This window comes from Micromesistius poutassou (genome assembly GCF_964030765.1).
Source record: "Micromesistius poutassou genome assembly, chromosome: 17".
Lineage (NCBI taxonomy): Eukaryota > Metazoa > Chordata > Actinopteri > Gadiformes > Gadidae > Micromesistius > Micromesistius poutassou.
This window is the reverse complement of record NC_140287.1, coordinates 1,980,338-2,124,516: the sequence shown is the minus strand read 5'-3', so window position 1 is coordinate 2,124,516 and position 144,179 is coordinate 1,980,338. Positions and strand designations below refer to the sequence as shown.

The 144,179-nt window shown below is 44.9% G+C and overlaps 6 protein-coding genes across 8 annotated transcripts in view; 2 read left to right on the top strand and 4 right to left on the bottom strand.

Annotated features, from left to right (window-relative positions):
• The window catches only part of ccdc88c (coiled-coil and HOOK domain protein 88C), a 59,643-nt gene extending 13,399 nt beyond the window's left edge, over positions 1-46,244 (bottom strand). Inside the window, exons 1-24 of the mRNA XM_084482382.1 lie at positions 45,853-46,244; positions 42,581-42,693; positions 41,250-41,358; positions 32,044-32,113; positions 30,586-30,644; positions 25,096-25,179; positions 24,321-24,464; positions 24,008-24,240; positions 23,490-23,571; positions 18,490-18,648; positions 17,213-17,359; positions 15,864-16,008; positions 15,155-15,336; positions 13,259-13,396; positions 12,276-12,560; positions 9,676-10,458; positions 9,141-9,268; positions 8,502-8,643; positions 7,664-7,816; positions 6,461-6,622; positions 3,058-3,335; positions 2,222-2,365; positions 1,032-1,218; positions 615-760 (exon numbers count right to left, since the gene is read on the bottom strand). Of these exons, the coding sequence (XP_084338508.1) occupies positions 615-760; positions 1,032-1,218; positions 2,222-2,365; positions 3,058-3,335; positions 6,461-6,622; positions 7,664-7,816; positions 8,502-8,643; positions 9,141-9,268; positions 9,676-10,458; positions 12,276-12,560; positions 13,259-13,396; positions 15,155-15,336; positions 15,864-16,008; positions 17,213-17,359; positions 18,490-18,648; positions 23,490-23,571; positions 24,008-24,240; positions 24,321-24,464; positions 25,096-25,179; positions 30,586-30,644; positions 32,044-32,113; positions 41,250-41,358; positions 42,581-42,693; positions 45,853-45,912 (4,133 nt within the window). The 5' untranslated portion in view covers positions 45,913-46,244. The remainder of the gene's footprint in view (positions 1-614; positions 761-1,031; positions 1,219-2,221; positions 2,366-3,057; positions 3,336-6,460; positions 6,623-7,663; positions 7,817-8,501; positions 8,644-9,140; positions 9,269-9,675; positions 10,459-12,275; positions 12,561-13,258; positions 13,397-15,154; positions 15,337-15,863; positions 16,009-17,212; positions 17,360-18,489; positions 18,649-23,489; positions 23,572-24,007; positions 24,241-24,320; positions 24,465-25,095; positions 25,180-30,585; positions 30,645-32,043; positions 32,114-41,249; positions 41,359-42,580; positions 42,694-45,852) is intronic.
• Positions 46,245-55,777: 9,533 nt separating this feature from the next.
• Positions 55,778-81,220, bottom strand: pals1a (protein associated with LIN7 1, MAGUK p55 family member a). The gene is made up of 17 exons (XM_084482383.1): positions 81,078-81,220; positions 70,845-71,168; positions 70,268-70,445; positions 69,003-69,103; positions 68,473-68,580; positions 66,268-66,345; positions 65,966-66,106; positions 65,439-65,600; positions 63,827-63,904; positions 63,561-63,744; positions 62,775-62,846; positions 62,295-62,366; positions 61,224-61,391; positions 61,050-61,139; positions 59,588-59,700; positions 59,377-59,487; positions 55,778-57,472 (listed from the first exon to the last, which is right to left on the bottom strand). Exons 2-17 carry the CDS (start codon positions 71,025-71,027, stop codon positions 57,296-57,298), a joined length of 2,016 nt encoding a protein of 671 aa, XP_084338509.1. The 5' UTR covers positions 71,028-71,168; positions 81,078-81,220; the 3' UTR covers positions 55,778-57,295.
• A 397-nt stretch (positions 81,221-81,617) lies between these two features.
• Positions 81,618-111,869, bottom strand: LOC311362514 (gephyrin). Of its 3 annotated transcripts, none has more exons than XM_084482374.1 (25): positions 111,685-111,869; positions 109,105-109,183; positions 106,313-106,370; positions 104,629-104,721; positions 104,364-104,458; positions 103,143-103,209; positions 101,403-101,843; positions 99,664-99,765; positions 97,788-97,925; positions 97,272-97,314; positions 96,902-97,039; positions 96,426-96,518; positions 95,890-95,945; positions 93,454-93,573; positions 91,130-91,188; positions 90,421-90,574; positions 89,166-89,287; positions 88,354-88,441; positions 88,055-88,128; positions 87,719-87,786; positions 86,771-86,863; positions 85,025-85,128; positions 84,379-84,475; positions 83,804-83,938; positions 81,618-83,339 (listed from the first exon to the last, which is right to left on the bottom strand). In XM_084482374.1, the coding sequence occupies exons 1-24, from the start codon at positions 111,746-111,748 to the stop codon at positions 83,805-83,807; spliced, it is 2,580 nt and encodes an 859-aa protein (XP_084338500.1). In that variant the 5' UTR covers positions 111,749-111,869; the 3' UTR covers positions 81,618-83,339; position 83,804. The 3 variants fall into 3 exon arrangements, with proteins under 3 accessions (XP_084338500.1, XP_084338501.1, XP_084338502.1); XM_084482375.1 differs by having other exon boundaries at positions 87,722-87,786; XM_084482376.1 differs by lacking the exon at positions 86,771-86,863 and having other exon boundaries at positions 87,722-87,786.
• Positions 111,870-114,332: 2,463 nt separating this feature from the next.
• dnal1 (dynein, axonemal, light chain 1) lies at positions 114,333-121,832 on the top strand. The gene is made up of 8 exons (XM_084481891.1): positions 114,333-114,430; positions 115,798-115,836; positions 116,181-116,290; positions 119,861-119,916; positions 120,103-120,158; positions 120,304-120,430; positions 121,073-121,213; positions 121,519-121,832. Exons 1-8 carry the CDS (start codon positions 114,428-114,430, stop codon positions 121,578-121,580), a joined length of 594 nt encoding a protein of 197 aa, XP_084338017.1. The 5' UTR covers positions 114,333-114,427; the 3' UTR covers positions 121,581-121,832.
• A 5,065-nt stretch (positions 121,833-126,897) lies between these two features.
• Positions 126,898-131,766, top strand: tedc1 (tubulin epsilon and delta complex 1). Its single transcript, XM_084482378.1, has 8 exons — positions 126,898-127,258; positions 127,340-127,424; positions 127,652-127,878; positions 128,892-129,029; positions 129,534-129,605; positions 130,093-130,179; positions 130,790-130,954; positions 131,248-131,766. Exons 1-8 carry the CDS (start codon positions 127,121-127,123, stop codon positions 131,593-131,595), a joined length of 1,260 nt encoding a protein of 419 aa, XP_084338504.1. The 5' UTR covers positions 126,898-127,120; the 3' UTR covers positions 131,596-131,766.
• Positions 131,767-140,054: 8,288 nt separating this feature from the next.
• The window catches only part of LOC311362513 (uncharacterized protein), a 10,239-nt gene continuing 6,114 nt past the window's right edge, over positions 140,055-144,179 (bottom strand). Inside the window, 4 exon segments of the mRNA XM_084482373.1 lie at positions 140,055-140,795; positions 142,065-142,179; positions 143,652-143,818; positions 143,988-144,119. Of these exon segments, the coding sequence (XP_084338499.1) occupies positions 140,506-140,795; positions 142,065-142,179; positions 143,652-143,818; positions 143,988-144,119 (704 nt within the window). The 3' untranslated portion in view covers positions 140,055-140,505.

The window sequence follows — 144,179 nt, the reverse complement described above, 5'->3', positions numbered from 1 at the left end:
GCAGAGGATAGGGGCCTACAGCAGAGCATAGGGGCCTCCAGCAGAGGATAGGGGCCTCCAGCAGAGGATAGGGGCCTAAAGCAGAGGATAGGGGCCTACAGCAGAGCATAGGGGCCTCCAGCAGAGCATAGGGGCCTACAGCAGAGCATAGGGGCCTCCAGCAGAGCATAGGGGCCTCCAGCAGAGGATAGGGGCCTACAGCAGAGGATAGGGGCCTCCAGCAGAGCATAGGGGCCTCCAGCAGAGCATAGGGGCCTCCAGCAGAGCATAGGGGCCTCCAGCAGAGGATAGGGGCCTACAGCAGAGCATAGGGGCCTACAGCAGAGCATAGGGGCCACCAGCAGAGGATAGGGGCCTCCAGCAGAGCCTAGGGGCCTCCAGCAGAGGATAGGGGCCTCCAGCAGAGGATAGGGGCCTCCAGCAGAGCATAGGGGCCTACAGCAGAGCATAGGGGCCACCAGCAGAGCATAGGGGCCTCCAGCAGAGCCTAGGGGCCTCCAGCAGAGCATAGGGGCCTCCAGCAGAGGATAGGGGCCTACAGCAGAGGATAGGGGCCTCCAGCAGAGGATAGGGGCCTACAGCAGAGGCCAGCCACAGAGCACAGTTGTAGTTACATGTAGAGCTTCTGCTCGGCGTGGTACAGCTCCTTGCTCTCCATGCTCCTCTCCAGCAGGGTGTGGTTCTGCTGACTCAGCAGGCTGATCTGGCTCAGCAGGTGGTGGTTCTCCTCCTCCAGGTTCCCCTTCAGTCGACTCAGCAGCTACACACACACACACACACAGATCACACCATTAAAAATACACTTCTTGATGTATAAAGAGTCTTCCACAGGTTGTACTTCACCGGACAAGGACCTGTGCATTAGGTTTGATCTCCTCGAAAAAACACTATACTAGATACAGAAACACTAACACTAGAACAAAGAAATCTATTAGCAGCTATCACACAACTGAGCCACACAAACCCTCAACCCTACAATACTCAAGGAAAACGAGGAACCCCCCAGCGACGCCCCAAGCACACGTCATTACCTCACAGTGGTTATCCAGCTTGACCGTCGATAGGTCCAGCACTCTGTGCTGCTCCATCAGCGAGTCATACTGCTTCATCCACTGGCTTGTTTCTGTTTGAGCAGAGCTTAGCAAGCTCTTCTGCTCATTGGTTCGTTGCTGCAGCCCCTCAAACTGCTCAATAAGCTGGGCTTGGCTTTGTGTCATTCTGGGGAGATGGATTTAAAGTCAAAGGTAATGAATGATGGTAAGAGGACTGTCAGTCCATACAAATATACAAAACTTGATTCTCTCTCTCTCTCTCTCTAGGTCGTCCTCAAACGAGCCCTCCATCGTTGCTTCCAGTCATCCCGATTTTCCATACATCTGGACTTGATGTATGGACTTGATTCAAATCAACGTATAGACAGACAAAGAGCGGTAAATCCCAGAGTAAAGAGTCTCTGAATATACAAAAGGATAGTAGCAGCTAGATAGAAGTAGTGTTGCTGTTCCTTAAAGGCTGAATTATAATTCTGTGTCCAACAGCTGCAGGGCGCGTGGCTCTGCCTCCAGTCGTGAAGTTAAACTGTGTAGGGTGCTGTAGGTAGTAGTAGTATAGGTATAGTAGTATAGGTATAGTATACTACAGGTATACTATAGGTAGGGTACTGAAGGTATAGTATATGTATAGTATACGATAGGTAGGGTACTGGTACTGTGGTGGCCCCTGGTGGCTACACTGGTCTACGTAGAGATACCAATACGCTGGGAGAGTGTCTGGTCCGACTGCGCCTGCGTCTGTATGAGTTTGACTGCTCTGTGCTCTCTGAGGACCTCTCTGAGGGCTCCTCTTTCCTTACGTTCGGGAAATCATTATTTTCTGTCAATCACAGGTGATTCAATGCAACACTTAAATGTAGGAGGGGGGCTGCCGAGAGGTAGGGTGGAGGGAGGAGCAGAGAGGGAGAGAGGGAGGAGCAGAGAGGGAGGGAGGGAGGTGGGTGCAGAGAGGAGGGAGCAGAGAGGGAGGGTGAGGGAGGAGCAGAGAGGGAGGGAGTGAGGAGCAGAGAGGGAAGAGGGGAGAGGGAGGAGCAGAGAGGGAAGAGGGGAGAGGGAAGAGGGAGGGAGCAGAGATGGAGGGAGCAGAGAGGGAGGGTGAGGGAGGAGCAGAGAGAGATGGACTGGGGGGATTTCTATCTATTAAATACTTAGGAGCATGCCCAACATACCGGTCTACTTCTGCCTTAAGTTGCAGACTCTCCTGCTGCAGGAGCCGATTCTTTTCCACCTCCTGGTTTAGCGCCTCCTTGTCCTTCTGGCCACGCCCCTCTTGTGCGTCCCACTTCTCTTGGTGCTGCAGTAAGGAACAGTACCTTTGGTTGGAGAGATGAGGGTGAGAGGAGAACAAAAGAGAGACATCTTGAATACAAGCAAAGCAATTTTAAAATTAATTTAATAAATTAACCCTAACCCTTAATTAAACTAAAGCCAATAAATCAAGTTAATAGAGCGGTCGCTAGATCATAGGATTAATGCCTCTAGAATCTTTTATCACATAATTACACTAACAGAATATAGTACAGTACAATTACTTGCCAACAGGGTCTCAAACCAATGTAGAAACCAACTACTAGCCACGTGAGACCATCCTGATCTCACATTCTGTGTCTCTCTGCAGAGCAGTCTGGCTTTGAGCCCTTTCAAAGCCTTTTCCAAAAATGTAAAAACTAAAGGGGCCACCGAGTTTTGGTTCATGATGAACAAGGACCACTGCATTGCCCACAAAGAAAATAAAGAAAAGGGAAGTTCAGATCTATGGAACAATCAAAACCGTTTTTATCAGAAATAAACTCAATAAGGATGATAAAAGACATCCTCATAGAAGGCTGTTTTGGGATTATAATCAGTTTTTGCTTCACTTCCAACCAATTTCGGCAAGAGCGAACAAGATGCTGAATCGCACAAGCGATTCAGCATCGAGCGAAATTCGTGGGGAAGTTGAAATGATTAAACTCGAGCGAATAATGAATTAGCATCGTTCAAGTAGAATCCCCCGTGGACCCACTTGTTGTGCACCGTCCTGTGCTCGCCCTCCAGTGACCTCTGCTTGACCTTCAGGGCGGCGTGCTGGCTGATGAGCTGCTCGTACTCGTGCGCCTGCCTCTCGTGGACGTTGAGCAGACGCTCGTGGTCACTCAGCACGTTCTCGCGGCCCTGCCACGCTTCGTCGCGCTGACGGTGCCACGACTCCACCTCCGTCTCCAGGGCCGCCACCTGCCCCTGAAGCACTGCATTCTGGGCCATGAGGGAGGCGCTCTGGGAGGAGAGCGTGGAGTTCTCCACCTGAGAACACATGGAGTATTAACGTTTAGAACAACAATATTAACGACCTATACTAATTAACAATGGCGTCATTGCCATTAGGGGCATTGGGGCAGCCCTGCGGGGGCGCTGTTGTACTGTTATATGGCTGTGTGACTGTGGGAGTGTGTGTGGATGATGGCTGGTTTAAGCAGCCTCGCTTGGAGTCAGACTGATTGGACTCTGGGGCTGGGTGAGGTAGCACACCTGTTAAACCAGCCATCACCCCACCAACCCCCAGAGTTCTCCTATTCATTATTTACAGGCCACCCACATACTCTGCAAATTTCTTCGATGACTTTACAGAATTATTGTCTAGCATCTCCACAGACTTTGACTGTCTAGTTATAACTGGTGACTTCAATTTTCATACCGATAATTATAATGATTTGCGCAAAAAAACTTTTTACCATTTTGGACACATTTGAAATGTCTCAACATGTGAAAGAGGCTACTCATTGTAAGGGGCACACTCTAGACCTGGTTATCACAAAGGGTCTCAATGTTTCCGAGAGATCTGAAACATACAACACAGAAGTGTCGGACCACTTCTGTGTTTTCTTTAATATATATTTTATTCCCGACATACAGACAAAATCAAATGGTATATCAATGAACATTCTAATACTTTTTAAAAAGGCATTTCTGGAAAGCAAAAGGCACCATGGAGAAAAACTGCTTTTGTAACAGCCCAGAAAAAAGAATGCAGGAAGGTTGAATGCATATGGCGTAAAACAAAACTTCATATTCACCATGACATCTATAAAGAGAGCCTATGTGCCTACAATTTAGACTTAAAAAGTGCTAGAGAAACATTTTTCTCCAATATCATCCATTATCCATTATCAAAACCCTATTTGCAACTGTTGACAGACTGACCAAGTCCCCAACACTAATTCCATCTGACCTTCATTCCACGCAGAAATGCAATGAGTTTGCAGCATTTTATATTGATAAAATTGAAGGCATCAGACACGCCATCAATGTCTCCACTTTAAACAAAAATGTTGGATTACCACCCTGTTCAGGCAAAAGTAACATGGCAATGACATGCTTTAATGTCATAGACTCTAAAACTCTTGTGGACACTGTGACACAACTAAAGCCATCCACCTGTTGCCTTGATACTTTATCTATCAACCTCTTTAAGAATGCTTTTGACTGCCTAGCAATAGACATATTGCAAAAAGTTAACAACTCTCTCCAATGAGGCAATTTCCCAAAAGCCTTAAAAACTGCAAAACCGCTTTTAAAAAAGCGGAGCCTAGATGCCTCTATTATTAACAACTACAGACCAATATCAAATCTACCCTTCAGAAATAAAGCAACTTAGTGACCTTCTGGCATCAACTAGTTGCTATGACACCTTCCAATCAGGATTTCAACCCCTTCACAGCACCGAGACCGCCCTTATTAAAGTTGTAAACAACATCCGTCTTAACACAGACTGTGGCAAAATCTCAATACTAATGCTACTAGACCTCAGTGCTGCATTCGACACTGTAGACCATACAATACTTTTGGACAGATTAGAAAACTGGGTGGGGCTTATAGGCACAGTCTTAAATTGGTTTAGGTCCTACCTACAAAATAGGAACTACTTTGTTTCCATTGGCGACTTTGTTTCAGAATCAACAAATGTGACATGTGGAGTCCCACAAGGTTCGATCTTAGGACCCTCTCTATTCAACATCTACATGCTCCCACTAGGGCAAATCATGCAAAATAACAATATTGACCATCATTGCTATGCTGATGACACGCAAATCTATGTATTGCTATCACCAAATGACTATCAGCCCATAGATCTGTTGTGCCAGTGCATTGAGCAAGTCAAAGACTGGATGTGCCGAAATTTCCTTCAACTAAATGAGGACAAAACCGAGATAATTGTATTTGGTGCTAAAACCGAAACACCTTCACTCTCTGTCCCTGAAAACCTCAATCAAAGCCATAAATCTTGGGGTTATCATGGATTCAGATTTAGATTTCGACAGTGACATCAAATCAGTTACAAAATCAGCATATTATCAACTTAAAAACGTAGCAAGGCTTAGAGGGCTCATGTCCACCGAAGACCTACAAAAACTTGTACATGCCTTTATCACTAGCAAGCTTGATTACTGCAATGGTCTCCCAAAAAAACTTAAGGCAACTACAGCTTGTTCAGAATTCTGCTGCTAGAGTTCTAACAAAGACCAATTTTTTTTTACATATTACACCAATTCTTAAATCGTTACATTGGCTCCCTGTATGTCAATGAATTAATTTTAAAATCATGTTGATAACCTATAAATCCCTACATGGTTTAGGGCCAAAAGATCTTCTGAGACTTTTATGTTTGCTTTAGCTTTCTGCTAAATCTTAAATCTACAATGCTTTTTTAACTTTGCCTTTATTTTCTATTTTTACCAGAGAGATACATGATCTGATACCAGAGAGACTGGGTTAGAGTCCTAGAATCTGGGTTGGAGTCCCAGAGAAAGGACCAAGTTCCTTTAGGTCGGGTTGGAGTCCCGACGTGGGTAAGGACCAAGTTCCTTTAGGTCGGGTTGGAGTCCCGACGTGGGTATCAGACTGTTGATCTTAAATACATTGCACTTTCTAAATTGCTTTTTTTTTTTACTTTGCCTTTATTTTCTCTTTTACTTATTTATTATTTTCTTTTATTGTATGACAATGTTTATATGTGACGCACTTTGAGTCTGCCTTGTGTATGAAAAGCACTATATAAATAAAGTTGCCTTGCCTTGCCTACTACAGGGCTACCAACTGATAATTATCTGCTGATCATTATTTCAGGTGGATATGTAATCTTCCAATTATGCCGTGTTCTAGCTTAATCCACTCTAACCAAGTAGTTTCCAAATTGATTATTTCACTTGCACAACAATCTTTCTTTTGGCACCAAGAGGACATATTATTGTTCTTGCAGTTGTTGAGATATTCTCTATTTACTTTGGGTATGTTATTTTCTGAGAAACGTTTCACTGTGGTATCGAAAATGGCATTGAATATCAATATTTTTCAAGGTATTGGATCAAAGTTATAAAATCTAGTATTGTGACAGAAATACTCCTATATACAATAAACACCAGAACCACTACCTGTAGTCTGGCCGTCTGTGTGTGCAGGCTGGTGTTCTGCTCCTGCAGTGAGCCGGTGTGTCTCTGCTGGGCCGCCATCTGACTGTTGAGGGAGCTGTTCTGGTTGTCCAGCTGCTTCAGCTGCTCCTTCAGGAGGCTGCTCTCCGTCTGCAAGGAGGAGTTCTGGAGGGAGAAGACAAGTTGTAGTTAAAGCTGTATCAAAGTTATTAAAATGTGACCCAGGCAGTGTTGTGCAAGTTCACACTTCACATGAACTAGTTCAAAGTTCAGTTCATACAAAATAAAATGAATGAATTCACGTTCATAGTTCACCCATTCAGTTTTGAACTAGTTCATGTTCAGTTCATTAACAGTTCTTTTAGAAACCGAAGAAAAACTGTGGGAGTGAGTATTCTGTGCTTATCTTTTTAAATGAATCCTCTCCATTACCAGCTGCCCAGCACTACAATCTCACATTGTTGTGGATATTATTTGTACACCTGTTTCATTCATCACAACTAAGGCAGTAACTCTATAAAATGTCATCTGTACCTAAGCATCAATTCAGAATGTCACAAAATTTGAACTAGTTCAAGTTCTGTTGTTAAAAATATGTTACGTTCAATTAAAAGTTCATAGAAAAATTTACTTGTTCAATGAACTAGTTCTTTTGAACTAGTTCATGCACAACACTGGACACAGGAAGGAAAACGGGCCCGTTAAAACTATTCCCAACTGATGATACTGGTTCCAGAGGGTACTTTAAATAAAATATTTAGCTTTGTTAAAGGGCCCCTATAAAACCACCAGGTGTAAGTGTGATCTGCCATTACAACTGTTGGAAAATCTGCCTTTTCCTGTGCCTTAGTGACATCACAAGTGATAGATGTATGATGGATGGATAAGCAGATGGATAAGAAGTCCACTTGGTAGGCAGGAAGACTAACCTATCCAGCATACATCTAGGTGGACACTCCCACCAGGTAGAGGGAAGGGCAGATTTTCAAACAGCTTGAAATGGCTAATCACACTCAACACCTGGTGGTACAATAGGGGCCTTTTAAGACTTATATATACTGTATACTATATACAGTACATATATACACACACACACACATATATATATATATGAGGATTTTTGCTGATCACTGCTAGTTGTTTCAACACTGCTTTAAAGCAGATTGAACTGTGGTAAAAGCAGAGGATACATTTGTCTCGACTTACGTTCTTCTCCAGATTAATAAGGTGGTCTTTCACTCGGAGCAGTTCGGCTGTGGCCGACACCTGAATCTGAGATTGGCCTAAGGTCTGCGGCAGTAAGTTCTGGTTGTGGTTTTCTTCTTTCTCTTGCTGAAGAGACGACACCGTCTGGCGAGTCTAAAGCACAGAAACACATTATGTTACACACTAAATAAACTAAGCGGAAGAGGCCAACTACGGGATGTATAAGAGAGAGGGACAGGTACTACCCAGTGTAGGTAGGGCAGCCAATCTGAACCTGGACAGGGACACAGCCAGTCAGGTAATCACACAGTCCATATTCAAAACCAAAGCTTAAAATGTGTAATATACAGTAAGTGATAGTTTTATCCTTTTACGTCAATTATTTTATTTGTTAACTAACTTTATTTATATTCACTATTTCTTTATTATTATTTATTTAGCCGACCAATTGTAACAGTAACTAGTCTCGTCAGGATTAAAGTCCCAATGATTGAGCCCCCAGTGAGTGAACTAAATAACAGTGTTCTGTGCCACTCTGCTTTAACTGGCTTTGCCACTGTGTGGCGCAAACGAGTGTAGCTGGGCTGACTGGTTGGTGTGATTGGGGAAGGGGAGTCCTGATAGTACGATTCCTGTCAAAAAAGAGAGAGCTGAGGGAAGCCAGCATGTACTACAGATATGTCCAGCTCATTTGAAACTACAAGCTAGTAGTTCAAATGATACACGTTGCAACCTAAGCACCCTCAATCTGAGCTTCAGATTTGGGTTATCTAGGTCGAGTCTGAACTCAATCAAACATATTAAAAGACTAGCAGCCTGTGTGTGTTTGTGTCCTCACAGTGGTAAGCTCAGAGCGCAGGGTGGTGTTGAGTGTGTTGCTCTCCTGCAGTTTCTGCTTCAAACTGGAGATCTTCTGCTCTTTGAGCTTCATGGTCTGCTGCACCGTCTCCTCCAGACGTGACTCCAGCAGTCTGTACTTGCTGGAATACATGATATATATATATATATATCACACATTAAATACACATTAATAAGTAACATGCAATGGCTTTCAGTTCATTCACATTGTGTGTTTTAAAGGTCCCATGACATGCCATTTTGAAAATCACAGGTGGGCGTGTCCACCTAGATGTGTGACGGAAAGATGAGCAACGTTTGCTACAGTCCACTGGGTAGGCTGGTAGACTGATCTGTCCAGCACACATCTAGGTGGACACGCCCACCTGTGATGTCATAACAGACAGATTTTCAAAACGGCTTGTAACGGCTATTCACACCACACCTGGTGACATGTCATGGGACCTTTAAACAATGCACATACGCCTGCAAACGATCCCAAAACGCGCAACACAACCAAACACCTGTGGACTCATAGGATTCTCCTCTGTGTGTGTGTGTGTGTGTGTGTGTGTGTGTGTGTGTGTGTGTGTGTGTGTGTGTGTGTGTGCGTGTGCGTGTGTGTGTGTGTGTGTGTTACCTGTCCTCCAGGCTGTGTTCCTGCTGCAGGAGTCTCTCCCGGTTCAGTCCAACCTTCTCCAGCTCGTGGTTGAGGCTCTCCAGCTCCAGGTTCTGCTGCTGACCATTCAGCTTCTCTGAAACCAGCTCCTGGTGTCACCATCAGGACGGGGAGAGAGGGAGAGAGGGAGAGCGATCAAATCAAGCCCCTACGATTCCCTCCTTCGGTCCGCGGCCTCAGCCTGTATCTCCACACCCCCAGGAATAGGCTGGGGGTCAGCGGCCCAGCACTTTGACATTTCTTGAATGAAAAACATGATAAAATATATGTTACAATTACAATTAGTCGTCTCCTCTTGGCTACGGAAAACATTTCTGAGTGGCCTCCACGTCCTCCACTAACCGCCTTCTCACCGATTGGGAACGCGCGCACTACCGTGTGTCGCTCGGTGACCCATGATGCACTTTGTTCTTTTTTTTTTACCAAACAAGAAATAATATAAAGTTGAAATATAGCTACCCCCTTCTAACCAGCAGAGCCATCCAGCTGCCCCTACCTCTCGGAGCGTGGCGAGGGTCCTCCGGTCGATGGTGGCCTGCTTCTGCAGCTCCTTGCTGTCCCGCTCCAGCTCCTTGGCCCTGGCCGAGGCCTCCTTCAGCCGCTCCAGCTCCTTCCCCTGCGCCCCGCTCTCCTTCCGGGCCTTGGTCAGACACGCTTCCTTCTCCTCCAGCTCCGCCTCCTTTGCCTCCAGCTGAGTGCGGAGCCTCCACGTCTCCTTCTCCATCCCCTTGCGCTCCTTCTCCGACTGCTCTAGGTCTGTCAGGGTCCTCTTCCGCTCCTCCTCCGCTTCTTCCCTGCGCCTCCGCTCCTCCCGCAGCTCGCCGGCCTCCCGCCGCCTCGCCTCCCTCTCCTCCCGCCACGTCCTCTCCGTCTCCTCCTTCTCGTCCTGGGTGCGCTCCAGCGCCTCCTCCAGCCGGCGCTTCTCCTGCGACAGCGCGGCCACGCTCTGCTCGGCCTGTCGGCGCGTGACCCGCGCCTCCTCGCGCGCCTCCTCCAGCCGCCCCGACAGCTCCTCGTGCTCCTGCTGGACGCGGCCCTGCTCGTCCTGCAGCGCGGCCAGCCGCGCCGCCGCCGAGCACAGGCCCTCCGAGGAGCGCCGCAGCTCCCGGTTCTCCTGCGCCAGGAGGCGGCTCTCCTCCTCGTGCCGCGCGGCGCGCTGAGCCTCCAGCCTCGCCGCCTCCTCCGCCTCCCGCTTCAGCCGCCGGGACTCCTGCTCCAGGGAGGCCACCTCCTTCTCCAGGGCCTCGGCGCGCTCTTTGGAGGAGCGCAGGGAGGCCAGCTTCAGAAGGGGAGGCGTGGGTGAAGAGCATTAGTGAGTTGGTAAAGGTTTCAGTGTCCAGTCTGGATTGAGCTGGTTGGGGGCTCATACAAAATACATTTCTCAGTAGGACTCTTCGTAGTTAGGTATTAACACAGTATCTTGGAAACCTATTTGTTATTCTAGGGTTTGGGTATTATTATTATTGCGGATTGGTAATGCCTATATCTCAGAGGTTGACTTCTTAAAGGATTGGTGCCGATTGTTAGCCTGGAAATCCAGCCCCACATCTACAAAGCTGTAGGGTCTGGCAACAAATTAAAATGTTAAAATGGCCCGACTCGAGGGGCGGCACCAAGCATGCATTTGAAAAATATTACTGCACGCAATTGGATAACACCACGACCAATCAGAAGAATACAAGGGGTGACGTTTCCAGACCAGCGGAGCTAACCAATAGATAAGACTCTTGCCGTAGCCGGTTGGTAAAACAGCAACGCTTTTGGCCCGCCTATATCAGATACACTGATGTGATTCGTTAATGTTCTGGGCCAGGGGAATCGGGGAGTGAGTATATTGCTCGTTCCCAGAGTGACTCGCTGAGCAAATTCAAATTGTGCTCTCGTGAGAACTCTGGATTTCCAGGGTAGCCAATTGTCCCATATGGGGGCGCTATGACAAAGATGAACGATCGGCATGTCCTTTGCGTATTTCACATGCTGAACAGTTTTGCCTCTTGGACCATATGTCACATGCCACATGTTCGTCAGGCTAGATTTTGCTATAGGCTAGAGTGAACATTTGGTAAATTTTCTTCTTTAGAGCCATAGCTTTAAATGACAAAGCTGTGTGTGTGTGTGTGTGTGTGTGTGTGTGTGTGTGTGTGTGTGTGTGTGTGTGTGTGTGTGTGTGTGTGTGTCAATATGTGTGTGTGTGTTAATCTGACTGTTACAATTAAAAGATACATAATTTTTACCTAACTCATAATCAAGCCTACATTACATACTTAGTTGGAATTTTCAAATACAAAATCATTAGTCTAACTTACTACTAAGAAACCATTTTCACATTTGTACAAGACATGATAGCAAACACTGGGGGCGACGGCAATTACCCCTCAGATTGTCGTGGCCTGAGACAGTGCATAAAGTGCAAGGACTCGCTAAAAAAAGTGTTGCCGGACAAGCATAGATCGCTTTGAGTTGCGTCCCCAGCCTTGACAGATTGACAATTAAGGACTTCAATCCCGCTGCGGATGCAAAGAATGACACCAAATTAACTGAAAAGACCCCATTCACTCCTCTTATGCAGCTGGGGCATCCCCAAGGGAAGATTGGCTTACCAAAAACATTCAAGGTTTAAATTTGAGACCTAGACCTAGAGGCCAACCAGCTCCTTTTAAATTCTGATTTCCAATGTCTACCAGAGGCTACAACCAGACAGTTCCCTTAACCCCCCCGTCACTGAAGGAATTCACGTTGAAACACAATCCCTGTTTCAATTGTTACAACAAACCTGACCACACAGGCGCTAAAGCTACAAGCACAAGAAGGGGTCGGAATTTATTACCGTAACGTCAAAGGTCTAGCGGTCACAGCGCCACAGTTGACCGATACAGAATGTATCATTTTCCACATCCCTCACATCAATCTGACCTCGGCAGTTATATATAGGTGGTGATTAAAATGGTTTAATCAAGTGTATCAAAATAAGATACATAAAACGGAATGACGTTTACTGTGCAAGGTCACTGTTCAAGGATGCGAAGGCGACGGTTACTATGGAGCTCTGGGCTGTAATAACATATTACATACAAGAAGGTTTGAGCCCTCCCCTACCTCTCTGTTCAGGCCGTCCCGGCACCGCTCCAGTCGCCCCGCCTCCCGCTCCGCCTCCTCGCATCGCCGGGCCTTCTCCTGCAGACAGCCCGCCTCCTCGTTGGCCACCTTCAGCTGGCTCTCCAGGCCGGCCAACCGGCTGCCCATGTCCGTCAGGCCCTGGTGCAGCTGCCGGTTCTCCGCCTCCACCTCGCGGACGCAGGCCTCGCTGTTGGCCTGCGCCCGCTCCCGCAGCGAGGCCACCGCCTCCGACAGGTGCTGCCGCTCGCGCTCCAGCTCCGAAATCTGATTGGACGGGTGGGGATGAGTGGGGGAGGGTTCACTTGAACTGACCTTATGGTGTTTTTATGGAGTTTATAGATTTTCTTCCCCATCATTATTACTACTACTAAAATGAATACTTCTTTTATTAGAAGAAACTATCTATAAACTTCTTTTATAGATATTTTTGCTGCAGGTATTTACCTATTCACCTACTGACCTGAGTCTTTAAGACTTGCTTTCAGCCACCATGGCTTTTGTGATCTGCTATTGAGCGTAGCTTGATAGTGCTCTTTCTTGTAAGAGGGTATATGTGTATGTAAACACTCGTGCAAGTATTTTGAAGAATATTTGAGGAGGAGCAGGGGCTTTCTTGTGAACGCCAGCGTTTCTTTGTGCCCATTCATTCTCAACCGTGGCCGAGATAACCACCATTGTGAGTCTTTACTTGTTGCGGAAGAACCAGAGACGTTGGAGAACCCAACGCCGTCGTTTATGGGTTCATAATAATATCTGGAGGCGCACACAGCCGCTTTGGCCGTGATATATGATATTATATATACACAGGTGCATCTCAATGAATTATAATTAATTAATTTAAATAATTAAATGTAAAAAGTGAAACTCATATACAGATTCATTCCTACAGCTCATGACAACCCCAAATTCAGTATCTCAGAAAATGTTTATATTACATAAGAGCAGTAAAAGTTGCTAATCACCTGTCTGTCTTTTTCCGCCCTCAGGACCTGGAGCTCTCTCTCCAGAGTCTGTTTCTCCTTCAGAAGCTCTTCCCCCAAAGACTCCATGTCCTGATTGGTCAGCCTCTCCTGGTCCACCATGCCCTGAAGACTCTCCAGCTAACACACACACACACACACACACACACACACACACACACACACACACACACACACACACACACACACACACACACACACACACACACACACACACACACACACACACACACGTCGTCATTTATGGTGAGTTGGGCTGAGCGTTCCCCAACTAAAGCTCAATTCCCTTTTTTATAGCTTGGATAGGGCTATCAGACGCAACACTGGCAGTACAGCATCTTCCAATGAATATGTGTACCACTTATTGCTCGCCCTCGCCCACGGTTCATGCGATTGGTCGCACATCGCGCACCTCTACAAATGTTAAGGTCTGTTGGCTCACTTAACCAACGGCACATCAACTATAAAGTCCCTTAAGACTGCTGATTAATTCAGTCAAGGAAGCAGTTCTCTAGCCTGGAAATCCAGACCCACATCTAGAAAGCTGTAGGGTCTGGCAACGAGTGATGAAAACGGCCCAACTCGAGGGGCGGAAACAAGCATGCATTTGAAAATATCACTGCACGCAATTGGATAACACTACGACCAATCAGAAGAATACAAGGGGGGACGTATCCAGACCAGCGGAGCTAACCAATAGATACGACTTGCCGTATACGATCAGTAAAACAGCAACGCTTTTGGCCGGCCTATATCAGATACACCGATGTGATTGGTTAATGTTCTGGGTTTGGGCAATCGGGGAGTGAGTATATTGTTCCCAGAGTGCCTCGCTGGGCAAATTCAAATTGTGCTCTCGCGAGAACTCTGGATTTCCAGGGTAGCGGTTCTCCCCTTTCTCAGAGTTCATGAATACATTTACATCAAGTTGACCATGATATTGCCTTGCTTGATTGATCAATGGCAGAATGAGCATTGAAACAGGTAAAACTGTGAACCAATCAAAGGCAGAGGCAGGTTTAGGCAGGTAGCAACGGGACCTGACAGCAACGCATGTTTTGGATTTTATCTAAACGATTGGTTTACAAAAAATTGGTTGGTGGATATGCATTTGTTTGACCAAATTCTCATTAGTTGGTGTTACATTCATAAGGAAAAATAGTTTCTAAATGCATACATTTTTGGGGGGGCGAGAGGGACATATGCAGAGTGATGTCTTTATTATTAAGCGGCTATATTCAGTTTGAAATAACATTAATCCTGAATAAAAATAATATTAAAGTCTCCGTAGTTTCTGTTTTAATAATCATATGGCGACTTATAAGACCGGAGGTCAAAAGTTTTCAAAACTTTGAACTCGCCCAACCTAAGGAAGACTGCTATTCGTTACTTAACGGACATCTACTCAGCTCAGTCGTCAGTCTGACAAAAAAGTATATCAAGTAAGTAAAAGTATGTAGGCATTTCATAAAAAAATTGTCTGCAATTATGATTTTTTTCATGATGTCTGCAATTCTGTCAGCTTTCGTGTTTAATGCTTGACGCGCTTTGAGCGTGAACACATCAGAATTGGCACCTTAGCATGAATCACAGGGCCATCCAATTGGACCCACTGTATTAAACAAAGAACAAAACCTCAAATCAAACCTTCGGACAGTTGTCTACTACGCAACGCAGTGCTCTGTGCCTTGTCTGGTGTGCGCCCCGCTTTAAAACCCAACTGTGTTTATTCCCATGTAACCAACTGATTATATTTCCGCTGTTGAGCACATCTGTTTCAATAGAGGTGTGTGTGCATGGGTGCATGTGTGCGTATGTGTTTGTGTGTGCATGCGGGAGTGTGTATGTGTGTTGACGTGTGAATGTGTGCATGCGTACCTTTTTGCCCAGGCCCTGATTCTCTCTCTCCAGCTCCTGGGCTGAGAGCTGCTGGCCCTGCAGCTGGCTCTTCTCCTCGCGGAGCTTCTCGACGGAGGCCTGCAGCTCCCGGTTCTCCTTCTCCAGCTTCAGCAGCCGACTGGACACGCCCTCGTTCAGCTCGTGGATCAGAGACTTACGGGCTAGGGAGGGAGGGAGGGAGAACAGAGAGCGTGTGTGACTGCTTTGATGATAACGGAGTCGGTTCCATTCAGTCAATCATTTACAATGAAGACAGCTTGATGTCTTTTTAATATCATTTTTTTTATTTTGCATGATTCACTCAGTGGCCATCTTGAATTTTAAGTTGACTTTCTCGCCGTTTATTTGATAATCTAACTTTGAATTGAAATCCAGGCTCTGTCCAGATTATCCAAACCCACTCTGCAAAATTATTTGAGATTTGACTCCTACCAGAAGAATCCTACCAGAAGTGAGTGTGTGTTGTTACGAAATTGGTAGCGAAGGTGTGCCAACAACACAGTGGGCTCCTTGGTATCTTTAACTGCTAAAAATAAACTATCAACAAAGCTACCCGGCCCTTGATTTCCAGATGGCCACCGAGTGACTCAGCAGAAAGAGAAGCGGTCGCGGCCGTACTCTCAGTGACTCAACAGAAAGAGAAGCAGTCCTACTCTCAGCGACTCAACAGAAAGAGAAGCAGTCATACTCTCAGTGTTGTCGTGGTTCTTGGCCAGTTGCTCCAGCTCCCAGCCCAGATGGGCAGACTCATTCATGCTCTGTTTCTGCCCGATCTCCAGCAGCATGTTCTCCTCCACCAGCTCCTCCAGCCGGCGCCGCTCACCGTCCCGCTCCTCAACACACAAACACAAAGCGATAAGGAAGCGGTATAGTATATATTAGTGCTGTCAGTTAAACGCTTTATTAACGGCGTTAACGCATCACAGCGGCCCAGGGACTTGAAACTCAGCGTTCTCGCTCATTAGCCTCGCTGGCATTAGCACGGCAGCAGGCTCACGGAACATTGCTCACACGACTAGTGGTGGCTCGTTCGCGAACGAATCACGAACGACTCTTTAAAACGAACAAACCGACCTGATTCGCCGCTCTCGTTCGTCGTTGTTCGTCTCGTTCGTTCGCCGAGACTCGACTCCCAGCTCCACCCACTAGTCGCGCTGACTCGCAAGTCGCCGTTCGTTCACTGACTGTGTTTAGCGGTGAAGACTCGAGGACTGAGAAGTCACGAGAGTCAGCCGGGCAACAACATCCTGATTCCGAACATGAAGCGCTCCTCAGCTAAAAGGAACTTAGTTAATGTTGTGTTGATTGATGACTGTTTGCACCATTGCACGATCGTGATTCGTTTGAGAATGAGAACGAGGGAGCAGCGGAGTCTGACCGACTCGGCTGAGAACATGCATTCGCGATTCGTTTGAACGAGAACGAGGGAGGAGCCGAGTCTGACCGACTCAGTGACTGAGAATCATGATTCACCGCTACCGGAAATGCGAACGAACAAACAAACAAATGAACGACCCTTCTTGGCGAACTGACCGACGCGAACTGATTCATTCAAACTAATCATGAAATCCACCACTACACACGACGAGTTGGCGCAACCACATGCATTTTATTCAGAAATTACACACGCGGCGACACGTCTAGTTATATATGCAATTCCTTATTTTATTTGGATTGTTGTGCTTATTGCACCCCTTGCACACTGTACACGTCCGTCGACGGATCTCATTGCCTTTGCATGGGGACGCTCCCAGAATGCATTGTGGGTCCGTCCGTATCATCGGCTCCGTCTCTTGCGTCCAAAAGTTGAGAAAAGTTTAACTTTTCAGGCAGCGGATCCGTCAGCCAATCAGATCGCGTTATGCAAATATACGCAAGTGCACTGTCCAATAAAAATCGCCTTTGTAATACAACCCGGGAAAACACATGGATGCGTCAAAAAGCCGCCATCCGTCGACGGACGGAGGTAGTGTGCAAGAGGCGATCATATAGTCATCATATTATTGGTTGGTGCACTGAATGTAAAGTGAGGTTCACCATCTCCACGTCGTGGATCTTGGCCCGCAACAGCAGGTTGTCCTTCTCTACTGCATGGAGTTTCTCGCAGCGCCCCCTGGAGGCCAACAGCTGGTCCTCCAGCAACGCCTTGGTCTCCATCAGAGTCAGGTTGTCCCCACGAAGCTCCTAATGCACACACACACACACACACACACACACGTAAGCAAACACACAAACACACACACTTAATTCACTGAGTTGCCAGTGGCAGCTTAGATCCACTTGTTTAATACACCTTAACTCTGTGTTTCCATGAAGCCCCTTGCTGCTCGTTACTATAAAGGATTTACAATGGTCTCATCTATTTTGGTATACAAACATAAAACAAACAAAAGTCCATGAAAAAAACAATACGTTTTCAAGGGCAAACCGCCATGCTTGCCATTATTCTAATATTGGAGTACTGCTTCAGACACGTGTTGCAGAAAAAGAAGCCTTGCCTGCAACATGAACTCATAAAAAGAGTTGCTTTTACAGACAGTGTTCATGAGCGTGGCAGTTCCTCCAACTAATTCCTCAGGTACTGAACTAACAGATGATCACAAACGCTACGCTCTTCAAGGTCATGAGTACATTGAACAAGTGGCTTTTGTGTGGGAGTAGAAACTCAGTCTTTGGTCAGAATTTGTATTTATATGGAACATCTCAGACCTGGTATCTGACTGGGACTGCTTGCAGCCACACAAATAAATGAGCTATGATTTTGTGGTTTTCTCCACTCATTTTAAGGGTTTGACTGAGGCTGGCTTTTAAAAGGCTGCCGTGGGCCTTAGCCAGAGGGAAGCCATCTTGGTTCCATTCTGTTTCTAAATGCTAGCTGGTTAGGGGAAGTGAATGTTGATTTCTGCAGGCGGCAAGGTGAATAAAGCCCATTAATGTGTACTTCTTCAGGGGATTCACTTTTGTCGTTCTTGAACCAACTGATTTCGTGAGCTGCTTCCTTCCTGGAGCAGGTCCCCTGTTGTGTGACGGAAGTGTGACCAACCACACCTCCGACCTGGAGGTGTGACGGACGTACCTCCACCCTGCTCTGGTAGAAGTGACAGACGTACCTCCACCCTGCTCTGGTAGAAGTGACAGACGTACCTCCACCCTGCTCTTGTAGAAGTGACAGACGTACCTCCACCCTGCTCTGGTAGAAGTGACAGACGTACCTCCACCCTGCTCTTGTAGAAGTGACAGACGTACCTCCACCCTGCTCTTGTAGAAGTGACAGACGTACCTCCACCCTGCTCTGGTAGAAGTGACAGACGTACCTCCACCCTGCTCTTGTAGAAGTGCACGTCGTTGAGTTTCTCCTTGCAGCGGGTCAGCTCTGCCTCCAGCCGGTCCACGCGGGCCGCCCTCTCCTTCAGAGAGTCCATCTCGTCCTGGTACGCCCGCACGAAGCGCGCCTCCGTGGACAGAGACTGGTTCTGTATGGACCCACACACAGCCGTTGTAGAGACAAGCAACTTATTGCTAAGTTTAAACAGACTGCCCCTTCGCCCCTGGAAGGGAATGTGTTGGAGTGGAGGAAAACACACCAGACTGAGTGTCCCCTCCTGGCAAACCTTGCCAAAACCGACCTGTGTATTCCTGGCCTGTGTACCTTGAGAACGTGTTTTCAGCACTGCAGAAGACATTGTCCATTCTGAACGCAGTGTTTTGTCTCCTGAGCATGTTGACCAGTTTATTTTTTTTTAAGAAAAACCCAACGGACACTGGAGGACATATTTGACTGTTACATTTTATTTAACTTTTTACAAAAGGGATGTTTTGTTTTTAGAAGAAACTATCCACATGGATAGGTTGGGAATGGTCTATGTTCAAAATGAAAGATCATTAGGCTCTGTAAGTTAAGCCATATAAAAACATTTACGCAATGTTGCACTGCTTGCAATTCTTTGTTAAAAAAATATTGTTTTTGTTTTAAATATCTGGAAAAGTAAAGAAATAAAATTATGAAATTATAATGAAGTTGTTTTTTGTGAGGTAATGTGAATGTAACAGGTTGTGTTGGGCATATGATATCGTCTCAAATTGATCGCAGGATCCTGAATCCAATCAAAATCGTATCGCTGTCCAATGAATCAATTTAATATCGTATCGTGATGAAACCAGAGATCTACACCACTAGTATAGACCCACACATGCCGTGTTCTTTTACAAAATCGCCGAGTCATGATCGCTTTTAACTCACTTTATTTTTTAAAGGTCCAGTATGTTATCTACGAAGCAAAAGGAGGGGAATTGTATAAGCTCGCGTGGAGAAACGCTTAGTAAGGCATCCGATAAATGCGTTACCTGGAGCGTTCTGGTCTCTTGAGCTATGTGTCGTGACTTTATGAATGGGTGGGCGTGGCCTCCGTAATGTGCTCTGATTAGCTAAGCATGGTGCTGAGCTCCCGCCTCCTGGATACCCGTATGTGTACTCGGTGCTGGTCCCTTGTGGCTATGTGTAGGTATTACAACTTGGTTTCAGAGTTGATCCTGACCTCTCTGGGCTATGTGTAGGTATTACGCTTGTTTTCGTGGCCTTGGTCTCTGGGCTTCTCAGACACCTGGCCTGCTAATATCTCAAGAATTGATACGTGTATGAATGGCTCTATACATGAACGAATGCTTCCCTAGTCGCCAAGGACATATCTGGCCTGATCGAGCTAGAATTGATACGTGTATGAATGGCTCTACACATGAACGGACGCCTCCCTAGTCCCCAAGGACATATCTGGCCTGATCGAGCTAGACTATGCTACACACATAACCAGTGTTTAGACCCACACATAACCAGTGTATCGACTAGGCATGGGCTTGATTAATCGATGATCGATCATTGATCGTTAAGAATTTGTTTGGTTTGCATTAAAGGTCTCATTCCCCGAGAAACCGTTTAGTACTTGTTCCTTTTGAAATACGATAGGTCACTCGGAGTCGCCGATAGGTCACTCGGGGCGCCGCGGCGGCCGGAGGTGCTCCGAGTGACCTATCGGCAACTCCGAGTGACCTATCGTATTTCAAAAGGCTCAAAAGGCGGCTCTTCTTTCTGTGTTCAATCAACCAGAAACCCCCAAGGAGCCCAGTGGTTCTCTCTCTCTCTCTAAGTTGAATAGGTTTTATTACTGTGACGGACAGTGCTGTTAGCCAATCAGAGGCGAGTCATTTGCATGTCATGAGTAAGAGCCAAAATCATGTCGTTCCTGTGAATGTAGTTACCCCCTATAAAAATTGTGTCCCGGCCGCGGGAGCATGCATGGCACGCATTCATTAAAGGTGGAAGCACACAGACACTACGCTTCGATTTCACCCAAGGCTGAATTAAAAGTACATGTTTTTCTAAATGTGGGTCATCAACGAGGTTGTAAAGTAGTAACTTCGGGCACATCTGTCAAAAGAAAAGTTTTTTTCTCCCGACGTGTTTACAATCTTTATTCATTCATTGCACTGGGGAATGCCGTATACGGACCGGCGGCGGAGGGGCTGCTCCGGCGGGAGAAAGATGTTTTCAGCAGACAGCTGTCAACTCACTTCGGGTCGGCGATTTATTTAAAAAGCTGGCGCAGAAGATGGAGGAAGCCGGTGTCATGCCAATGTAGTTACCCCCTATAAGGAGTGTATCATCATCAACATGCATTCACTACACACTACGCTTCGATTTCACCCAAGGCTGAATTAAAAGCACATGCTTTTCTAAATGTTGCTCATCAACGAGGTTGTAAAGTAGTAACTACGATCTTTATTCATTCATTGTGCCGCGGCCGAACTGACATTCTCTGATATTATGAATCTTACAGACTGCGTCGGGTTCTTTGACTCTCTGGTACTTCCACAACAAGTAAAGACTCCTAGTGGGGGTTATCACGCCCATGGTGAGAAGGAATTAGGGGCTAGCTTTGACTCTCTGAAGTCCAGATTGAAACGCAACATGGTCGTATGCAGACTTTCTCGAATGCAGGCACCTGAGTTTGTTGTTGCTGGTGACGTGAAGACCAGTGGCTCTATTACCACTAGTTGAAAAGGGTACAGCGCCACCTATCGTACCGGGGAATGACATGCTTCGGCCAATGAATCGGTTTACTCACCACTGTATAACCGGACAATTGCAGTTGTCCAATTGCGGAGCATAGTCGAACTATGGCTTTAATCGGAATAAGCTGTGCATGTAAACGTACTGAGTGAAACTACTGGCAAAAGATGTGTCGGGGAAGCTTTTTGAAAATGTTCAGAAATCTGAATATATATCGATCGCTGTGGCCGAATCAACTGATTGTACCGACATGGCCCAGCTTGCATTTACGTGAGGTTTTGCGATGGAGTGAGATTTCGTGAAGAACTTCTGGGGCTTATTCCGCTGGAGGGACACACTACAGGTGAAGCGATTTTTCAAAAGATAGTGTAATTTTTTAATGAACATGAACTGGATTTACAAAGTGTGCCTGTTGGTTACTGATGGCGCTCCGGCTATGATCGGCAGAGTGCAGGGGCTGGTGGCGCGACTATCAGCCATAGCCCCACATATGCAGTATTTGCACTGCATCATTCATCAGTCAATGTTGTGTGCTAAGCTCAGTGGTGATTTGAAAAACACAATGGACACCGTCATGAGCATTGTGAATTTCATCCGCCAGGAGATTGTGTCTTTCCTTCGTACATGTAAACACAAACGAGCAGCAAACTCATTGGAGCGCATGTTGGATGAACGGTTTATGGCAGCAGTCTACTTTCTCTGTGACATTTTTGGACACATGAACACTTTGAATCTCGAACTGCAGGGGTGGGGAAAAGTCGATCGCTGATCTGGTCGAGAGACTTTGTGCCTTTAAGACCAAGCTATTGGTCTTCAAAACAGACCTGATCACAAAAAAACTGCTGCACTTCCCACAACTCCGTACATTCATGAGCACATCACAAGGGGGAGACATAACGCCTGTCATGACAGACTGCATCACAAAATTGACAGAACTTCACTGAGAGATTCCAAGGCTTCAGCATTCCCATTGAGGTATTGCAGTTTGCTTGTGACCCATTTTCCATCAAGCCTGATGCAGACTTCTGTGTAAAAGTAAAAGAGGAATTATCCTGTATTGATGAAAGTATATTTCAGATGGAACTAGTTGATGTGCAGTCTTCCTTTGCTTTAAAACAGCACTTGCAGTCTGAGGGTGTAGCCGTCTTTTGGTGTAACCATGTTCGACAGTATCAGTACCCAACAATCAGGAAAGTGGCATCACTTATTCTGACAATGTTTGGCTTAACCTATACTTGTGAGTCTAGCTTTTCTCATATGAATGTCATCTAAACAAGGACACGTTGCTCCACGCCATACAAATTATGAGCCAAACTATGCTGAAATAGCAAAATCAAAGCAGTGCAATCTCTCTCACTGCCTGAAACAGGCTAAAAATATGTATCTCATATGTACAGTAGTTCTGTTTTGTGATGATTCAAACAACATTGTTGAATTCTAAATATGTAAGAACAAAAATGTTATAATGATACGATTAAAATTGAAGAAGAAAGGAATGCGTCTGACAAGTTTATTCCATGTAGTAGTACTATATCTATTAAGTTAACACTACTTTAAGTAAGAATTATTCGTAGCGATTCATTGACATAGTGTTACTGTATGTGTGGCCCATGAACCCCCAGTGGTTTTCCTTTTTCACCCACTTGTTAAGGAGGTTGAATAGCCCCGGCCTATAGTATGGAAGTAAATCTGTCTCATCGGATTTTGAAAATAAAAAGCCATTGAATTTTAAGCACTGAATATTTATGCATTGAATTAACGTATCTGCATTTTTTGCCACTGAATTTAACCCTTTACATTTTCAACAAATCATTTTCACCTTTATTTTTCAATGTTCAAAAATTCAAAATCAAATATTCAACGTTTAAAAAGTCAATGTGCAAAATTCAATGTATAAAATTAAACTTGAATATTTTCAACGTCCCCAATTTCAACATGCCAAATTTCAGCTGCAAATTTCAATGTATGAAATTCAGTGTTAAAGATCCCATGGCATGCTACTTTATGAATGCTTTTATATAGCTGTTAGTGGGGCCCTAATACAGTACTTTAAGACGTTCAAGAAATTCCGCCTTGGTGCAGAGTTACAGCCACTACGAGCCAGGCCCACAATGAACTTTCCACAAACATGCTGTTTTTCAGAGGCGGGTCAAGGCGGAGGGTGGGGGCGTGGCCCTGAGCAGCCTTGCCTAAGCAAGTTCAATAAGTCTATGGACCCCCCCCCCACACACACACACACACACTCCTTACCTCCTGTCTCAGTCTCTGGAGCTCTTGGTCCAGACGCTCTGCCTCGTGTTTGGAGTCCATCAGCTGCTCTGTCTTCTCCTCACTGTCAACACACACACACACACACACACACACACACACACACACACACACACACACACACACACACACACACACACACACACACACACACACACACACACCTGTCAATGCAAAGTGTAGAGTCAGCCTTGATGATGGATGTTTGGTTAGCAGTGACCCGGTGGTAGTGATCAGTTGATTAAAGACCAACACTAACACTGCTGCAGGTTCAGGGCCACATCCAGGTTGTCATTACAGCTAACCTTGAGCGTCTTATCGCAATGCAGCAAAAAAGGCTTCTGGAATTACAATGGACTTTTTTCACAGCCCCAGGAAGAGCCAAATGGAAAGTGAGGGATTTCTCTTTGCCGTTTTACTAGTTGACATCCATCCAGGATGTGTTTGTTATACAGACTCCAGAGAGCAGATTCCAGCCATGAAGAACTGGAAACACTCACAGTTCCTGCCTGTATCGGCGCAGCTTAGCCTTGTTGTCGGCCAACTCCACTGAGAGATGGTGCTTCTCTTCTTTGGTGTGCTCGGGGCCCGACATCACCGGGCCCCCATTGGCCACCACCAGCCCACCAGAGTGGGCCTTCTGTTCTGGGCTGTGCACACCCAGAGACCTGTACGCGTCCCGGGGCTGTTGGCTGCTCAGGAAGTCCCGCTCCTGAGTCAGGTCCAGAATGACCTGGAAACACGAAAGACAAGATATTTAATGAACCCACGTAAGTCACAGCCATACCGAGCGTGCTCTCGTGCACTCAGTACCTCGTTAGCCTTCTCCCGTTGCTCAATCAGTTGCCGTAGCGACACAGCCATGTTGCGTGAGAGAGGATCGAGGTCATCCGGGGTCAACTCTGCCCCTTCTTCCAGCCAGGACAAGTCCAGAACATTCAGCTGGTCATGGGTCACCTGTGATACACAAGCATCCCCACAAACACACTTTCTGAAGCATAGTCACAATTAGATAACAGAAATGTACTATTATATGCTGTTCATTTTATTCAGATTAAAAAAATCTGCAGTTTTAATAAAATGTGTTACTTTATTCAAAATAAAAACATGTTTGAATCCCAATAGAAACAGTCAAAGTATCAGAGCACGTGATCACAGAGCACTTGATCCTGACTGGTCAAAAACAGTGGCCAAGCAAAACATCAAAAACAGCGGTAAATACAACTGGCGTCCAGATGTATTCTGACAATGCAAAAACAATATGCCCAAAGCAACGCAGAAGAACATTTTCATTGCAGCTCATTAAATAAATAAAAGCCCAATAATACCATTGATAAAACCAACTAATATCTACCCATTATTGGTAACTGTGGTATTAGGGGTATAAACCACTCTGGGGTTTCGCCTATTGGAAATAAAAGGGACAATGTTATGTTGTACAGTATTTTCATAATAATGTCTTCCAGCATTTTTTAATAACGGGTCGGAACGGCGTGCTACGATTCTTACTCACTGCACTTGTCACGGGTGACAGTAAATATATGAAACCAAAAAAATGTCGGACCATATGCATGCAACACACACCCACCTCTTGGATGTGAGAGACAATGGCAGCCTGCGTCTGGATGTCCAACAGCTTTATCTTCTCAATCATCTCCTCCTTGCGCTCGCACTGAACACACACACACACACACACACACACACACACACACACACACACACACACACACACACACACACACACACACACACACACACACACACACACACACACACACACACACACACACACACACACAAAAATGGGATTCTGGACATGGATAATGTCATTGTACATCAACAACAGAGGAATACTTATCTCAGAGGCAATCCCTTCTTTTCTATACTTTTGTGCTGTCCTTGTGTATTCTATTTTTATTTTCTAGTATATTTTTTCTATTTTACCCGCTATATTATCCTCTTCCCACCCATCCCTTTTGAGGGCTTGGAGTAGCTAAGTGGTGTCATCAAATGTCATTGGGAGTGTGGGTCTGGGGAGCTATACCGTCACAGTACATGTAAGATTGCTTCATTTCAATGGTCGGACATTGAAACAAATGTGATATAAAGTCATAATGTGCTACCGTACTGAGCTTAATTAAAATGAGGTTTTCTTGGACGTTGTAAAACAGTGCACCCTTCCCAACAAAATGTTCTCAACAACTCTGCCCCTCCCTCACTGGTTTTCCATTGATTTGTTCGACCTTCTCTTTCTTTCTCTCTCTTTCGCGAATCATTGTTTCTACACCTACAACAGCGCAAGATACCCATTGCTTCCCAGAATGAACCCCAGTTCCTCGGGTTCAAATTGAAGCAAAATGGAAAACTCAACATCAAGGCCGCTGGATTCGGAGTGCGCTCTGACTGGCTAGAGCTCAACGATCTCTGCCACCGCACTGGATTACAACTTTCCTGCCAAGGCCCTGACGGAACAACAGATCCGCTGACTGACAACATCATAACAGACCTACAGATTTCCACTCTAGTGATCCTGAACGACGAGAACTCAGCCCAACATCTACAGATCAACCACGCTGGAGCCTCTCTTCTCCAGCGCAGACTAACGTTAGCAGCTAGCTCTGCGTTAGCAGCACTGCCATACACAGATCATTCTGTTTCACATTCTTTAATAAATAATTATTACATTTCAGAGGACATTAATCTTTATGGTTAAAGCGTGACTGCAATATCTTCCAACAAAATACAACCTAGCAATATGGTACCTGTCAAAACACAACCCATACTGCATATTCCACCAAGATCAACAGGAGAATGAAACAGTTGCGCACATTCTGAATGGATGTCATCATTACAAAGGACTGTATGTGGCCAGGCATGACCGATTGGTTGACCTGGTTGCAAAAGATCTAGCAAAAATAAATCAAGGACATGACTGCAAGACCTTTAAGCATAGTGCTGTTAAAATGAATTGGTTCCATCACAATGTACCTGACAATGATTGTTTTAAAAACATAGCAAACACTCCAGACATTGTAATTGTAAACGAGACTCTTTACAACTGAAAACTGTACTCATTATTGAGGTGGGCTGTTGCTTCGATTTGTATATGGACACCTGCTACTACTCTAATGGCGCATTTCCACCGCAGGGTACGCTTCGGACCCAACACGCCTCAGCTCAGTAGTGAGGGTGCGGTTTGGCCCAGCTCGGTTACGTGTCGCGTTTCCACCGCCGCCAGTACCCTTATGGTAGGGCGGGGTTTAAGCCGGACAGAGATAGCCACGGCAGCTACGTAAGCATCGGGACCTCATAGCAGCCCGACACAGTGCAGCCTGCTAATGAATCCAAGAAAAAGAAGAATGCACACAATGAACAAAGAGCAACAATGTAGGACGTCCAAGAAGGACGGCAAACTTTTGCGCAACATTTTCTTCAATAAATGAAGCTTCGCCGTTGTCCAGAAATACCTCGCGGGTAATGCGTTTGTTTGTTATTATCCCCCTGTCGCACGGAAGGGACGATGGCTTCACCTCGGCACGCACGCCAGCTTTCTGACTGGCATCTCCGGCTATTTCCGGTAAAGTAGAGAGAATATTTCCGAAATTTTAAAGAAGAGCTTTTGTAGCCCGTGTATGTGAAGACCATCTTGTGGATGAAAGTCCTTTCACTGTCTTGATGCGTTTATTCTCGTAAGACTCAAGCCCATTCATTCATATTTTCCAGCGGCCAGGCGAGGCTGAGATAGGATCCAGCGGAAGCGGGACGAGCTGCGCCGGCAGCAGGAGCAGCTACGCTTCAAGCAGGACCGCCGCTCTGCCAAGAGGCCCTACAGGTTCCAGGGGGACCACTGGCCGGGGCAGACCAACGCCAACACCCTGTTCAGCCGCTTCGCTTGTCGCTGGTCGGTCAGAGGCAACCCAAGGCTCTGTCGAAGGGCGGAGGAGTGTGGCAACCGGGCTCTGACACAGCGCCCCTAAAGCCCAGAGTGCAGGTGGTGGAGGCGGTCTACCACCCATTCCCACCAGATGGCGCAGGTGAGCACATTGGTGCCAGCGCCAAACAGCGAGATGCGGATCACCTGAGGAGCAGGTGGAGAGGCAGGGCTTAAACAGCCTGCTTGAAGGCTCTCTCAGGGCTCTCCTGGTGCTCGTGGTGAGAGACGGATCCACCAGGGGGAGAGACCTCTTCGTGGGTGATGTGATTCCACCCGGGGGGGGGAACACGTGTGGTTTCAGAGGAGGGGACTCTGGAGGACCGAGATTCCCACCCCTGACAAACCGGAAACCGGGAAGGATGTTATACCCGGGATATACGCCTCGCACATGCACGTTTCATTTCGGTGCGTACCGAACAAAAGCAGCTTTTTATTTGAATTAAGCACATATCACACACATTGTAGCAGCGTCGTTTTAATCCCTTTACGTGCAGAACGTTTTTGAATGTGCGGAATCTTATATTGAAGTAATGTCAGCCACAACGCATGGCCCAGACACGCCACATAGATGCCAGTCAGTGTTGCCAGATTGGGACCAATCTGGCAACACTGATGCCTTCTGACGAGCAGAGCTCAGAGAAGTGATGGCGAACGCAGCTGAAGGAGAGATTGAGAATCCTCCCGGGTGTCTGAAATCCCCTGTTTGGGAACATTACGGGTTCGCAGTAACATTCAATGACGATGGCAAAAGACAGGTAGATAAAACAAACGCTGTATGCCGGCATTGTTTTACTGCAATTGCGTATGCCGCTGGGTCTACAACAAACTGGCACACTCATTTGAAACGGCGTCACCCGAATATGGACATGTCAGGTACAAAGAAGAAAACAAGTGGAGTGCAGACCAAGCTATTGTACCCATGTTATTCAAGCAGCCTCTCGGTAGTAATTCAGACCGGGCCAAAGTTATTACAAACGCAATAGGCGTTTTCATTGCAGCTGACATGCGACCAGTCTCCGTTGTTGAGAACACGGGGTTTAAACACATGCTGGATGTGATCGAGCCACGTCACGTTGTTCCCTCTCGCCCGCATTTCAGCCAGAAGGTGATTCCTGGCCTTTATAAACAGGCACAAGCAACAGTAGTGCACAATTTATCTATGGCCTCTTCTATCGCTCTCACCACCGCTGGATGGACGTCTAGGGCCACCGAGAGCTATCTAACTGACAGCGCACTTCATTACACCGGACTGCCACTGGAACATGGACAGCCTGCAAACCCGCCCCATTTACAAACAGCACACAAGCACACGTCTGGCAGAGGTACTGAAGGAGGCAGTGTCAGTGCCAGAACGGAAGCTGGAGAGGGCAGGAAGCACAGTTCCAGTCACAACAGACAATGCTAGAAACATTGTCAATGCTATCAGTGAAGCTGGACTGGGACCACAAATTGGATGCTTTGCCCGTACAGTTAATTTAGCAGCACAAAAAGCGACGGGAATTAACCAGGTGTCCAGGCTGCTGGGCAGAATCAGGAGTGTTGTTACTTTCTTCCACCGTAGCACAACAGCTGCACATATATTGCAGAGCAAACAAGAGATGCTGAATGTTCCAAAACACAGACTCCTCCATGATGTCCCCACTCGCTGGAGCTCCAGTGATGACGTGCTGGAGTGTTATCTCGAGCAGCAAGTTGCTGTTTACTCAGCATTAACAGAAAAGGCCCTCAAGAGGAACAAGGGCCTCAATACACTGTCTGACCAGGACGTGAGGATGGCAGAGGAGGTCATTGAGGTCCTTGAACCCCTAAAAACCCTGACAACATTGAAGTGCACTGAAACCACACCATCCGTTTCAATGGTCCTGCCTCTCAATACCATGCTCCTGACGTCCATGGAACCGAAGGAGGAAGACAGTCCGACTGTGAAAGATGTCAAAGCAGCGATCACAGGCAGCCTGAAGGACAGATACGCTGACCCTGCTCTTCAGGACTTCCTTCAGAAGTGCACAGCTCTTGATCCAGGATTCAAGGCCCTTCCTCATGTGGATGACGCCAGCCGTGAAAGGATCTACAAGAGTCTCACCACAGAGATTGTGGCTATTAAAGAACAGGTATTGATCTTAAGTATTACATTATGCCTAACCCTTTTTCTTATGAATGAATGCCATTTTTGCTTCATTTGAAACATGTTATTGCTGTTACAATGTTAATAGTACTTATGCATAATTCCTGTCATTCATTTCTGCAGGGTGAGGCCACAGAGGCAACAGGAGCCATGTCATCCCACGGGAGAGCAGACCCAGAGGACCCCAGAGTACCTCCTCCTCTCAAGAAACCAGGCACGGCCCAACTGTTTGGTGAGCTCTTCAAGACTGGGGAGAGAAAGAAGCCTACTCTTCAGCTGGTGAAGGCAGAGGTCACCTCATACACAGAGGACGGCACTTCACTGGATTCAGATCCACTTGCATGGTGGGGGACCAATGAGCACAAATATCCCCACGATGTTAGCAAAGCGCTACCTGGCTGCACCTGCTCCCTCTGTCCCTAGTGAGAGGGTGTTCTCCACTGCGGGAGACGTCGTTAGTGCCAGCAGATCTGCCCTTTCTGCAAACAATGTGGACATAAAAACCCTGAAAATACAATGAGCAATCCCTGGCAATCCTAATGTAAATCAGTTCAAGAAGAGTTCACACAGTTCCACCGTTTATTTTCTAAATGCTGCACTTTAATGGATATTTATTTTATTATATTTTTTATTTATTTGAGAATAATGATTTTTATTTACTTGTCAGTAAATGTACTTTTTTCAGCAGTATATTGACCTACTTTTTTGTATTCATTGTTAAGTTTGTTCAGGAAACCACTGTTTAATAAAAAAATAAATAAAATTATGTTTGGTTTCTTTTAACCCTGCTGTACCGAAAAACATACCGAACGAACCGTGACTTAAAAACCGAGGTACGTACTGAATCGTGACTTTTGTGTATCGTTACACCCCTAATAAACACGCCTTTTACGGCTTGACGCATAGAGACATGTACTGATTGGGGCGAGGCGGGGCACTAACTGAGCCTGGTTGCTAACCCTGTCTGTCTGTCTGTCTGTCTGTGCGTGCGTGCATGTGTGCGTGTGTGCGTGCGTTACCTGGACAGCACATCCCAGAATAAGCAGCAGCATTCTCTTCATCTCCTCCATGCTCTTGGCTAAAGGACAACAACAGAGTTTTGAGTTTTATATTATGAAAGTTAGATTGCTAGCACTAGCACTGAAAGTCACTTTACGTTGTTTTACAAGATGCTGTAGGTAAGATTTAAGAGCAATACTTTGAGTGTAACTTATTAGAAATGTAATAGCCATCCTTCAGCAGGGTGAAATGATGGGTAAGAATCATCTGGTTAACTGTGCCTGGCTCTGTGTAAGCCGCCTTTTGAACACTTGGGTAATTCATCTTCCTTTACATCCCATGTGTCCACACACCGCTATCATGGCTCCCACACTGGTGGGTGAAGAACTGAGAGGCCTTTCTTAAGGTGGTTTATTTTCAAGGACTTGCACTCTTAGGCTCTCTGATTGATCTGCAGCCACTTTAAAGCCTAAATATTAAACTCTCTACATCAACCCCCCTGTTATTTAGTCAAGGACAGCCTCCTACATCTAGGGGATAGAGTTTAAATTCATTCAATAACATGCTGAATTTCGCTTTATTACTATGAGGTTTAGACTATATATCTGTTTTTCTACATGGTCATGATCCAAAGGTCACAGACCTTCATCATATGGAGTAAACACATGAGCAACAATTGCTAAAAATAACTGAACAGCGCAGGCTATTCAACTTGAATATACACCCTCCGGAAACGTACAGGCCCATGGAACAAGTACATTACATAACTGAGTGTGTGTGAATAAATAAAAGTGTGTGAGACTGAGCCCAGTTGAAACCGTTAAGGACCTACTTGTCAGGCAGGTGTTTTTCTTGATCATTTTGTATTGTGCTTTATTGCCATGTTAATCAGTGGATTGTATTCGCCCTGGTAAGTGCTTTGTAACATCTAAAAAAGTGAAAAAAGTGTGTGTATCTGTGCATGCGCGTGCGACTATGTCACCTGACAGTGTGAGAGTGTGTCTCTGTGTTAGCTGACAGTGTGTGTCTGTGTGTTACCCGACAGTGTGAGAGTGAAGGGCTGATTATGGTTCCAAGTCGACGCAACGCAATGACCCCACTCACAGCCCTTGCTGCTGCGTCGCCTCGACGGAAGGTTACAATATTTGGGAGGCGCACGTCAGGCCCTTGTGGTGGACGCAAGGAGGGTCCGCAACCTCCCTTGCGTTGCATGAACGTGGGACCATAATCAGCCCTTGAGAGTGTGCGTGTTACCTGACTGTACCTGATTGTCCCTGTCCCAATTCTCCCCCTTCCCCTAGATTTGAGCCCTAACCCTAGAAAGGAGCAAGGGGGAGTGCTGTTTTTCGCTAACCAGATCGGTAGCTGACTTGCAGCTAAGGGCACTCAAGGCAAGTGTTGTTGTTAAGGGGAGAGAAATGGGACTGGGCCTAAGAGTGTGTCTCTGTGTTAGCTGACAGTGTGAGAGTGGGTGTTACCTGACAGCGGGTCCTTGGCGATACAGAGGATGTCTGGAAGCGTCATGACTATTAACTGCTGTAAGGTCTCCTACAGCACAGGAGGGGGAAAAGACAAACAAGGGATTTGACAGCAATCTATGATGGTTCAACTAGAGAAGGAAGCAGAGTCTGGCGGTAGGTAAAGGCTTCATTCACCTCCAATGGGAAGTGAGTCAGCTGACTCTGTACCAAGGTCCGAGGGTGTGTGTGTTGGCTGTTAGCCAACACAGGAAACACATGTGGTCAACAGACACCTGTACCACACACACACACACACACACACACACACACACACACACACACACACACACACACACACACACACACACACACACACACACACACACACACACACACACACACACACACACACACACACACACACACACACACACACTTTGTTTTCATAATTTCTTGGGAGTTCTATTTGAAAATAGATCATCTGGGCCAGAAGAAGTGCAACATGCTACCCTTTTGAGTGTGCATGTCTGTATGTGTCATCGCAGGACCATAAGGAAGGAACTTTTGCGCAAAATAAAACCTATAAGTAAAACAAGTCAACTATACTGGAATGAAATGCAAACAACCACACACCTCCGAGATATCTTTGAATTGTTTGTTTTTTGTCTTCAGCACAAAAGCTCCACAATTTAACACAGCATTTAAATACTTATAAAAATATATCTTCCTGTAGAAGGGGTACGGTTGGCAAAGTGACCCGGTTAAGTAAAACCCTTTGCTCACCATGTCTGACGCAGAGCTTTATGTTAAAAAATCGAATAGCTCATGCATGCACACATGAACACACAGGCTTTTCTTTCTACTCAGGTGAGGGACAACGAGTACAGGTGTGTTGTGGAGAACCAGGTAATACCTTCAGATACTGTTACACCAACCTATACACCAACAGGGAACCTGATCACTAGTCTCTCTTGGTGATCAGGCACGCTCACACTCACACACACACACACACACACACACACACACACACACACACACACACACACACACACACACACACACACACACACACACAGTGTAAATTAAACATGGGAGCCGGCTCACAGATGTCTTTCAAGAGACGGGAGTGGGAAAAAAAGATATTTGAGTGTTGCAGTAGTGTCCTGCTCCAACAAAGAACAAGTAATAGCCGTTTTCACATATGTCCTCCATCTTTTCTCCGCATTTGTGGATCAGGAGGTTCGACCGTGAGGGTCATTCTCACTGATTCACACTTGATGCCCGATATGCGGACATCTGTGTCGCTCAGTCATCGATCATCATCGATCATCTTAAATGTCGTTGCAGTGATGCATCATATATTCTGTTGCATCCACAACATCCGCATCAATCGATGAAAGATTGTAGCATGAGTCACAGACAAATAGAAGAAACGACGAATAAGAAAGGCCTCGCGAACGACTGCGTTGCCGGAGGAAGAGAGCGTCTTTTTTGGCTTCATTTCACATCTAACAAACACTGGGACAAATGTAGTTGATCTCTGTGTTTAACTGAGAAAACAGGGAGTGGAAGGACGGGACCTTATAATGTTCAGCTAACTGTTGTCAATAATAATTGTTATGAGAGTTAGTGCATGTGTGTGCGCGAGAATCGCAGTGTGTGTGTGAGTGAGTGGACGAGTGAGGAGAGCGAGCGGTCGAGTGTGTCAGTTTAGTGAAGTAATGAACAAGTCCGGTTGTGTTTGTGTAAACATGTACTGTAAATTTAGTGAAACTAAGAATAAAGTACCCAGCCTGTCAAGAATCGTGGCTGCTTCATTCCAACCATATTCCGACCTATAAGCAGACCCACTGCTGTTACCCCCGAGAGAACATCTGCGCTGGAGGGAACGTCTCCCCTGTGCTCCTCGACTACGGTCTGGGAGCCGACAGCAGGTAAGGTGTAACATAATAATAAAAAAAACATTTTCTATATACGCGTGCAGCTGTGAACTCATGTATTGTAAGTTATTGTATGATGTGTACTTTGAGGGTTACGATAAGACCTATAATTTAGTGTTCACCACAAATGACTCTGAAAAGCAGTGCCACATTTAAATATTTTTTAAACCATTCAGCGAACAAAAGGCAACAGGCTGATTAACGTTTAGGATGGGGTGCCACTCAATGACATGCAAACGTAGACCCAAGTGTCATCAACACGCCCACTCAACTGTTGTGAAATGCCGACATCCTACTGCTCATTCACATATAAGGTAATTAACATTTCCGCCGGCTAAAATACTACATCAGGGGTAGTCTTTTTTCAGGAGGTCCAACGTCAGGATATGTCATTCACATATACGGCCCGTCGGGGGAATAGCGGGAGAATAGACGGTTGTACGTCCATATGTGAAAGCAGCTAATATAAGACCTATTGAATTAAAAATAAGGCAGTTAAAGGAAAGTACAGCAGAACATATAAACACTCAAATGTTGGAATGATGGAAGACTACACAGGTTCTGGGATTTTGCATACTGTAGCATTATGATAAAGCCTGAATCATATCTTTTTCATTTTTCCATTTCACTTGGAGGAGCCAACATTGACACTGATCAGGGCCATTAGCCATCAGGACAAATGGGACCAAATGTTTCACACTCTTGATTCCTTTCCCTCATTAATAACATACAGGACCTGAAGCTATGAAGGACAGTGCAAGTAGTCGATCAATTAATGAATGAGTAAATAATGCTCTAACATATGGATATTAAGAGATACATAAATCATAACTACATTTAAACATAAGAAATCTCATAACTTTGTCGTCAGGCATAACCAGCCACTTTCTTGTATCACCACTAACGTGATGTTTCATGTTCCACTAAACCACAGCCAGCTTTGGATTTATTCTCGAATAGCCACAGCCAACCAATAAGCAGTTGGGTTTTATCTAGAACCAATGCCAGGGGATAACCGGCAGGGTGAATATTGAACCACTTGCATCCATTGGTCGAAAATACATGGTAAAAAAAAAAAAAGTAAAGTCTTGTTTTTGTTCACTGAAACAGCAGATTTCATGCATTACCTGCACATTTGGGTTGTTATTATTTCACCTCTGTCACCTCTACATAAAATGTATAGGCAAGAGGCAATGGACGCTATTTTAGAAAAGTGTGTATAGGAAAGTTTTGCATGATAACAATTGGTTGTTATTATGGAAGATATACTGTATGTCATTTGTAAAATGTACATGCATCATGTATGTATGTCTGGCAAAATATAGCATAAGAACTCTGAGAAGCCAAAAGTGATTAATTAGGATTGTGAGCATCGATTTGGTGGAAGTCCTAGCAATAATGAACTGACTGTTGAACTGATAAATAATACAAATAATAAAAAAATAAGTTCAGTTAATTTGGGCAGTTGAACAGGTATGGATCAAAGAGGTATATCACCGTGTATATAACCCTAACACAGGGTTTAACTGACCCAGGTTACCTTAGTCTCCTGGAAATCTTGTTGCAGAGCCATTTCACTCTTGCCTGCTTTTAGTTCTTAAAATCTAAACCCTTGCCAATTCATATTGGGAGTGTAAACTAAATAAGAAACCTGAAGTCTGTTGGAAGTCAGACTTCTGTGCAGCCAGGCACACAGAATCAGTCAGTGTCAGGTTACAATGCACTGACACAATGGAAGGGTTAGGACACACACACACACACACACACACACACACACACACACACACACACACACACACACACACACACACACACACACACACACACACACACACACACACACACACACACACACACACACACACACACGACCAAGAGTTGTTAAAAAACTCCCTTCCAACCCAGCAGAATACCAGGGTTGGAACAGCCTCTTCTCTGTTTGACCCGTGCCTTTTGCAATGCAACAAAACGTTAAAAAACAACAACAGATTTTATAGTGAAACAACAGTGCACGTTCATCCCAGATATTGAGGTGCACTGATGCAGCGAATGTGAATAAACATGGACACACACTCACAAACAAGTATGAGCCCAGAGGATGTGAAGTTTCAAACATCCTAGTCAGGCGCGGAGGGGCTTTGTTCTCCTGTTACCATGGTTACCAAGGAGGGGTAATGCAACAGGGCTATAGGGGCCTAGGGGGGAGCCAGTGACAGAAAGGAGCAGGCACAAAAAGGAAGGGCAAGGCAAGAATAGATTGAAAAAAGGATTGACAAAAATCATCATCATATGCGATGATACTAGTTCCAAAAAAGGCCCATATTGGTGAGAAGAAAAATCTCCCAAATAATACATTATTTGGGATGTAATTATAATTGTATTCTATTTGTTGCAGAGCCATTTCGCTCTTGCCTGCTGTTCTTAAAATCTAAACCCTTGCCAATTCATATCGGGAGTGTAAACTAAATAAGAAACCTGAAGTCTGTTGGAAGTCAGACTTCTGTGCAGTGTTTCAGCGAGGCCACACAGAATCAGCCAGTGTCAGGTTACAATGCACTGACACAATAGAAGAGGGTTCAGGGTGCGTTGGGAGGCAGAGCACACACACACACAAGGGAGCGAGCCCTTCTGCTATTGTTTGCCCAGTAGGTCACCCTCCCACACCCCACCCTACAGAGACCAGAGCTCTTTCTGCCAGTCCAATGAGAAGAGTCAGCCTGCTCACATGGTTAAACCCCAGCACTGCCACATCTCATTCATATGACCGGGTGGGAGGTTTGATTGTTGATTTCTTAAGTTCTTCTTGATCTGTCTGTCTGTCTGTCTGTGTGATTAACCATCAACAAACAGATTAACTAACCCTTCTGCCAAGCATGACCCACTTTAAAGAATGTGTGCCACCTCTCTCACACACACACACACACACACACACACACACACACACACACACACACACACACACACACACACACACACACACACACACACACACACACACACACACACACACACACACGAAGATCAGGGGTATGTTCTCCATCTTAGTCTGATTTAGACAATGTAAACTGCACAATAATCATGTGTGGGATTTTGCTTTTAGACTAGAGAGCACATGAAGTCAAATCACCCAGACAAAAGGCTAAAGCGGTCTTAAAGCACATGCAACATTCCTTCAATCTTTCAAGTTCAATAACATAACAATCCATTCAATTCACAAAACAATTTTTACTGTCTGGGCATGTCAATTGTTCCGGTGTTGTTCAATGGCGGCACCTAACAAAGTCAAAATCCTATTTGTCTCATCCTATTGGCAATAAAGTATGAATCAATATAGCCAGGTTTTAGATTGTGGAATCAATTCTAGCACTTTTACATTATTTTTAGAATATAACATCAAAGTTCAGTCGCAAGAGGTTCTAATGCTTTCACGTTGTTCAAGAAATGTACCAATTACTATAGACATAAATATGTAGCTCACACAAGCACATCATGCATCCTATTATATAGGTCATATTTAAACTTGGAAATGTTTCCCAAAGTGCGTGTCAGGTTAGTTAGAGCTTAGTCTTAGAGGAAATGTGTGTGTCTATGGAGTGTTCTCATCTTCTTATCACCAGGATGTTTTACATGTTACATGTAGATATAGGGGTGCATTGGGGTGTTTTACTGCTAGGCTCACAAGGCTTTGATAAGTCCTTGTTTGTCTAACCGCCTCTCACACTCAAGCCAGCTCCAGCGCCGTCATTAGGACAGGTGCACCCTGGGTAGCCCGACCTTGCGGTTAGGCGAGCCAACGGAGCAATGGCGCCACGAAAGTGAAGTAGCCTCTTTCTTCGTGGTAGAAGAAGAGCTTTGAAAAGGCAATTATTCGTTTGTTTTATGATTAGGCTATTTATGAATAGAAGTGAAACCGGAATGGTAATTTAGATAACGGAACGGAAGTATCATAAATGGAACTTGAAGGTGTGACAGCAAATTGGCAGACTGCGTTACGCACTGCAAACGGTTAGGTCATGACATGACCTGTATGCAAAGATGAAGTGTGGCGTCTGCGCCTTTGGTCTAGTATTGAGGTGTCGCCCGGTGCGTATAGTCTCCAAAAAACGTAATACTCAAGTGAAGAAAGGGGAGATGGCACACAAGGGCACAAGGGCTTTTACAAAGAGAATCCTTCTGGATGTTGACACTAAAAACCCTGCACCCTAGTGGTATCAATGATGGATTGACCTTAACATGTTGGCTGTAACTGTTGTAATTAGTATAGTTGGTTGAATAATGGACTAGGCCTACATGGACGCAAGATAACCCAATGTGCTATGATGATGATGTTGATGATGATGATGAGGGTGATGTGTACCTAGATCAATACATGCTCTCTGTTTTCTAAATATTGTATGTATTGTATTATTTCAAATATTTAAATATGGTATCACTATTACAATGTTGTGTGACTATATGTTTCTGTATACAAATGTTGTTATATCTCCTGTACATGTTTGTACATAATTGTGATATTATAGTATCTGTGGTGTAACTTTGGTGATTTGGATACACTGTGACCCCAAATGCACTCATGTGTCTTGGGGTGATTGGGTGATTGGCAGGCGAGCCTATAAAAGGCCGCTGCGCCCTGTGACGCGTCACGTACAAGGAACACTGATGAAGGGCTAGACCCGAAACGTTTACCCCTTGGTTATGTGGCCTGTAATTGTTGTTTCGGCTTTTAAAATACACTTTTGGAACTTCTCAGCCCTTGTGTGCGAAAGCTTGAACGCTAAACAAAGTGATACAAGACATGAAAAAAGATCATCCATCATTTAAGATTATCTCAGCTGGGGACTTTAATGCTACTATTGGCCATGACTGTGAACCTGAGACCTGGAAAAGCATTGGCTCTCAACATGATGACAACCTAACAAGCTTCAACGGAACTTATAACTTATTGAAACGGCAGAAGAGAACTCCCTCTTTATTCTAAACACAATGTTCGTAACAAGATCAGGCGAGCACAGGTGGTCCTTTCATTCAAATCTTGGCTATAAACGAAGACTGGATTATATAATGGCTGAATGGTTTGTCAAATACGCAACTACAAACTGCAGATCATATCCCAGGCAAAGCCAACCATTTGAGTCAGACCACCGGATCGTAGTTATGGATACTTTGTTCCCTACAAGAAAAACACTAAAGAAGACCTTCCACAAAACACGGCGGGATAAAAAACACCCTGAACTTCGTTATTTGAGAAATGACCCATCCATACAAGGCTCATATAGTGGCACACTTGACTCTCTGTTGCTGTCTGAACAAGAACCACACACGCCTGACGAAGCGGAAGAGCTGCTAACGAATGATCAAACCATTCCACCGAGAGCAAGAATATGACAAGACAGAGACAATGGTGTTCAATACTGACACAGCATTGATGGTGCAGGAAAGCATAGTTTCCCTCTGTAAAGAGAAGATCAAGAATGTCAGGACATTTAAATACCCTGGTTATACTATCACAAACTCAGATAACATCATTCTTTCATGCAAGAATTAGCTCTGCCTCCCAATAATGAATTGAAGCACATTCTTACTGACAAGCGAATACAACTAGACACTCGGTAAGATTTCTAACAACATGTGTAAGATCACGCCTTATACAGCATACAAGCTTGGAGTCTATCTGAGGGTGAACTGAAAAAAGTTGAAGTCATCTGGCATGGTTCTCTCAGGAAGATGGTGCAAGGGGGATTTGAAAGAAAGAATGCACCTAACAAAATGTCATCATCAAATACAAGTACCCATAGTCCCGATGAAACGACCCTGGACTGGAGGTACAAGATGTCAAAGGACAAACTACGTAACATCACTAAGACCATCCAATACGTCACTTTTGTTACATACAACAAGGGGCTATTTGATCGCAGAATGCCCAAAACTATCTGGAACAAACTAGAAAGGATATTCGGTATGGACATATTACAAATAAGAAGAACTACGATGAAGAGAAATGAACTAATGCGAGTGCTGGACCATATGTTCAGACACGAGCGCCCCAAGGCCACTAGTGCGCCAAGAGGGAAAAAGTGATGATGATGATGATGATGATGATGGGGCAGCATAGCAGCAGTCAAATCCGTAAAAACACAGGATTTGTGGATTTCGCTAATGACTCTGTTGCTGCTTTAAATGGATGACCAATTAATCGTTATGTTTATCACATATTCACCATTGGGATTGGAAGCAATTTGTCATTTATATTTAAAGCCAATGGTATGGCACAGAAAACCCACACACAAAACAAGAATGAACCTCCAGAAGTCAACAGCAGAAAAAGCTGTGGTCTAGGATTTGAAAGTTAATAGCTGGCAATCAATTCTAACACTAATAATGTTAGAATTGATTATGGATCCGATTCTGTTATTCAGCTATAAATGGTCATTTGGGAATATCAGCATGTGTACTTGGCCATGGCAGAGTACGATAGGCAGTGGAAGAAGCAAAAGACAGCAGGTTTACTGATTTGTTCACAGATTGTTCTTCACTGCTAGTGAGAGACCTAAGGATAATATCTCCAGTCTGTTGGCTCCTGGTCTTCAGTGCTAGTGAGAGACCTAAGGATAATATCTCCAGTCTGTTGGCTCCTGGTCTTTACTCATATTTGGAGAATTTCCCCTGGGGAAAGGGCAAAATTTGGTTGTTCTAACGGCTTTTGTGTTGTATGTGTGTCTGTTGACACAAAAATAGCATGTCCTTTACCATTCATGGACATAAGCATGGTGTTTGTTGCTCATGTTTTCAAAGCTAAACCAATGACGCCTGTGAAACGTCCACCCATAGAGCTCCTCACCCCCAAGGTCAATCATCTGCCAACGTTCGCACATCCAGACAATATATACAAGACCGGGGGAAAATCGAACAATTCAAACTAAAGTTCAATAATGCGATAGTGGAACTACTCCTCAGGCCCTGGGCACAGTGAAGCTCTCTTAGCCGCTGGGAGGCTGCTTTTTTGCTTTTCCGAGCGTGGTTTGCATGGTTGTGTTGCCGAGCGCCTCGCCATCATCAGCTGTGAGTGTCTTTAAAGGCGAGGGCCTTGGACGTTTAACAACCCAGAGAACAAAGTTGGGCGGGCGTCATTGTGGTTTTAGGTGTTGATGTTCTATGGATGTTCTTCTTTCTTTCTAGGCTTCAGTAAAAAATAGTGTAGTGCAGCTGCTGTTTTACTGCTGCCTGCCAACGTGCAGCGCGTGGTCAGAGCCGAGGTCTACTCCACAGGCAGCAGGGCGTGTTTACCTGGTAATAACTGCGGATTTGTCTGGTGAGTACAGTCAGGTTGTAGAGACGAAGGGACACATCGTTGTTCACGTTCTTATTCAGGCGCTGATTGGTCGGGCTAGGGTCACTATGGAGACACAAAAACATTAGTCTTGATTAACACACACACACCCCTATAAAAACAGTTACACACAGACACACACACTCCATCTATGCTCCATATCTGCTCTTACCCATTATCCGTTATATCCACCGTATGCTGCTCATACCTCACTTTACTTTTTGCTGCTGTATTCTCTACTTGTATTCACTACTCCTGCACTAACCCACCCTATTATTTATACTAAACTGTACTTATATTGCACTATATGACAATCATGTTCAAACTGCACCTTAACTACTCTTTTGCACTTCTTGTTTAGATCTCCAACCACATTTTGTTGTCTCTGTACTTGTACTCTGTACAAGGACAATAAAGTTGAATCTGACACACACACACACACACCCACACACACACACACACACACACACAAAAACAGTTAGACACCCACACACACACACGTTTGTGTGTGTCTGTGATTTCCTGATAACTGATTTGCATAGGGGAGCAGGGATGGGCTTCGTCTGCTTGGTTGACCTACTACTGCAAGAGGATTGGTTGTTTAAGGTCCAATTGAATCTCCTGTTCACAGACACCACGGAGCACAATGAACTTTGTCGCTCAATGTTAAAATGAAGCGGGCCACTTCCAAACAAGGCTGTCATCATGAGGTCTAAGTCCGAGGAATGACAACACTGTGCCTGTGGTCTCAGTGAGATTAAGCAAAAGCTGAAAACATTTACAAAATAATGAGAAACGGCAATCAAACAAAGCAAGTGAACCAATTTGTTGCACGATTAAGTTTCTCAGTAAAAGCCCCTGACCGGCGACTAGTCTGATTTATACTGTAGAGACTATTTTCATTTCTCTTTTTGCAATGCAAGTGTTGAGTTCTTCCTTCCAGATGAAAATGTTGTGTAGGCCTACAATGGTAAAATAATGGTTCAATAGAGTGCATAAAGTACATCAATAGGACACAAAAAGCAGCAGTTAAGTTACAGGAGACTACAAATACATAACGCACTGATAACTAAGTATCAAGTCCTGTCCTAAGACAGGAGTGCTGTGCTTTGGGCGTCTTTCTATCAGTTAGAAAGGATGCATAGCAAACCCTTCAGCAAGGATGTGGTCACACACAGGAAACATGTTCACTCACTCAACCATTTCATACTGTCTGGACTCTTTAATGCACCTGCACACCAAAGCACACGCTCTCTCTCTCTCTCTCACACTGTGTGCCGCTACCTACATCTGGGTCATGATCTTGTGTAGAAAGACGCCGTCCACCAACTCCATGAACAGGTTGACCCGCTCCTCCGAGCTCACCCCGTCTGGGGAACCCAACGGACCCAACGTCTGGATCTAGCAACCAGAGAGAGAGAGAGAGAGAGAGAGAGAGAGAGAGGGAGAGGGAGAGGGAGAGGGAGAGAGAGAGAAAGAGAATGATTGTAAAAAGTAAATAAGTGGAACATGGAAAACGTTCACTGACTCAGGGGAAACTCCAACACTTTTTAATGTGTGTCTGTGTGCATGATAATCGCTGTGCAAATCATAACAAAGCCAGGAAAATGTGGATGGCTGGCTGGCTGGCTGGCCTGTGAGCTAGCCTAACAGGATATGAGGTCACGGGAAAGCAGGAAGTAGGCCTACATCATTGTCCAATAACCTGTGCTGATGGACTTGACGACTTTGGGGAAGAAAAAAACTTGAAGCACTGCAAATTAAACCAAAAAGGGTATTTGTGAATCAATAAAACAACATGGATTCAGGATTAGGGTCACAGTATCTCGCTTTGCATCATGACACCAAGCTCCCAATGCAGACACCAAGATCATCTGGGTAAACACTTAAAGGAGAACTCCGGCGATTTTTAACCTCATTATCGTTTTCCTGAGGGTCACCCCATGTTGAGGGAAGTAAAAAAAAAAACGACGAAAATTGATTAGACCAAGCCAGAGATCTGCACTGGCTGCCGGCGCTACGGAATAGCTCTAACGCTAACCTATGGGGGCAAGCTCTTTATCCGCTTTTGGGGCCTCTAAACACATTCAGAAAACCATTCCAAGACCTACGTAACACGAGTTGGTTCCTTACGAGACTCCACCGTGCTCGTTTAACTCAAATAGTGTGGCGAAACAGTATAAACTTTGTGTTTTTGCACTAGCCGATAGCAGAACGGATGCGCGCAGATGCACAGCCACTGTGGCTAGTGGCTGGGAGAGCATCGGCGTCTCACTATTTGAGTTAAACGAGCACGGTGGAGTCTCGTAAGGAACCAACTCGTGTTACGTAGGTCTTGGAATGGTTTTCGTCTTGTTTTTTACTTCCCTCTACATGGGGTGACCCTCAGGTAAACATAATGGGGGTATAATGGGGAGTTCTCCTTTAATCATTAAACATATGAGGTCATGGACGATAGGTCTGAGAACATCAGTAGTGCCCTCCTACTAGAAGGGGGCCTCACACAAACAGTAGCCGAGGGGCCAATGTCCAACTTAAGCCGCCACTGCTGAGCAGTGACCTCCTCCTAGAGGAAGTTATGAACTGTAGGTCTGAGAACCTGCTCAGTAGTGACCTCCTCCTAGAGGAAGTTATGAACTGTAGGTCTGAGAACCTGCTCAGTAGTGACCTCCTCCTAGAGGAAGTTATGAACTGTAGGTCTGAGAACCTGCTCAGTAGTGACCTCCTCCTAGAGGAAGCTATGAACTGTAGGTCTGAGAACCTGCTCAGTAGTGACCTCCTCCTAGAGGAAGTTATGAACTGTAGGTCTGAGAACCTGCTCAGTAGTGACCTCCTCCTAGAGGAAGTTATGAACTGTAGGTCTGAGAACCTGCTCAGTAGTGACCTCCTCCTAGAGGAAGCTATGAACTGAGAACCTCAGTAGTGACCTCCTCCTAGAGGAAGTTATGAACGGAGAACCTCAGTAGTGACCTCCTCCTAGAGGAAGTTATGAACTGAGAACCTCAGTAGTGACCTCCTCCTAGAGGAAGCTATGAACTGTAGGTCTGAGAACCTGCTCAGTAGTGACCTCCTCCTAGAGGAAGTTATGAACTGAGAACCTCAGTAGTGACCTCCTCCTAGAGGAAGTTATGAACTGAGAACCTCAGTAGTGACCTCCTACTGTGTTGCACTGAGACGTTGTGGCACCACATCCACTGTCTCCAATACCTCTGAACACATAAACACACAACAAGGACAAAAGTTGACACATCCACTGAACTGACTAATGATGGACCAGCCAGGAGCAGCAGCGCATATGCACAGTATGTATAGTGTAAACAGGAACACAACCCCATGTTGAAAAGCCCATACATTATTTACATGTATTGAAGGACGAATTGGATCAAGTTGAACATGAATACACCGATACAGTGAAATGTGTTTACAGATACAGTGGGGGTGACCTAGAGCCCTCGAGTGAGAGAGTGAAACACCTCTCACCCATAAGAGTGATACACCACTCACCCATAAGAGTGAAACACCGCTCATCCACAAGAGTGATACACCACTCATCCATAAGAGTGAAACACCACTCACCCATAAGAGTGAAACACCACTCATCCATAAGAGTGAAACACCACTCATCCACAAGAGTGAAACACCACTCACCCATAAGAGTGAAACACCACTCATCCATAAGAGTGAAACACCACTTACCCATAAGAGTGAAACACCACTCATCCACAAGAGTGAAACACCACTCATCCACAAGAGTGATACACCACTCACCCATAAGAGTGAAACACCACTCACCCATAAGAGTGAAACACCACTCATCCACAAGAGTGAAACACCACTCACCCATAAGAGTGAAACACCGCTCATCCGCAAGAGTGAAACACCACTCATCCGCAAGAGTGAAACACCACTCATCCACAAGAGTGAAACACCACTCACCCATAAGAGTGAAACACCACTCACCCATAAGAGTGAAACACCACTCACCCATAAGAGTGAAACACCACTCACCCATAAGAGTGAAACACCACTCATCCACAAGAGTGAAACACCACTCACCCATAAGAGTGAAACACCACTCATCCACAAGAGTGAAACACCACTCACCCATAAGAGTGAAACACCACTCACCCATAAGAGTGAAACACCACTCACCCATAAGAGTGAAACACCACTCATCCACAAGAGTGAAACACCACTCACCCATAAGAGTGAAACACCACTCATCCACAAGAGTGAAACACCGCTCACCCATAAGAGTGAAACACCGCTCACCCATACGAGTGAAACACCACTCACCCACAAGAGTGAAACACCACTCATCCACAAGAGTGAAACACCACTCACCCATAAGAGTGAAACACCGCTCACCCATAAGAGTGAAACACCGCTCATCCATAAGAGTGAAACACCACTCACCCACAAGAGTGAAACACCACTCATCCACAAGAGTGAAACACCACTCACCCATAAGAGTGAAACACCGCTCACCCATAAGAGTGAAACACCGCTCATCCATAAGAGTGAAACACCGCTCACCCATAAGAGTGAAACACCACTCACCCACACCACCAACGGCGACTCCATGAAGTGGACCAACAACTCTGATAAAGTCAGATCCATGTTGCTGGTCTACAGAACAATGGCTCCTCACTGGTCCTCCCTGGTCCGGCCTGGTCCTCACTGGTCCGCCCTGGTCCTCATCGGTCCCCCTGCTCACGCGCCGAGGTCTGAGGCGTTAAAGTGTGTGCGGTGAAAGTAACCGTTGGTCCGAACTTCGCACGGCACTTCTGTGTTGCCAAGGAGATCCGATTCAAACCTTAAGCGACCGTGTGAAAGTTTTTTTTTGTCATAAAAATGAATAAAAACGCCAGGATTAACCGATATCAAGCCGAATTAAAGCGTGTTGGCGGGGTTTACGCGTTACTTTCCTAATCCTGTATCCTTTGTTTAGAGTGTCATTGTATAGTCACTACTACACGAGGAAGAGTGACACTAAGCGAGGTCGGGCCTGACGGACAGGGGTGAGGGCCAATGCGGTGCAGGAAGCTGTAGTCCCGCCTCTCGGATAATATAGCCAATCAGTGAACCTGAGCGAGGTCTGGTTTGACGGACAAAGGTGAGGGACAATGCAGAGCAGAGAGCAGTTAGTCCCGTCTCTCAGATGATATATCCAATCAGTGACACTAAGGGATTTGACGGACAGGGGTGAGGGCCAATGCAGAGCAGATAGATGTCAGTCCCGCCTCTCAGATGATATATCCAATCAGTGACACTAAACGAGGTTGGGTTTGACGGACAGGGCTGAGGGCCAATGCAGAGCACAGAGCTGTTAATCCCGCCTCTCAGATAATATATCCAATCACGGGCCGATGTTCGACACTTCAACCGCACCTTTTAAACATAAATAATATAATCTAAATCTAAAAATAAATAATATATATAAAAAAATATATATATATATTATATAATATATAATATAAATAATAGAATATACAATTATAATGGGCCTCAACAACCTGGTATCCACAACAACAAATATAAATAATATAAATATATAAAAATCGTCTAGTGCATTGATTCAGAATCAGAATTACTTTTCTAACATCTTATTGTAAAACTGTCTTATTGTATAACTACACAAGAGTACATTCCTAGTCTTGGTTTCTCAACAGCCACATAGCAGCAACAATACAAGATAAAGTAAATAAAGAGAAGTCAAAAAATATATATGTAAAAATATATATGTTTTAGAGAAACGCTTTTGCGACATTTTGCATCACAGTCCCTAGCTGCCCCGGTCACCCATAGCTGCCCCGGAGGGCCCCTAGCTGCCCCGGTGGGCCCCTAGCTGCCCCGGTGGGCCCCTAGCTGCCCCGGTCACCCCTAGCTGCCCCGGTGGGCCCCTAGCTGCCCCGGTCACCCCTAGCTGCCCCGGTGGGCCCCTAGCTGCCCCGGTCACCCCTAGCTGCCCCGGTGGGCCCCTAGCTGCCCCGGTCACCCCTAGCTGCCCCGGTGGGCCCCTAGCTGCCCCGGTCACCCCTAGCTGCCCCGGAGGGCCCCTAGCTGCCCCGGTGGGCCCCTAGCTGCCCCGGTGGGCCCCTAGCTGCCCCGGTCACCCCTAGCTGCCCCGGAGGGCCCCTAGCTGCCCCGGTCGGCCCCTAGCTGCCCCGGAGGGCCCCTAGCTGCCCCGGTCGGCCCCTAGCTGCCCCGGAGGGCCCCTAGCTGCCCCGGTGGGCCCCTAGCTGCCCCGGAGGGCCCCTAGCTGCCCCGGTGGGCCCCTAGCTGCCCCGGTGGGCCCCTAGCTGCCCCGGTCGGGGTGGCTGAAGATGTCCTGGTGTTCATGCTGGGTTTATCAATGTACTAATTGCTGTAGAGATGCTATTGATAATACGTTGAGCAGTGTGACGGAGAAGCTGTTTGATGTAATGGATTATGTTGGAGAAGATTCTATTGCATCATTTAATGTCTTTAAAGAGCCATTGAACCCAAAACGACCTTTTTTCTGTTTTAAACATGGTCATGATCGCAAACTTAATAATATATGCCATTTTATCACTGTTACTGAAATAAGATTATTAGAAAAAAGGGGAAAGGGGTAACATCCGATGTTTTCACCGTTCTCCCCTAAACGCTGAGCGCTGAACAGACGGCGTTCTCTACGTGACGTCAGGCTGCCTTTTCCTGGATGGTCTGAGGTCACGATGTCCATTCTATGGTCCGCCGGTACGCCCGACCTGACATCATTTCCTGGCTTGCAGCACTTGCAGCGTCCCCGTTTCTCATTGGCTAGTCATCGTTATTGTTAGCTACATTAGCCTCTTTAGCAAACCAGCTGGAAAACAAACAACACATCTTTACATTGTATTGCACGCACAGCAAGACCGTGCAATGCATACATTGGTGACCGGAATAAAGTAGCAAAGTAATCAAGTGTGTAAGAGCATTTAAAATCAACATTAAAACGACCAACATGGTACAAACACAAAGAAAATAAATCCCTTTACGGGCACAGCCATTTTTGTTGTACAGTCGGCCTCACTGAACGGTCAGCCTCACTGAACTCGCTCTGCTCTCAGAACTACGAGTGGGACCGGCCAAAAGGGCGTTCCTCCGTGAAATGCCGCAAGAAAGCTGGGAGATGTACACCTTACGACTCGTACGGGCGGGAGTACCAGACAAATGGACAGCAGCATTAGCATCCAGCTGCAGGCCGGAGCAGGGGCCCGTGGTGAGCAGGGGCCCGTGGTGTGGAGGGGCCCGTGGTGTGGAGGGGCCCGTGGTGTGGGAGGGGCCCGTGATGAGGAGGGGCCCGTGGTGTGGGAGGGGCCCGTGGTGAGGAGGGGCCCGTGGTGAGGAGGGGCCCGTGGTGTGGAGGGGCCTGAGGTGTGGGAGGGGGGCCCGTGGTGTGGAGGGGCCCGTGGTGAGGAGGGGCCCGTGGTGTGGAGGGGCCCGTGGTGTGGGAGGGGGGCCCGTGGTGAGGAGGGGCCCGTGGTGAGGAGGGGCCCGTGGTGTGGGAGGGGCCCGTGGTGTGGAGGGGCCCGTGGAGGGGCCCGTGGTGTGGAGGGGCCCGTGGTGTGGAGGGGCCCGTGGTGAGGAGGGGCCCGTGGTGAGGAGGGGCCCGTGGTGTGGAGGGGCCCGTGGTGTGGAGGGGCCCGTGGTGAGGAGGGGCCCGTGGTGAGGAGGGGCCCGTGGTGAGGAGGGGCCCGTGGTGTGGAGGGGCCTGTGGCCGGGGCCCGTGGTGTGGGAGCAGACGCGGAATAACGCGCAGGCTACCCTAGGCTGCAGGCTAGGGGCCCACGTCCACAAGGGGGCCTGGATTGGCCATTTAAAAAATGGGACCCTATAGGCCCATAACAAGAAGCATAAAAAAATTAAGCAGCTGATTGGGTCGATCAGTTCTTAAAGGAGCATTTCACCGGTGGAATGAATCTGAATTGAAAGCTGGTCATATATGTAGTCGATTACATCAATTTCTAATTTGGTGCCTTCTTGACCGAGAAAAGGCACACAGTGACTTTATGGCGCTTGTGGATTGAAGACGACGACTCCCAGAAGACGACGACTGGAGATCATATTTGCTGAGGTGGTCCTTCATGATGGAGACAGAGCTCTAAGGACCCTGGTGTGGTCCTGCTGCCCTTCATGATGGAGACAGAGCTCTAAGGACCCTGTCCCTGGTGTGGTCCTGCTTCAAAGCACTGGTGGAAATGGAATCCTTCAGGAGAAAATTGCATTTTCTGTGGCTTGACAGTAAGATTACAAAAACGGCATACCAGGTATGAAAAATTGTGCATGGAAATGTAATGATTACTTCTTTCAGGTATTGCTACCTAAAGATGCCAGATTCTTGTTTGTTTTAAAACTTTTGATAGAAGTTGTTGCATAGTATGTTGACCAAGTACTGGAAAACTAAATGATTCCTCTTCCATGGGCATCCATAAGGCAATAAAGATGGTCTCATGCAGTAGTAAAATCAAAAGAATAAATATGGATATAAATAATTTAATAACTAATAATTGTAGCCGTTTAAAGCTGACACAAGTAACCATTGCAATTACAAGTAATAAAACCCAAGAGACACAAAATAGAACCTTAGTGAGTATCTCTATGGGTAGAATACTGACCAGAGGACCTCTAGACACCGAGGGTTTCTTCAATATGACAATCCATAGAAAATAAAGGGGGGCCCTCCAACAAGGACTGTTTTTATTTAGCGACAGGCTGCAGGAAAGGGGAGAAGAGGGGGGCTGCAGGGCGTCTACTCAGAACTCACACCCTGGCCTCTGCTCTCAGCTCTGCCAGCTCTGTGCAGGGTGGTGGGTGAGCATTTATTTATTTTTATTTATGGAGGGGCAACTCCAAAATATGTATGAAAATGCTTTGTGTCCATGTTTATGCCACACCAGGCTTTGGCTACACAATAATAATACTTGTTAGTAGGATCAATTATCTATTGTTGTTTTTTCTTCTCATGGAATTTGTTGACAAAGTATAGAATATATCACTAGATTTATCCTTTCATGATTCCTTTCGATTGCAGACACTCCACGAACCTGATCTGATGCACACCATCTCCTGGGCGTTAAACCGGTTTGGGTGTCTGATGCACACCATCTCCTGGGTGTCAAACCAGTTTGGGACTCCATCGACGTGGTCGTGGTCTTTTCCATCACCTCTGGGATGCACCTCACAACATCCTCCCTCATGCACACCTCACACTACTGGTCCCACTGAGACCCACGCTCCACACCTTGCTCATGTTCAGTTCACTGGATGGCCTTTTGTTAACTAAATGACTGTTCTTAAACCGTTGACGGTGCGTCTCCCACATCTGTCGTGGCTGAGGAGCGAGGTGATGACGGCAGCTGCAGTTCTTTTCTGACCCTAGGTTTGTTTCCCTGCTCATATGTGTCTGGATGGTGATTTGTCCCATTCCCAAAACTGTTCCTCTACAGGTATTGAATGAAAAGGGCGTAACACCCTGTGTTATTCTTTACACGTCGTTTTTACCATGGTTGTTAAATGGATAAGATACATTTAAGTATCTTTAATCAACTAAACTACTAAATAGGTATTCCTCATGGTTTGCCCTCTCAAAGGCTGACTGGAAGTCCCCAGGACTGGAAGATGAAAAGGAGTCATTGTAGGAGTAGTGATAGTGATCACATGAACTAAGTTTATAGGGGAGACAGTGAGTGTAATAATTACATTCATGTGCACTTCATTTCCATAACTCTCATATAGAATCACACAGAATGTGGTAGTAACATATATTGCATATGTTAATATAGCCTACATTGGCTTCAGGTTATGAACCCCACATGTTAAACACCATGTCTCCAAAGGGGCTCATATGTATTTTGACCTTAGACCTTTTCTTTGATTGTTCATGTTTGGTATATAGCCTGCAATTTACACTCTGCTTATATGAGGATTGTATCAATGTGTATTTTGTTCTAAAAAATTGCTTATTGTGATACATACAGTTTATATTATTTGTTCTTTATTTTTTCTTTACATTTTATATTTTATATATATATATATATATATTTTTTTTTTTCTTCATTATCTTTTCTTGATGTGTCATTGACTCGTGTGGTTTTATGCAATGCATGTAAGCCAGTGCCTTCAGGTGCATGTTGTGCCATTTGTCACTTTTTGGGTACGCTCTGTTGATTAGACAGGCGTCCCCTTTTGGGTCACAGGTCGTCTCACCCATTGTTATCAACGCCTGATGAAGATCCCTAGTCATCGAAACGTTGCCTGTGAATAAATCTACTTCTGGAGCAAAAAAACAGTGTGCAGACCCTCCCTTCTCTTATAAAACTAAATAAAGGTCATTTAACAAACACTACCATGTCGTCATTATTTATTATTATTTATGAAAACAATTGAACATGAAATGTCTTTTTAATGGTTGATCCAACCAGTTCTAATTTTTATAGTTAATAATAGTTTAATTTTTATAATTTTACTTTTGAAAGTGATGAGTGACTTCTAACTCATTTCATACTACCTGATAGCACTGCTGAACATGTTGGGCTTAGCTGGTGAACCAGGCAAATATGAAACTAGGCAAATATGAAACCTCACAAACACCCACCATTATGTTCCATTATTTCCCATCTTGTCTACTCCACTTACCAACAGTCTTGTTCCATGAGTGTACTCTTGCCACTAAACTCTTTTCCTTCCGATCACCAGAAATTCCCGCTCTGGACCACAGCTATCCTCTGCCGCGGTCTGCTACGCCATTCCCTGCCGACTCCGTCCGAGCAGCACATGAAACCTCGGAGTGGAATCATTTGTCTTGCAGCAGAGGATGCAGCGGGCTTGCCCTGGTTTCTACATTTTCTTAAGAAACGGTGACAGTGGGAACACATCTTCTGTTCCCTTTACGACACTGTTGGAGCAGCCCCACCTCTAGTGGAGTAAGAGCATCCTCCTCCTCCTCAAATCCCCTCTTTCTGTCAAAGAAATTGGAGCAGGTGAAGTTAGGCTTCCTGTTTTTTTTTACATAGCCTAATAGCCTAATCATTTATCAAAATATTTAGATTTGTATTATGTTGTAGATCTACATGGACGGCCTTTACATGGGGAGGTCCATCCCCTTCGTTATGGTCTTCATCGTGTCTGGGAAGATGGAGCCCCGTGCGGGAGCGTGCCTATGTCCCCACAGCCCTGTGTCCCCACAGTCCTATGTCCCCACAGCCCTGTGTCCCCCCAGCCCTATGTCCACACAGCCCTGTGTCCCCACAGCCCTGTGTCCCCACAGCCCTATGTCCCCACAGCCCTGGGGACACAGGGCTGTGGGGACATAGGGCTGTGGGACCATTGGGCTGTGGGACCATTGGGCTGTGGGAACATAGGGCTGACCCCAGTTCAACAGCGTCCACATGGACCCTCGGCTACACAGATGGGTCAGGATCAAGGTCACTCGCTCATCACCTTGCTCATCCCCGCCAGCGGCGTGGACAGCACATTTCTGCTGCATGGCGTTCCTCTGGGCTCAGTCCCGGCGAGGCGAGAGGTGGTGACAATGGTTGGGGGGGCGGTATGGCTAAAGAGGTCAGTCCAGGGGGATTGGTGCCCTCAGTGGAGAGGGCAGCACATCAATGTCCTAGAACTCCGGACTGTCTACTTAGCGCTGAAGCGCTTCTTGCCTTGTCTCGGGAGCAAGCATGTGCTCGTCCGCACAGACAACACCTGATGTTTCACATCAACCATCAAGGAGGGACCAGGTCACTGGAGTCCCCGAGGGAAGCCCAGAGACTCTGGATGTGGGCTCATCCACAGGGTCCTCCTAGTGGCCCCCAAGTGGCCAGCGACGACACGGTTCTCCAGTTCTCCTCTTTGAAAGGAGTTACATCATTTCTCACATGGGAAATTCCACGTGGTAATTTCAACCAACCAGGGCAACGTTTTGATATGTTGAGGGGAGTGTCTTATGTCTGCATTTATTTGAGACTAGGGCCTAGTTTCCCGATAACGATAGATCCATGCTCGTACGATCATTCTCACGAAGGATATTTCGATGCTTCGTAATTTTTTTCAGAGCGCTTCCCAAAACTCCCCTTAACATGAACGCGTGCTCTGCTCTTACGACGTTCGTAGGCTTGTAGCTGTCCACTGACACGGTGCTGAAATGGGCTCTGTAGGAGGGGGAGACGCAGGAACGTTATTGGATTAAACTATATTTTGTGGCAGCAAAAAATGATCTCCCTATCAAGGCCAACAGCAGAGTAGCCTACGAAAAATAGACTAATATGAACGCTACAAATATTAAAACACAATTGATTAGGCCTAGGCCCAGTCCAAATCCTGAACCTGCGTAAATTTTTTCACAGAATTTTCCCCCCTGAAATAATTACATATTATAAAAATTTAAAATGTGTCTGTAGCACTATACTATAGCATTTATCTAAATGTGCTGATTTCTGAAACATGCTTTGCGCTGCAAAGAGGGCAGACTTTCTCTGATTCCGCAGAAGGTTTCATTGATTGGCGCGCCGCGCATTCTCTAGTCTAGAATCTTTGGTATAAACATTAAAAATGCAACGTTCCATTAATTCATTATCATTCAAACGCAGAGGCATTGACACGGCTATTGCTGTTGCTGGTCTAGATCGATTCCTCCCCATATTGTTGGGCAGGGGTATGATGATGCGGGCAATGTAAGCAGGAAAGGCACGCATCGCAGCACAGTTTCCCGCAGTAGTCTACGTTCACTGCAGAAACACGCTCTCAACTTGGCGTTCATTGACTTGACTCCATTAAGGTCAGGGATGTTCGTAACTGTCTAGACACGGTCCAATAATTAGTGAACTTCATCACAGCTAGTGATGGCTCGGTCTCGAACGAATCAGTTCGAACAAATGACTCTTTAACATGAACGAACCGACCTGATTCCCCGTTTCAGTTCGTCTCGTTCGTATCGTTCGTTCTCCGGGACTCGACTCCCAGCTCCACCCACTAGTCGCTGACTCACAAGTCACCGTTCGTTCGCTGACTGTGTTTAGCGGTGAGGACTGAGAAGTCACGAGAGCCAGACGGGCAACAACATCCTGATTCCGAACATGAAGCGCTCCTCAGCTAAAAGGAACTTAGTTAATGATGTGTTGATTGATGACCGTTTGCACCATCGCACGATCGTTATTAGTTTGAGAATGAGAACGAGGGAGGAGCTGAATCTGACCGACTCAGTGACTGAGAACCATGATTCACCGCTACCGGAAATGCGACTGAACGAACGAATGAACGAACGATTCGAACGACTCTTCTTGGCGAACTGACCGACGCGAACTGATTCAAACAACGAATCATGAAATCCACCACTAATCCACACCACCACAGCCTCACCGAAGTGCCTACAGTGCTTTTGGCAAACAATCGCAACAAAAAATGCCTGCAGAAATTCTCTGACACTGACATTCGCTGGTCTCAGCATGATTCATGTACAGTATGTCTTCTGTCATTGATCAATATGAGGACATTTTACCACGATGGTTGAATTAAAATCAGAGGGAGACAGCAAGTGCAGCTGACCTCCCACAAGCGACCTCCCACACGAGCAATGGAAATAACATGGGGTTTTTGAATGATCGTACATAACAAACTCTGTAGGTGGCGAAGAAGTAAAAGCTGGCTTTTTTCGACTGGCTTTTGGATTGTCGGTGCCGTTAAAATAGCATTCATAATCGTTTACTACTTTAACAGCATCGACAATCCAAAAAGCCAGTCGAAACAAGATGTAAAATGTGTGTAGTTCAAAACGTGACACAGCTTTTACTTCTCCGCCACCTACAGAGTTTGTTATGTACGATCATTCAAAAACCCCGTGTTATTTCCCATAGACATTTGACCAAGGGAACCGGAGCCTTGGAGACGGGACTTATTCTTCAGAGGTCTATTGCAGTTTTTATCAATGTCTGTGCCCGTAAAAAAAAAAATATATATATATTTTGTATTTGTACCACGTTGGTCATTTTAATGTTGTAATTTTAAATTTGAAATGCTCTTACACACTTGATTACATTGTTACTTTATTCCGGTAACCAATTTATGCATTGCACGATCTTGCTGTGCGTGCGATACAATGTAAAGTTGTGTTGTTTGTTTTCGAGCTGGTTTGCTAAAGAGGCTAATGTAGCTAACAATAACGATGACAAACGGGAACGCTATAAGTGCTGCAAGCCAGGAAATTCGACACAAGAGCAACGTGTGCGGGTGGTGTACGCGGCATCTGGAACACACATTACTCCGAACATGAGTCCGCCTACGGAGTCTGTTTGGAACGGCAGATTCAGAGTCTGTCTGGAGGTGCTAGTGGCCGTATCCATACCTTGCACTCTTTACCCATTTCTTTTAAGTCATACCTCACGTCTATTTTCAAATCAATCATTTGTAATTATACTGTTTAATCTACATTGAACAAGCAACAAGACACATTACCCCATTTCCAATAAGTTAATGCAATGAAACCAGCTTTACTAGCGATCATCTATTTATTGTGAATATTCATAGAAAAAAGAAAGTGATGTCCAATAAACAGGAAGTGATTTGAATATTCTACTTTACATTCAAAACAGCTGAACTCCACTTAGCCCGGCCTCCCCACCTGGACCACAAGCCAGCCCGTGAGCCGGGGCCAGCAATCCGTGCATAACAGAACTTCATAAATCTATTTATTATTATATATATGTTCTACACAGTGATAACAACAGTGATAAGGTGTCAGATCTACTTCAGGTAATACTTCAACAGAGACAGATGGGGAGACACGCGCCCACATGCTCACCTTTCCACAGGACAAACCGAGACAACTTAAAACACGGTGACACATGCGTACAAACTCCCAAAATATAGTAAGGATCAAACATCTCAAAACTACTACTTCCCACCCAGGCTAAACGTATGGATTTCGTAGAGAGGGGTTCGGGGCGTGATACGAATGAAGGCAATTAAGAGGAATATTGCAAGATAAGACAAACCACTGCTCAGGTCAGGGCGAAACATAGGACCAATTCTCCAAGTCCTTTGGTAATAAATATATGTGCTGTATCCTGGGTCCCGACTGAGTTGTGTGTGAACATAAGTGTGTCAGGCAGCCAGTCCAGGCAAGATGGCGGTGTTTGTGAATTGAGAAAAAAAGACTTTGTAGTGTAAAGAGAATGATATCAGGCACAGATGCGTGTTCAGGCTTTATGTGAGTAGTAATAAGTGGTTTGACAAGCACGGCAGCAGCATGCCGGCCAAAACTTGTGTATTCACAGATTAAGCAGCGTCTGCTTTCGTTCCACAAAACAGACAAAAACAAAAAAAAGGTACTTGACCAAAGTGGTGAGTTAAGAGTTTCACATTTCCTGTGCACTACAGGGCCTCTTTATGGACAAGGCAAACCAAACGATGTGGAAGAAATACAGGTTGTGATTCCTAAAATCGTTTTAAAAGCAATTGGGTTTTACAAAGATTACTTAGCGACTTAATAAGATGTCTATGTCTATGTCTAAAATAGAAAGGTGAAGTAACGCTAAAGGCATAAACTTTTTATCAAATCAATAATTTGTGTGCTAACGTGAAAACAGTTATTTCAGAGACAAGGTTAAGGATAAGGCCACTTCCAGGGGAAACGAGGATCATCAAGTTGTCCTAGTATGTCCTCCGTCTGAAGTAAAGACGCATCACGTCTTATTCCTGTCGACGGTCAGATTTAGAAACGGCCTGTTCCGCTCTTCCTGGGGCGACGAGATAACTAGAGGGGCGTGGCCCTCGGCTGCCGTCTACCACCGGAGCCCGAGGGCCGTCCTGCTAGCACTCGTGAAGCGGGCCGCTCCAACGGCCAAGTGCATCTCCGTACCAACCAACTCAAGGACGTGGTTTGGTATCCTGATTTAAATAGGACAGTGTGTGTGTGTGTGTGTGTGTGTGTGTGTGTGTGTGTGTGTGTGTGTGTGTGTGTGTGTGTGTGTGTGTGTGTGTGTGTGTGTGTGTTGTCAGCAGGAGGTCAGCGGAGCCAGGAGCAGGGCACCCACTGTGGCTCCGTGTCCAGCTTGTTGATGAGGCGCAGCAGCTCGCCGTAGGCCTTGTCCTGGTCCGTGTTCACGATGACGGCGTCAAACAGGTGGCCGCAGCTCTGCTCCATCTCCCGCGCCTTCTCGATCACGATGCGGAGCTCCTCGGGCTGCCGGCGGCGCGGGGAACAGTGTGTTAGAACGGACGCCTCACACACTTAGGTCTGGACGTGTTGTAATGAGGACTGACGCCTCACACTCACACACTTAGGTCTGGACGTGTTGTAATGAGGACTGACGCCTCACACTCACACACTTAGGTCTGGACGTGTTGTAATGAGGACTGACGCCTCACACTCACACACTTAGACCTGGACGTGTTGTAATGAGGACTGACGCCTCACACTCACACACTTAGGTCTGGACGTGTTGTAATGAGGACTGACGCCTCACACTCACACACTTAGACCTGGACGTGTTGTAATGAGGACTGACGCCTCACACTCACACACTTAGACCTGGACGTGTTGTAATGAGGACTGACGCCTCACACTCACACACTTAGACCTGGACGTGTTGTAATGAGGACTGACGCCTCACACTCACACACTTAGACCTGGACGTGTTGTAATGAGGACTGACTTCATAGGGATCAGAGCCTCCTGGTACAGGACACTAGGGGTGGAACCGTACTCATTCGTACTGATACAGGACACTAGGGGTGGAACCGTACTCATTCGTACTGATACAGGACACTAGGGGTGGAACCGTACTCATTCGTACTGGTACAGGACACTAGGGGTGGAACCGTACTCATTCGTACTGAAACAGGACACTAGGGGTGGAACCGTACTCATTCGTACTGAAACAGGACACTAGGGGTGGAACCGTACTCATTCGTACTGATACAGGACACTAGGGGTGGAACCGTACTCATTCGTACTGGTACAGGACACTAGGGGTGGAACCGTACTCATTCGTACTGAAACAGGACACTAGGGGTGGAACCGTACTCATTCGTACTGATACAGGACACTAGGGGTGGAACCGTACTCATTCGTACTGAAACAGGACACTAGGGGTGGAACCGTACTCATTCGTACTGAAACAGGACACTAGGGGTGGAACCGTACTCATTCGTACTGAAACAGGACACTAGGGGTGGAACCGTACTCATTCGTACTGAAACAGGACACTAGGGGTGGAACCGTACTCATTCGTACTGATACAGGACACTAGGGGTGGAACCGTACTCATTCGTACTGAAACAGGACACTAGGGGTGGAACCGTACTCATTCGTACTGATACAGGACACTAGGGGTGGAACCGTACTCATTCGTACTGAAACAGGACACTAGGGGTGGAACCGTACTCATTCGTACTGAAACAGGACACTAGGGGTGGAACCGTACTCATTCGTACTGAAACAGGACACTAGGGGTGGAACCGTACTCATTCGTACTGAAACAGGACACTAGGGGTGGAACCGTACTCATTCGTACTGAAACAGGACACTAGGGGTGGAACCGTACTCATTCGTACTGAAACAGGACACTAGGGGTGGAACCGTACTCATTCGTACTGAAACAGGACACTAGGGGTGGAACCGTACTCATTCGTACTGAAGTTTTTCGGTACGGGTCTAACGGTTCGATGCACGTTTCATTTCGGTATGTACTGAAAAAATATATATACTGTATATATATATATATATTTTTTTTTTTTTGAATTAACTTTTTTATTGATTATCACACACTCAGAGTGTCTCGTCTCGTCCTGATGTTTTGTGTTGAGGACCACAATGGAAATAAGTCCTGGACTTTATTGTGTTTTTATCCTAAATTGTATTGGATGTCTTTCCATTTGTGTAAGGCATTTGTTTGATACAATTCAATAAATCAAATCAAAATCCAATTGTTTAATAAAAATAAAATAATAATAACTGCTGTACCGAAAAACATACCGAAACGTGACTTTAGAACCGAGGTACGCAGCGTGACTTTAGTGTATGGTCACACCCCTAGGACAGAGCCTGTTCTACCAGAGGAGGGTGAAACGGCCACACTGACAGACCTTGGGGTTCTTGTTCTCCTTGGCCAAGAGGGCCCTCAGCCTCTCTTGTGACGGCGGGGCGATGAAGATGATGTAGGGCTTCAGGTCTGAACTCCTCAATATCTTCAGAGACTGAGAATGTAAGAGCAAAGAAAAAGATATGAACACAAAGTAGCCCTAATCAGCCAGTGGTCGCCATGACATCACCAACGCTTTGAGCACATCTACCAACCTGTGTGTGCAGACAGAGAAGGCAGATCTTTCCGGTGTTGATGACTTGTCTCACAGAGTCCGAACTGGTCCCATACAAGTTCTTCTCAAACTCGCCAGATTCTATCAGTTTACCTGGAATTCAGGAGATTATTGAAATGGTTATATGGTATGAACTATGGTACAAAAACATCAGTGTGAATGAGTCACGTGGGTCTGGATCTCTCACTAAACAGTTGTTTAGATGGTTGGTGGTAGTGTTGTTGTTTTTTTTTGTTGAAAATCTGCCTCTTGTGACATCACAAAGTAGGCGTGTTCACCTAGATGTGCGATAGACAGATGAGCAACGTTGGCTACAGTCCACTGGTATAATATGTTAGATTAGATTCATGTAAATAATTAATTGTGTAACTACACCATTTTTGTTTATGGAGTTGCCATCTAGTGGAGACAAGAAGGATCTCTGTATGAGTTAATCATCTAACAACTAATTGATACGGTCTTGCTCAATGCACCTATTGAATGGGTCACCTTAATCATTATCAGAAAAATCGCTCCCCCTGAGATTTTTTTCAGGAGCTGCCACTGCAACTGAAGCCTGGTGAGTTAGAACTGGACCAGAGTCCTGCTGAGTTAGAACTGGACCAGAGTCCTGCTGAGTTAGAACTGGACCAGAGTCCTGCTGAGTTAGAACTGGACCAGAGTCCTGCTGAGTTAGAACTGGACCAGAGTCCTGCTGAGTTAGAACTGGACCAGAGTCCTGCTGAGTTAGAACTGGACCAGAGCCCTGGTGAGTTAGAACTGGACCAGAGTCCTGCTGAGTTAGAACTGGACCAGAGTCCTGGTGAGTTAGAACTGGACCAGAGTCCTGCTGAGTTAGAACTGGACCAGAGTCCTGGTGAGTTAGAACTGGACCAGAGTCCTGCTGAGTTAGAACTGGACCAGAGTCCTGCTGAGTTAGAACTGGACCAGAGTCCTGGTGAGTTAGAACTGGACCAGAGTCCTGGTGAGTTAGAACTGGACCAGAGTCCAGCTGAGTCAGAACTGGACCAGAGTGAGTCTCTCCTACCATCATACGCTACCCCAGCGCTCAGACACTTGCAAACTATTACCCCGAGCGTCCAACAGCCGACTGTTGCAGTGAAGGTGCATAGATACCAGACGGAGTGGGGCCGTGTCTCCCGTTAACCGGCTGTGCACATAACAGAACTGGGGCGTGTTGCCGACACGAGTACACACAGATCCGTGCCCACCAGGGGGAGCTGTTGGCTGCAACAACATTAACCTACAACACCTCATCAACCCTATTCTAGTTTTCCCATGTATTGGCTGCACCCATGCATAAGCCTTTGCATATGCATAAGCTTACTGAATTTTGGAAAATTTGTGTATAAACCGCGGCTTATAGTCGGGAAAATACGGTACTATGAGTTTGACCGACCAGATTAAAATACATTCAAATCTAAACAGCATATGGCCCTTACCGGCAGCTAACTCCCCTTCAAACGCCTGACGAGACACAAAGTGGTAGTCCCTCGCCCCCGACTCTCCATCGCGACGGCTCCTTGTAGTGTCTGGAACACACCAAACAAATTTTTATTTTTTATTTTTTGACATTGCCAGTTAAAGCTTGTAAAGAATCAGGTTGTTTTTCTTACGAGGGACAGCCCCAGCGAAGCGCTCTGGTTGGCTGTTGACCAGTCTCTGCTTAAGCTCCGCCTGGCCACAGCTGAGTGGACCAATCAGAGCAATGGGCCGCTTCCTGTTGGCTGGTTGATGGTACAGGGCCATCTCCTCATAGGTCAGAATCTCTTCATTGTCATTATCTAAAACGGAACAAAAATAGCACACAGAAACTAAAGGAAGGAATATAAAGCGGTAGAATATTAGCAGAGCGGTGAGAGCTACCCCTGGGCCGTTCCACAACCCTTAGCCCATGTGAATAACTCTAAATTTGTGAATAACTCTAAATTTGTGAATAACTCTAAATTTTCATGGTCGAATAGTGGGTGGTATGAACGAATAATCGATTATTCGATGTGCGCCGACATTCACAAAGGCAGCCATGGACCATCGGCAAGAAATCACTTAATATCTTAAAACGCAAAAAAAAAAAACTTCAACAGTGATCAGTGTTTGTGTTGTGATAGTGCTACAGAACCAACATTAGTTCCGTCCGTTAATTCTTGTTTATTTGAATGGGAAAAAATGTTAACGGTCCAAATGTTGAAAATCGACTTTGACCCTCGGGAACGAATAATCAAATATTCTGACCCATCCCTACTAGATATGAGGCTGGAAAAGGCACCAGTCGGCCAATCAGCGAGCCCTAGTCACATAGAGATGACACCAGGCCAGGCCATTTGACATTTACACAATAGCTGTTATTTGAAGACACGTTTGGTAATGGGAATACGGCCCTCTTGATGGGAGTGGCTGAAGCTGATCCAATCAACTGGTTAGGAGTGGCTGAAGCTAATCCAATCAACTGGTTAGGAGTGGCTGAAGCTGATCCAATCAGCTGGTTAGGAGTGGCTGAAGCTAATCCAATCAGCTGGATAGGATGTGGATGTGAGGACAGGATGTGAATTTAATTCCCCTTTTCCCCTTCGATCAGCTTGGACTATAGATATGTTGGTTATTTGCAGCTATGAGCTAGTTGAAATGTTGCACATGGAAACTTTAAATGTTGGGACCAGAAACGCCACACAAGGAGCCAGCAGACGTACCTTCGTTCTTGTGGGCATTGTAGAGCAGCTTCTTCCTCTTCCTCTTGTTCTTTTTTGCACACCAGAGCTTTCCTATAGGAATCCAGAATGGATGACTTACTTACTTCATTCATTCTATACATTAGTGTTATTATCAGTGGTTTGTCTTACTTCATTCATTCTATACATTAGTGTTATTATCAGTGGTTTGTCTTACTTCATTCATTCTATACATTAGTGTTATTATCAGCGGTTTGTCTTACTTCATTCATTCTATACATTAGTGTTATTATCAGTGGTTTGTCTTACTTCATTCATTCTATACATTAGTGTTATTATCAGTGGTTTGTCTTACTTCATTCATTCTATACATTAGTGTTATTATCAGTGGTTTGTCTTACTTCATTCATTCTATACATTAGTGTTATTATCAGCGGTTTGTCTTACTTCATTCATTCTATACATTAGTGTTATTATCAGCGGTTTGTCTTTCAAACTGACCAGACTTCTCTGGCTCTTTGTCCTCTTCAATCGTCTGCTTCATGGCCTCTCTCTGCTGCTGGAAACTTTTGCCTACATCAACGGAACAGCAAAACCATACCGTCACGTTGTTGTGTTGGTGAACGCAGACCGCACAGACAGATGGTGCTTACAGAAACAGACGCACATTTGGTACGTACTCTACCACGTTTAGCAGTACATTGTGGCCTGTTCATAAGCACTGTAAAAGAAAGCTCAACAGAACAAAGCCTGGTTTTCCTTTTCCGCGCTACAGGATGGTGTAATGCTATTGATAAAATGAATCAAATACTGCTCCCTCTTCAACATATTTCCATATTGCACTCTTGCCTTCCAATAATGCCTATTTTGGTTGATGCCTCTAAACCAGGGGTGTCAAACTCAAATATACAGTGGGCCAAAATTGAAATCTTGGACAAAGTCGCGGGCCAATTGCATTAATTGGGGACATTGCATTATAACAGGGTCCGCGGGCGGAGTTGTTGACGGGGGGGGGTTGGTACGGGATTACGGGCTGCCGGAGTTGACGCACCAGGGTTTACGCGCCAAGACGCGCGTCAACGCTGAAATGCGATGTACCGGGGGGCCAGTTCTGATAGACATTAGATATTATCTGGGGGGCCAAATTAAATTACACCGCGGGCCGGATTAGGCCCGCGGGCCTCGACTTTGACAGCTATGCTCTACACTGTGTTCTCTTCTTTGATGGCACAACCTAAAGTCATCTAAAGTGACTTGTGCCTCCTGGTGGTAGGGGTGGGGCCGTACCGGGGACCAGCCCGGCCAGGGGCTGGTTCTCCTCGTCCCCGTCCCGGTACGCCTGCCACCAGTTGGGGTCCGTCTGACTGATGATGTGGAGGATGTCTCCCTTCTGGAAGGAAAGGCCCAGCTCTCTGCAGGGCACGTAGGGGTCATCTGAGGGGTCGTAATCAAAATGGGCCTTGACGTGGATCTGGGCAGAGGGAGATGAGAGGGGTCGTTACAGAGACGAGGCCACCGGGTTAAAGAGACCCCACAGCCGGCGGTGGACTCACCACGGTCTCCTTGATGGGCGGGGGTTTGCCCTCGGTGCTGGGGATCAGCACAAAGGTCAGGATGCCGTGCATGTCCGCCTGTGAGACACACGGGAAAAGTATTCAAATCCAGCCTGACTAAACACCTGAAGTCAACCTATTGTTATTCTACGGACGATATTCTGTCTGCAGAACAAAGGCGTACATGTTGCTTTAAAAACGTCTGACTGAATCGTTCAATGCGAATGAGACCAAAGATCAAGATCAAAGATCAAAGACTCTTCGTAGGTATTGGTTCAAAATGTTCCAAAGTCGTGAACGCCGGTCAGAGTCCTTGACAACAAACCTCTCTCTCCCCTTCCTTTCTTCAAAGTACGACGCCACTGCTTCTTTCTGATACGTGGAGTTGGGGACTTTTGCTTATGTGAAGATAAATCTAGAAGATACATGCTTGTCTGTCAAAAAATGCATGACATTTTAGTATACTGCCTCGTCAGCTATGTCCTTCCTTCTCTGCATTATGCTAAGCAGAATGCGATTGCTTGAACAATGATTGTTTTTTTGGGTTGCAAGTTTTGGCTCCCCTGTTGCTTAACTTTTTGGAGGCCTGCTTACGAGTGGTTTGTATTCGTTTACCAACTTTGACAACCATTCCAAAGGCCAACAACTCAGGGTTGAAGTGAGCGTTAGCAATATAGAAACTAACCGACAGTGGCTATTTGAAATTGACCCAGTGACGTAATTTTGTTAGCTATCAAACAACTTTTCACATTCCCTAAGGGGGGGGGGGGTATTGATTAGGCCTCTGGGGTTCTCTGAAGCAGACTTGTGATTAGTTGAAGACTGGAAGCTAATTGGCATAATATTGTTTTGGTTTGGTTTTGGTTTTTACGGTTTGGGTTTTCCAAAACTTTCATGGTACAGCAAAATCTATCCCGATGGACATTATGGGTCCTTTTGGCAAAAAGATTCAGCATGTCAAATAAGGCCCAGATACCAAGTTTCAGAATATTTTATGAATCGGGGTACGGTTGCTACCCATAGTTTTGACCACTAGTAATAGCGCCCCCAAACTCTTTGGAGACGTCCGTACTTCGGGTCTACATGTGCTCATTGAATTTAACACCTCTCAGGCGTTCAGGTTTGGAGTGGTTGAATTGAGCATTTTTGCCCTATTCACTTTCCATATATATATATATATATATATATATATATATATATATATATATATATATATATATATATATTTTTTTTTTTTAAAGGTCTCTGAAAGTCGTAGCGCACTGTATTGATATATGTCAGAGTTTTTGGTAAGAGAGAGTTTGGTGTAAACCAAAAAGTAAGTGTTGGAGCAGATAATTATGAAAGATAGGGAAGGAGAAAAAGGAAAAGAATAAGACACAAGGTAACAATAGTGTGGCTTGCTTTGCAACCACACTAATTAACAAACGATGCACATTAAACATGAGTAGCGCGTTATGTGATGATGACCCAGCCTCACCAGTATACCAGTATGTGATGGTGACCCAGCCTCAGTATACCAGTATGTGATGGTGACCCAGCCTCCTCACCAGTATACGATGATGACCCAGCCTCAGTATACCAGTATGTGACGGTGACCCAGCCTCCTCACCAGTATATCAAACACTTGGTTCACGTCCTTCCCCCTGATCTCCACGCCGTTGATCTCCAGGATCTCGTCGCCCACCGACAGCAGGCCGCTGCGCTCGGCCGCGCCCCCCCGCACCACGCGGCTGATCACCACGCTGTCCATGTCGTTACGCACCGTGGCGCCCTGCCGCGCACACGCACACACACACGCACACACACACACACACACACACACAATCCTCAGACCACAGCCTACTGCATCAGCTTTTTGTTATGTTCAGACAACAGGTTACTACAATACGTGTCATTTGTGCCAAATATATCAATGATGTATTTAACTTTATAAAATGATCCAGCCGGCCAAAGGGTGAGTGTGAGCCAGTGACCAACAAACTACTGGAGCCTTCACTAAATGTGATGCGTCAGAATTCATTTTCGAAGTCTTTCCTCCTAGCAGCTCTGCGTGTTGCCGTTGTACCGTGACGTCGCACGCCATTCATTCAATATCCATCCCTGTACTTGGAGCTCCCACCCCTCGCAGCGTCTTACCAGTGGTATGTCCCTGGCCTTCTCAATGCGCACTATCTTCACCGTCTCCCCGCCCCACTGGGTCAGAGTCTGCCCTGCGGGGGCCGCCGGCTCCATCTGCATCTCCCTCTCTGCCACGCCGTCGTGGGCCAGGAGCAACGCCTGCACACACAAGCACACACACACACACACACATGGATAATGGACCGCACAGTGGCTGAGTTCATGTGTCTAGTATATAGTGTGTGTGTGTGTGTGTGTGTGTGTGTGTGTGTGTGTGTGTGTGTGTGTGTGTGTGTGTGTGTGTGAGAGAGAGTACTTACCTGCACACGTGTGTCTGACAGTAGACTCTGCAGCTCTAGGCCGTCTTTATTCTGACTGGACTGGACCAAACCCTCCACCTGTTACCAATGGGAACAAACCGTAAACAACAACAGAGTACACAGGAAGGCCGCTACGTTTAGGTTGGTGCCGTAATTCTGGGATTCTTATTTATCCTAAAGCTACTAACTAGAGATGCTCCGAGCAGCATTTTTGGGCCCGATCACCGATTACCAAAATCATGATCTGCCGATTGCCGATCACTGCCGATCTATTATATATATATATCATATATATATATATGGATATATTTCCATATCTTTTATATATAATCTGGACAGCAGGCAAGCACCAGTTTCTGTTCCAACAGACTCTTTATTTCTTCTCTTTGGATCCCCTGTGACTGAAACATGTCGCTCAATGCGTCAGAATGTGTCTGTCATATACGGTGCTGAAATGTGCCTGCCACATACGTGCTGGTTATGCAAGTGCTCAGTAAACTAAACTGAACGTTAAACTGCCTCCTCTGCCATCATTACAGTGACCCATGAAAGCCTGGCAGTGTAGCACAGTGTTGTAGACGGAGAACTCATGCTGCCACTGGCCAGTGAGTAATGGACTAAAACTCGCGAGTAATTTACGTCAAGTGATCGGCTTTTTTGATCGGCGCTTTTGGGGTTCTCCGATCACGCTATTTTTAGCCAAAATCGGCCGATTATGATCGTCGTCCGATCGATCGGAGCATCTCTACTACTAACAAACAAAAACAACTAACAAAAAACTGTATTTAATTGTCTATGTATGTCTATACACTTATATGGATAATTGTTTTGTAAAGTCGAGACTTTGAAGGGGAATTCACCTAAAACACAGCCTAACCAACTAGCTGCCATGGCATTCACAGACCTGTGGTCAGTCAACTATCACTATATCTAACTATATACTACACCACATCAAAAACCTAAAGCTCCTGGGAGTGAATCTTTATAAAGATTATTGGGATTGTTTTTAATAGTACCCCATAAACTGTACTGCTTTTGTTCTTATTAAACTATTGCACTACTTACTTACTTAAAGCGTTTATTGTCCCCTAAGGGCGATTTGGTTTGCAGCAAGACATCAATAGACAACAAAGGACAAAAAAGTATGATGAGTAAGATGACCACTGGGGGCAGCCAATGGGTGAAGAAAACACACATGCAGATCAGTGCAGTGTGTATACAGGCATGCTGTTAAGCATCCCTGCATGACATCCATGTAAATAAAAATAAATACTATGTATCAAATAAATAAAAAACTAAACAGAAAACACTTTCCTCTCCATGGAGTACCATCATACAGCAGGAAATCATACCATATACTGTGCACCAAAAACACCACGAGTTCAGTAGAGAAATGGCACTGGGGACAAATGAATGTCTGTATCTACTGGTTTTAACTGCAGGGAATCTGAAACGTGACTTGGAAGGTAACAACTGATGAAGAGGATGAAGAGGACGACCATTGGCTGATGAAATAGAGTCTGCCTTTTTTTGGACAAATCTACTGTACAGATCTGTTAGGCTGCTTGGCACCTATGATTTTGCCACTGACCTTCACTATTATGGCAAGTGCCGCTTTATCCTTGACATTCAAATTCTCATACCAGCATATTATAGAAAAAGATAAAACAGATTCAATGTATGTATGATATGATATAAAATAGTCTCATAATGGTTTTATCCACATTGAATTTTGCCATTTTACAGAGGCAAGAAGGCCTTTCTTGCAGATATTCTCTGTGTTAAGATTAAAATTTAGCTTCGTCATCAATTTTGCTTTGAGCCAACTACCTCTACAGGTTGCCCGTTTATAGCAGTGACCTGGGTAGTTGGAGGTTTGCACCTATAATCAATGACCATGTCCTTAGTTTTAGTTACATTCAAGTGTTAGTGAGCACTATCACACCAGGCTATAAAATTGTTTAGAACAGGACCATGCTCAGATTCTTTTCCATTTAAAAGACAATAACTGAGTCATCTGCAAATTGTAAAATATGTCTGTTTGTGCGCTGGCTGCGACAGTCGTCAGTGTACAGGACGTATAATAGAGGGGACAGGACACGACCCTGGGGTGACCCTGATGGGTCATAATGGTGTTACTACCCTAAATGTTTTCTGAGGTGGTACGTGTAATAAAGAGAACCAGTGTGTGTGAGTGAGTGTTACCTCCATGGTGAGCTGCAGCGCTTGGTGTGTGTGTGGGTACGGCGGGGAGGGGCGGTGCATGCTGTTGGCCACAGCATTGTGGATCCTCAGTGCAGACTGGAAGTCAGCCTGGACATGGAGACGGGTGGCAAAAGAATCCATATTCTTATAAGCACTAAAGCCCACCTCTGAGGTACAGGGTAACAGACAAAGGCCTCATAGTGGTGAACATCACAGGTGGTAACCATCCCTGTGGCGTGATCACTAAAGACCAGGAGAACAGATGGCTACCAGACCAGTGGATCACTAAAGACCAGGAGAACAGAGGGCTACCAGACTAGTGGATCACTAAAGACCAGGAGAACAGAGGGCTACCAGACTAGTGGGTCACTAAAGACCAGGAGAACAGAGGTCTACCAGACCAGTGGGTCACTAAAGACCAGGAGAACAGAGGGCTACCAGACTAGTGGATCACTAAAGGAGCCAGTTCCTGAGTTAATTGTGATAACGAGGTGGTAATAAGCGCTAATAAGCGGGCCTCTTCATGTTACCTTCTGGAGCATGGACAGCACAATCTCCACGTCGCTCTGACTCTGGGGGTCGGACAGGCAGCCCTTCACCTGCTTCAGGGACAGCAGCAGCTCCTCCAGCTCTGGAGAACACACACAATTAGAGAGGCCAAGAGAAAACCATTTGAACGGTTTGATTCATTCAGTACAACGTAGGGGTGTGAAGATTAACCCTCACATATTAAGATTAACCCTCACACATTAAGATTAACCCTCACATATTAAGATTAACCCTCACATAGAGGGAAATCGATGTCAGAGACATAGATTTCAAGAAAAGGCTGAATCAATTTAAAACCATCGGTCCAAACAATTTGAGAGGTATTTGTGAAACATCGATATGGTTGAGGTTTTTAACTGCAGAAAGCCCTCTTCAGAGTACTTCTTGATCTCACTCTTATTTTACTTTCTCCATACGTTGCCTTCATCTTACCGTCAATGCCCCCTGTTTTACACTGTGTCTTAAACCCTTATTCCATGCAACCATTCCTGCAACACCACTGGACTACTGCTTCGATTTTCTCATCAACGAGGTTATAAAGCAGTAACTACGATCTTTATTCATAAATAATTAAGTGGTGGAGAAGGGTAATTAAGTGAGCTGACAGCTGTCTACTGAAAACATCTTTCTCAAATGCCGCCGCCTGAGTTTGTTGTTGCTGGTGACGTAAAGAGGTCAGCCGGTGGCTCTGTTACCACTAGTTGAAATGGTTACAGCGCCACGTACCGGGGCATGACACGCTTCGGCCAATGAATCGGTTTACTCACCGCCATGTATAACCGGACAATTGCAGTTGTCCAATTGCGGAGCATAGTCGAACTATGGCTTTAATCGGAATAAGCTGTGCATGTAAACGTACTGAGAGTCTGTGCGTGTGCTGGCTTCCCAGCGGCGGTTGGGGTTAGGGTTAGGGTTAGAGGGTTAGGGTTAGAGGGTTAGGGTTAGAGGGTTAGGGTTAGTGTTAGAGGGTTAGAGGGTTAGTGTTAGAGGGTTAGGGTTAGAGGGTTAGGGTTAGAGGGTTAGTGTTAGAGGGTTAGGGTTAGGGGGTTAGGGTTAGAGGGTTAGTGTTAGAGGGTTAGGGTTAGGGGGTTAGGGTTAGAGGGTTAGGGTTAGAGGGTTAGGGGGTTAGGGTTAGAGGGTTAGGGTTAGAGGGTTAGGGTTAGGGTTAGGGTTAGGGTCAGGGTTAGAGGGTTAGGGTTAGGGGGTTAGAGGGTTAGGGGGTTAGGGGGAGGAGCCCGGTTCTTACCCAACACTGTCTGTGCGTGCTGGCTCCCCAGTGCGGGCTGCGGGGGCGCGTGCGAGTCCTGCAGGAAGGTGGGGTTGTCGATGCCGACGTGGGGGTTCTGGGAGAGCTTGCGGAGCCTGAGGGACGCGTTCAGATCCAGCTGCCTCCCCTCCTCCTCGCGCCGCCGCCGCAGGTCTTCCTGAAAACACAAACGCGCAAGAGTTACCGGGACGACGGCGTGCTCGCCACACGGAAACACGTTATGTAGGCATCCACGCAACACCCCCCCTCAATACTAAGAACATGGTTAAAAATACCCTGATACATTCGGTCATAAGATAAAACGTGTGACCCAAACAAGGCAGAGATGTCAGGTCAAATGTGTCACTAGTCGTATGAATGTTTAACCAATCTGCTGTTGACGTAGGTTCAACATTGGGGGTCAAGCAGAAAAGGTCCGTTCACTCAACCCAAACAGAGTTTAGTGTTCCGCTGTGGGTCTCAACGAAGATGAACCCGACTGTTTGTTTACACCGGCTGAAAAGGTTTCCCCGGTCATATTGAAAGTGTGCCCACGAGCCAAAGAACCAGCCTCTACCTGATGCTGCCGTATCCTCTCCAGCTGAGCGGATCTCCGTACGGGCAGGGTCCTGCTCCCCAGCTCCCCGGGACAGTCCACCGCCATCTCTCGGTGCTGAGAGCCTCCCCTCATCTCGTCCTCTCCTCCACCTTCCCCGTCGCCAACATGTCCGTTAAGATGGGAGCTTGTCATCTCATGCATACACGCAAACCCACACGTGTGTGCGTGCGTGCGTGCGTGTGTGTGTGTGCACGCTTGCGTGTGTGTTCTGTGGTAAGTGGGCGCGTCTAGGAGGGCAGCTCCTTAAACCGGGTGGCCATGGCAAGGTCGGCTGCACAACACCTGAGAACACATCAAGGGTAGGATACGTGAATCATGATGCGTTTATTAGCCTTGTACCGTTCTGTAGCCACCAAAATCAAAGCAGACAAATGCATTTTACAACAACACCTACACAAAGCAACAACAGATATAAGCAGTAAAACGCAGTAGGAAGTCAATGGGGAAATAAAGAAAAAATAGAAAATGCATTTCCTGCAGAAAATGTGGTGAGTGCTGTAGTGCAAAGTGAGGTTGAAAGTATGTTTTAATAAAGCCATTTAGTTTACTAAGATGTAAAGAATGTTGACTGGCTTAAATCAAGTGAAACAGAGTTCAAAGTCTAAATGGAGCAAACAATGTAAACATGCACACCATTTAAAAAATGTAAAATGGTTGGAAACAAATAAAGTGAAGAGTTAAACAAATAGCTACAGTGATAAAGTTTGAATACATATGAGGAGAAATATAGAACAGCTGAGCTGAGCTGATAAAGTTTAAAACGGTTTAATCAAGCCAGCGTTAGTCGCGCGTGTGTGACGTAAAGAGGTCAGCCGGTGGCTCTATTACCACTAGTTGAAATGGGCACAGCGCCACCTATCGTACCGGGGAATGACACGCTTCGGCCAATGAATCGGTTTACTCACCGCCATGTATAACCGGACAATTGCAGTTGTCCAATTGCGGAGCATAGTCGAACTATGGCTTTATTCAGATTAAGCTGTGCATGTAAACGTACTGAGTGGGAGAACAGACCTGAGTCTGAAGTTTCTTTTTGCATTTCTCCAGCAAAGGGAGAAAAAAAATGCATTCTGAAAAGACGTGCCCCTACTCAGCCTCTGATCGGCTCTGACCTGATATTCTTCTTGGCTAAATGTGGGTAGGAAAAAATAATAAGGTATGTGTGAAACCACACCATATACTCCTCCTCTAACGACATCACAACCTTAAGCACTTCTTAAAATGAAGAGAACTATTGATTTTTCTTTCATCAAGAAATATGCTGCAGCCCCCGTTACACTTGTCCCCAGTCCACGTTCCACCTGTCCACGTTCCACCTGTCTCCTTTACACCTGTCCACGTTCCACCTGTCTCCTTTACACCTGTCCACGTTCCACCTGTCCACGTTCCACCTGTCTCCTTTACACCTGTCCACGTTCCACCTGTCTCCGTTCCACCTGTCTCCGTTCCACCTGTCCACGTTCCACCTGTCTCCGTACCACCTGTCCACGTTCCACCTGTCTCCGTACCACCTGTCTCCGTACCACCTGTCTCCGTACCACCTGTCTCCGTACCACCTGTCTCCGTACCACCTGTCTCCGTACCACCTGTCTCCTTTACACCTGTCCACGTTCCACCTGTCTCCTTTACACCTGTCCACGTTCCACCTGTCCACGTTCCACCTGTCTCCTTTACACCTGTCTCCGTTCCACCTGTCTCCGTACCACCTGTCTCCGTTCCACCTGTCTCCTTTACACCTGTCTCCGTTCCACGTTCCACCTGTCCACGTTCCACCTGTCTCCTTTACACCTGTCCACGTTCCACCTGTCTCCTTAACACCTGTCCACGTTCCTTTGTGCCCTTAAAAGAAATGTGAACGGGAAGGCCAAATGGCCTTTCCCCTAAAATGACGAAATTCCAACCCTGCTGGGCGGTATATCGATATTTGAAATATATCAATATTTTTTCAAACAAGATAAGGAACAAGCCGCTATCGTCAACATCGATATAGTTCATTTGCGTGAAAGTACAGCACATTTGCTCCAGATAACAGCCGTTTCTAGCGCGCCTGCTACTTCCTCAGCCTGCTTATCTCTCTCCGTCCCGCTCTGCCTCTGACTCACACAGGGTTGCCAGATTGGGCCAGCCCAATCTGGCAACCCTGCTCACACACTCTGCCCCGGCCCCGCTCTTCCACTCACGCCACTTTTTAAAATCCCCTTCAGCGCGAAACACTATGTTATTGCGTCAACAAATGTCGATATATATCTTATATCGACATTCTGCTTGAAAATATCGAGATATGACTTTTGGTCCGTATCGACCAGCCTGCCATGGCTGGTCGATGCCTGCCATTTAAAACACAATCTTCCCAAAAACAAACAACTAGTCAGCTGTCCCACTCGTGGGAAGAATACACTGGATCATTTTTATTCTGTCCACAAAGCAGCATATCGTTTACTTCCCCTTTGGAATTATGATCACTGTTTAATTCAGACGGTCCTCACCTACAAACAAAAACTAAAATGAGTCAAACCGGTCCAGCACAGCTAAAAGGTGGACGACTGAGGCAATTGGGATGCTACAGGACTGTCTACTCTAGCCACCACACCACCTGTGACTCATATAAACAGACACTGTGTGTACATATATTTATTTTTGTGAGAAAACCTGTATTCTAGTGCTGCCACCAACGTCCATTTTATTTTGAAGACTGAAGGGCCAAAACATAAAATGTCACCCGAGCCATAAACAATACAAATAACTTAAATGTTACCAAATCAGAAATTACAAATGTAAACAATACAAATAACTTAAAGGGGACATTATGAAAACAACACTGTTCCTGGGATTCGGGGTGTTGTTTTGGGTTTCTGGTGTTGCCACACGCATACAAACTTTGAAATAAGTCTGTACATGCTTTTTTGTCACGCAGCAGAATTGATCATTGCAAACTGTGTTGATGGACATAAACGGTGTTCTTTTTCCCAATGATACAAATACTATAAAAATGTCAGTTTGGGATTTGGGAATGCATAATTTGGATGATACATTAGGCCTGCTCAACCCTGCTTGAGCTGCTGCCCCCGCGACCCGACCCCGGATAAGCGGACGACGATGAGGAGGATGAGGAGGACATTAGGCCTACTTGGACTAAAAAACAACAAAAATAAAACAAAAAAAACAGCTATTTCCCAGGATTCCCGGGAAATGGGTTGCCTTTTCCTGGGATCTGATTCATCTAATTTTCAGGAAAAATATTAAACCCTACTAGATCTGATATTACCCTCCAAACAGATGGCACGTAGACTACGGATGGCACGTAGTCCTAACTAGACCTTCGTACTCATTTCATTCATACCGATGGTCTAGAACTGCTATAGAGACAAACGATTGCTCACTTGAAGGCGGGTGCTGTTGAAGTTTAAAAGCTATTGGCTCTGCCCAGTGCCACTCCGGATCTGCCTTAACCAATCGCTAACGTTTGGTCGTGACGTATTTCATGCTTAGCAAACTACTTCACCACTAATGGAGCCAGCTGGAAAATTTAACTTTTCCCGAATCCCGTGGGAAGAAGCGCCACAACATCTTGACCACCAACAAAACTAAGCAAAGCCTGTTCCTAACCCTTTAATTTATCGATACTCGTCAGAGTTTCCACAACAGACCGAATAGCTTCATTAGCATCTTTCTCCATGGTCTTCCTGCTGCTTCCTGGTATTTGTTTAACTGAAACTCGCGCACAACCTGTACGTCACTGTTCTCAGGCCGCGCTTCCTGTTCGCGGATTGGAGGGACAAACTTGAGGGAAAAGAAATCGTTCAAACATACAGCGCTCCCAGACCGAAGTACTGAAGGGAAATGAAAATTGAGCGGAAGTACGGAGGCGGGCGGAACCAGGCTAATCTAAAAGTAGTCCAAAATGCCAAATATTCCTTCAGAAACAATGAGCATAAACCAACCCTTTAGTGTGAAAACCAAACAATTATCTAAACAAATGGAAAAAAGAAATCAAGACAGTTAAACAAAAGATCTGTTAAGAAATGCTTGTCCTCGTCTCACCTATCCAAAAAAAAAAGTACAATTCTGCTCTGGCCTCTCCTTTAAAGGAGAATTTCACCGGTAGAGACATGAATCTGTATTGAAAGTGGGTGATATATGTAGTCGAATAGTAACATCAATTTCTAATTTGGTGCCTTCTTCACAGAGAAAAGGCACACAGTGACTTTTTGGTGCTTGTGGATTGAAGACGACAACTCCCACAATGCCAATCAGCGTTCACTCCCTGAGTAACAAAGCATAACAGCCAATCAGCGTTCACTCCCGACGTAACATAACAGCCAATCAGCGTTCACTCCCGACGTAACATAACAGCCATTCAGCGTTCACTCCCGACGTAACATAACAGCCATTCAGCGTTCACTCCCTGCAGTCCAGAGTGAATGCAGCAGGAGGAGAAAGTGATTGTTGCCATTTAGGGACTCCCGGAGCTCTAGATCTAAATAATATAATAATATATCATATTATATAATATATAGGTATCTATATAATAATATATAATATCACTGCCAAAAGCTATGTGCGCCTTTGGATGATATTATGAATTAAAGACTGCGTCGGGTTCTCGACGTCTCTGGTACGTCCACAAAAAGTAAAGACTCGTAGTGGGGGTTATAGTAGTGGGGGTTATCGTAGTGGGGGTTATCGTAGTGGGGGTTATAGTAGTGGGGGTTATAGTAGTGGGGGTTATAGTAGTGGGGGTTATAGTAGTGGGGGTTATCGTAGTGGGGGTTATCGTAGTGGGGGTTATAGTAGTGGGGGTCATCATAGTGGGGGTTATAGTAGTGGGGGTTATAGTAGTGGGGTTATCGTAGTGGGGGTTATCGTAGTGGGGGTTATAGTAGTGGGGGTTATAGTAGTGGGGGTTATAGTAGTGGGGTTATAGTAGTGGGGGTTATAGTAGTGGGGGTTATAGTAGTGGGGGTCATCGTAGTGGGGGTTATAGTAGTGGGGGGGGTTATAGTAGTGGGGGTCATCGTAGTGGGGGTTATAGTAGTGGGGGTTATAGTAGTGGGGTTATAGTAGTGGGGGTTATAGTAGTGGGGTTATAGTAGTGGGGGTTATAGTAGTGGGGGTTATAGTAGTGGGGGTCATCGTAGTGGGGGTTATAGTAGTGGGGGTTATAGTAGTGGGGGTCATCGTAGTGGGGGTTATAGTAGTGGGGGTTATAGTAGTGGGGGTTATAGTAGTGGGGGTTATAGTAGTGGGGGTTATCGTAGTGGGGGTTATAGTAGTGGGGGTCATCGTAGTGGGGGTCATCGTAGTGGGGGTTATAGTAGTGGGGGGTTATCTCAGCCAGAGTCCTGCGGTGACCCGCACAATTTGGATGAAACAGGAAAAATAATGTACTGTGTCGGACACGGGTGCGGGTCGGGTCGGACGCCTGAACAGCACGGGTCGGTCGCCGTTTTTGCGATTGCGAGCGAGACTTCACCGGTGCTGGATATGTTATTCAGGAGCGGAGGAGTCAACTAAAACTGTCCACAATGGATGATGTGCTTTTCTTGCACAGCAATCTAAAGCACCACGCCAACACCAGATAGTGTAATTCCCCGGCGTTCAATCTAATGTGTCTCATTTTCCTTCGGGTGTGGGTCGGGCGTCGGTATCAATTTATAGGGTCTGGTCGGGTGCGGAATGTAATTTGCGGGTATGGGTTTGCAAAAAAGACCCGTGTATTGATTCTCGGCCATGGTGGAGAAGGAATTGGGGGAAGAAACGTTGGCTTTGACTCTGAAGTCCAGACTGAACCGCGACTTCAGATTGATGTGGAAGGACCTGAGACGTCGGAGAACCCGACGCAGTCGTTCTTCATAATATCATCCAGGCGCACACAGCTTTTGGCCGTGATATTATACATTATATCATAGATGTCTATATATTATATTATTTAGATAAAGAGCTCCAGGTCTCCCGCAGGAGCTCCCGGATTGTTCTAGATATCTTAAAGAACACGGCCAAAAGCTGTGTGTGCCTCCTCCGGATGGTATTATGACTAAACGACTGCGTCTCTGGTACTACATCATTGCTTCTTTAGTGCTCTGCCGGTCACACGGTAACGTCAAAATCCATACCGTAGCACCACAAGTATCCTCTCTATACCATACACCCCTAAAGGGCTGATTATGGTCCCACGTTCACGCAACACAGTAGTTTTTCAGAGCCAATTTATTATGGCTGGGAAAGAATTTGCTTGGCCATTCGTTTTTTGCTCTACCAGTCCCCTTGGAAGGTGAGCCAAAAAGTTAATTTAGCACAATGGTTGAAATGATAACCTGCATGGGCTCAAGCTAGATAGGGGAGGAACGAGTTAGGAATGTGAAAAGTGCAGCTTCAGGAACTACTAATGTAAACAAAATAGATCATGTGACACACTTGCCACCAAAAACAGCAGTGGAGTGGTGTGTGTGTCGTCCCTCTGAGAAGCTAAAGCCACTCTTATCTACTCTACATTCCACACCTACGCCCACACAGTACCAGTCTGTATCTTATCAAGGTAGAGAACAAAATGCCAGAATAAACTAAGAATAGAACATAAATACTTGGTTCCTACTAAATGTTTAAACATTTTGTTTGCTTGTAGCTCAAGACTCACATTTCCTACTTTTTATTTTGGTGACACCCTAACAAATTAGTTGGAAGCCTTTATTAGATGTGAAAATGTTATTTGTCATGTACGAGCTGCTCATTAATTTGAACAGATTCACTCACTTTAAATACTTTTTAAATACTTAGAAAGTATTTAAATACTTTAAATACTTTAAATGTTTTTGTTGCATAGGGGTCTATTTGTACAGCCAGCACCTAGACATCTCTTTCCTCACAAACCAAGTGTTTGTGCTCCTCCTCCTACATCAAATACCTAATAATAACAGGCTGCTAATTGGGTCATATAATCCAATTACTTTTGCTTTTCATTTCTGGCGATCCGTCATCCAGAATAGTGGATTTCTTGAATAGCGTTAATGCTGCTGTGCAATTTAATTGAAACCTTGCACAATGTACTATAGACTTTTTTAGTTTTTATGATCAAAGCAGTGTGTCTTTATTGAATTTTAAGGGGGTTAAGTTTTCAAATAGAGCACTCACACCGGCGCCTCAATACAGCAAGAAAGAAAGAAAGAAAGAATGAAGAAAGACATTAAATCTGGCTCTAGCTTCCTGTGCATATTGGTTAGGGATAGGGGTGGGTTAGGGTGTACTCCATAGTCTGGTCTGCATTTAATCAGTTAACTGCTCTTGCTAGACCTACCTGCATTTCAACTGTCCTTTAGTTGGCGGTAAAGGTTGGAGAGGAATATCTGATAGATTGAGGGAGAGAGACAAATTCCCCAGAGAACAGAGAACTACTGTGTTGTTCTGGCCTATGGCCCAATGTGCCCGTCCTAACCTCTGCTTCACTGTTTGTATTTCCCCACGTCTGACCATGTGATACCACCTTTAATGTCTGCTGTGACCCAATCCCCCCCCCCCAAAAAAAAGATTATTTGGGGCCCATATCAAAGGGTGGTACAGTCTTGAATTAATGAGTTGGTGTCATTAACTACTATGCAAATAAGGATTTTGGAACGTCTTTCAAAGGGTCTATATATATATATATAAACGTTGTAGGGTATATTAAGTGGCTAAATTAAACAAGCCGGGCTGCCAAGAAATATTAGTAGTGTACATGTCAGTACACTAAAGGGCTCCTTATGGTCCCACGTTCACGCAACGCAAGGACCCCGCAGACACGCTTCAACGTAGTCGTGAACGTTTATGGTCCTGCGTCAGGTTTTAGTGAGCGGACCAATCACAGCGCTTGCGGCTGCGTCGCCTCGACGGAAGGTTACAATTTTCGAGAGGCGCACGTCAGGCCCTCGCGGTGGACACAAGGAGGGTCCGCAAGGACGTAAGGGGTCCGTAACCCCCGTGCGTTGCATCGACGTGGAACCATAATCAGCCCTTAATGCTGAAAATCATTACTGCCCTTAAACCAAAATCTCAACCCTCCCCCTCGCTGTTGTGCGTTCACGTGCAGCGTAGGGTTATCCCATTAGTCCCTTTATTGAGGGCTAAGGGGTCGGGCTAACAGCCCCTTAAAGTTGAGATTTTCGATGGGCACACTAGCACTTTGGGCCCCTTTGAAAAAGTTATTGATAAAATGTGATCTTTAATGCCTTTTTGTAATGTGCAATATTACTTCCATTATATCACAGGTTCTTGTTTGAATGATATTTTTTTTACATTGATGGCATACTACCTCACCTCAAGTTTATTCTGGTTTTATATATTATGTTGATCTTGTATAATGTTTGACCCAACATAAAGTGCAATATTGCAGTTTCTAACAGATTGTGAGCATGAATAATATTCTTATCTAATCATACCGTGTTTTTCCATGTGGGTAAGGTTGCATAAATAAAGATCAAAACCCTGTCAATTTCGTAGGGGTAGGGTTGAGGGGAAGGGGAAGGGGTAGGGTTGAGATTTTGGGGTAGGGCAGTAATGGGATTGGGCCCATTACCATCCACGTCTTTCCCCCACAACTGACTGAGAGCCCATGAAAGTGAGTTCACCTTGGCTGCTTCAACCAGGAGATCTCCATCATGACATTACAGTAACTTTCCTTCAGGGTCATGTTTTTAGTTTGTTTGACTTGTCAAGTGAAGGACACTCACACCTGTGTGTTATTGCTCTATTGACAGCTCTAGACTCAGGGTTGCCAACTCTCACGCATCTGGCGTGACACTCTAACCCTAACCCTCTCTTTCAGCATCAATCTCACGCTCTCACGCAACAAATGTCACGCCAAAAAACCCCAAAACTCCCTTTAATTTTCTGTTGATGACTTGACTAGACCAGACCACATTGTATTGTTTTTAATGAAAGGGGAGGAGTTGAAGACATCTCCCTACAACATTCCAGTTGATCCGCAGAAAACGTCTGTCTGCCCACAATCCCAACCCCCCCGCCGCCCTCTCCGGACCCTGTTATAAATGTAAGCATTATAAGACTTTACAAAGTCTCACTCCAGCCAAAAACCAAAAGTTGGCAACCCTGCTAGACTGGTAGCTCAAGAGACAGTGCATTGCTTGTAGTTTGTTTTCACTGTTGACTTGTTCACATTACAGTTTCACTTTGACTTTGTCTTGACAATTATTTAAATTTCCACTTCAAAGTATATAAACAGAGGACTAGTGGCCTAGCCCTCTATAGAATAACCACTATTCTGAGAATATTCACCATCTATTCTGTGAAGCAAACATGTCTATTATAAAGTTACTCAACACCTCACCAAAACCTGGCAGAGTGTGTGACGTTGATGTCACAACAGTAACGCTTGACTCATTCATTCCACACAGTTGTCATGCTTGCAGTGACCCATGTCTGATTAAATAACCTTAAATCATTGGATTTTTTAACCACCGCCATTGAGGAAACATTGTGTTTCCAACTGTTGGACTTACCTCAGATCATTGATTAAATGCAGTGGTCTCTTCTTGACACACATACCTTATGATGCCTAAATCTGTGTGCATCAGTGTATACCTCTGTGTATATCAGCAACATGATGGTTATATATATTTATCATGGATGCCTCCATCAGTGTGTGTCATGGTGATTATACACTGATATGTGGATGCCTACATCTATTATGTGTGTATATCAGCAACATGGTGATTCTACACACCTTGCAGTGGCTCCTTCCCTCTGAGCTAACGTGAGGCTGACGCTAAAACACACATTGCACTAGACCAGCTTCACCTGCGGGACGTTCACGGCAGTACGAACTACTGAAACACTCACAAGTGGTGGTGACAGCTAGCTAACAGAGCTACTGCTCAGCACCTCTGCTGTGGAACTCATCGAGAATTACATTTAAAACTACTTCAAATGGTCGACCGTAAAGTAATAGTTTGCTTAAAAATCTGAACAGAGTTCCGAAAAGTGTTTTTTATAGTGGTATTTTAGTAACATGCTACGGTTAGCGGCTAACCAGCTAGCGGGCTACAGCCAGTGTTGCCAGATTGGGCCATATTTCCCGCCCGATCTGGCTGCAGCCAGGGTGCAGCGCGCAGGGTGCAGTTGAATAATCTGGCAACACTGGCTACAGCACACGTACCTGTTGATAACAAAGACACTTCGGACAAAAACACACGAAGTACTCACAAATAGTGCGTGACGTTCCGTTATTATGGCCCTTTAACCTGTGAATCCGGGTAAAAATCGGTTTAATAAATCCACTTATGAGTGTTTTTACACGGGTTAACACAGCAGACCTCACCCTTCTCCGTCTGTCATTTATACCCGAACTTCGGGGGAGGGGTAGTTTTTCTTTTCGCAAATGAAACAATGCGTGTGATTGGCTAACCCCGTGGAAGGAATGCTCTCTCGGCCAATCTGATCAGGCCTTGTATCAGAAGAGCGCCTCATACCACCAGGCGGCGGTGTTCAGCCATTATTGCACAACAAAAATCTAATCTTAAGTGTGGAGAAACAACATTATAAAGTGTTATCACGTATACAAACACACATACATACATATGTATGTACGTGCGTTATCATACGCTCGTTTGGACATGGCTCTTAGAATGATTCACTTGAGAATAAATAAATAAAGAATAAATAAAGCTGAGGAGAGAGACAGATGAGTAGACGCGTACATATGTAGATTAGAGTTAGATAAATAGAGACGCTGCAAAATGAAAGTAGAGAATAATCTGGAGCATCTTTAATAATTCATCTTCAGTTTCAATAATATTAACGAAAAACATCCTCTTCGTTATATATCTATACAGTAGTACAGTAGTATACTAGAATGTTGTGTCATTGCTTCGTTACAAGTGCTGGTCATAATGTTGTAAGTCTGTGCAGTGACACCGAGTTCAGTGTTGATAATAAGTCAATACAAAGGCAGTTCATCAAATCATCTGCTTCTTTTTACTCAAATGAAATGAAAATGGTTTGAGACGCCCCCTCCCCCCACCAGCCTCCCTCAAGTTCACCCGCTTTGGGAAAATCCGTTCTCTGGCACAGGGATTGATCATGAGTGAATGATGAGCCCATCGTAAACAACGTTCAACACGTACCCCGTCTCAGTAGTAGCTGTGCCCAAACGTCTCTCCCTTCCATGGGAATGGGTACATGGGAAGAGTTATGAGCAGGGGTGTGTGTTCATGTGTTTAATATTTGATCACACCCTATAAGTTGAAGGTCAAGGGTCGGGCCCCCCCTCCCCCCCCCCCCCCACACACTGGGATTGTTTGGCACCAAGCATGTCAACTTCCAGAAGCGAGAGAGCGAACATGACGATGCCACTAGTGCAGGTTCTCCCCTCTAGAACCGCTCCTCATCCGTTAACCACCAAAAATAGAAGGCCTGATCTCATCTTCAAGCCCTGATATATACTTCTGCTCACCAGAAGGGCTCATTTATTCCTGTACATTAAAAAACATGTTTTTTGCGCGCGAAATAGTCTACTTCACTGTGACCTCTCGACCTTTGACCTCATCAACCACCTGAAAGCTGACCGGTGTCAGTTTACAAGCTGTAAGCGAGCTTACAAGGAGCACCTGAATGTGATTGTAATGTCAGGGTTAACAGTGTTGCAGGATATATTTTTGACACACACACACACACACACACACACACACACACACACACACACACACACACACACACACACACACACACACACACACACACACACACACACACACACACACACACACACACACACACACGAAAATGACAAAAAACAACACTAATATGATGATGGCATGGCAGAGTGTTGCCAATATGAGCGAGAGAACAGTCCCCGACGTCAGAGAGGACACCAGGGGCAGAGGAAGAGGAGGATGAGGGTGAACAGTATAAACAGCAGGAATAAGAATAGAAGCAGGGAAACAGAGGAGGAGGAGGAGGAGGAGGAGGGCGGGGAGCGGCGAGTGATGAAGGGGATGAAAGACCGAGGAGATGTGAAGAATCAAGGGCTATAAGAAGTGGGGAGGGCCACATGGATATCTACAAGGACGTACTAATGATTCAGGGAAGGTCACGATGACAACAGAGATGATCGTTTTAACCATAGTAATAATTATAATAGAATAATAATTTTGAATATTAATAACCATTATCTGCAGGATAATTATAATAATAATATTACAGAATAAATCTCATTTCATATAGTTTCTTCTATTTTTCCCCTTCTTTTTTTAAATATTTTTTCTCTTCATTGAGTCCAGTGTTCTCCTGGGGGCAGAGCCCGGGGCCCTGCACCCTTCACTGGCTCTAATTGGCTGTTGCATATGACATCACAGCTAATGCTGACCCGGTAGACATGCATCACTTCCTGCTCCTGCTGCCGATACCCTGTCCGGCCAGGAAGCCCTGGCGCTGCCGAGGTGAATCAGCAGCGAGTGACATCGGAACCTGCAGAGAATAGCAGGAGCGACGACAGAACAATGAACAATGAACACCTTAAAGCTCTGGTTACTAACAACACACTCCAGTTTATTCTAAAGTAACTCGTTTGTGGTGATGTTATGTAAGTTACACACTACCCAACTTCTTTGCCTTTAGATTATAATCAAGGTTTCAAGACATTTTGTTTACAGCAACATAGCAATACAGTCTTGTAATAAAAGCCGGATGACAGAAACCTAAAGGAGGATTTATAGTACAGTATAGCATAGACAGTCCGCACACCACCATGGCATTAAAGATCACCTAAGGCCTCCTGCGTTCATGTTGCTGCCGACAGCGGTGTGCGCGCTGCAGAGCTAAAGAAACTAATCCAGAAGGTGGACGACATGCTGTGAGTGTGGGCCGTGATAAACTCCCATACGGCGCCTATAAGAAAGGTTGAACTGATGAGGAAAAGGGGAGGTACTTGCATCATAGCCGTCCTATCACCATGACGTCCACGACCTCCCCCTTGTGGAGCTCCACGTATTGCTCCGTTTTGGGCGGCAACATCAAGAGGCCGTTTGCGCTGCGCATGGACATCAGCCGGCTGGACACCTGGTTACCTGGAGGAGGGATGGAGAGCCGTTTACAGACCTACCACACTGAGGGAGGGGGGGGGGGGGGGGGGGAGTGGAGATCTGGAGGAGGAGAACATGAAGAGCCGAGTGCTCCTCTGAACAGCACGGCTGACAACCTCGACTCGTGACCGACCTTCAACAGCCATCCTGGTATTTAGATTGGTGTTAAATGGTGTTAAATGGACATGCGATATGCAATGAGTGGCGTGTGCACTCGTGTGGAGGGTCTCTATACAAAAGTTGGACACAGAATAAACACAAACCTTGGCCTACGTGTGTAGCTTGCTGATGGGTAATGTTAAGTTTGTTAGTTTGTATGTGATGGGCTGCTTGGAGATTTCTACCCTCAGTGAGACTTTCTGAATGAAGGTTAAATCAGAACAGTGACTCGCGGCGCTAGAGAGGACCGGCCTTGAGGGCGTTACCTGTGCTCTGCGCCCAGGGCAGCGGCTCCTGATGGTGCCAGGTGAGGATGCAGCGATGGTATTCTGGTCTGGGATCTAGCTTCACATCGCAAGACAACTGACACACACACACACACACATCAATAGTATATTCAAGATACAACTTTGATCGGCATTTTTTGAAGGATTGTCTCAGATAACTTGTTTAAAGGATACACATTTCAACATACTTAAAAAGGAGCATACCAGTCTGGGTATTTATACTTTAATAGCATCGAGTCAATAACGTGAGGACATGCTCACCACAAAGGCAAACAATAGCACGTTTGTCTTTTGGAAATTGAATTACTAACTGTACATTAAAAAGTATTTCTGCTCAATCTAAAAGGTTTAACAACTGCTTTCTCCTCGACAGTATGTTTATATACAGCGCTCATGGGCTTGATGCGCGCAGGTTTGACTTTTTTTTGTGGAGAACCAGCGCCACACGGTGGCCTTGAATATGTACTACAGCGTTTCTACGGCGCGATGCGTTTTCGCAACGAGTCCGTCTTTACGAAGATACTCCTAAAATGCATCAAAGGATGACGGATAGTTTTCGCCCGTGTGGACAGGGCCCCATATCGCCTCTACTTCTACATACAGTAAAAATCTCACACTGGCTTACCCTGGCTTTAATTATAGTAGGCCTTGGGTCCAAAATACCCTGCATCTTCCGCAGAGCAGGAATCACAAACAGATTACAAGTCACCACTGCAGACACCGGGTTACCTAGGAAACGGCACATGACAACACTGGGTTCTGTATGGGGTGAGTAGCGATGGAGGAGATAGGATAGAACAGCCAGGTATTCAATTTATAGCTCACTCTACAGTGCTCGGTTTTGCCATGCCATTTTACACATGCCAAGAAACAAGATCATATAATGATAAAAGATGATTGAAATCTTTTAGTAAGACCTAGTAATCAAAATGTTATAACTTAAGACGGCCCATCATTTTACCATGTGAAAATGGTTGTAAAAATGACAAAACAATCTTTCTAAATTCCTGACGGGTTTTGACAGATTATTATTCTCGATTTCTACAGACAGACTAATCCTTTTCATACATGGAAGAGAGGAATCGTGACACTTCGTTGAATTCAAACCCCCTTTTGAGTACCATCCACAACAAAAACAAATACATTCCAAGTCAACTTATCTAACAAACTGATGTTATGATAAGTTTCAAATGGGGACAGCTAACCATATTTGAATGTGTTACAAAAATGTGTTACATGACTAAGCATTTTAGCAGTGGTAAATGGCGCTATTCCCACCTTTAAAGTATCAAAAGTATGGAATAATCCCTCTACCTGTATCCTGTAATCCTTCTGATGTTAACATAATGTCCACACACCTGGCATTAAAACATGTCTAAGGTGTGACAAGATCACATCCAGAAAGCAGAATCTACAGATGGTAAAGAGATGCAGGTACACAATGTCAAATCCCTTTTTGGTGGACAACTAAACCACATTCTGCTGAACTAATTCAACAAGTTATACCGGTGTTAATGTGGACAGTTGACTGTTTTTTTTAAATAAAATGAATAAAAACAAATTAGAATTATGGTCAAAGTGAACATCTCAACAGCAGTCTTTTCACAATATGAACGCTTTTGAAACCAGTAGTGAAATGCTGGTCCAGTTTATGTGGCGAGCTACATGGGATCAGGAATCCCTCATGAAGACATGTGTTAATGCGCGTCTGGGACACAGAACAGGACTCCAGGACTGGGCCTTTGAGTTGTGGATGGCAGGTCATTAGTAATCACCAGGGTTTGGGGTGTTGGGGAGTAATGAGGCTCGGAACAATGCCGACCTCTGTGAGCGGCTCAGGGCAAATGGGTTACATTGAGCAGGACGTTTTGGCACCGACATCACTCGAGGGGAGAGTAGGGACAATTCTGCCGTCACACAGACAAATCCTGCCCCAATTTGTGTTTGACAAAACCATACAACCTCCTCCCCATATCTGTACAGAATGGTGGACAAAATGGCAGGATGCATATTCATTTGTCGAGTCTGTATGTATTTGTCAAGCTTCCCAAAGATGGGGGACACATGGATCAGGATTCCTATGGTCAGGACTACTAAAGCCGTCTTGGTTCAAGTCAAAAGGTGTTCAAGGTGAGGGGTTGCTCAACCATTTCATCAATCAGGTGTGGGCAGGAGGAGTGATCTACAGATGGGGACGAGGGAGGGCACAGGGGGCGGTGGTGGGCGGATTAAAGCCTCGTGACCCATAGCTGTGGTTTACTCATGGCAAAAGAGAACTTTTCTTTATGTTAAGTTACTCTCTCTAGGATGAGTGAGGGGAGGGGGGGGGGGGGGAACATTTCAGGAGGATCTTCCAGTGGTTAAAACCTACTTCCTCTATTGGACAGTGGCTGCTTGGCCTCACTGTCGCTCACCGCTGCAGCCTCCTGTAGAGGGGGCCCGGAGTCTCTGAAGCTGAAGTTTCCTTTAAGAACAACCACAACAACAGGGATACATGGACCACAGACTGGGACAGTGGCACCGCGTTCACTGAGCCGCAGCCCTCCGCTGCTCCCAGTGCCCACGTGCCTCGTGTTTCCAGATTACAGGCCCGTTCTACTCAGTTCATCGGTCAAAGGGAACTCGACTTGTTATAGAGTTCAACCGCGAACGCGAAAACTTTTATTCTTTGGGATGAGTAAAGACTGAGACCTTCCTGATTTTACAAAACGAGGGTCCCGTTCATAACCTTGCGGACATTATTGTCAGATTGTCCACAACATTTCACCAAATATGACACTTATGAGATACTACAAAGAGCATGACAGAAGGGCGCCAAAGAAAAGGACAAAGAATGCATTCTGCGAGCCAACATTAGTCAACCATCATTAGTCGACAAGAGACTGGTAGAGAGGCCTACGGGACACAGGCAGCAAATCTGTCTCAAACTTGCTCTTTTTTTTTATTATAAAGAAGATCACTGATTGGTCATTTGACTCCCTGAGCACCTCCCATACATTGTGTGTGGTGTCAACACACACACACCACCTAACCAGAGGCCATACCATTCAACTCCAATGTTTGGATGGGCTTTTCTCCACCGACTCTGGTTCTGCTAGGCTGTCAAAGACTTGCTGCTGACTGAGGACGCCCATCTGAACACCCTCATGAGGTCTACTGCTTTAAGCCATTGGTCCGCTGGCGCCACACACACACACACACACACACACACACACACACACACACACACACACACACACACACACACACACACACACACACACACACACACACACACACACACACACACACACACACACACACACACACACACACACACTACCTGGCAGAGCAAAGATGAGTTTCCGTGCTCCATCAATGTCTGCTGTGGCAAATGTGGTAGGAAGACTAGAAGAGAAAAACAAAAATACCATTTTAAAGAAGTCATTTGAATCTGTATTTCCCTCTGCACTACACTACACAACATTCTCAAGTGATTCCCATGTATTGGTTTTTAACAATGCAATAAATACGGCAATATAATGTAGTGATAACCAAAGTATGCACTTTGTACAACATCCTCAAAGTTTAAAAAGTGTCACTATATCATTAACAAATGCATCAGTGCCCCCCAGAGGGCACTGGTTAAAACGTGCTCCTACAGACCAACGCTCACCCTGGTTTCATGAAGACGCGCCCAAAGTGGATCTGAGCGTGAAGGTCGATGTCCAGCACTTGTTTCAAATAATCCTGATGGCAGAAATAAAAGAAGGAGCGAGAAAGAGAATACATAGTGAATGAAACCGTGAATATGTGTGACACTTTGACATTGATTTCCATAACGAGGATGATACAAATCTAAAGTTGTCAGCTAGCTCCATTTCAATGGATTAGCATATTAACCATAACCGTCCACAGGTTGCACTGAACTGAAAGTCCTGCACTACCAGTGCAACACCAGGGCCTAGTGGTTACCTTCTCGCCCATGGACACCCCCCCTGAGGTAATGATCACATCGGCACGGCTGATTCCCTCGTGGAGAGCCGACAGCAGGTCGTCCGGACTACAAGCAGAAAAACCATGGTAACTACGAGCATGGACCTCACCATTAGCACACGTTGCACCAGCGTTCACATCCACACTCTATGATGACGACATGTTTGGCCTTCCACCCATTACAGATTATAGTTTCACTCCATGTCACTTAAACAGCCAGTGAACCCAACACCGTTTTTGGGGTTTTTAAACGTGGTCATTTGTCTTACTACTTAACGTAGTTATCTATGCCATTTTATCACCGCTACTGAAATAAGTTCAGAATTTATAGAAAAAAAAAAACGGGTAAAATCACATGTTTTTGCCATTCTCCCCAAAACACTACGTGAACGCTGCACTCTGCTATATCTATACTATATCTATACTATATCTAAACTATATCTATACTATATCTATACTATATCTAAACTATATCTATACTATATCTATACTATATCTAAACTATATCTAAACTATATCTAAACTATATCTAAACTATATCTATACTATATCTATACTATATCTATACTATATCTAAAGCCACGTCTGAGTGAGGCTACAGCTTGACGCTACGGTGTGTGGTGTTCATATACAACATCCTCCTCTTATACAGCTCATACACAACGACGGTTCTATAAAAGAATCACAACGTCGGTGTGGGCCGTAACCATGGGGATCACATGCCCCACGCTGTCCTAAAACTCAACCGACTCAAACTAAAAAGGCATTTTCTTTTTAGATCTCAGCGTTACTTGTCTCCGACGATGCCGAGGTTGATGGTGGGGTAGCCGTGCTCCTGGATGGTGGCCAGCAGGGTGGAGCGGTTGGAGTCTCTGATCTTCCCTGGATGGAGGTCGTCCTCTGGATTCAACAGCTTGGGAACACAGTTTTAGAAATAACCTCGCACCAAATGGACGCCACAAGCTCAGGTCAAACCACGGTGCGGCCACTGTGCTTTCAATTCATAGTTTCAATACTGTGAAGGAAAAACACCTTCATTTTAGTGAGGTATGGTGATCCAGGCCCTCTATAGGGGGAATGGATGCTCTTGCATGTGTTGCCTGTTAGTGGCAAGTTAGCGGGTTAACCGCTAACATCCACCAAACATTGTGGCTACAAGCCCTTCAGATCTGATGGTGGCCAGTGGGAGTGTCTTGTACCCCAGGTATAGCCTGGATATTGCAGACCAAGCTCAGTGGTAGATTACACGTTGGTCTGGGGAGGCTGCTGTCATTTTCTTCAGAACAAGAGGCGTGATCAATGGGCCTAGTTCAAATGACGAGAAGTTGAAATGTACTCAACTGGATAGTCCTTAAACCAATCAGACCAACGATCCGGATGACGTACTCTGCAGAGTGACGGGAAAACTCCAGGCAGGTGTAAACAAAAGTGATTGTTTTGTAGCACAATGGTTTGGCAATGGCAGCAAACCTGTTTTGCAGGTTGTGCATTAATATGAAAGTGGAGGGTATATACAGTCACTCAAGTGATATTTTTGTTAAAGCTAAGAAGCCAATGAGCATCGCCGACAGGTTTGCAGGCATAGGGTTGACGGTCGTGCAAGAGTCGGGCAAATCTGAACGAATTTGCAATCGCTGCTGTTCAAAAAAAATCTTTCACTGAAATCATTTAAAACAGCAGCGACAGCGGCATCAATGGCTCCCGGTTGCCGCGCTTCGGTGTCCACCGTGTTGAATAAACAAAAAGCTGCTTGCCGGCGCTTCCCTGACGTCATTGTGTTAAACCAGCCAATAGCGCGCCAGGGGGAAAAGCCAGCTTTGGTGACTGGCTCCAGTAAACGCGGATCGGAAACAGGAAGAAAAATGATGGCTCCTCTCCAGCCCCGCGCCCGCAGAACGGGCTGCTGGTACCCAGGCTACCACAGACGGTGAACGGCAGAAAGGCCATGTGGGCGTACTGTGAATATGTTGGTAACGGGAGAGGGCCAATATAAAGGTGGCTTTCTGAGTGGACGGAGATGCTTCACTGTGTGCGTGGGTCACGTACCTCATTGCCAGTGGACATGACGGCCACCACGGGGAACTTGTGAACGCTGACCTCGGTGACGCCCACCGTGGCCAGGAGGCCGATCTCGGAAGGGCCCATGTGGGTGCCCTTGGCCAGCACACACTCCCCTCTCCGGATGTCGTGACCTATTGGTCTGCGGTGGTGCAGAAATGCACAGCAGGGAGGTTAGGATTCTGCTATTCTGGGATAGATGGCGGTGAAATGTATTGGTGTCATGCCAACATGTATTTGAACCTCACGTGTTATTGTGGAGACTGGTTAACAATACACATGACTTCACCAGTCCACACGGTGGTTCATAGTTACATTTATCAGATTCCTCAATAAAACAACCCAAAAGCCCTACTGCTCAACATCTGCTCTTAAGTGTACTGCCTAGCAGTCAGCTCAATGATTTGCTTAGTCACGTTTTTCTATCTAAAATACTTTCCTACCTTTATCCAAATGAAGTTATGTTAATGCTTTTACGGTTGTTTACTTGCTCTGGGTGTTTGTTGGTCTGGTATGAAAAGTCTGGTCTAGACAACAAAGGAAGCCATTTGCACAACATAATGGCTTCTTTGCCCTTTGATGTCAAGCAGTCGTAAAGGATTACCATTTTAATACATTAACATTAACAAACTGTCCTTATTTATGTCCACATCAGTTCCATTCACTGGACAGACGTTATCATGTTGTTGAAGCTCACCTGATGTCCTGCCCAGGGCGTGCCTGCACCATGATCCTGACCTCCAGCTCCTCTGTGCCCTGGAAAAAAGTACAACATGAGCTTTGAACCTTTTTTTTTGTTCATTTATTCCATTTTCTAGAACTTATGACAATCATAGTTTGTTATTTCCATTTCTGAAGAACACATTATATTTTTTTCCCTTTCCCCCCCTAGTGTACATTCATTATTCCCACCTGTGAAGAAAAGCAAAACTAATCAATGAATAAGAAGGAAAAATAAATAAATAACACCATTTGCATAGTCCTTCCTATATACTTTAAAATCCAATAACAGGATGTCCCTTATTCACTTACACTTAATGTTTGTATCAGGACAATGCAGATAACAATAAATAAATGATTAAAAATACAAAAAGAACAAGAGAAAATACATACACACAAAAAAGAAAAAAATAATAATAATTCTAATCTATTCCAACTAAAGGTTACTACCGCATCTCATGAGTTTTTAGGAGGATCTCTCTTTTAACCAACCCCCTCTTCTTCACCTGCCTTCATGCTTGATTTGCTAGTAAAGGGCCCATCTTTTTTCAAATAAATGTTCCTTATTGATAATCTTAAGTTACCTTTTCCATGTTGCGCTTTTCCTCTATGCTTTCTAGCCACTTATCTATACTGGGTGGTTCTATTTTTCAGCTTCTTGTTATTTAAGTGCTGATATGCTCAGGGTCCAAAAGAGGTATAGATGTTCCTTTTCCAAGTTATGTGGTTTTAAGAACATCTTTCCTCAGTTTTAGTTTCATCAAATGTTGGACTTTTGTCCAATATTTTTGTATTTTCTTACATGTATAGAAAATGTGTGTATGATCAGCATTGTTTGACCCACATTCTCTCCAGCAACTGGTACTGGTTTGTGTATACTTGAGTGTTATTGATATTGTTATGAAGTATCTGAGATTCACCTTCCACGCGTATTCCTGCCAGTTGGGGGACCTTGTATAGATGGTAATATCATTAAAACTCTGTTTACACTCATTATCGCATATGGTTGTTTTCAATTCTTGCTCCCATTTTCAGTGATATTCAAAACGTTCCTCATGTTGGCTCTATTGAAGTGGCTAAAAACCATAGAAGCTGCCTCAGGGTGAGCCTCTTCTGATCCGTTCACTCATCCTAAAGGTTCTCTAGCGTGCTCGCGCCGTCGGCCTGCGGGGGGACGTAGACCGCTGTGATTAAAGCGATTAGAGCCGAATCCCGAGAGCTAGAAGGGGCAGACTTCTACAGAGAGCTGCAGGTCTGGGGAGCAGTGTGGTGTAGTTACTGCTCCCTCCCAACCCCAGCAAGAGGCAACCTTAACGCACACCCCACCACTTCCGCCTTTACCTGACGTCCTAGTTCTGTCCTGTGGGTAGATAGATAAACCAGCCCGGTTAGTGGCCAAGTCGGGCGGCTTAGGGTGTAGCGCGGCGCAAGTAAACGCCAGCACGCAGCAGTTGGTGATGTCTGCTGGAAGTTAATCTGTGTGTGTGTGTGTAGATCTTCCATTGCACCGTCCAGGGTTTGAACGCCACAGCGGATTGCAGTGTCTCTGTGTCTGAGCTCTGCATAGGATACCGGTACCGTTGCCTCTTTTCTTCCACATCGTATTAGCAAGCACAGCGGTGGCGGGACAGAGGGATTGCCTAGTCGTAGCTACCAGTGAAACAATAGTTGGGTTTGCAACATTTTTCAGCACTAAAAGTTGCTAAAAAAATATTGGGAACCACTGCACTAAGAGTTTCCGAATTTTTGTACAACTAAAAATACCATCCGGCATCAGCGATGACAATGTGGGAGGACGATGTGATAAAATAAAATAAAAAAGGACCAAATGTTATGATCTTAATAGCATCACAATCTTTGTCAAAAACATTTAGCTCCCCTCTACGTTAAGGCCTGACCTAAGCTCTACGTTAAGGCCTGACCTAAGCTCCACTCTACGTTAAGGCCTGACTTAAGCTCCACTCTACGTTAAGGCCTGACCTAAGCTCTACGTTAAGGCCTGACCTAAGCTCCACTCTACGTTAAGGCCTGACTTAAGCTCCCCTCTACGTTAAGGCCTGACTTAAGCTCCACTCTACGTTAAGGCCTGACTTAAGCTCCACTCTACGTTAAGGCCTGACTTAAGCTCCACTCTACGTTAAGGCCTGACTTAAGCTCCACTCTACGTTAAGGCCTGACTTAAGCTCCACTCTACGTTAAGGCCTGACTTAAGCTCCACTCTACGTTAAGGCCTGACCTAAGCTCTACGTTAAGGCCTGACCTAAGCTCTACGTTAAGGCCTTAAGCCCTCAGAGGTCTTACGTCTTCAGACTCCCGCAGCAGCTCGGTGTCTTCCACCTGCACCACAGCGTCGGCTCCGCAGGGGATGGGCGCCCCGGTGGTCACTCTCATCACCTGGCCGGGCATCACCGTGTGACTGGGCTGAGACACACAGAACAACAGACATCAACACAAACCCCCCAACGGCCCAGAGCGCAGGGGCTGGAGGGAGCCCAGGGAACAGGGTGGGCTTAAGGAGTTAGGCCCAGGGAAGAGGGTGGCTTTAAGGACTTGGACCAAGCTTAAAGAGTTAGTTTAAGGAGTTAGGTCAAGCTTAAAGGGCTCGTTTAAGGAGTAAGGTCCAGAGTAAAGGGTGGGTTTAAGGAGTTAAGGTGCAGCAGGTGTTGGTTTTATTAAGGCGTTTCTAAACAGCAATTGGAAAGACCTCTTCCATGGGAATTCTGAGATCTTAGCTATAGCACTATATGGCTTCTAGATATCTTAGCAGTTCTATATGGCTGCTAGATATTTTAGATGTAGTATAAGTAGAACTATATAGTTGCTGGATAGTTACATCTGTTCTCTTAGTACTAAGAGGATGCAGGGCTACACGATTATGGCTTATATGAAATACACGATTATCTCGCTCAATATTGTGATCACGATTTTTCATCCATTTTGGGGAACTTCTTTTACTGAACAGAAAACTACCTTTAAGACAATAATTTATTTTATAAACCTTTTAAGAAAAAACAAAACCTGAAATCTACAAATTAGGGCTGGGCAGGTCAACGCATTAATTACGCGTTAACGCAATCTTATTTTAGCGCGATAAATATTTTTTTTACTTTGATTTTGAAAGGAAGAATTTTGCCGGAAGAATGTCAACATTCATATCAGAAATCATTTTTGTTTTTAGTTCCACTTACTTACATTCAATAACACCTGCAGTAAGTGACTGTTTACAATTCCCAAATCTGTGGTGCTACTTATTTGAAATTAACTACACTTGTAGTAACTGATGGTTTACAATTGTACTAATTAACGGCCTGTTTACAATTCCCAAATCTGTGATGTTCCGTAAGTTTCATATTCAACCCACACTGAGTGAGTCAATAAAACTCCCTCAAGATCACTTGGTCTGGTTGTTACTTATTAAGTACATTTGGTATGAATGATAATGTGTCATTCCGTTTGATAATGTCATTTAACTTCAATTTGAGTGGATTCAAAATATAAATTTTAAAAGTGTGATCAATCGCGAGTTAAAAATGAATAACAAATGACCCATGTAAAAAGGATTTATCCCTAACAGGAAAGTCAGTTCCATTAATATCTGCAGGTTTTTTGCAAGAAAAAACAGCCTATCAACACGCTGCGGTTCAAGAGAGGAGCGGAGGCAGGCAAAGCCCCTCCAGACAAACTGTTAGGTGACGGGGTCTCGTATCTCCTGTCCTGTTGACCCTTTCCCACCAGGACTGTACACAATGCTTATTGAACACGTGTCTTCTGCCAAATAGAAGGCGCTCGGTTATTTCAATATGTCTTTGAGAATGTGTTTCGACATCGATATACAATGTCCCCCTAATGGATGTCTGTTTGGCAGGGATTGTGTTGGCTTTTGGCCTTCATACATTGTTCATATTCTGCTTTATGATGACTATTCAGGTGGTTGAAAGGATTAGTTGTGTTGCCACTTGGAGCTGATATGAAGCGAATGCATACGTTGCAAAGTAGGCGTTCCTCCTGATTAACTCACTTGCCCGACATCCGTGGTAACTCCACTTTTAAAGTAACTCCCATTTTTTTAGAACTAACCTTTCGCCTTCCTCCGCTCCTCAACATTTACTTTGTCCATCGTAGGTCTTTGCCTGTGTATTTCAATTTTGCCGGGTGGAGCCTACGGTAGCCTTCCTGCACTAGTCGTAGAGGTGTTGTAAAGCAGAGAAGGAAATTGTTTTTCACAGGACACGCTCAAAACAAACACCATATCCATGGGTTAACACCAGAGCAAGGTTTTTATATACACCAGGGCCCTGTCCCAATTCTCTGCCTTCCCCTAGATTTGAGCCCTAACACTAGATTTTGCATGTTCCCGCAAAGGGGTAGGGTGTCCCAATACTTAAGGAAGCAAGGAGGAGTGCTGAGGTGTTTTCCCTTAAAATCAACCCTTGAACGCTAGCCAGCTCGGGAGCTGACTTGCAGCTAAGGGCACTCAAAGCAAGTGTTCTTGTTAAGGGGAGAGAAATGGGACTTGACCTTAGTCTTTGTTCTGATTTGGAGACACCTTGTCACAAATTGACTAAGAAATAGTAACAAAAAAAAACAATCAACCCCAGTCACCATCAATTAATTGTCATGGCAAATATCGTCATTGCGATTAATATACAATTAATTGTGCAGCCCTACGAGGATGCTAGATATTTTAGCTTTAGTATTAGTAGTACTACATGGCTACTAGAGTTTTGGGCGGCTGACCTGTTGGCCAGCCTGGGACTCTCCCATGATGAAGCGATCACCTGGGCCGTCAGCAGCTGTTAATGACAACATGTTAATGACAACATGTTAATGGATCAGTAGAGAATACATGCAAGTATTGGAAGCATAAGAGAATATTTCTCCTACAATTTGTATTCACCAGCTGGCCTCTTACCTGCAAAAAAATTCTAAATAATTCAAATGCCAAAACACAGAGACTACAATACTTTTTTGAATGACAATTGAATGAGCAAGTGATATTTTTAATTAGATAATTTAGACTACCTCATTCAACTGACAACGTTGTTGCTGGTTGTCTAAACCAGCAGGGTATAAAAATGTCTCTGGTGGCAATTATCACCAGTATGTAAAAGACGTACATACGGATTGACACTAGCAATCCCAGTATAGTGAGTTAAAATAACATGTGTCTGAAAATGAATAACATGCAGTAATAACGTTCATTAAATATGCATTTGAAATAGGCACAAAGACAGAAACATAAGCTGCTGTGTGATATAAGCACTTGTTGTCACCTCGTACGGCGTAGCCGTCCTTAACAGAGGCCGGGAACGGAGGAAGGTTGTCTTTGGCATAGATGTCCTGAGCGAGCACTCGACCCATACCGTCTGGGACACACACACACACACACACACACACAGAAATTATATCAGTTTGTAATGCTCCAAAATGCCTCAGGATTCTTAAGTGGCATACAGGTTCATGGAAGCCAAATTTGCAACAAAAAAAAAAAGTGTTTGCCCAATGTCAACGTTTGACTAGCTCTACTTGATCCACTGAGACAAGGTGATCGCTATGGACAAGACTCCATCAACAAGAGACTTCAATGGTTCTATTGAGGCACCGGACGGTATAAATGATCCATCAATATAAATATATAAATCATTCATCAAAATATATAAATCATTCATCAAAGATTTTTATTTTCCAACATAATTGACACTTACTAAAAACAAACACACAGAAACATGATGAGCAGCCCAGCCCTGACCTCTGTAGTTGATGACCTCCGTTCCCAGGATGGGGGTCATCTCCAGAACCGTGATGAAGGCTTTGTCCATCGAGGTCAACGGGAAGGGAGACATACGATGGCGTCGCGCCACTTTGCTTATATCCACTGCACTGTGGCCTGCGGAGCGCACACACACACACACACACACACACACACACACACACACACACACACACACACACACACACACACACACACACACACACACACACACACACACACACACACACAGTTAGATAAAAACTGTACAGCACTCTTGGGAAACACATTCGGAGCCCCAGGGTGTGGTTATTAGTGTTTGAAATACACTGGACCGTTTAAGGGCTGTAGGGCTGAACAGACAACTCACTGGCTCTAAGAATGTTCTCATTGCTGCCGCACCTCGACTGCACCTGGATAGAGGAGACGGGAGCAGAGAGAATCACATATCAAGAGATGACAGGAGGGTCTACCTGAGCGTGGAAGGGACAGACCGCGCAGTTCTAGCTTCTGCAGATGCATCACCTCTTGTCAACGAGGTAGAGGTCCCAACCCAAACATGGTGCGAGGATCCTACTGGCATATGAGCCAGACCATCAAGGCCAGATCATTTAAACGGACCAGGTGGGACATGTTGTCATCAGAGTTAAAAAGGTGTGATTATGTCCACGTCCAATCATTATTGGTATTTACAATATTATCATTTCAGTTTCTGAGAATGTCACGGGCCAAAAAAAATGCATAAAACCACATTTGACATCCAACACCAACACTCTGCTTCCCCCATTTTTGTGATGGTTTTGTGTGACTATAGAACAACTGTCCATGTGTTGTGTACAGGTGAGCTCAGACACCGTGTGTGTGTGTGTGTGTGCGTGTGGGAGACCTTGGGCGTAGGGCAGGAGGCTGTAGACAGACGGGAGGTGGCCTGCGTTGCCCGTGGCGACTCGGAGGGAGTGGAGCTCAGAGAGGCGGAATCGCGAGGAAGCACCTGAACGCCTCGAGAGATGATGGAGTCTGGGATCTACCCATCAACACACAGACACACATTACTTTAAATTATTTCAGTAGGTTTCGACAGATGCCTATGGGATGAGCCTGTTGAAACAGTTTCAACGTGCGCAGTGAGAGAATAGAATCAGTGATCCAAATAAAAAATAAAAGACAAATGGTCCAATCCTGGAGGGGAGCTCACCCGATTCCAAGAGAAGTGTTAGGGTTAGGCAGCAGAAGGGTTAGGGTTAGACGGCAGAGGGGTTAGGGTTAGACAGCAGACAGGCCTACGTCCAAAGGGGTGGCTGCCCTTTCTTGTCATTGTCCATTGTCATTGTAGAAGACCAATGTTTGAATCACTATTAAAACCATTTGATCTCTAACCCTTGTATTCAATAAGAACCTTTCCTAATCTTGTTGTCGTGATGAGCGCCCCCATCATACTTAACAGATATATTATTGTAACTGCATCTTAACGCAAGTAGTGGCTAAAATAGAGGTTTTAGTGGAAACTTTTTTCAATTAAAAATCACTTAATTTGTCCTTCCTGGCCGTGGCTCTCATCACGAGTTCCCCTGTGCTCTATCCTGGCTGTTTCTAAATCGTGTTGTCTTCCACTCCATTTTATTCTCTCTGTACAACTCAAATCTTACCTACAGGACCTTTAAAATGATCGGTTTTACGTTCTTTTTTGAAGGTTTCATCCTTTTTATTGTTAAGAGTAAGACAGGAAGGTCCGGGAGAGCGAAGAGGAGGAGACATGCAGCAAAGGACCACGGGCGGGAATCAACCCCGGGTCGCTGTGGTGAGGACTGGGCCTTAATGGTACGCACTCTACCCGTTGAACCACTGGGTCACCGCCCCGTTTACATTCTTACACTTACATCTGCACTAACAACGGTTTACCATTAGCAACCTCTACTGTCTAGATTTGTAGTCTTAGCTATAACATTTTCAGAAGAAACTTCAAATCCACTTCAATACAATTTGTATTCTTGAGAAACTTTCTAGTTCTGATATTTTTTGCAATTAGTTGCAGTAGAAAAGTTCTTTTGAATCAATTGTAGGTTTAATTGCTGTTTGAATCACTGATATGAAATTGGGACAGTATGTTCACATCTGTATAGATGTCTCATTGTTTTCAAGTGCTTCATAAGAAAATATAATGCAGACAATAGGGTATTAACAACAGTGAGAGGCTGGTTTAGACTACGACAGCTGAGACTCGTTCTATCCTTCAGTATTTTGACATTGCAAAAGATCCTGATGTAATAAAAACAAACCCAGCTCTAGAACTTTTGGAGGAAGCATGAAATGCTAACGGAACATCCCAGTGTTCCCAGTATGATTCACAGGCGCTCAGAACCAACCACAGAAGAAACAAACAGATCCGGAAACTGGTGGCACACGCCATGGCTTCATTCATTTAACTGTCGTGTTTGGTGACACTTTGACTCGTATACTATGACATGTTTGGTTATTCTTTAACTTGTATTATGCAGCTAGACTTCCACCTCCCATGGCAAAGGGGAGAAACGTCAGAATGTGATGACAGCCCACCCGTCTCACATTTCCCTTTCAGGCACACACACAAGCAGTAACAAGAGACCATGGAGCCGGAAAATCAAAAAATCTAAACAGAGAACATCCTTCCGTTACAATCGAGGTCCAGTGTGAACCCCTTCCTGTGGACAGGGACCAGAGGGTGATGAGGACACACTCCGTGATGGGATGAGGAGGAGGGGAAGGCCGATGGCCAGGGGTCTCACCTGGTCGTCATGGCTACAGGAGCAGGTGAAATGAGCAGGGGGGGCAGGGGTGGTGCCGGGCAGGTAGGGTGCCCCCTTAGCCATGACCACAGCATGACTGGTCTGATCGACACACACAGACACACACACAGACAGACACACAGACAGACACACATGTCCACATAAGACAGACATGTGAGAGATGAGATGGGGAGTGGGTTGTTGGGGGGGGACACAAGCACGACCTCCAAGTTAAAGGAGACTAAAACACATCGTTTGGTGACTAAAACCTCCCCTGGAAGAGATTGTACAAAATGACATGAATGCTTCTCAATGACATCGGTGTACGTGATGATAGGTTTGATCTTCTAGAGGTGAAAATTACTTTGCTCCTTCATCTCTTTTTTTAAATAGTTGACCAAGCAGCTTCTCACTCCAAGCAGCCTCAGCTGGAGCTGACTCCTGAGAGGTGTGTGACTATGTGACTATGTGTTTGCAATGTATTTCGTTGTCCGTTGTGCCAGTTGTTCCGTGTGCATGTATTGGAGTGTTCTACCTGTCAATCAGTGTGGGGGGCAAATCGCCAGGTCAGCTGGGGGAGGGGCTTGGGAGAACAGGAGGGTGGGGCACGTGCATTGAAGGTGTTCTGTGGTGTGTGTGAATCAGTTGTGTGTATTTTGCCGTTGGTTACGGCGTTACAGTAACCAGGTTTGTATTAATAAATATTCGTACAGTACTTATGACGGAGCTTCCTATGCCCCCGGCAAGGTCATTACAGGTCATTACAGGTCATTACAGGTCATTACCATACTGCTGTGATCTGATTAAATGCTTGAACATGTAAACACGGAGCAGATCTCTTTATTTGCCGCTCTCAAACAGTTCGGTCAGATTCTTTTAATCTGATTATATTTAATCGGATTGAAAAAAATGTCCATGTAAACCCGGCTATTGTTGAAGACTAAAGAGTTTGAAAACAATCCATTTGATCCAAATTAATTTAGAATAGTTTCTGTAGTAAGTCGTACATAAGGCAATGGGTCATTAAATAATTATTAGCGGAAGTTATTATACTATACAGCCGCATTGTAGGATTTTAATTGACTCGACACTGGCAAGGGCACAAGATTGCTGTGGAATAAGGCACAACGTGTAGTGGGTTCACAAACATAAGCCGTTTCTCAATTCGCGTTCTCGTGTGTTCTCGTGTACTTGCGTTCTCGATAAACGTCATCAGTGGTAGCCCAAGCACTGTTCCAATTCCAAGTACGCGAGTACGCGAGTACTGTCGTAAAACCCGGAAGTGTTCTCGATGCGTTCTCGATGAGGCCGTTCTACCGAGGATGCATCGGAGGTGACTCGTGTGGACTTGGGACCGTTAAATATCCCAGAATGCATCATCGAGTCCGCTGCTGTTCCAATTGCAGGTGCGTACTCGCGTTCTCGGAAGTCCGTACTTGAAAGTCCGGACTTGCCAAGTACGTACTTCCAAGTCCGCGAGAACGTAGTCCGCGTACTTGGTATTGAGAAACGGCCATAGTGTATGTTTGTACTATGTTTATAACGTAGTCCTCAACATCACCCCTCACAACTCACTTCCAACGGGCTGCGATGCTGACCTGACTCCAAGTGTGATAATGCGATTGAATGAGGATTTTAAAATCAAACACTGAACTGAAAACGACCCCGTCACCAGCCTGCCTGTGGCGTTGAGACCCCGTGTGGTAAGCGTGTCCCTGCCCCCTGCGGCGTGCGGTCACCTTGGCAGCGATGGCTGCGGCAGTGATGTGGGAGGATCCGTGCTGGTGGTGGTGGTGGTGGTGGTGTGGCTGCTGCGGTGGCAGCGGAGGCTGCTGCTGCTGCTGCTGCTGCTGCTGCTGCTGGTGGTGGTGGTGGTGGTGGTTGTGCGCGTGTCGCCCGCCTCCTCCTCCTCCTCCTCCTCCTCCTCCTCCTCCTCCTCCTCGCCGCCGCCGCTCCTCCTCCTCCTCGTCCTCGTCGTCGTCCTCCTCCTCACACTGGGTGCCCTGCTCCACGGTGTGCGTGACGTTGTTGTTGTTGTGGGAGTTGGTGAGCTGCGAGAGGCCGGGCGGCGGCGAGGGCAGCTGCTCCAGGGCCGAGTGCGTGGCCTTGACGCGGACCGAGGCGTCCCGCAGCAGGTCCACCGCGTGGGGCAGGGCGGGCAGGATGAATTGGAAGCACTCCTGGTGGTGGTGGTTTAAATACTGATGTAGTTAGAATGTATTAGGGCTGTATCTAACAGTATGTAACAGTTGAATGTATTAGGGATGTATGTAACAGTACGTAACAGTTGAATGTATTAGGGCTGTATGTAACAGTATGTAACAGTTGAATGTATTAGGGATGTATGTAACAGTATGTAACAGTTGAATGTATTAGGGCTGTATGTAACAGTACGTAACAGTTGAATGTATTAGGGCTGTATGTAACAGTATGTAACAGTTGAATGTATTAGGGCTGTATGTAACAGTATGTAACAGTTGAATGTATTAGGGATGTATCTAACAGTATGTCACAGTTGAATGTATTAGGGATGTATGTAACAGTACGTAACAGTTGAATGTATTAGGGATGTATGTAACAGTACGTAACAGTTGAATGTATTAGGGCTGTATGTAACAGTATGTAACAGTTGAATGTATTAGGGCTGTATGTAACAGTATGTAACAGTTGAATGTATTAGGGATGTATGTAACAGTATGTAACAGTTGAATGTATTAGGGCTGTATGTAACAGTATGTAACAGTTGAATGTATTAGGGCTGTATGTAACAGTACGTAACAGTTGAATGTATTAGGGATGTATGTAACAGTATGTAACAGTTGAATGTATTAGGGATGTATGTAACAGTATGTAACAGTTGAATGTATTAGGGCTGTATGTAACAGTATGTAACAGTTGAATGTATTAGGGATGTATGTAACAGTATGTAACAGTTGAATGTATTAGGGCTGTATGTAACAGTATGTAACAGTTGAATGTATTAGGGATGTATGTAACAGTACGTAACAGTTGAATGTATTAGGGATGTATGTAACAGTACGTAACAGTGTAACAGTTGAATGTATTAGGGATGTATGTAACAGTACGTAACAGTGTAACAGTTACCGGTGTAACGGTAAACCCTGATGAAAATGTTGACCAACAATTACCGTTAATTTCAAATAAAATTATTTTTATATTATTATCATCATCATCATCATCATCATCTCGGTGGAAACCGTGCGTTTAATCCTTCCCAGTTTCATCCAAGTCTCCTGCAGTTGCCGTGCAGGCGCTGTTTTTTTTCCACATCAATCTGAAGTCCGGATTGAACCGCGACATGATCATGACTAATTTTCTACCGTTACGCCCCTAGAATGTGTGTGTGTGTGTATAATATATATATATATATATATATGTATTCAATGGCATTCAACTCGGGGCTGTAGAAGAGGGAGTGTTTACATTAGCTGAGGTGACAAAGCCTGGAGCAGCCTTACCTGAGAGCCCTTCTTGCTGCCTGGGAGGTTGATGATCAGAGTTTTGCCACGGATACCACACACTGGCCTGGGGAGGACAGAGCACATCAGGTTAATGTATCTGCACTCGGTTTCCAATGGAAACATGTATTACAACTGAACTAGTCGACCAAATCACACTTCAGATTCATTTCTGACGGCGTGGAGCTCTGGGTCAAAGGGGCGTTTCACTTTCTTTCGCTTCATTTTTTTTTTGGAGGGAATGGTGTTTCTGGAGTCTTGCTGCTGGAGGGGGAGGGGGGGGGATCTGTGAACACGTAATTGGCGAACAAAAAGTTGGCCATCTGTCGAAAAACTGTAAAAAAGTGTCTGTAAAGTTTTCAAATAAACTGGCCAATGTAAACCTAGTTATTAAAATACCCATCTGAAAGCATTATCCACTCGTGTAAACCAAATGTGATTGGTCGAGTACTCAAAGCATTTTATTTCAGCCATTTCAACCTCTGCAGCTGCAAAGAGACATTTTTTTGTTCACTTCGACATGCAGTAAATCACATAGTTCTTGCATCCATAGTGGTTAACTTCCTTCATAGACTCATCGCTCTCTGTTATAGGTGTTGATCATTCATCTCCATAGCAGTCGGTGCTACAAGCCGATGTTTACTTGCACAGCGGGACGTAAATACAGGATGCTTTGATAACTTGACCACAGTTAGTTTAGTTTTGGATACCAACTTCCAAGAATGCACACCCACTAATCTCTTTCCCCCTCAAGCGTGAACTAACATTGGCTACATTATTTTACACTTTGATTACAAATCAAACTCCATAATACTTGAATCCTCAGTGGATATTTGGACAGAAGTGTGATGCAGACGCTGGTATTCACCTGCTGCACCCGGCTGTTGCACTGCCGCTGTTCTTGTTGGAAAATGTCACAAATTTGCGTCTGATAGCTGCCGTGATTTTGTCGGTACGATTTTTCTCTCAGTATTTCGCGCTCTTTCATGTCCTTAATTCGTTAGTTGCCTGATGTTAAAGGACCTTAATTGGCCTAACCGTCGTGGGTCTTTACACCGCGATGGAAACGCAGACAACAGGGGGCCTGAGGGAAGCGTTTGGTGAGAGCTCTGGGTCGATTTGGTGGAAAGGCGGCTATAGTAGCTTGATACGAGATGACAACTGAACAGAAATTGGCACACATCTTTTAAAGAACAGCAGAAGGTGTGGTGACAGGAGTACCTGGACAGCATGCCTAGGGGCGTAACGTTGAGCGAGCCCATCAGCATGGCCAGGGCCATCCCGGGGGCCTCCCTCTCGATCACCTCCCTGGTGGCCTACACAAACATTAAGAGAAATAAACAGCCAACAATCTATTGATGTTTCAAAAAAAAAAATCGAATAGCCTCACAAATTTCCGTTACATTACTGGAAACAGATTAATGTGCAAATTGATCCAGCCAAGATGACAACCAAAGAATGAGAGGGTGTGAGTGAGTGATGGTACCTCTGGGGTGACATCTCGCGGTGCAAAGCCAGTGCCTCCAGTAGTGAGGATGAGATTCAGCTCCTGCTCGTCGCACCAGTCCAACAGGATGTCCTACGCATATGCAAACAGACAGGGATCTGAACAACATCACAACTGAACAAACACTTCATAGAATATTAAATTGAGTAAAAAAATAAATAAAAGTACAGCAAAAAAAAACAGGGTTAGGGTCAGGGTCAGGAAATGCACCTTGAACCGAATGAACCCTCCGATAGGCTATCAGCTGATGTTAAATGTAAATATTTGTATAGCAATAAGGTTGCAAACTCAATGCTTGTCCGACAGCGCTCCAGGGGTCTCTGTCTGGCCAGTTATTGATTAATAATGTTCATATTCGTTAGGGCGTCTTTGACAACTATTCTTACTGGTTGGAGGATATTTGAAAACCCGCTGTTCACTCATGCTACTGCTGCTGCTTCATGTATCATTATGAATCTCTTGGTTCTTTCATCAGGCTGTAAGCCAGATTTTTTAAAAGGTGACTCATGATGTTTTTCCAACACGTAAACATTGTATATGAGTTCCAGAAAACATGTTTTTGAAGCTGTTTGCTGGAAATAGCTTTTAGGAAAAGAATTCTCTCCTACCGCTATCCCCCTCTGTCTCAGTCCCTTCACAATGTGCTGTTTCTGGTGTCTGTAGCTTTAATGCAAATGAGCTGCTGCCCATTGACCAATGAGCTGTCAGAGTGAGCCACAGCATGGAGGAGAAGTGATTGTTGCCGTTTGCGGACTCCCGGAGCTCTATATCTATATATTATAATATATAGGTATCTATATAATATAATATCCAATATCACAGCCAGATGATATTAAGAATCATAGAGACTGCGTCTGACGTCTCTGGTGCTTCCACAACAAGTAAAGACTCGTAGTGGGGGTTATGTCGGCCGTGGTTGAGAAGAATTGGGGGAAAGGGACTTTGACTGTCTGAAGTGGGGATTGAACGGCGACACGGAGGAGGAAGGGACTGTACCCCCAGAGCTGAGCTCCGGTGGCAGGCGGGCAGCTCCGCCGGACTCCCTGCCAGACAGTCACACGGCAAACTGACAAATTAGACCTCTGCTTTTGTATGGAATCTCCCTGCTTCTGAAATGCACGAACATCTCCGCCCAGCGCTCGTCCGCTGGTCCATAAAATCGTATCTATGCTCGGATTGGAGGGGGATGGGGTGGTAATATTCAAATGTGCCTGCTTCCTACGTAGGAGGGGGCGCTGAAACTGACGGGCTCATCTGGAGACTGTAGGCGGGGTACTTTCAGAAATGCACATCTCACTCAAAAAGAAATCATGTACAGACTTATTTCAAAGTTTGTATGCGTGTGGCAGCACCAGAGACCCAAAACAACACCCCGAATCACAGGAAAAGTTGTTTTCAGTAACTTGTGCTAAAGTATTACATATTTTAGCACACATTTCTACCCCCAGGGTGCAAAATACACTTGTGCCACCGGCCAGTAGCAAATTGACTGGCAAAACATTCAGGGTTATATATATATGATTATATTGTAACCAGGGAAAAAATAAAAATAGAAAAGTACATTTTGGACCGTGTCCAGCCATACATGGCCTCTATAACCTCAGTTAGCGTTACACTATACACCCTACCACTTTCTTGGTCTATTTTGGCAATAAGTACTCACCTTAATTTCATCCATCTCATCCGGAACAACCTTGTAGGCCGCAATAACTCCTCCTAACCTGTCGCCGTAGACAGAAAGAAGATTTGGGTTTGACGGAAGTTATGGGCATTCTGTGTCTCTGTATATTTACAGGAGAAATGATGTCTAATCAGGCGAGAGAACACTAGTACCATTCAGTATTACCCTCATACACTAGTCCCATTCTGCTGCTAAACTTCAGTATGAAACAACTTAATTTATACTGGCATATTGAGGGTTTTACACATGGCAAGCTCAATCAGGTTCACTGTGTTCCACAAAATGTCGATTTCTTATCATAAAGCCGGATGCATATTTGAGGCCCATCATGACACAGTAGAATATATACAACCATTCAGACATCAAAAATACATATGCTTTTATGTTCCAATACATTCTAGTAACAATTAGGGGTGAGAAAAATTGTTGATTCTTCATTGCATCACGATTCTCTCTGGAATGATTCTGTCTCGATGCAGATAAATTAATTTAAAAAAAATTTTGAATTTGTTCGCCTGCCACAACATTCTGTTCTCCTGCTGCAGAGTGCTTCAGAAAACTCTTGTTTCTGCCAAAATATACTATGTTACACAGGCTCTGTATTCTGCAAACCACTCTTTAAGTTTGCATATTATAAACAACTCACATGTGTTTTGTGAGAAGTAGGGGTTCGGCAGGTGCTGCAGCACCCCCTAGTGGCAAAGCTTTAGAACTGCGATGGCATTGAAATGACAGCTTATAAATATCTCTGGTTGTTGTTTCTGTTCCACAACATTTTGTATGTCATGTTTGGGGTGTGGAATGAAGAGAGGGATCATTTTAGTAATTTTAAAATGATTTAATTTATCTTTGTTTATATATAAAAGGTAGAGTTTATTATTGATTTGGTAGAGTTTATTATTGATAAATAGCTCTAAAATATAAAATTGAAAAACACTTAACTGAAGCCTGGTTAAAATGACCAAGTTTAATACATTTCAAATTGCACTTGTTTTCTGTTGATATAGATAGTTATATATTCTTTATTTGATAGTTCTCTAAATTAATTTGTAGAGAACTCAAACGTAGATATTACTTCAACTGCTTATCCCGATTACATAACATGCATCCCTAAACGTTTGGACAGTGTACAAAAACAAACCAAAATACGACAACCTTGAAAAGTCAAAAGTCAAGTCAAACACTAAATATTGAAAGTTGGGAACCTTGACCAATCCTTGCTCATGAAATTACCAAACTTTCTGTGAATGCTCCTCTATCCCGATAATAAAGAGCTCTCTGCTTCCTCAGGTGACCTCCTTTATAATAAAGAGCTCTCTCCTTCCTCAGGTGACCTTTATAATAAAGAGCTCTCTCCTTCCTCAGGTGACCTTTATAATAAAGAGCTCTCTCCTTCCTCAGGTGACCTTTATAATAAAGAGCTCTCTCCTTCCTCAGGTGACCTTTATAATAAAGAGCTCTCTCCTTCCTCAGGTGACCTTTATAATAAAGAGCTCTCTCCTTCCTCAGGTGACCTTTATAATAAAGAGCTCTCTGCTTCCTCAGGTGACCTTTATAATAAAGAGCTCTCTCCTTCCTCAGGTGACCTTTATAATAAAGAGCTCTCTGCTTCCTCAGGTGACCTTTATAATAAAGAGCTCTCTCCTTCCTCAGGTGACCTTTATAATAAAGAGCTCTCTCCATCCTCAGGTGACCTCCTTTATAATAAAGAGCTCTCTCCTTCCTCAGGTGACCTCCTTTATAATAAAGAGCTCTCTCCTTCCTCAGGTGACCTTTATAATAAAGAGCTCTCTCCTTCCTCAGGTGACCTCCTTTATAATAAAGAGCTCTCTCCTTCCTCAGGTGACCTTTATAATAAAGAGCTCTCTCCTTCCCCAGGTGACCTTTATAATAAAGAGCTCTCTCCTTCCTCAGGTGACCTCCTTTATAATAAAGAGCTCTCTCCTTCCTCAGGTGACCTTTATAATAAAGAGCTCTCTCCTTCCCCAGGTGACCTTTATAATAAAGAGCTCTCTCCTTCCTCAGATGACCTTTATAATAAAGAGCTCTCTGCTTCCTCAGGTGACCTTTATAATAAAGAGCTCTCTCCTTCCTCAGGTGACCTGTGGAACGTTTGAAAGGTGTTTAACGTTCCACAACCTTCCCATTCACACAGTGCCCCTGGCTCAATGTTTTGCAGGAATCAAATTGGGAATTAGCGTGCATATATTGACAATAAGATGTTGCGCCTATAATGTTGATATGGGAAAGTATTCATTATCTTCTCTTTGTGCAATTTCAAAAAAGAACACACATCCCGTCTCAAACGTTTGGGAATTGACTGGTAGGGACGATCCATTCTGATGTCATCACAGATAAAGCCATGGATTGAAATGAGGTTCTCCTCAACCTTGGAGCACCACACAAACAAACCATTATATAAAACATATTATTCTTTGTTGTCTGTGTTAGTTGTATTACGTCATGTTAGAATGCTGTGCCCATTCAGGTGACATGGGATAAGGTATGGAAGTAGCTCCAGAGGTTGCCACCATTTGTTGATGGTTAATCATTGTATTCGTCAATATATTGATCAGGGGTGTTTCAAATCAGTCCAAAAAAACAACAAAAAGATTCACCATTATTACAAAGTTTAGCCATGTAAATAATACATGCCGTCAACTGCAGAGAAGATGGATTTATTTTACAGGGATATACGCTTTCCCAGAGTACTTTCCACAGCAATCTTTCCATAACAGTGTCCACTTGGTGAGGGTGGGTCGGTATGGACTCACAGTGAAGGGTCGTGGACCAGATCCTTGAGGTTGACGCCACTCCTGTCCTCTGCCAAGTTCCTAAAGCAACTGTCGCTGACTGGAATATAAAGATACAACAAAAAGAAAGAAAAGGAGAATTTAGAGGCAATATTGTTGCACCCTTTATCGAGAAGTGCAATGTTGGTTTGCAATGCTGTCGCATAATATCGGAAGTAAATACTGGTTTTGCATAACGATTCTCAATCACAGTGAACTAGATAATAAAAGAGAAGCACTTGTGAAGAGGGAACACTCTTAAGTACATTATTGGACCAAATGTAATTGTTTTTTAATTTGGTCACATTCTGGGGTTCCCTTCCAATGATGACAGTTGTTCAATGTTCATTACATATATACAATAAAATATTTTGTATATTAATATTCTATTAATAAGTTAAAGACATTCAAAGAGTTATGCATGTAGGAGAGAAAATGTTGGTAAACTTTAAGCTGTTGCTGTAACACTGATGAAAACAAACAGTTGTCTAAAAGATATTGACGATACCTTGATGCACAGTAAATGGTATTGGCAAAAATAAAACGCATTGATGTTGCCATTTTTTTCATCCTCCTTTAAAACAATTATATACACTATGCTGCCTAACTCCAAAACTAGTCCTAAAATTGCTTTGTGGTTAAACATAAACGCATCTTACATGTAGAATTGTTGTCTTGCATTTCTCAAGAGATGAGCACACATATCACATTTTTCAAAGTTCTCTCTCATGGAGTCATCAACCTCAAATGCCCTTCTACCATTGCAATGCTCATTTAATCAGTAGGAGGGAAGAACGTGTGTATTAATACTCAACCAGGCTGTAAAAGTATCTAGTAGATCATATAACTCCAAATAGATGAAAAGATCATCAACCACGTACTGTATAACGACCACATACTGTATAACAACCACATACTGTATAACGACCACATACTGTATAACAACCACAGGCTGTATAACAACCACAGGCTGTATAACAATCATAGGCCTTTATAACAACCATAGGCTGTTATAACTAACAACCATAGGCCGTTATAACAACCATCGGCTGTATAACAACATTTAAAATATGGATGAAGAAACTCAGAGAGCGAGGGAGCAAAAGAGAATGTATGTAATATGTAAATGTAATATGTATGTAATATGTATGCAATATGTATGTAATATGTATGCGTATACGTGAATAAGGGTTGAAATAGTGAATAAACTTGGATATCAGTGGCTATGGCTACAATGTTGGAGTAGATAAAGATACAATAAATGTTGTTCATTGTACCTTGAAAATACAAACTGATGATTTTTTAATTAGCTATAATCTATACTATCTGGTCCACAGTGTGTTAAATATGGTATGGGAGCTTGTGATGGGTGGATACTGTTTATCATGGGTTCACTTCAAATGTTTTCAGATCAAACCCAAACGCATACCCAACAATAAACCCATGACAGATGTTACAACCAGCTGCATCTGAGACGCCCCCTCACCCTTCATCTCCTGACATTGAGCCATCCCTGCTGATGTCTGCCTCCCAGGCCATGCACTCTGTAAACCTCTACATGACCAAACGGATGAACCTCAACCTAACATCATCTGTACACTGTTAGGGAAGAAACCAGCATAGGTCTGTGGATCATTTAACATTCTACAAATAAACTCCATATCGTGTTACCATTGGTCTGCCACATCACAGCACCATGGACCTAACGTTGGTTACAAAACAACAAAATGGATCGGATGTAAACCAGATGTAGCAGATGTAGAGGATGGATCAGATCTAAACCAGATGTAGCAGATGTGGAGGAGGATGGATCAGATTTAAACCAGATGTAGCAGATGTAGAAGAGGATGGATCAGATCTGGATCAGATGTTGCAGACGTGGAGGAGGACTACAAACCAGATGTAGCAGTTGTGGAGGAGGATTATAAAGCATATGTAGCAGATGTGAAGAATAATTATAAACCAGGTGTAGCAGATGTGGAGGATGGATCCGATCTAAACCAAATCTAGCAGATGTGGATCATATCTAAACCAGATGCAGCAGATGTGGAGGAGGATTATAAACCAGACTTAGGAGGAGGATAAATGGGATCAGATCTAAACCAGACTTAGCAGATGTGGATCAGATCTAAACCAGATGTAGCAGATATGGAGGAGTACATGAATAATGCAGCTGGTGTAGGCTATAGCTAGAGCTAACGCTGACTGGGCTATCACTGTTGCTGTTACTGTGGGGGTTAAAACGACTAACGCCATCGGTACTCGGTGCAAATATGACACATAAATATATAAGTCTGCAGTTCAACGTCGGGGTTTTGAAAGGTGCATACTATAGTACCATACAGTTCACCGGCTGGACACTGGTTCTGATTAAATGTACGACCCAGTGAAGGCAGCGTAGTAACGACAACCGGCCATTAAGGGGATAGCATGCTAAGGCTCACGTAGATTAGCATGCTGGCTAACGTTAGCGCTGCAGCAGAGACAGCTCGTAGCATCGTGACAGTCGACAGAAAAGCCCGAAAACACAAGAGACGTCAGTCCAGAAAACATCGCCCTTACCCGTCAGAATCCCGACTCGGATCTGGTGGTCGTGGTTGGTGAGGACCATCCCGTCCGCCGCCATGTTTACACCAACCTCTGTACTGCTAGCTCCACTAGCTACATAGAGCTAGCGTGCGGAGAGGACGGGCTACGGCTACAGCTCTGGGAACCCGCTGCTGCTGCTGCTGCTGCAGCTGCACCTCTGGAATATAAAAGACATGCAGAAGGAGGGGGCTGGGGAGGGCGTGCACGCGCGCCGCTTGTGTGTGCACACGCGCCGCTTGTGTGTGCACGCGCACCGCTCTTGTGTGTGCACGCGCACCGCTCGTGTGTGTGTGTGTGTGTGTGCACGTGCACACCGCTCTTGTGCACGTATGACTACTAAATAAGAGGAGCAGGGAATGAAAAGGAAATCCAGATGCAATTTGTGAGAGGCAGGCATGTGATCGGAATATATAGATCTTACATGACAATGCCAATACTTCGTATAGGTTGAACACCTGACGGTAAAGAGAGGATGAGATCCGCGTCGGACGGTGACAGCCCCTAATGGTTGTCCTCTGAAATGATAGGATGGTATGTTTTTGGTCAAATAGCTGTGTGTGTTAATTGTCATGTCCATGTTGCCTACAGAAGAGGATGTAAACAGGACGCTACATGGTTAGTATTGGTGACGTCAGTCTATCCCCATACCAGTCACTTCACATCAACCACCATCAATATGTTTTTCATATTTATAGCCCAAATTCAGATGTCAGAGTTGAGTTGCTGGGGGCTATAATGGGAAAATCATCACGCTGTGGATCTTTAGATATCAGCTAAAGGCAGGTCTGCTGGAGACGTCGTCTATTGCAGAAGCTTAGCATTCAGCCGGGTGCATGTTTGAGGCCCATCGTGACATAATTGATCCCAAGGGTGGACAGCCTTTGTTGCAGAACACAGTGTAGCACACTATACCTGGGTGCTCCAGACACATTGACGAGGCATGATTTGATGTAATGTGTTCTCTCTCACGATAGTCCCCAGTGTATCACAAATAAGAAACTAAAAGGATAATACAAATATAAATAATCTTCCTCCTTATTGGTGCCACAGCAGCAAATCCTTTTGTGTGATTCATGACCCTGCCAGGGCTAACAATGACACAGAGTCAGACAAACAGACACGTATACACAAAGATAGATAATGCGAACACACACAATATACGACACAATAATACACATATTCCTGCAATGTAATCAGTGAAGTGTGACTGGATTATCTGGGTCAGTCGGTCTCTCATCCATTTTACACACAGATACATCCACAGATACATGTTGGGGGGAGGGGATCGTATGATAATCAAATTGTTCAAAGGAACAGATATGTTTGCAATGGATAGTTAATATAATAAAGGAAGAGACAAACACTGAGGGCGCTGTCCCCTCTCCTATTTACACTCCTGTTTCCTCATCATTGATGAGTTTGGAAAAATGTTTTGCCATTACAAACTTAGTTAATTGTAGTCATTTAGGGTCGACGATACATTTTTAAATATAGCTTCCAAATGTGTGCTACTGCTATTAAATACTCAGTGGCATAGTTGTTTTATAAGGGAATAATCTCTCAACACACACAAAAATGTTATATACCTCGATGCAAAAGACAACACACATTCAGCACGCACTGTGTGTTCTTTATATAGGACCAGTATTTTATTCAACATATTATTAATATTGATGAAATAACTTTTGAATGCTTAACAATGATTGGTTGTCTCAGCATACACTCAGTATGCTGAGACAACCAATCCTTGTTCAGCATTGTATGAATGATAGATAACATAATATAGTGCTCCAAGGTCAGGTACAAGTACAAACGTAGAAACTATGACAACTAAACCAGGGACTATGCTGATTGGTAAAATCACATGTAAGCCCAAGATTAAAATAAGATATGCTTAATGTAGTAAACATGCATAGAAACATGTCGTCTGGATCAATTTGCAACTTGGACATTTTAGAAGTAATTTTGTAAAAGATGTTTGCATGTTGTACATTAGTGTTGGCAAGCGAAAGTGGGAGAGAAAGATAAAGTGATAGAGCCATAAACTGTCAATCATAACCATGCTGTCAAAGAAAAAGTGATAGCCATAAGCTGTCAATCATCACCATGCCAATGTCACGATTCTTAAACCGTTACATCGGCTCCCTGTACGACAGATGATTTTAAAATCATGCTGCTCACCTATAAATCCCTACATGGTTTAGGGCCAGAGTATATAACTGATATGCTTCCACCACATAAGCCTTCTAGGTCACTCAGGTCCTCTGAGACCAATCTGTTAATTATCCCCAGAGTCAACACGAAACATGGGGAAGCAGGATTTAGTTACTATGCAACAAATAGCTGGAATAAACTCCCTGAGGATTTAAGACTTGCCCCAACTCTGACAGCTTTTAAAAACAAGACTGAAGACTTTTATGTTGACTCTAGCTTTCTGCTCAATCTTAAACACATTGCACTTTTAACTTTTGCACTTTTTCTGCAATCATATTTTCAACTTTGCCTTTATTTTCTTTTTCTTATTTTCTTTAATTTAATGATTTCATTTTATTGGAGGACGATGTTTTTATGTGAGGCACTTTGAGTCTGCCCTGTGTATGAAAAGTGCTGTAGAAATAAAGTTGCCTTGCTGTCAATCAAACAGAGCTGCGGACCTTAGTGCGCATGCGCAGCTCGGGGACGTAGCGGTGTCGTCATAGCAACAGCAGCCGTCAACATGGTGAGTGATCGCTCCCCGTGTTTCTAAGACACTATTTCACAGTTTAACTTCAATAATATCTCGAATGACTTATTTTAATGCATCTGTGTAAACGTGTGTTTAAGTGTCGAGATGAGATTAGTCGATCGAACGTCAAAACGATCGCGTTGGTTTGTGCATTGTTGCAAGATTGGGTCTGATTTCCAATCTGGCAACACTGGTCGTGCAGTTCGCCCCGGCTTCACTTCACTTCAATGTTTGGTTCTCACGATGTGAAGGCACGCTGTCACTGTCGTGGTTGTTGTTGTTGTTGTTGTTGTTACTAAAGACAATTAACATGGAAAGCTGTATATGTCATAGGGTCCACCTCTACTAGTGTCACACCATCATAGTACATAGTGCTTCAGTACTACGGTACTCAGTGTACTACATCCTCTGTGTACTTCAGTGTACTTCACCCTCAGTGTACTTCAGTGTACTTCATCCTCAGTGTACTTCACCCTCAGTGTACTTCAGTGTACTTCACCCTCAGTGTACTTCAGTGTACTTCACCCTCAGTGTACTTCACCCTCAGTGTACTTCAGTGCACTTCACCCTCAGTGTACTTCAGTGTACTTCATCCTCTTCACCCTCAGTGTACTTCACCCTCTGTGTACTTCAGTGTACTTCACCCTCAGTGTACTTCAGTGTACTTCATCCTCAGTGTACTTCAGTGTACTTCACCCTCAGTGTACTTCATCCTCAGTGTACTTCAGTGTACTTCACCCTCAGTGTACTTCAGTGTACTTCACCCTCAGTGTACTTCATCCTCAGTGTACTTCAGTGTACTTCACCCTCAGTGTACTTCACCCTCAGTGTACTTCACCCTCAGTGTACTACATCCTCAGTGTACTTCAGTGTAGTTCACCCTCAGTGTACTTCAGTGTACTTCACCCTCAGTGTACTTCACCCTCAGTGTACTTCAGTGTACTTCACCCTCAGTGTACTTCAGTGCACTTCACCCTCAGTGTACTTCAGTGTACTTCATCCTCTTCACCCTCAGTGTACTTCACCCTCTGTGTACTTCAGTGTACTTCACCCTCAGTGTACTTCAGTGTACTTCATCCTCTTCACCCTCAGTGTACTTCACCCTCTGTGTACGTCACCCTCAGTGTACTTCACCCTCAGTGTACTTCACCCTCAGTGTACTTCACCCTCAGTGTACTTCACCCTCAGTGTACTTCAGTGTACTTCACCCTCAGTGTACTTCAGTGTACTTCACCCTCAGTGTACTTCACCCTCTGTGTACTTCACCCTCAGTGTACTTCAGTGTACTTCACCCTCAGTGTACTTCACCCTCTGTGTACTTCACCCTCAGCGTACTTCAGTGTACTTCACATATTTTGCAGGCAAAAGCAACGACCATCCGAGAGGCGCTGGTGAAATGGGTAAGTCGTATGGTAAACGTTTGTTTTAGATCAGTTAGTTAGTCGTATCGTTGACGTTTATTAGTTCAGCTAGTTAGTCGTATCATTATTAGTAAGTCGTAGCGTCAACGTTTGTATTAGTTCAGTTAGTCATATCATTATTAGTAAGTCGTATCGTAAACGTTTGTATTAGTTCAGTTAGTCATATCGTTATTAGTAAGTCTTATCGTAAACGTTTGTATTAGTTCAGTCAGTCATATCGTTATTAGTTATTAGTATGGGGTTATGGACATCCTTATATAATAATGTGGGACTGCATGTGTGTATTTGTGTGTGTTTGTCTGTGTATTATTTATGAATATCAGGAGGAGAAGGCTGGGGAAAAGGTTGGTGAGGCCAAAGAAGTGAAGCTGTACGGTCAGATTCCCCCTGTAGAGAAGATGGACGCCTCCCTGTCCACGCTGATCAACTGCGAGTGAGTCCAGGGGCCTCTACCAATAGTCAAACCTCCTAACCTTTATGCCTACGTCATCGGGTCAAGGAGAGATGAAAAGGTGCTTCCTTTCGAACATAGGAAAAGACCGCACTGTTTAAAATGAATTCGACTCCACTTTTCCTAACCGACGTCATTGCGCGACGGAGGGTTTTGCTGACCTCTAGCGGCTCTAACGTGGAATTATAACAAGTGCTCTTTGATCCATATTCTATCCCATAATCCTTTACGGTGGCAATATTTAAATAAACAGGCCACCAACGAAGTTAACCGACTCTACGCAAAGACGCATGAGAGACGCAGTAAAGCAGAAGAAGAGAAGAGAAGAAAATACAATTGATAATAATGGATGGAACGGAATAAAATGCTGACTTCACATTTAAGAAAGACTACTGGGGGCAGTTAATTTCAACATCAACATAAGTTGAGCCTCTTTTTTTTTCCACATGTGAATTTGGATTCAAATGGCCTCAAATATTCCCATTGGCCAAATCCGACGTAAGTGATTCTCACTGTTGGCGATAACCTGATTGAAATCAATACGACAAGAACGCATCGAAAGAGTGCTTGTTGTAGTCAATCTTCAGACAATTGTAGTTCCACACTAGAGCCTCTAGAGGTCAGCAATACCCGCCGTCGCTCAATGACGTTGGTTAGGAAAAGTGCAGTCGAATTCATTTTAAACAGTGCGGTCTTTTCCTATGTTCGAAAGGAAGCACCTTTTCACCTCTCCTTGACCCGATGACGTTTTCCACAAAGGTTAAGGAAAGGAGGCATAAAGGTTAGGAGGTTTGACTATTGGTAGAGGCCCCTGGTCTCAGCCTCATCATCTATATGTAGAAAGACATTTGACACACATTGTAGAAACACATGTCACGCAGGTCCATGTGACATACATAGTAATACACACAAAGTACACTTCTGGTCAGTGAGCAGTATTGGTGACTCTTCTGTCGGGTAGGAAGGTTAATACCATAATACCAGCCATGCAGTCACTCAACCCATGAATCCCATAATACCAGCGCTGCAGTCATTCAACCCATAATACCAGCCATGCAGTCACTCAACCCATACACCCCACTATACCAGCCATGCAGTCACTCAACCCTTAAACCCCATAATACCAGCCATGCAGTCACTCAACCCATACACCCCACTATACCAGCCATGCAGTCACTCAACCCTTAAACCCCATAATACCAGCCATGCAGTCACTCAACCCATACACCCCACTATACCAGCCATGCAGTCACTCAACCCATACACTCCATTATACCAGCCATGCACATGGCTTTTCATAGAGTTAATTTTATGATATCATTCTTCCTTACATATTTCTTTCATATGATGACTTGTTTTTTCTTTAGTGTGGTTATTCTGCTATGTAGAAGACAGCTGCATCAGTCAAAAGAAATGTAATTGCCCAGATAACCATGCATGTGATAAGTAAGGGATAATGTATAGAACGCCGGTCATTATCGGGAAATAAGCCCAGACAGAGCGAACCGGACACCGACGTGAAGCGGAGGTGTCTTGCTTCGCAGTGTGTGTTCGCAGTGTGTTCCTAGTGTTGATCAGCAGAGAAAAGGTCTGCCACGTTGACGTCGCTTAGCAACCGAATCCACTGGGGTTGATAAGTTACTGGACTACTTGCGGACTGATACGAAAGACATGAAAAAATCCACTTTCCTTGACAGCAGTCATTATCTCAGTACGTTTACATGCACAGCTAAATCCGATTAAAGCCATAGTTCGACTATGCTCCGCAATTGGACAACTGCAATTGTCCGGTTATACATGGCGGTGAGTAAACCGATTCATTGGCCGAAGCGTGTCATGCCCCGGTACGATAGGTGGCGCTGTAACCATTTCAACTAGTGGTAATAGAGCCACCGGTTGACCTCTTTACGTCACCAGCAACAACAAACTCAGGCGGCATTCGAGAAAGATGTTTTCAGTAGACAGCTGTCAGCTCACTTCAGGTCCATATCATTTCTCCTCCATTGTTCCGACCTCTCGGTCGTATGCAGACTCAAGTCCAGCCGGAGGAGCTGGCTCTGCCGGCGGAGGAGTCCGCTGTCGGAGAGCGTCGGGGAAATGATATGGACCCGAAGTGAACTGACAGCTGAAAACATCGCTTTCTCCTCCATTTTGCGTTTCAATCTGGACTTCAGAGAGTCAAAGCCAAAGTTCCTTTCCCCCAATTCCTTCGCCAACATGCGCGAGATAAGCTCACTACGAGTCTTTACTTGTTGTGGAAATACCCGAGAGTTGGAGAACCCGACGCAGTCTGTAAGATTCATAATATCAGAGAATGTCAGTTCGGCCACGGCGCAATGAATGAATAAAGATTGTAGTTACTACTTTACAACCTCATTGATGAGCATTTAGAAAAACTTGTACTTTTAATTCAGCCTTGGGTTAAATCGAAGCGTGTAGTGAATGCATGTTAATGATGATACACTCCTTATAGGGGGTAACTACATTGGCACGACACCGGCTTCCTCCATCTTCTGCGCCAGCTTTTTAAATAAATTGCCGACCTGAAGTGAGTTGACAGCTGTCTGCTGAAAACGTCTTTCTCCCTCCGGAGCAGCCCCTCCGCTGCCCGTCCGTATATGGCATTCCCCCAATTCCTTCTCCCCCATGGGCGAGATAACCCCCACTATAAAGTCTTTACTTGTTGTGGAAGTATCAGAGAGTCTGAGAACCTAACGCAGTCTTTAAGATTCATAATATCAGAGAATACCCTCGTCAGTTCGGCCGCGGCGCAATGAATGAATAAAGATTGTAAACACGTCTGGAGAAAAAAACATTTATTTTGACAGATGTGCCCAAAGTTACTACTTTACAACCTCGTTGATGACCCACATTTAGACAACACAACATGTACTTTTAATTCAGCCTTGGGTGAAATCGAAGCGTAGTGTCCGTGTGCTTCCACCTTTAATGAATGCGTGCCATGCTCGCTCCCGCGGCCGGGACACAGTTCTTATAGGGGGTAACTACATTCACCGGCTTCCTCCATCTTCTGCGCCACCTTTTTAAATAAATCGCCGTTTCTCGTTTTCCGACGGCGACAACAACACGACTATCGTCTCCTTCTACTTCCGGCTCACGGGCCCCGGAAAAGATCTTGAGCATGCGCAGAACGCATAATCCAATCCCACTCCGTACATGCACGCTCAATGCGACTAACAGTCGAATAATCTAGGGGTTTTAATTCGGCTATGAGAAATCCAATTTGATTAGATTTTAGCTTGACTAAGGTGTATACGTGCATCTTAATAATCCAATCATAGTTGGACTAACCCAATAATTCGACTTTCTTGAGTGTCATGTAAACGCACTGATTATATGCTTAGCAATGGTCATTATTGAAAAATAATTCACCACCGGAAATCGGGAAGGCCATGCAAGTGAACGGAGCATTCCACAGCATTTAGAAGAGCTGTGTAATAACAAAAAAATATATATATATGATAATAATGCAACTTTTTAACTGCCTTTAACTCTGAAGTCTCTTACATATGATTATTTCTATCTACACAGGAAACTTTCCTTGTCAACAAACTGCATTGAGAAAATAGCAAACCTCAATGGCTTGAGTAAGTTCTGAGAGACTGCACACACGTCCATACAAACACATTTTAGACAAAGGAACTAATCAAGAACTGACACGTATACATACTGTAGTCCCCCAGACAGCCATGAATGCACACACACAGACACACACATGTCAAGTACATTCATATTCCATACAAAAAGGGTTAAGAATCTTTGTTTCCTTGTAGAAAACTTGAGGATACTATCGCTAGGAAGAAACAACATAAAGAATCTTAATGGACTCGTGAGTTCACAATAATCCCTACGTACACAATGATGGTCGCATGCATGCTGCAGAGACACATCTACACACATACAACTCTGTGTGTGTGTGTGTGTGTGTGTGTGTGTGTGTGTGTGTGTGTGTGTGTGTGTGTGTGTGTGTGTAGGAGGCAGTAGGGGACACATTAGAAGAGTTGTGGATCTCCTACAACCTGATTGAGAAGCTGAGAGGAATCCATGTCATGAAGAAACTCAAGGTCCTCTACATGTCCAACAACCTGGTGAAGGAGTGGGGTGAGTCCCCACGCTGTTACATTTACTATTGGATTGAACATACATATGTTGTTGTGATGACTTAAGATCATCCTTTATTAGTCCCACAGTGTGGACATTTGACTTAAGTTTGACTTAAGACTTGCCCCAACTCTGACAGCTTTTAAAACAAGACTGAAGACTTTTATGTTTGCTTTAGCTTTCTGCTAAATCTTAAATCTACAATGTTTCTATTTTTATTTTTATTTTATTAGTAACTTTGCCTTTCTAAAATGCATTTTTATTAACTCTGCCTTTCTAAAATGTTGTTTTTTAACTTTGCCTTTACTTTCTATCTATTTTACTTTTTACTTATCTATTATTTTATTTTATTGTATGACAATGTTTATATGTGAAGCACTTTGAGTCTGCCTTGTGTATGAAAAGTGCTATATAAATAAAGTTGCCTTGCCTTGCCTTGCCTAAGTTGCGTCCTGGATATGACGCAAGTGTGTGAGTTGCATTTTATTTTTAAAGTTGCCAAACAGTTGAGGGTTCAGTTTGATCACTTATTCAGAAACAGTACGGCTGTTTCCACATTCTGAACACTTTGGTTCGTTCACACATAATCTAATATATCGTATTCATCGTTTGAGTTTACGCCTTTCCTTCTTCACTCTCCAGGGGAGTTTGTGAAGCTGGCAGACCTTCCGTGCCTGGTGGACCTGGTGTTTGTGGGGAACCCCCTGGAGGAGAAGTATTCGGCCGAGGGGACGTGGATGGACGAGGCCTCCAAGAGGCTCCTTAAGCTGAAGAAACTTGACGGTACGACTGCTTGCTGGAGTTTCCTTCTGCTGAGAATATTCTATGGCCACCCGTCATCATGGATTTTAATGGAGAATGTTGGGCTGACCTAATAACACTAGTTGGCTCGCTGGAACAGCCGTTCAGAGTTATGATTGCGTATTCTTCTGCTCTTTACAATTGAAGGTACAAAAACATAGTTATTGATCCGTCCACTAGATGGCAGTAGACGCAAGTACCTAAATGCGTGTGTGTAGCATAGTAGTGGTTCATCTTTAAGATGCAGCATAATACTGATAACATCTTCCTGTTCCTCTCTTCATAAGGAACCCCAGTCATAAAAGCAGAAGACGACGAGGGAGAAGGAGAAAATGCAGCTGAAAAATAAAATGTGCAGCTGTTTCCTCTTGTGCTCTGTTTTTTTTTTTTTTTTTTACTGTTTTAAACATACAGCAATGTGCTGTGATCCAGGTACATGCAGGCACTGAACCGATACATGTTGCTTATTCTCAATTAATAAAGTCCATTTACTTTGTCTGAAACACACGCACAGCGCTGTTCTGCTGGTTTTAAAGCACAGCATATGGCTTTAGGTGTACTCACTATTGAATGTGGTGGTATGGCACACGCTCCAAGCTATAGTCCCATGACGTCAATGTGAACCCAACATATGTGACGCCCAGTGTACCGTAACCCTAGCAGATATACTCCCATGTATCAGTGTAAACCCAGCAGAGATACTCCCATGTATCAGTGTAACCCTAGCAGATATACTCCCATGTGTCATTGGAGTTCCAGAGCCCATGTGGCCCTCCCTCCTTGACGTCATACGCCTTAACTCATACCATTCAAAAAAATATCGGACATCATTAAAGCACAAGTTGTATACCCAACATGGCTACCGTTGATGAATGCCAAAATCCATGTGAACGGAAATCGTTCTGAAATGTTAACATTTCTCTGGCGTAATTTCTGTCTTTGATATTGAGAAAAGTTTGACATGTTATAACATTTTTTTTCTGTAAATACACCTGTCTTGTACGCTTTCAGAGTATGTTTATGGGCACAATATTCAATAGAAGGGTGTAGTAGGTCATAACTATTGAAATGTAAAAACATTTACTTTCAATGTGTTGAATAGTGTAATTTAATAATTTTGGTACACCTGTTCTTCTGTATTCTTCTGTGTCTCTTTATCTGAGACTTTTCATAATGCTCTGTTGTACTTCTCTACACGCCATTTATTAGTGTCATGTTAAGTCAATTTTTTGATGACTTTATGGTTCTAAACAACAACTTTATTTGAAATAAATTATATCAAGCTTATGTGTGTTGTTCATTTGTTTTCAGTTACAAATGACTACCCCTAACTAGAAAATGCAATTTCATGCACACCATTTAAAAAATGTAAAATGGTTGGAAACAAATAAAGTGTAGACTTTAACAAATAGCTAATGTGATCAAGTTTGAATACATTTGAGATAAAATATAGAATAGCAGAGAGAGAGCGAGAGAGAGAAACCTTATTCCTTATTCCTTAGACGTTATTCCTTCACATTGATCGAAATAAGCTCACAAAATGATGAGGATTATACCATTGGACTCCTTGGACTCTCAGCTTTCATGTGACACTCGTTTGTGTAGAAAGCATGACGTGAAAAATATCATTTTCAAGCATTGTTAATAGCATTTAGCTTCTACCGAGAGTACACCCGGATATGTAGCAATCACCTAGCCTCTATCCATATAAACGGGGGTCCCGGCACATAAACGCCTGGGGCCGTATTCACAAAGAATCTTAGGGCTAAAAGTAGCTCATAAGTGGCGAATTTAGGAGAAACTCTCGCAAGAATCTGAAAATGGCTGCAGCGAGACAGAATGTTTTGAAGACGAATGGAGGACTGCGAATTTAAAAAAATGTGGTTGCGCGAGTAGTCACAAATCTCTCGCGGTAGTGATTTCTACAAGTTTTATCATGCAAATTTAGTCGCGCAAGTGTAGCGCTGCGTTCACACCAAAAGCGACAGGGCGGCGCGACTCCATAGAAAGTCAACGTAAAGACGCGTTCCAGGCGAGTTTTGTCACGAGAAAAACCTGCCGCGCAAATTGATGAATGGCGTGTCATGAACGCCCCGGTACGGGCGAGCGCGTTCACACAGGTTGACTAGCGCGACATGTCACGACGTGTCGCTCGAGTTGAGGAGGCTGAAGCAGGCTGGCCTCAGTCCTGATGTCCTCACCTCCTACAGGTGTGTGGTGGAGAGCAGACTGACATCCTCCATCACTGTCTGGTATGGGGACTGCTCTGCAGCGGATAAGGCGGCCCTGCAGAGAGTAGTTAAATCTGCTCAAAAGATCACAAACTGCAGTCTCCCTTCCCTGGATAACATCTACGCCAGCAGATGCAGGAGCTGTGTCTCCAGCATCATGAGAGATCCCTCTCACCCAGCACACAACCTGTTTAGCCCCCTCCCCTCCGGCAAAAGGCTGCGCAGCCTTAAGGCTAGGACCACAAGGCTAAAGCACAGCTTCTACCCAGAGGCCTTAAGGCTAGGACCACAAGGCTAAAGCACAGCTTCTACCCAGAGGCCTTAAGGCTAGGACCACAAGGCTAAAGCACAGCTTCTACCCAGAGGCCTTAAGGCTAGGACCACAAGGCTAAAGCACAGCTTCTACCCAGAGGCCTTAAGGCTAGGACCACAAGGCTAAAGCACAGCTTCTACCCAGAGGCCTTAAGGCTAGGACCACAAGGCTAAAGCACAGCTTCTACCCAGAGGCCTTAAGGCTAGGACCACAAGGCTAAAGCACAGCTTCTACCCAGAGGCCTTAAGGCTAGGACCACAAGGCTAAAGCACAGCTTCTACCCAGAGGCGGTGTGGCTGGTGAACTCAAGGACTGTCAACTAACTGTGTGCTGCTGCCATCCCTTTTCCCTAAGAAATGCATGCACTTAATGGACTGCTGATGCCCTGAAATGCTTGATGCTTTGATTGTTTTTTTAAATAACTGATTTTTTTCTGAATTTCGTTTTCCATGTCATTCAACATGTTTTCCATGTTGAATGACAAATAAATGAAACTTGAACTTGAGAATATTTGAACTTTGCCGTGACATTCGCGTGATGTCACTCCCTGAGTGACATAACAAACAATCACTTTTTCAAAGTGCGACTCCCGGAGCTCTATTTAAAATATAATATATAAATATCTATATAATATAATATATAATATCACTGCCAAAAGCTGTGTGCGCCTCCGGATGATATTATGAAAAGACCGCGTCGGAGTTCTCCAACATCTCTGGTACTGCCACAACAAGTAAAGACTCTTAGTGGGGGTTATCTCGGTCATGGTGGAGAAGGAATTGGGGGAAAGGAACTTTGGCTTTGACTCTCTGAAGTCCAGACTGAACCGCGAGGAAGGGATTGTTGCCCGGGATTGTTTATGAAGGTATTATTGTAGCAAAAGTCTTTAGCACATATTTTTTCTACCATTGTAAACACAAAATAGGGGCTAGAGAGTTCATAAGTCGTTTGCTACAGGTGCACAAATCCTATCCTGTGCATCACAACTTCAAAGAGTCATGCATTTGACACTTTTGCTGCAATCATTGCAGCGCAGTTGGTGCAAAACACATTTGCACACCCGTGTTTCATAATCTGAGAACATGCACAAAATTTGTGCATTCGTAAACCCAAATGTGAACTAATGCATCAGAAGTTGCACATCTGTGAAATATTTCCTCACAAATAAAATTATATAGATCGCTATGTTTATTGAGCATTTTAATGAGTGAGCACAAGTCAACTGCTCGAAACTGCTGCTATGAGTCTCAGCTGTTGTTTTTCTTGCAGATATTTTTGCAACACGTCTAGGTGGTACAAGTCTAGTGTTACAAAGGGTCGGATTCATCTACTTAAAGAAAGGATTACGAGATGGCTTGAGTTGCAAAAATAGTTGAGGTGCTTTTTATTTCCGCCAAAAAAGTAACAAGATACAAAAAAACAAAAGCTTGATGTCCAAAAGAAAGTAAAAGAGATATTCAAAAGGATTGTTCAAAACAAAGATTATCCATGATCAAGAGCCCTACCGTCAACCACTCTAACTGTCTTCAAAAACTAACTGACCCCCTACCCTGTGGTTGGCAGGCTTTTATAAGCCTAGCCCCTCCCCTTAGCCAAACCATTACCCAGGTATTCAATTAACCCATGTTTTACCCAAATTGCTATTGCATATTTGTTATTCAATGCACAACATAATCCCTCTCCCAACATCTACCAAGTCCAAGCTATATATTCTACATAAACACATAAACTTACATACACGCTCATATACATACATATGTCACCCATGAGCTAATCTCAGATGGTATCTCCCACCATCAGCACATCTGAGCCACCTGCTGTTCCCTCTATTTAAAGCAGCCTTAAGCACGCCCTGTGGTTGCCACCTAGAAACTAGTGGCATGGCCATCATGTCACATCTAGCAAAAGTGATTTGTATCTGTAGCCACAGAGTGTCCGTGGGCGGGACAAAATTGACGTATTATCCAATGAAAGTCGCCGCTGTCGTGCCAATAGACCTCTGAAGAATAAGTCCCGCCTCCGAGTCTCCGGTTCCCTTGGTCAAATGTCTATGGGAAACAACACGGGGTTTTTGAATGATCGTACATAACAAACTATGTAGGTGGCGAAGAAGTAAAAGCTGTGTCACGTTTTGAACTATTAACTGCTTTTTGGATTGTCAGTGCCGTCAAAGTAGTAAACGATTATGAATGCTATTTCATATATATTTCATATAGGAGCCGAGTCTGACCGACTCTGCATTCGCGATTCGTTTGAACGAGAACGAGGGAGGAGCCGAGTCTGACCGACTCAGTGACTGAGAATCATGATTCACCGCTACCGGAAATGCGAACGAACGAACGAACAAATGAACGACTCTTCTTGGTGAACTGACCGACGCGAACTGATTCATTCAAACGAATCATGAAATCCACCACTAGTCCTGACCAACCTTTATGAAAGGAAAGGAGATATTGGTATCCCTTAATCCTTTACGGTGGCAATATTTAAAAAACAGGGACACGGTAAAGCAGCAGAAGAGAAGAGAATAAAATTGATAATCATGGATACCAACTCCAGAAACATCATTATTTTAATCGAAATGAATTCATTTATTGCTGGTTAGTAAGCACATAATATACACCATATGAAAATAAAATGCCAACTTGTTTTACAATGCCTCAAATATTCCCGTTGGCCAAGTCCGACCTAAGTGATTCTCACTGTTGGCGATAACCTGATAAAATCAATACGAGAAGAACGCATGGATCAAAGAGCGCTTGTTGTAGTCCCATCTTCGGACAATTGTAGTTCCCCACTAGAGCCGCTAGAGGTCAGCAATACCCGCCGTCGCGCAATGACGTCGGTTAGGAAAGTGGAGTCGAATTCATTTTAAACAGTGCGGTCTTTTCCTATGTTCGAAAGGAAGCACCTTTTCATCTCTCCTTGACCCGATGACGTTTTCCACAAGGGTTAAGGAAAGGAGGCATAAAGGTAAGGAGGTTTGACTATTGAGAGTAGAGGCCCCATAATGCCGACGCCATAATTCTCACGTGACGTATCGTCCTCGTTTTTGATTGGCTGAGAGAAGTGTCGCGCTGTTTCGTTTCCTTGGAAACGGCTACCCCGGAAATGAGCCGGGGTTAGCCGGATTGTAGCTCCTGTCTTAATAGCTTAGTTAGTATACTTATCTTATCTTATCTTATCTTGTTATAGCACCTCGGTGCTACAATTAAAGAAATCCACGGGAACCGCCCCTAGAGATACAACATGCCGACCACGTGGGTCTGAGTTGTTGTGAGGAGTTGTGCAGCGGAGTTGTGTAGCAGAGTTGTGCAGCGGAGTTGTGCAGCGGAGTCGTGCAGCATGCATCAGAGTAGAGGAGCTGTCAGAGTCCAGGAGGTGATCGGGGCTCTCTGCAGGATGCTGACAGCTGCCGGCCTGGACTCTGTCCCCGCACCAGAGGTCTTCAGGAGGGCTAAGTTCAACTGTGGGCCCGAGGTGGTGAGTTGGTCGTGTTTGCACCGAGTTATTCACACTACGCTACAGGTTGTAAGAGGTAACCGTTCCCTTCTCGTTTTGCAGGAGGATCCGTTCTGGAGATTGCTCGCCAGTGTTCTTAAAACATGTAACATCATTTCTGGTGAAGCTTCCCCAGTGTTGCCAGATAGTAGGTGACACTTTAAAAAGAAGCTTGTTTCATGCTAGAAAGCGATTCCTCCCGTGAGGGGTGATGAGGAGCAGTACAGTTGTTGTTCAACAGGTCAACTGTGTATAGCTTTGTTTCACTTCTGTTTTGGCATTATGATCCAAAATAATTAATGGAAAATGTGTGTTAAAGGCCTTATGTCGAGTTCTTTCTTGTGACATATCTCCCCCCCCTTCTGCCCTTGTGAGTTGCCCCTGACTACAGGAGGCTGGTGGCCGCCGGCCTGTGGCAGAGGGGCTACCACGCTGACTGGACCAGGTGTATGGCGGAGCGGGGAGAGCGGGGGGGCGAGGGCGTCCCCTGCAGTCGAGTGCTGCTCTTGGCCCTGGGCTGGCTGCTGGCGACAGGCGCCCTGGAGACGCTGCTGGCCCACAGAGCGCAGCAGCTGGACTCCACGCGGCTGGACCCTGCAGCGGTACGCACGGCGGTCGAGGCCCGCGGTCTGTAAAGCCCTCTGTCACAGTGGTTGTCTCAAAGCGCTGTACAGGCCCCACGTTATACCACCACCCCCTAACCCCAAACCCTCTGAAGGGCAAAGAAAAACACCCCTAAATATCAAGGGCTCACTTTAGAAACCTTGAGCTGCACCACAGAAGAGGGCTCCTGCCTCTAGTGATGGTTCTAGTGGTGGAGCACAAACAACATGGAGGAGAAACCTTTGGATTTCTTAATGCTAGAATTTAAATGGCATTAAGAATGTATTAATGCTATGGCCTAGAAATGCTTTATAGGCCATTACAATAATGTAATGGCCTAGAAATGTACTTATTGTAAGTCACTTTGGATAAAAGCGTCTGCTAAATGCCCTAAATGTAAATAAACTAACCCCTTAAGTGTTGGAAGGTTAACACATTTGAATGTGTTACTAAACTAGACCACGTTTGAGCATGTCCTGCCATAGGTCGAAATGTATTAACTTGTTGGATTACGTAAATATCAATACATGTCGATAAGTAATATTTTGTAAAATATTTGGTTGCAAGATCCCTCCCTACCACATGGCAGCAGTGATACACAATGCTTATTATGCTGTCTGACATATTTTGCATAGCAATATCAGAACACATTATTGTGGTGTTATGTGTTAGAATTATTTAAATGATAGGTACGCAGGATTAGATGTAATTACTGTAATGCTGTCAACACAGTCGATAGCATTACATGTTTTTACTGTAATGCTGTCAACACAAGCGATGGTCTAACATGTTATTACTGTAATGCTGTCAACACAAGCGATGGCCTAACATGTTATTACTGTAATGCTGTCAACACAAGCGATGGCCTAACAGTTATTACTGTAATGCTGTCAACACAAGCGATGGCATTACATTTCATCACAGAACACTATTTTTCAAGATTGATTGATTTATTTTTTAAATTGCATGTCATCATTTGTAAACTAAATGTTGTGTTTCTCTTCTCCCTCAGGTGACTCCTCCCACTGTGGGCGGGGCCCCGATGGACCGCCCCTCTCTGAGGAAGCTTCAGTGGCTGATTGGCTCTTTGAGGTCCCAGAGGCGGAGCCTTCTGTCAATGCAGGAAGAGCGGAGCAAACTCGTGAACACGGTAAGGAACCACACACACACACACACACACACACACACACACACACACACACACACACACACACACACACACACACACACACACACACACACACACACACACACACACACACACACACCCCTACTGAACCACACGCAACCACACGCACACACAAACACATCTACTGAACACAGGGAGGAACCACACACACATACACACACATCTACTGAACCACATGCAACCACACACACACACACACACACACACACATCTACTGAACCACATGCAACCACACACACACACACACACACACACACACACACACATCTACTGAACCACATGCAACCACACACACACACACACACACACACACACACACACACACATCTATGTTCAGACAAAATCCGTTAACCAAAGCGCGAGCGAGGTTGTGTAGTAGTCCCTGGTCACAGGTGGGTGAACTACATGTGTAATTAGTTAATGTGTTAGCGGTATGGTTCTCACCAGGGTGTCTTCACTACTCAGGCGCTGTCGCTCGGCCTTTCCTCTTCATCCTCCTCCACCTTCATCTCTGACACTAACTCTGCACTGCAGGAGGTAAATGTGTGTGTTGGTTTTTATTTGTGTCGAGTCAATACACTCAAAGCTGCATCGTCCAAATCCAATGTGTTCAAACATAAGTCCTTCTCTGAGCAGAGCGTCTTCAGTTAGTAGTCGAGCTGTTAAGGGTTATTTAATAATGTGTTAATCGCACCGTTCAGCTCTACGGACATAGTTAATGCACAAGTTCAACTTCTCATTGCATAGTGTTCTGTGCATCTGGTTACTTATCAATATCTCTACACATAACAAAGATACGTTTTTTTTTATAAATGCAAAAACGATGTTAAGTGAAGTAGTAGTCGAGATCAGAGAATGGGATGGCCGTCTACAGGTGACAGGTGACAGGAACAGCATCACAATAACCGTGTGTGTGTGTGTGTGTGTGTGTGTGTGTGTGTGTGTGTGTGTGTGTGTGTGTGTGTGTGTGTGTGTGTGTGTGTGTGTGTGTGTGTGTGTGTGTGTGCGTGTGTGTGTCACTTAGGAGTGTGTCCGTATGCAGGCCCTGAGCCATCTCCTGAAGTCCTACGCTGACTGGAAGAACACAGAGAAGCTGTTCTGGGTGTGGATGGTGAGATAAACACTGTCTACAGCTCACTGTGTGCAGAGTACAACGGAGTAAGAAATACATGGAGTACAATGACAGTGTTGGGTTACATCCTGTAAAGTGCACATTTATACAAGATCTAGATGAATTTTAATATACAATACAATAATATAATAGCCCGCAATAACAAGACGCTACTACATATAGTGCATCACAACCGCTATTACACATATTAATAAACATATTAATATACATATTAATAAACCTTGATCCGTGATCAAGTCATTCTGCCAACAAAATGTAATCTGGAGCAGTATGATATATTATTTACTTGATGACACCAAGGTGTAACTATCAGCATGCACAACACACACACACACACACACACACACACACACACACACACACACACACACACACACACACACACACACACACACACACACACACACACACACACTATTTCTGCATATTGTCTGAGCCAAATTGCAAAATCCATCCACACGTCGCTCCCTCCCAGGTGCATAATCTGTGACCTGTTCCCGTCCTGTTTCACTTTCCATTAATAATAACTTCAGCTACATGATGTCGTTGACAGCGACACTCAGAAGGGCGTTGTCTGTGTGTGTGTTAGGACAGCGTGGCGGAGGGTCACATGACAGACCAGAGGGCAGCGTGTCTGCTGGGTCCGGACGCTAAGGCCTCAGCCAATAGGAGCAGAGTGGTCTGTCACCATGGAGACCGGGGCCTGGAGTGCCTCAACGACATGCTGTCGGGACTCCCGGCGGTGGAGGGAACGGTACACAGAGGCGTGACACACACACACACACACACACACACACACACACACAGCTGGTGTGGGACATGACCGCAGAACCACAAACCATCACTAAGACTTTACAGTAAAGGAAACGTTTATTAACGTGTGTGGATGCAGTAAGGAGCACCAACTCATTGCTATTGAACAGTTTATCAATGTGTTTATGCCTTAACTCACTCTTAACCCTAATGCTACATGGTAATGGTTCTAACTGCGTTAACTCATGTTAGTTAATGTAACCTTACCTTACGTAGAACCCGTCTTATGTTCAGAGGAGACAGCCAGGAGAGAAGGAGGAGCCCGGAGGAGCGGACAGAGGCCACAGCCCCCCCGCGGAGCACGCCAGCGGGGCCCCGCCCGACGTGGTGCGGGCGGCCCCCCCCCCGGCCCCCCGCCTCCCGCCCTTAGCACAGGGGTACAGGCTCAGGCTGCAGGGCGAGGCGGGGGACCCCGGGGCCCTCAGGGCCTCTGGGGCCCTGGGGGCCCCTGAGAGCCGCCGGCTGCTCATGCTGACGGAGGCGTCCTTACTGGAGGGGAGGGCGCGGGGCCAGAGGGCCAATAGGATGCAGCTCCAGGAACTGATTGGCAGGCTAGAGGATGTGGTGTTGATAACACCTTGAGGGATTTTAACTGTGTGTGTGTGTGTGTGTGTGTGTGTGTGTGTGTGTGTGTGTGTGTGTGTGTGTGTGTGTGTGTGTGTGTGTGTGTGTGTGTGTGTGTGTGTGTGTGTGTGTGTGTGTGTGTGTGTGAGAGACCTATTGGCTCTTATATTCATGCCAATCGTCTTTTAAATCCACTCAAAGCGGTTATCATTAAATATTTTAATAATTGCTACAAAGCAACACGTTACATATATATATATATATATATATATATATATATATATATATACCGTTATATACAGCAAAAACATTTATTTTTCTAAAAAACTGATTTCTAAATAAAATGTTTAATTTACAATCTGCTGGTGTAATTTGTAATTAGGTATAGAGTTTGATTACATTTTTTGTGTTGTAATTGTTCCATTCCATTAAGGAGATATCTCTTTAAAGAGCAAACCTGCAGTACAGAACATGTGTTTCCTGGTGCACTATGCAGTGTAAAATACTTATTCTATAGGCCAATTGGTGGTGTTTTATATGTAATAATGTCATATTTATTAAAAAGAAAAATGCAATGCAGGACCTTGAGTTTCCTCTTGAAATTTAAATTTCAAGTTGTGTTTAAAGTTTCATGATAATTGATAGGGAGAGTTAACATCTACCTGTGGTCCAAATGACAACAATGTCATTGATTTGGTCCAGCTTCCCTGACAACCAGGGTAAAACTAGGGTAAAACCAGGGTAAAACTAAACCTGCTATGTGTCCCATGACAAAGTACTACTTTGGTCTTTTCTAGCTGCAGACAACCACATTTTTTTGGAGAAGAAGACACAATTATTTGACAAGTACAAGTACAAAATACTTGTAGAATAACGACATTCATCAGAATTGTGTAAATATATTTAATATCTGAAAACTGTTTCAGAGTACACACGCGTCAACTTACACATCTTAACTTTGGGACTATTTAAATATTTTACATACTGAGGTCAGTTTAAAGTACTTCAGGTTTATTACTTTATTCTTGATATCTACATAGCTGTTTTATTGAAAAAGTGACCCAGATAAGCCCACTGGTTGGTGATGGTCAGATGATCATCCTACATGCAGTTTCTGCATGTAGGAGTTGAGCCACTTCTGTCTCTCCATGGCGGTGAGCAGTTTGCTCTTCTCTCTGAAGGCCGCGTCGTCCGCCACCACCATGTTCCTCTTACCAGGGGGGCTGTGGCTCCACTCAGCCGGCCAGCCGTTATCCATCCTGCACACACACACACGCACACGCACGCACACGCACACGCACACACACACACACACACCAGAACATGTTTCATGACACATACACAGATATAGCCATGTGCAGTGTCACCAATATTGATAATGCACTAAGTGAATGGTTATTTCAACAGTCAAGATTTATAATTTCGTATCTATGAACTATTGAGCCTTATACAAAATGATGAGGTGTAAGACGTAAAGTAAAGTCGGATAAATCCTGCGTCTGTAAACCAAAGCTGCAGTAAGTTTAAATGTGTGCCATTACCCAAAGTTGAAAGGATTTACCTGGACTGTACAGCGTCTGACAGCTGGGACCTGGGACCAGGCAGCCACACCCTACCAATTAAACGTGACTTGCTATTGGCTGCTGCCATGAGGCCAGGTGCGGACGTCAGCTGGATCCCCCAGTTGTGAAGTGAGAAATAGGGAAGGTGGACATCATAGTCATCTTGTGTCACATCATCTGAATTGTCTGGACTGCTAAAAACATAGAAGAATAGATGAAAGGTTGGCACATGATCTAATATCTTATATTTCAGTTTATTAAATACTATTTAGTTTGTTGTAGTTTGCATTTTCAGTGTAGCACTAGGGCAGGTGTGACATCAATCAGGCAAACTTGAAGAATCAAAAAATGTAGAATACAGATGAGCTATATAATGTTGCCACAAGAACTGTTTGTAATTCAACAGATTTTTCAGACCTTTTGGATTCATCAAGTAACTAAATTATCATTCACTGCTGTTGGTCGGTATTCATAAGAAATGATTCCTTAAATTTGATGAATGAATTAATGGGTATTTTGCAGTTTCCATATTTCTATTTTATATATGCTATTAATAATAACAACCAAATTCAAAAAAGGATAGAATCATATTTTATTACTGTATTTAATTATTTTTCTGCATCTTGGACAGTGTGATCATTAATATCCATTACCAGCTTCTAAATAATAACCAATAGTATGTCATGCTCTAGGAAGCTCTTCCAATGAACACGGTTGTGACTGTTGAAGAGCGTCCTGTATGGTAAGTCTAACCCTAACCACAACGTCTCCACAAACAACAGCTCCTACAGAGCTCAGCCAGCCGTCTGCTCACTCTCTTTAAATCCCTCCTTACCACCTGCAAAGCTCTCTAACCCTAAACCTAACCCTAACCCTAACCCTTACTGCAAAGCTCTCTAACCCTAACCCTAAACCTAACCCTAACCCTAACCCTTACTGCAAAGCTCTCTAACCCTAACCCTAACCCTAACCCTTACCACCTGCAAAGCTCTCTAACCCTAAACCTAACCCTAACCCTAACCCTTACCACCTGCAAAGCTCTCTAACCCTAACCCTAACCCTAACCCTAACCCACTGCCACCATGACCCAGCACAGAGGGCCTCCTCCATCGCTGTCTCCTCCATCTCTCTCCCCAAACCCATCCAGGACCTCCCCCTTCAATCTACATTTTTTCATGTCATCTTCTCTTTCTTTTATTCTAAATCAGTGGTTCTTAACCTTGTTGGAGGTACTGCCCCCCCCCAGTTTCATATGCGCATTCACCGAACCCTTCTTAATTGGAAAAATAAAATATGATTTTTTTCAAATCACACGACGTACACGACGTTGACAGTCACAAGTCGACTACTGAGCGCACCAAATTCCCTGCAGCACAGATAGACCAAGCAATGTTGCGTGATCACCTGCAGCCAATGATGGCCAAGCGGGGCGTGTCATCACGAATCATATGAGTCGGGTGTGTGTCTTGACCTCCGCCGAACCCCTGAGACTGACTCACCCAACGCCTGGGGTTCGATCGAACCCAGGTTAAGAACCACTGCTCTAAATGATACCCATAAGGCTATTTTCTAATGTTTTCATTATATGATTTATTTATAATGTAAAGTGTCTTTTTTGAGTATTTTGAAAAGCGATATACAAAATAAATGTATTATTTTTCTTATTATTAGGGTCCGAGCAGCAAAGCTGCTTGGTCCCCTATTGTTTCTGTACCGTTCATTTTTCCCCCCAAATTCTGTAAAAGTCATACTGCGGCCTGTACCGTAATTTTCAGGTATGGTTACCAATAACCCCCACTACCCATAAACCCAAATGTGTGGTACTGCACCCAAAGGTGGCGCTATTTAAAATAATTATGAACTAGCCTTATTTCTCCTTACCAGATTGACCTGGACTCAAAATTCTTTCATCATATTAATCTCTAAAATCAGATGCACCTTTTTCACCCTGGTCTTCTGCTCCAAAAATGTTTACTTTTCCCACAATTTCATAGAAAAGCCAAACGTCCACAGGCTCAGCCCATTTTTCCTATATGACCATTTTGTTATTGTATAACTACCATACGACTATCATTAGGTGGACACCATTCACAGTGCACATTTTGAGATCTGTACTCTTTTTTAAGAAAGCTCTTAATTCTCTTGTGAAATGTGTGCTTGGAGTTTTCTTGGCGTTGTGTTTTTATCAACAGACATTCTCAACATGTGAATGAAGCTTCATGCAGTTCAGGAATGTCGCTCAACGGGATAATGCCTTGAACTGGTGATCCTTAGGTTGAGAGTTTGAATCCCGACTAGAGCATTATGAACAAGCTGAACAAGACATTCTGTCACTGCCACTCTTTTAAGAAACACAACATTGAACAGCACCTGAAATTCATCAGGAAATCAACGTTCCGGCTCATTCGTTTCCAAGAATCTGACTGCCAAGACACAGTATGGCATTAAGGGGAACTTCTTCGTTAACCATTTTTCCTTCATAATTAACTGTCATATTTATATTTCTTCCGTTAGTGTTCTTGACTACAAATGTTTAATTTCCCCAGAATTTCAAAGATTTTTCAGGTATATGCGTTTAAGAAAGCCCTTAATTCACTTGAGAAATGTGTGCGTGGGGTTCTCTTGATGTTGTGTGCTTATCAATAGAGATTTTCACCATGTGAATGCGGCTACAGTTCAGCTTTGCCAGTGGCTCAATGGGATGATGCCTTGTACCGGTGATCCTTAGGTGGAGAGTTTGAATCCCGAACAGAGCGTTATGAACAAGCTGAACATGACCTTCGGCCATGGCTCTGCAGCCCACTCGTGAAAAGCAGACGCGCAGTGTGGCGTTAAGGGGAACATCCTTCCGTCATATGTAAATATCTTCCATTAGTGCATTCTTGTCTTTTCATTTTGCGCGGACCCCGTTAATCACCGCTTGCGGTTATACTTCTTATTCTTCTTCTTATTCTTCTTACCTGAGTTGTAGCAGAGGTCGAGGGAACCCCGAGGTCAGCAGAGTCGTAGCCAGGATGCAAAGCAGAAGCAAGGAGGAGCGGGACAACACGGGCAGCTGAGACATCCTGAAAGCACAGAGGAGAGTTCATCATCACAACGTGAGAGAGGAGGAGAGAGGATTCAGGGGGTAAGCAGCGAGCCGGACAGTGCAGCGACTCCAGCGAGTTTGTAATAATGAGAAGTGGAAAAGGAGGATTATAACCCGTTTTATGTGTTGCAGTACGGTTGTGTTACATAACTTTTTTTTTTTTCCAACAATGTCCTTCATAGGACAGAGAGCTATACTCGATCCTACGAAGCTGACATACCTCACTTTGTCCTTAAAGTCACCTTAGCATTTTCTACAAACTTATATTTTTCACTTTATTATCGTGCCTTGTCTTGATAAAAAAAAAAAATAATAATGCAAACCCAAACATTACGGTTAATGTCAGAGCAGCACAAGCATCTATCCCTGTGAAAACCCACCGGACCGCCAACACAACCACAGCCACAAGCACTCAGAAAGTTCAGAAAGGCGACCAAAAGCATGTTGCCTACCTGCTTTATCAGCCCATACATACATACATATACACATATATCTGCTCACCTATTGATCAGAGGGATGAGTGGATCCACTGCAGATGAACAATCCTAGGAAGCAGCTTCTGAATGTTAACCTTCAGAGTTGAACGCTGACCAGGTTTGTAACATAGATTCTCAGGTGATGATGAGCTCTCCGCTCAGCCTCTTTCTGCCAGTTACCTCTGGTCCGCACACCTTTATGAGCAAGACTCAGCCCCAATGCCTTTCAACACACACACACACACACACACACACACACACACACACACACACACACACACACACACACACACACACACGTCAACAGATCAAGTGCAACATGTACGGCTGAAGCAGCTTGTGACGTAGTAGCCTACGCTACTAGTGGACATAGTTTGTTAGCTTGTTAGCGGCTTTTTACAGAGATTTTGCTGTGCGGCGGATGTTGTGTTATGGTCGTTAAAAGGATGACGTGTCCACACGCACACACACACATGCACACACACATGCACACACACGCACACGCACACACACACACACACACACACACACACACCACAACAACCCTACACCACACCACACACACACACACACAACTAAACTGTCCTTGGGTATTTCCTTGATACACTTGTCTTTATTTGCGTGCTACACTGGAGCATTTTTCCTGACAATAGAAATGGTTAAAAATCCATTCATGAAAATAAGACTATTTATCTTATCAAACTTCCCATTTGAACAACTAATTATAACTATCTTTTCAAAGACTTACAAGCTTGTCGTCTCGACTTTCAATGTAGCACATCTAGATCGCTACACGTATGAACCAACACACAATACTTTGTACACACTCTAGAATCATGCCGGACAATCTTTTAATATCAGTATGTCTTTCCTTTAGAATCATGCTTTCTGTGAAAAGCCCCTTTGGTCTGAACTATGCAGATCCAGAAGGTAATAGTTAATAGTTATGGGACTATATATTATGCAGTGTTGTGCAAGTTCACACTTCACATGAACTAGTTCAAAGTTCAGTTCATACAAAAGAAAATGAATCAATTCACGTTTTCAGTTTTGAACTAGTTCATGTTCAGTCCATTAACAGTTTTTTTAGAAACTGAAGAAAAACTGTTGGAGTGAGTATTCAGTGCTTATCTTTTAAAATGAATCCTCTCCATTACCTGCTGCCAATCACTACAATCTCAAATTGTTGTGGATATTATTTGTACACCTGTTTCATTCATCACAACTGAGGCAGTAACTCTGTAACAGGGTTCAAGGAGTGGGCGGAGACAGGTTTGGCGTTTTCTCAGCCGGTTCGCTTTAGTTTGCGTAAAGCGAACAACAAATGAAACATAGGATGAAATCAAACAAACAATCCGGTCCGCGACTACGGTGGCCAGGCTCTCTGCCGTTCGGCCCGTCGCTCTGTCCACCCTGAGCCTCTCTCGCTCTCGGCCTCCTCTACTGAAAGGCAGAGCAGACACATAAATACACACTTCCTGATTGGGTCTGATTGCGGACACCTGTCGGCAATCAGACCCAATCGCCCCAGCAGACCTGGTGCTGCATACTCCCCCTACAGGCCAGACGCCGCCCCCCCCTCCACAAACTCTATTTAATAAACATGTCATCTGGACCTAAGCATCAATTCAGAATGTCACAAAATCTGAACTAGTTCAAGTTCTTTAGTTAAAAATATGTTACGTTCAGTTTATAGAAAAATGAACTTGTTCAATGAACTAGTTCTTTTGAACTAGTTCATGCACAACACTGATATTATGTAATCCCAGAAAATATGGAGGTTTTCCAATATTATTTTGAATAAAGGCCTGACAAGTAAAGGCCTTGAACTATCCACCTACTCTCCATGATTAATGAAGATAGTTATATTAATAAATTATTCTGATCAATACATTCCATGATGAGGGAATTTCAATTTCAAGAAAAAGAAAAAGAAAAATCTATTTTGTAAGACTAACTCAGGAAAACAGATGATTTAGTGCAAGGACAAGTCTGAGTATGCATGTTCTCAACGTCCTCTAAAGGGCTACGTTGCACTAATTCTGTTTCTGTTCTTCTGCAACCGCTTTGTTTATTCATGTGGGTACATATTATTGGGATAAGTGGGATTTTTTAAATAAACCAGATACCAAAATGGGATTATTTTTTTCAAAAGAAAAATATATATCTGCCATTATTGCGGGGGTCACAAATACCATGTGTGACCTTGTCACTAATGGTACCCCATAATAAATCCTGCACTAGAAAAAACCCCAACAGATGAGGTTAGGGGTGTGATATGTCAACCATGCTCATAACCTTAGGTCAGTACTCTCACTACTAATGTTCACTATGGTTTGTACAGGTGCACATAGGAAATCCCTAATTAGTCAAGTGGGAGTTACTCTCATTCTTGTGGATAACTAACACTGCTAGATAGTAAAGTCTGAACTGTGTCGGTGTTATAAACTACTTTATATTGGAATTCAAATGGAAAACAAAAATAGATGAGTGCAAATAACAGTAGAAATAACATGTGATACATCAACGTCCTTACCACCATTTGGTCAGCATCAGCAGTCAGAAGCTATACAAGACAAAGGAAGATAGCTATGACGCTTGTTGACACCTATGTAGTATCTTCACTATAAACTGTAGGGCTTTCTTTTAGGTCATGTGGTGCTTTATTATTTCCAGTGTTTTGAGTTTGATGGCGTACCGGAAGCTTGTTAGCACTTAGGAGCTGTTGCTGGACCTCGTTACCACAGCGGCTTTGCGAGGCACCCTTGAAAAAGAGGCAGTTGATGTTCACAATAGTTCCGGAACCTTCAGGATGTGAGGAGGCTAACAAGCTTTTGTACAGCCACAGACCACGCTGTGACACGGCTGCTATACCGCTACTAGAAAATACTATGTATCTTTTTCTGTTATTTGTCGAACTACTTTGTATTTCCCCATTTCCTCAATGGATATGTACGCGTCCTACAAAAAATAAAGGATAAAAGCACCCGTTTTTCTTCTGTATTTGTTCATCATTTTAGTCATTTCATCTTGACCCCTATTTTTTGGTAGCTTTCTCCAGCTGTGCACACCCTCATACATCAGACAGCACATTGTGAATGGCATCATTATCTGTGTTATGTGTACCTTATGGCATTCTGGCTTTTGGATGGATTATATTTAAATGGACTGAATGAACATGAATGGGTTTTATTCTTGAAAAATGTTCTAGTTGAGCTGCAGTAGAATAAACTATAATAATATATATAATATTTTTCAAAAAGTACTCTAAACAACATAGCGAAAACATAGCAATTTATTTACAAAAATGTTTCAAAACATAGTGAAAGATTTATTATGGAGTTGCCAGCTCGTACAACCGCTTTATAACAGCTTTATAACAGCTTTATAACCATGTTGCATTAAAATGATTGAACAATGTTTCACATTAATTACGTAAAATTTTTTTTTGTATCTCTCCAAATGTTCTTGTTGCAATAAGTTTCTCGCAGCTGTTTTACATTTACATTTGAGAACAGAACATTGTAGATGTTAATGTAATGTTACTGTACATATTGTGTGTGCATATTTTCAAATATGCTATGGCGTTTGCTTTGAGATCTTTGGAGTTTGTAACATTGAAAACATGAACTTAGAAAGAAAATAATAGGAAGGAGTTATTCAACATTCTTGCTATTCTGTTTGCCATTATGTTTATAAGCCTAAGCAGATACAGGTTCCATATGTATACAATGTAAACAGTGATGGTGTTGTATTACTATGCCAGTTTCCTGACATAGTCTGTGGAAGCCTGTCCAAAGAGTTACAAACTGATCAGACTCTCCTCTGCTCGCTCCTGAATAGCATCGTCCAACGTCACGGCCGTTGTCGTGTCGTCCTGGTTCCCAGTTTCCCCAGGACCTTCGCCGTCGAGGACCTGTTTGGGACCCGCAGGGGGAACGGCGCCGGTCTGGACGTCAGCTAGAAGGTGGGCTGGGTGGAACACAAAGCAGTAGCCCCCTGGCGGTAGACTGTTCTTCACACCCAGAGCCAGCTCTGAGGGGGCCAGGGGCCTCGTGAGGCCGTCCATAAACAGACTGATGATGTAGGAGTCTATTGAGACACACACAGGAGAAGAGGAGGGATTCAGCTGGTAGCAATCTACAACCTCGCCGCTAGATGCAATTTAATTAATAATTCATTTATAGATAGTTACATTGCTTTTAACCTTTAAATGGCAGGGAAACTGTGATCTAATGTGAACATGCACTTTAAAGTAATCAAGGTAATTCCTATTTAGCCATAATACGAAGTATAGTAGTAAAAACTTTGGCCACAAATAAGCAGTTATTTTCGTTACGAAATCACAAGCTATGAGATGAGATGAGTTAGTTGCTTTAGACATAGACATGTTCCTATGTGCCTCCACAATATCCATTTTGAGACAAACCTCCCAGGTCACTAACGATAACGGGCTGGGACCATGTGACAGACTGGGGACAGACTGGTCCCAGTGCCCCCCTCCATGTGACAGACTGGGGACAGACTGGTCCCAGTGCCCCCCTCCATGTGACAGACTGGGGACAGACTGGTCCCAGTGCCCCCCTCCATGTGACAGACTGGGGACAGACTGGTCCCAGTGCCCCCCTCCATGTGACAGACTGGGGACAGACTGGTCCCAGTGCCCCCCTCCATGTGACAGACTGGGGACAGACTGGTCCCAGTGCCCCCCTCCATGTGACAGACTGGGGACAGACTGGTCCCAGTGCCCCCCTCCATGTGACAGACTGGGGACAGACTGGTCCCAGTGCCCCCCTCCATGTGACAGACTGGGGACAGACTGGTCCCAGTGCCCCCCTCCATGTGACAGACTGGGGACAGACTGGTCCCAGTGCCCCCCTCCATGTGACAGACTGGGGACAGACTGGTCCCAGTGCCCCCCTCCATGTGACAGACTGGGGACAGACTGGTCCCAGTGCCCCCCTCCATGTGACAGACTGGGGACAGACTGGTCCCAGTGCCCCCCTCCATGTGACAGACTGGGGACAGACTGGTCCCAGTGCCCCCCTCCATGTGACAGACTGGGGACAGACTGGTCCCAGTGCCCCCCTCCATGTGACAGACTGGGGACAGACTGGTCCCAGTGCCCCCCTCCATGTGACAGACTGGGGACAGACTGGTCCCAGTGCCCCCCTCCATGTGACAGACTGGGGACAGACTGGTCCCAGTGCCCCCCTCCATGTGACAGACTGGGGACAGACTGGTCCCAGTGCCCCCCTCCATGTGACAGACTGGGGACAGACTGGTCCCAGTGCCCCCCTCCATGTGACAGACTGGTCCCAGTGCCCCCCTCAGCCCCCGAGGACAGCGGTGGGGACCGACCTTGTTCAAAGCGCGCGGCGCACTGCGCAGTCAGCTCCTGGACGGTGGTGCCTGGGAGAACGCCCAGAGCTCTGGGGTTGGACCCGACCTCCGGGCAGCACACTGTGAGAAAGTCCTGGAAAACAAACCCGACGCCCAACAGCATATTGTTAGGAGAGTGACTATATACAGCATATCGACAATAAGAGGAGTCTCTGTGTGGATGTCTGCAGTGGCCACTGGGCTCGGGCCCAGCGGCCCTGGAGGCCCGGGGGAGAGGGGGGCACGGGTTAGAGATGTCAACAAGCAGCCGGATGCAATCACCTGAGCAGCAGGTTGGAGAAGCCAGGGGCCTCTACGGATTCTGTTTTTTTTGCTTAGGAAATTTCCTCTCCTAACGAGATGACCCGGAAATACTTGGAGGACAGGTGGTTCGAATTCTAAAAACGCTTAGGAAAGGAGCCTCGATGCGTCCTTTAAGCCTCCTTTAGCGTAGGTTACTCCTGACCAACCTTTACCAAAGGAAAGGAGATATTGGTATCCCATAATGCTTTACGGCGGCAATATTTAAATAAACAGGCCACCGACGAATTTTAATGGCTCTACGTGAAGACGCATGAGAGAAGCGGTAAAGCAGAAGAGAATAATTTTTTTTTTAAATTGGGATTCAAGTGGCCTCAAATATTCCCGTTGGCCAAGTCCAACCTAAGTGATTCTCACTGTTGGCGACAACCTGATAAAATCAATACGACAAGAACGCATGCATCGAAAGCGCGCTTGTTGTAGTCCATCTTCGGAAAATATATATATTCCTCCTTATGTTTGAATAAACATCCCTTTTTGGCTTAAGCGAGTAGAGACGTGTGCTGATTGGGGGAGGCGAGCCAATCACGAGCCAGGTTGCCACACTATCCTTCAGTTCTTCTGACAACCGTTCAAACGATTGACTTTTGGCGGGCGTATTGCTGAGGACAAAAGGAAGTGCCGAGTGTCGAGTGTGAAGTGGTTTTGATGAGCGGTTCCTGGGAAAGCTGCAAGCAGCAAGCAAGTCAGGCCATTGGTTTGTTAAGAACAGGCACGTTTTGAACGAGCACTGCACTAGTTGTACACAAAGGCACAAAAATAAAACAACAGTCCTATTGGTTCCAATCAACACATGGAAGCACAGCAGATAGAATGGACTGATCCTGCACAGAGCCCTGGGCCCTGGGCCCCGGGTACAGTGACCTCCTACACAGAGCCCTGGGCCCCGGGTACAGTGACCTCATACACAGAGCCCTGGGCCCTGGGCCCCGGGTACAGTGACCTCATACACAGAGCCCTGGGCCCTGGGCCCCGGGTACAGTGACCTCAAACACAGAGCCCTGGGCCCTGGGCCCCGGGTACAGTGACCTCCTACACAGAGCCCTGGGCCCTGGGCCCCGGGTACAGTGAGCTCCTACCTGCACAGAGCCCTGGGCCCCGGGTACAGTGAGCTCCTACCTGCACAGAGCCCTGGGCCCTGGGCCCCGGGTACAGTGACCTCATACACAGAGCCCTGGGCCCTGGGCCCCGGGTACAGTGACCTCATACACAGAGCCCTGGGCCCCGGGTACAGTGAGCTCCTACCTGCACAGAGCCCTGGGCCATGCACTCTTTGTTCAGGGTGCGCCGTCGCTCCCAGCGGTGGATGGAGTCCTGGACCTCCCTGCTGAGCTGCCGCGTCGCCGCCCTCTGCTGGTCGAAGGTCTTAATGTGCTCCAGAGCCCCGTAGGTGGTGGTCAGGTAATAGGACCCTACACACACACACACACACACACACACACACACACACACACACACACACACACACACACACACACACACACACACACACACACACACACACACACACACACGCGCGCGCGGTTGTTTTGGGTTCCGTCATTGCGTCCAGGTGTGCAGGTGTGTGCGTGCGGGCTGTACCTTCTCCTAGTGTCAGCGACGGGTCCATTAGCTCCATCATGTACTCCACGTCCAGCTGCAGCTGGGCGAGCTTTGATCTGGCCAAGACGTACATCATGACAGGGAGGAAGTCGTCCGCTCCGTGGGCCCGCCCTGAGGGTTAGGGGATTCGACCAAAGTTCATTCTCAACGTGAGCGTTTCATTCTGGTGGA

Bases quoted from the DNA above. Each gene is read 5' to 3' on its own strand.
- pals1a (XM_084482383.1), bottom strand. From the start codon at position 71,027: ATGCATGAGATGACAAGCTCCCATCTTAACGGACATGTTGGCGACGGG. The intron at 70,446-70,844 runs GTAGAGGCTGGT...TTGTGTTTTCAG, and splicing joins AGAGGATACGGCAGCATCAG to GAAGACCTGCGGCGGCGGCG. The intron at 62,367-62,774 runs GTCAGTTTGAAA...GGATTCCTATAG, and splicing joins CAAAGAGCCAGAGAAGTCTG to GAAAGCTCTGGTGTGCAAAA.
- LOC311362514 (XM_084482374.1), bottom strand. From the start codon at position 111,748: ATGGCGGCGGACGGGATGGTCCTCACCAACCACGACCACCAGATCCGA. The intron at 97,040-97,271 runs GTGAGTTGTCTG...TGCGCTCCGCAG, and splicing joins TGAGAACATTCTTAGAGCCA to GCCACAGTGCAGTGGATATA. The intron at 93,574-95,889 runs GTCAGCCGCCCA...TGTGTGTCTCAG, and splicing joins AGTCCCAGGCTGGCCAACAG to CCCAGTCACACGGTGATGCC.
- dnal1 (XM_084481891.1), top strand. The intron at 120,159-120,303 runs GTGAGTTCACAA...GTGTGTGTGTAG, and splicing joins TAAAGAATCTTAATGGACTC to GAGGCAGTAGGGGACACATT. The intron at 120,431-121,072 runs GTGAGTCCCCAC...TTCACTCTCCAG, and splicing joins CAACCTGGTGAAGGAGTGGG to GGGAGTTTGTGAAGCTGGCA.
- tedc1 (XM_084482378.1), top strand. From the start codon at position 127,121: ATGCATCAGAGTAGAGGAGCTGTCAGAGTCCAGGAGGTGATCGGGGCT. The intron at 127,879-128,891 runs GTACGCACGGCG...CTTCTCCCTCAG, and splicing joins CGCGGCTGGACCCTGCAGCG to GTGACTCCTCCCACTGTGGG. The intron at 130,180-130,789 runs GTGAGATAAACA...TGTGTGTGTTAG, and splicing joins AGCTGTTCTGGGTGTGGATG to GACAGCGTGGCGGAGGGTCA.